Genomic DNA, 144,179 nt, shown 5'->3' with positions numbered 1-144,179 from the left:
ATATTTATTATAGTACTCAGAAGATGAAAAAACAATCATGAAAATAAACCACTTGAGCAAAAGAGAAAACAAGCATAACATTTATAAAATGACATGCTTACAAACAAACAAGAACCAACAAAGACTAAGAGAAACATGAGGGCTATATATACAACTGGGAACAAAAGACATAACAAGGAACAGCTGGGAACATGACCAGAGGGAATTGGGAACAGGTGTGTGTGATGAGGATGTCTGGAAGGTGCATGAATTGGGAACAGGTGTGTGTGATGAAGATGTCTGGAAGGTGCATGAAGGGAAATGCAGTTCGGGGAAAAACTTCAACATAAAAGTCTCAGAACACAGAAAGATGACAAAAAGGGTTCAAACTGTGACAGTTAACCAGTGGGAAATGACTTAAATAGGTGTTAAATAGGTGTATTGTATCTGACTTGATTATGTTAAAAATGTCAAAGTTTTAGGCTAAACATTTTCTGTGTATAAATGAGCAAAACCCAACAAGTTTCTTATCCTCACTCTTCCCCTTCATCAGTGTTTGAATGACAAACTGAAGCCATATCACATAAAAGATATAACTTTATTGCATTTCGGCTGTGGTATGTAAAGAAGTATCACTTTATCAAGCTTTTTAAAATAGAAACACTGACTTTTGCCGCACCATGCAGTGACCGTGACATCATATGAAACAGGTCAATAGATGGAGTCTCTGAATCCCAAATATAAGAAATGTTCATCTTTCATGGACAATCATTAAAGGAATAGTCCACCCAAAAAATGAAAATTCTCTCATCATTTACTCACTCTTATGCCATCTAATATATGTATGACATTCTTTCTTGTGCAGAGAACAAACAGAACACAGAAAACGCAGATATACTTTTTAGAAGAATATCTCAGCTCAGTAGGTCCATACAATGCAAGTGAATGGTTATCAGGCCTTTGAAGCTCCTTAAAGCAGATAAAGTCAGCATAAACATAATCCATCATACTCCAGTGGTTTAATCAATGTCTTTATGAGGCAATCCAGTTTGTTTTGGGTGAGAACAGATCAAAATATAAATATATTTTCACTTTAGATGGAGTCCCTTACATCCCAACCATATGAAATGTAAACATGTTCATGGATAATCATTAAAGCATGTTATCAGGCTGAAAGTTTATTTATGTTCTCATAAAATTAGAAAAAGTCAAGAAGTATCAACCTGATTCTTAAAAGATTAAAATAATTATCTTGTGAGCCAAGGGTGTAGATTTGGCTTGAATATTGGGGGGTTGGTGCATGAAGCATCTACATGTTTCCATTGATCATGGTATAAATATTGGGGGAGTTATACTTGCTTGTTTTGATTATTGGGGGTACCTCCCCCATTCCCCCTGGAAACTACGCCCCTGTTGTGAGCTATTGTATTAATGAGACTTTGGAGTTTCTCATACTTGCTTTCATGGTGTTAAACAAAAAACAGTAACTTAATTTATTCAGCAAAATAATGTAACCTTGAGCAACTCTTAAAGGAGACTAAAAAATTATAATCTCCAGATGGAGTTTTTTTTTAACCTGCTAACCCCTGATTTAAAGAAACTAACGGAGAGCTTTTCTAAATTAATGTAATACCACAGTTTAGCTGTCTGATGTTCAAATGCAAGTTAGCTCAAGTGCCTGCATTATTAAACATTATGAAAACAGTGTTCATAATAATGTCATATATTCTCTATATCAAAAATGCCATTTGATTCTCATACCTCACAAATAATAGAGTTCAAACACAGTACAATTTCACAACTCCAGGTGTGAGAGGCATTCAATGTGTGTAGGAATCTGAGGCAGGCAGGTCCCTGGCGAGTGGCTTCTTTTCACCCGGTCAGCAGGACAGAGGCTGAGCGAGCCAGCAGACCAGCAGGAGTGAACCCCTCCTGGGGTAAAAAGCAGCTCCGGCTGCCCCTGCTACACAGCATGGTTCCAGAGCTGGGGGCGAGACAGGGGGAGGCCACTTCTATTGGGCAGGAGACTCACCATCCGCCAATAGGACAGCAGGGAGCAGTCTGATGCCAGGTGCCTCATCTCCAACTACAGGTGGCTGCAAATACATAATCAATTCTGTCATTTCTCACCTACAACTGGGAGCTCGGATCAGTGTTAGACAGCTTGAGGTTGATGTAATGAGCTTGGGGAGTGATTGTTGAGAGGACATTGACTTATCTGTTTTGTTTTTTGCTTCTTTTTAAGTATATTCATAATTTTTAAGCATTGTTCTATTCATTTTTAACTCTTTATTTGTACAAACAACATAGAAATTCAAGAAGCATTTTGACTCAAAGAAAGTGATTCTGATCTAACCTTGAGAATCTCAGATAAGCATGTCAGTGTTACTGTGTCTTACAATCGTCCTGCCTTCCCCTTGAACTAGACCCAGACTGACAGAACTAGATTTAATGAATATTTTGTGTTTTTTCTGTTGTGTTCTCTCACTGTGTGATATATAGCATTAATTCCTTTGTCTGAAACCTGCTTGATAACAATCTAAAAATAATAAATAATACAAATATAATTCATTTTATTAAAAATTTTCATTAACAGCTCTAGTTATAAGGCATTATCAACATCTCTATCATTTATCGTAAGGCATCAGTTAAATGTGCTTTTCCCTTTTTTTCTGGTACTTAACTAGACTGATGATTGTAGACATCAGCAACCACAAATAATGACAAGTTCGGAGTAATGTCAAGCCATGCGCTTTACTGAAATAATGCACTGCATTCACTCTAATGCCTGTCAACTATAGATCCGTACCACATCAAATACCCAAATACGGAGGTCACAGGCAAATGAATGTATCACAAATTACATGTGTTAGCCAATTAAAAAGGAGGTCAACCTCAAGGGAGGGCCTTTATATATTAATGGACTCCTCAGGTCTGTTGTATAATGGAGTGATGAAGTCGATACAAAGCTATCTTGATGTGCAATGTTAATTTGAGGTAATATAGAGGTATAGTGAAAGGGATTTGCAAAATTAAATATAAAATAGGATGTTATTTTTACAGTAGATGCCTTTTTGAATAAAAGTATCTAAAAAAAATTACATAAACTTTTTCGTCACAGTAGCAAACTTCTCTGTATGATATCAGCTCAGTGCCTGCTGTTCATACATGCACTGTACATCTGATTGTATGTTGTATTGTACTATTTACTGGACACTTTGTAAACAAATTGTGTATTTGAAAGCACCTTGTTTTGATTAAGAAACTTTCAGGGAACTGAGTGGTGCATTTACATAATTAAAATGTCTGTGACAGCCTTTCATTTGAAAAAACATATATTAAAATGTGAAAACAGTAAAAAAATAAAATAAAATGGCACAAAGCTCAAAGTCATTGTTTCTGCACTGAAATGTGCAGATTTAAAAATAAATGTAAATATATTAAATTGTTATCTAGGAATATTTTATTAACACGTTATATCAAACATTGATTCATTATATTATATTGTATAAAGAGTGAACCAAAGGAAAATATTGCCAGTGCAGAGAGATCAGTTTCTCCATATAATCAGTGTTCAATACAGTGGGACATTTGCAACACAAGGTTATGAAAAAAGGTCACAGCTGCCAAAGAAACCACATGCACAAAATCACATACACAAATTAAGATTTACATATACACACAATCACTCATTCATCTTTCACTTACTGCACACATTCACTGCCTCCAAACAATCATCCTCCTGAGAATTAAACGTGTCCCCCAGACGTAATAATATATTTTGGTAAAGCAAATACAGAAATAGTCTTTTATTTTCATTAACCATAGAATTGCAAATCCATACAGTTAATGCAAACTGTTATGAGAAAGCAGACAGATTGGTAAGTAAACAACAAAACAATGAAAAGAGACCCTCTAAAACATCATGACAGTATTCACACATGTGATTGGCCCATTTTGCATTTAGCTGTGAAATCTGAGAAACAGAGGACTCGCTGAACTGATCATATTTTTGGTTTTAGTATCCGACTTGTCATTTGCGAGGGTTTCTATATGCTGACTGTGAATATATGAATGTGTATAGGTTTACATTTATGCCAGCGTTATTCTGTATATATTGATCATTCACCAGGATTGCTGATCAATGTTTTGAAAAAAAAAAAAAGAAAAAAGGTTAGCTGCATTTTAAACACCCCTCCCTAAACAAAAATAAAATAAATGAATAACCATCATTAGTCCACATCGTTACATCAGTGTTCAAAAGCTGTTTGCGTTAGGTTTATTTATTCAGATATGGGATCAATATGAAACTTTGCATTTCAAAATTATGTTTTTATTTAAATTTTTGTGACAATGGAATTTTTGTAATTGCATAGTGAAATTTTATAGGCCAGAAGCATTCACTATTTGTTATAAATTGACCAGGATAAGGAGGATAACCTGAATAGCATTCAAACACCTTGGTGGGGTTGGATGTGTTTATTAAAATTCTGGTGTACCTGTAGGTTAAAGGATAATAGTGAGACTCTTTATTAACATTGCAACCAAGCTGAAAGGGGCAGAATACAGCTCTTTGTACAATTTAGGCATGTGTGCTCACTTCCCCTTGCAGCAATTTTATTTAGGAAGCAACATAAGAGTAAAATCATAAAATTGTAGTTTGTGAGCAGCATTTTAAAGTAAAGAGTACATTTTGTTTAAAAGGGATTAACAGTGAAAAGATCCATGAACAAAGCATGACAAAAACTTCAACCTCATCACTAATTACTGATTTTGCATCCATTAACCATTTAATACAAATGTTCCCTGAAATGAATGAGTGTTGATTTATTTGATGTGTATTAGCCTTTTTAAAGCTGAAGGAAGAGTAAACACCTGTGTTGCACTCGAAAATATCACATTGATACAAGTGCTCTAAAACTGAACACAATTACATTTTTGGCACACTCAATTCACCAAAAGTAATTTATGACATATAAACACTGAATTTTCCTTGGCAGCGTGAGTGGATTAATTAATAAGCCTGCGATAATTTGCAGGTGCACATCTTGATTTATTCTTGGCCCTTTCAGGATGCAATACCCCTTAAGGATTGTAAGCAGGGGCAGAAAATCAAAGAACAACATTTCTGAATCCATTTATTCAGATTATATATAAATATATATACTATATAATTCCATTTTAGCTGAAGAACACTTTAATAAACTGACTGTCCACCCTTTATTTGGGATCATTTATTGTGATAACAGAGGTTAAGCGGCACACTCAATGTTTTATTAATCAACAATATGCAGATAGTTACCGACACATTAAAAACTAGAAACAGTTCATTAAATCAAATTAAAGTGCATACTTCATCTGGTTTTTCGTGAGCTATTAACACCTCATAAATAATACATAGTACAGGAGTATAGGCCCAGAGTCTGGTAACTGAAAAACACTGTGTTAGAGAGACCTCTTCTGTTCTAAGCTTGTAAATACACTATCTAACTTTTTTTTTAAGCGTACATGAAGGGTGTCAAATACAAGCTTAATTTTCAATTGTAGACTGAAACATCATTCCACTATAAGTCTTAGTAGCCTACATTTTTTTACATTTATATTGTATAGTTTATAAACTTTAGTTGTCAGTATGTTCCCTTTTCAGATTTTCATGCCCAGAAGGCAGGCTTTGTCAAATCTTAGGTGCAATGTTGATGTCATTCATTTCATATATTCAACAATGTTACAAATGTGTACAATGTTGAAGCAATGTTGAAAATTAATATTTATAATGGAAATTTACCTTGATGAACCTTGCTGCAGCATTTCAGCCAAATCTTCTTCTATAGATTAAAAATGTAATCAGTAGTACTCCACAAATGCTGTTGATTGATCTTAACTTGTAATGAACCTAGATTATTCCTTTAAATTCAAAATGAATGCCAGAATTAAATGTGAATTATAATTATGCAAATAATATGTAATCTCTTTCATCAAACTTTTCTAAGCAAAATAATAGTCTACACTGGAAATGCACACTGACCCAGAGAGAGAGAGAGAGAGAGAGAGAGAGAGAGAGAGAGAGAGAGAGAGAGAGAGAGGAATCAAGATCACAGAATGTAAAGGGTGAATTACATTATAAACACTCAAGTTGTTCTGTAAGTTGTTCTGTAAGATCTTCCAGCATCTGCATCTACTGTATCTCTCACTCATCAGTATTCTGACACAAGAGTGCATCTCTGTTTGGGTGTTCTCCCTCCTGTCTCTCTACTTAGGCTGATGTGGAGGACAGTGAACAAAAGTGGAACACAATCAGTACCGAGCAGCTGCTGGCATGCTGACCCCCCACCCCTCCCCATCCCTCTCTCTCATACATGCGCACAAACAAAGCCTTTGAAAATGACCACATAACCTTCACCAAACTGGGAATCTCCCTAGACAGCCAAGGGGGTTCTGTTCTGGTGGGACTGTATTCCAGTAAATCATCGGTGCAATGAGGTTACAGTACATGAACACAATTACCAACTTCAAGTCTTTTAAATGTGCTCACACTCTTGAATTAAGACAGATAGACAGACAGATATGCATGTATAAGTGTTTGTGATTTAGTGCATGTGTTTTCTAAGGACGATATGACCTCAAAAAATAAGTCTGTTGTATATAAATAATAAATTGACAGACAGACAAAGATAGACAGACAGACAGACAGATAGATAGAGATAGACAGGCAGACAACAGACAGACAGACAGACAGACAGAGAGACAGACAGACAGATAGATAGACAGACAGACAGATAGACAGATAGATAGACAGACAGACAGACAGACAGACAGACAGACAGATAGATAGATAGATAGATAGATAGATAGATAGATAGATAGATAGATAGATAGATAGATAGATAGATAGATAGATAGATAGATAGATAGATAGATAGATTTAAACTTCGGTTCAAACAAGGACTTTTATTTTGATACTTATTTTTGAGTTTTCCTTAGTTTTCCTATGGCTTCCTGTTTAAAAGAGGAAGTAGGCCATATTTCTTCTGTGCTTGAGTTGTGCAAGGTGCTCCATGTGGTTGCAGACATCCAGCTTCATCTTGCCTATCAAAGCCCTTTGCAATGCAATATCTGTAAGTGACTGTTTGATTTTGTTTAGTGAGCATTATGTGTACTTTTATTGTTGTGCTATGTAATGTAGCATTTAATTCAGCATGTTTGTTACTTTTTTCTATCCAAGTTTACAAAGTATTGCTGTTTACAACTGTATTGTTGTTGGTTATTTGCCTTGTGTGTTTGAGTGTGCTCATTTTGATGATTTATCTAATTTGTGAAATGCATGTTTGTGTATTTTCTCTTCTTTGTAGTTTCACACTTTTCATGATTAAACTACATAAATTGCACCTTCGTGGAGTTTACTGTGGAAGTGTTTAGCGACTGGATAGCTGGATTGATTAAAACAGTGAGGCCAGTGACAGTGAAAAGATAAGCAGCGAATTGGAAAGATGGATGGATTGCCTGTCTAACAACTGCATCTATCAGAGAGATAAAAGAATATCTCTATTTGTAAGCCTGCACAAAGATTATGTCTTCAAGAGAATCTAAATCATCACTGCGCCATCGCATGCACAAAGAAAGTGATGATGCTTGCTCAAGTTCTCAATTTTCTACCTCATCAAGAAGTTCTACGGCCAGTTTAGCCGTCACGAAAGCTCGTGCAAGAGCAGAGGCAGCCAAAGCAAGAGCGGCTCATGCAAAGGAAGAAATTGAGATTAAAGTGGAACAAGCCCGACTTCAAGCAATACTAGAGGCACTGCAGGAAGAGAAAGAGAGAGATGCAGCCATAGCAGAAGCAGAGATTCTAGCAGCAGCCTTCACAGAAGTAGACCATGTATCAGCATCAGAGTTTTCCAAAGAGATCAGTCTCCAACGCACTGCAGACTATGCAAGACAGCAAGCTTCTAGCCGTAATTTACAATATAGTCCTGAGCGCATGTCAGACACTTACAGCCTGGCCAAATACATTGCACGCAGTCAGTTGGTAACTTCTGGACTGAATTCTTTTGATGATAAACCTGTAAATTATTGGGCTTGGCGATCATCTTTTAAAAGTACCATTGCAGACCTTGACCTTAAGCCAGAGGAAGAGATGGATTTGCTCATCAAATATCTCGGAAGAGAATCATCTGAACATGTACGAAGAATAAAATCAGTTAATATTAGGCACCCTTTTGAAGGTCTACAAATGGCTTGGGAGAGGCTAGAGGAAATGTATGGTTCAGCAGAGACAATTGAAAGGGCTCTCTTCTCCAAATTGGAAAGCTTCCCTAAAATATCAGGTAAAGATCTCTATAGGCTGCGTGATCTTGGAGACCTGCTTGCAGAGCTAGAGGCAGCCAAGCTGGATGGCTATCTTCCTGGGTTGTCTTACCTTGACACTGCTCATGGTGTGAGCCCGATTGTAGGAAAACTTCCTTATGGTATCCAAGAAAAATGGATATCGTATGGATCGAAGTACAAGAGAGAACATTATGTGGCCTTCCCACCATTTTCTGTGTTTGCTGACTTTATTCGTTCAGAAGCTAAAACAAGAACAGATCCCAGCTTTGCCATTTTTTCTTCAGTGCCGCTACAAGAAAAAAGAGAAAGATCAGATAAATTCTGGCAAGCTTCTATAGCTGTTCATAAAACCCAAGTTAACATGTCTGAAATAAGAGATGCTACAGACAGGATACAGATTGTTGATCCTCAACGATATTGTCTCATTCATGATAAGCCTCATCCACTAATAAGATGCAGAGGCTTTAGAGCAAAAAGTCTGGAGGATCGCAAACAGTTTCTTAAAGAACATTCAGTATGCTTCAGGTGCTGCTCTTCTGTAGATCACATGGCAAAAAACTGCAAAGCTGAAATCCATTGCACTGAATGTGATAGTGATCGTCATGTGTCAGCTCTACATCCTGGTCCAGCACCTTGGAGGAAAACCATCTCTCCTGTCTTAGAAGATGGCGGGGAGGAAGATGAATTAACCAACCAAGAGGTAACCTCAAAGTGTACTGAAGTGTGTGGAGCTGGAAAGAGTGCCAGAGCATGTTCCAAGATTTGTTTGGTTAATGTCTATCCTGTCGGTAACAAAACCGAATCCAGAAGAATGTATGCAATTCTTGATGAACAGAGCAACCGCTCATTAGCAAGAACAGAATTCTTTGAAGAGTTTCAAATCAAAGGATCTTCTTTTCCGTATTCACTTAAGACATGTGCTGGATTAAAAGAGACAACTGGAAGGAGAGCAAGTGGCTACATTGTGGAATCATTGGATAAGAGTGTAAGCCTTCATCTTCCTACACTGCTAGAGTGCAATCAGATTCCTAACATTCGTTCTGAAATTCCTACCCCAGATGCAGCACGTCATTTCAGTCACCTGAGGGATATTGCTCATGAAATACCGTCCCTAGACCCAGATGCTAACATCCTTCTCCTCCTTGGTAGGGACCTCATTAGGGTCCACAAGGTCCGTCAACAGATTGATGGTCCACCCAACGCTTCATTTGCTCAAAAGTTAGATCTTGGATGGGTAGTTATAGGAGACGTATGTCTTGGAGGTGCTCATCGACCTGCTCATGTAGATGTTTTTAAGACCTCCATACTTGAAAGTGGTCGCCCCAGTTTACTCTGGCCTTGTGAAAGTCAGTTCCATGTAAAAGAGCAGTATGGCACAAAATTTCAGTTTCAAGATCATCTTGCATCAAAAAGTGTAAGTGCTTTAGCAACATGTGCAAGCGAGAAGCTAGGCCAATCAATCTTTGTTCGTACATCCAGAGATCACAAGCTTGCACTGTCAGTGGATGATGACAGGTTTCTACGCATAATGGACAAAGAGTTCTACCAAGATGAATCCAATGGCTGGGTGGCTCCTTTGCCATTTCAAGTTCCCAGAAGAAGGCTTCCAAATAATAGAAAGTATGCTTACAGCCGTCTTTCCTCACTTCGTCATACTTTGGACAAACGTCCTCAAATGAAAGCTCATTTTCTTGAGTTTATGGAGAACATGTTCTCTAAAGGACATGCAGAAATTGCTCCCCCACTCAAGAAAGACCAAGAATGCTGGTATCTGCCATTGTTTGGTGTTTATCATCCGAAGAAGCCAAGCAAGATCCGTGTGGTCTTCGATTCTAGTGCACCTTATGATGGAGTCTCATTGAATGATATCCTACTTAAGGGGCCAGATCTCAACAATACCCTCCTGGGAGTGTTGCTAAGATTTCGTAGGGAGCCAGTGGCGATCACCGCTGACATTCAGCATATGTTCCACTGTTTTTTAGTCAGAAAGGATCACAGAGATTTCCTGCGCTTTCTCTGGTATCAAGACAATGATCCTGGTAAAGAAATAGTGGAATACAGAATGTGTGTACATGTGTTTGGCAATCGTCCTTCTCCTGCTGTTGCCATATATGGTTTGCATAGAGTGGCCAAGGAGGGAGAAAAGAACTTCGACAGTGAAGTTAAAGAGTTTGTTGAACATGATTTCTATGTTGATGATGCTCTGAAATCCTTCCCAAATGAAACCGCAGCAATTAGTGCTCTGAAGCAAACTCAAGACATGCTTGCAGTAGCAAACCTTAGGCTACATAAAATAATCTCCAATCGACCTGCAGTGATTGAGGCATTTCACTCTGAAGATCGGGCTGTGGATATCAAGGATGTTGACCTCTTCTTTGAAGATACTCCAGTCCAGCGTAGCCTAGGAGTGTCATGGAATTTAGCATCAGACACATTTACTTTCCAAGCTATTGACGATAAGAAGCCATTCACCCGGCGAGGTGTACTGTCAACTGTAAACAGCTTATATGATCCTTATGGTTTCATTGCTCCTGTTACCATCAAAGGCAGGCTGTTGCTTCGGGAACTCTCAAAGCAGACTGAAGACTGGGATTCTCCATTACCTGATGAAATAAAGCCAGAATGGATCAGATGGAGGAATTCCTTACAAAACCTGCAAGATCTAAAGATACAACGAACTTACTCATCTTTCCCTACTTCAGAGGTTCAGACAAGGGAATTGTGTATATTTGCAGATGCATCCGTGAAAGCTGTTGCAGCTGTAGCTTATCTGCGATCCACATCTCAAAATGGCCAAGCAGATACTGGTTTTGTGTTTGGAAAGACAAAGTTGGCACCACAGCCAGATCTGACTGTTCCAAGATTAGAACTCTGTGCAGCAGTTCTGGCAGTTGAGATCGCAGACATGGTTGTAGAAGAAATAGGCTTGCAGTTCAATAATATCCAGTTCTACACAGATAGTAAAGTTGTTCTTGGGTATATTCATAATCGAACAAAACGCTTTTATGTGTATGTGCACAACAGAATCCAACGAATTCTTCAGTCATCTACTCCTAGTCAATGGAGCTATGTTCCATCAGATGCCAATCCTGCAGATCATGGGTCTAGATCTGTATCAGCTGATTATCTCAGTAGTACAACTTGGCTTACAGGGCCAGATTTCTTTCAGAACACTCCATCCTTAAATGCCTTGCTTCAAGAGAACTATGACCTTGTTGATCTTGAAGTAGATCCAGAAATCCGACCACAAGTGATTTCATGTTTAACTGCAGTGCCTACTCAGTTCCTGACTCCTGAGCGTTTTGAACGCTTCTCCAGCTTGAATAAGCTAATCAGAGCGATCGCTCATTTAAGCCACATCTCCCAGTCATTCTCCCATTTAACGAAAGAGCCAAGATGTAGTGGATGGCATCTTTGTAGTAACAGTCCCACAAATGAGGAGTTGGAAAAAGCCAGGATTGTTATCCTAAAGAGCGTTCAAAATGTAGCCTTTCCTGAAGAGCTAAGTGATATAAAAGCAGGATGCAATCTCTCACCTAAAAGTAGTATACGGAAACTTCATCCTATTCTGGATGACAAAGGTCTTCTGCGCGTTGGAGGCCAGTATTGCTCAGGCAGGTCTTGAGAAGGAAGAATCCAATCCTGTGATCATTCCTGGTAAACATCACGTAGCAACCTTGCTTGTTCGACATTACCATCAAGCAGTCAAACATCAAGGAAGGCATTTTACTGAGGGAGCAATACGAGCAGCAGGGTATTGGCTGATGAGTGCCAAAAGATGCATTGGAAGTCTACTTAACAAGTGTGTGACATGTAGAAAGCTTCGCCATCCTACAGAGCTCCAACTGATGGCAGATTTGCCAGCAGAAAGACTTCAAGTGGCTCCACCTTTCACATATGTAGGAGTCGATGTATTTGGACCATGGCAGGTTGTTTCTCGCCGCACCAGAGGAGGCTGCTCCAATTCCAAAAGATGGGCAATCATTTTCTCATGTATGTGCACAAGAGCAGTGCACATTGAAGTTGTAGAGACATTGAGCTCAAGCGGATTCATTAATGCTCTGAGACGTTTTTTTGCAATAAGGGGACCCGCTAAGCAGATACAGCTCTGATTGTGGCACAAACTTTATTGGAGCAGTGCAGGAGCTTAAGATGAATAAAGAAACTTCAGGCTCTGATCTTCAGAAGTATCTACAAGAACATGCTTGTACATGGATATTCAACGCTCCCCATGCGTCACATATGGGAGGTGCTTGGGAAAGGATGGTGGGTATAGCCCGACGTATTCTTGACTGTATGTTGCTTGAAGGAAAGTCCCTGCATCTCACACACGACGTTCTGGTAACCCTCATGGCTGAAGTGTCTGCTATCATTAATGCACGCCCTCTCGTGCCAGTATCTTCAGATCCTGAAGTTCCTTTAATACTCACCCCTGCTATTCTGTTGACCCAGAAAACCTGTTCGATCCCTCCGCCACTTGGCAAGTTTACAGATAAAGATCTTTTCAAGGCTGAGTGGAAAAGAGTTCAAAATCTTGCAGAAACATTTTGGACAAGATGGCGCCGTGAGTATCTTGCCACTCTACAGAGTAGGCAGAAGTGGCAAGACAAGAAGCCTTGTCTCAAGGAAGGAGACATTGTGTTGATGAAGGATAGCCAAGTCAAGAGAAATCAGTGGCCTATGGCTATCATTGCAAAAACACTGCCTAGTAAAGATGGTCTTGTGAGGAAAGTGGAGTTGAAATTCATCAGAGAAGGTGTGCAGAAAAACTTTATTCAGCCCTATATCAGAAGTGGTTCTGCTTTACTCCCCTAAGATATTAGGAGTAAAAAAGCTAAAGTGAGGTATTTACATACCCCAGGCGGGAGTGTGCTGGACTTTAAACTTCGGTTCAAACAAGGACTTTTATTTTGATACTTATTTTTGAGTTTTCCTTAGTTTTCCTATGGCTTCCTGTTTAAAAGAGGAAGTAGGCCATATTTCTTCTGTGCTTGAGTTGTGCAAGGTGCTCCATGTGGTTGCAGACATCCAGCTTCATCTTGCCTATCAAAGCCCTTTGCAATGCAATATCTGTAAGTGACTGTTTGATTTTGTTTAGTGAGCATTATGTGTACTTTTATTGTTGTGCTATGTAATGTAGCATTTAATTCAGCATGTTTGTTACTTTTTTCTATCCAAGTTTACAAAGTATTGCTGTTTACAACTGTATTGTTGTTGGTTATTTGCCTTGTGTGTTTGAGTGTGCTCATTTTGATGATTTATCTAATTTGTGAAATGCATGTTTGTGTATTTTCTCTTCTTTGTAGTTTCACACTTTTCATGATTAAACTACATAAATTGCACCTTCGTGGAGTTTACTGTGGAAGTGTTTAGCGACTGGATAGCTGGATTGATTAAAACAGTGAGGCCAGTGACAAGATAGATAGATAGATAGATAGACAGATAGACAGACACCAGACAGACATATAGACAGATAGATAGATAGACAGACAGACAGGCAGACAGAAAAAAGACAGACTGACAGACCGACAGTCAGATAGACACACAGACAGACAGATAGATAGATAGATAGACAGACAGACAGACAGATAGATAGATAGATAGATAGATAGATAGATAGATAGATCATATTTTTATATGAAAAATATAATATAATATACTATTTGTTTCACTGCTTCTTTTTAAGAAATAATAATAAAATATTATTTCTAAATACTTGTGCCAACATTTATTTTTTTCACAAATGTAAATTTTTAATGAGTCTTATTTTAACTGTCTCCAGATGTTTACAATACTTAGACATTGTTTTATTTATATCAAAATGATTTTTAAGTCAACAATTGAAAACATTATTATTTTTATATATATATATATATATATATATATATATATATATATATAACTTTATAGAACCAGACAAAAAAAAAAAAATAGCACATCGACAACAATGCATATTTTTGTTGAATATGAAGTGCTTTGATGAAAAGCTCCAATGTCATATATGTTACCTTTTAGAAACCAGTAGATGGCAATCTTACCTCACCGTGGGTTTACGCATACTTTATGAAGACCCTCCCAAATGTTTGCTTTTTTGTCTCACCATACGATGGGCATTCCAGCTCTTTTCAGTGAGCCGGCTCGTTCGGCTCAGCTCACCAAAAAGAGCCGGCTCTTTTGGCTCCCAAACGGCTCTTTAAAAAATATATATGTTTTTATTTTTTCAGTTCAAACTTTTTGCAATAGTTTGACTATAATTGGTGTTAAAACAATTCTAATTAAATTATTAAATGAAATCATACTCTACCTTAACCACAATGTATTTAAAAATGCATTGGTTTGATATGCTATTAAACATTTGCATTTAATTATAACTTTTTATTGTATATAAACAAAGTGCATATAAATGTAACCATTCAAAATGATTACAGTCTGAACAGCATAATAGAATATTGCACCATATCAAAGAAAAATAAATAACACTTTGCAAAACTGCAAAAGAAGGATGCTATTTGTGTATATAAAAAAGTTCATATAAATGTAACAATTCAAAACAAATACAATCTGAAAAGCAGTGGTGGCTCAGTGGTTGAGGCTCAGGGTTACTGACCAGAAGGTTGGGGGTTCAAGCCCCAGCACCACCAAGATGCCACTGTTGGGCCCTTGAGCAAGGCACTTAACTCCAGGTTGCTCTGGGGGGATTGTCCCTGTAATAAGTGCACTGTAATTCGCTTTGGATAAAAGCGTCTGCCAAATGCATAAATGTAAATGTAAATGTGTCTGATTGACCTAGAGTGTCTGATTGACAGGAGCAACAGGCGAGGCTGTTAGTCTGAGCAGATAGTCAGAACAAATGTGTGAGCTTGAGCATTTAAGCTTATATTATTTGATTTCTTTTTTCATTCTTTGAATTAGTTAATTCTATTAATTTATATCTTTTGATTATTCATATCTTATTTTTTATAAATATTTTTATAAATAGATTCGGCTCTTCTGATATGCCAGCCGGCTCCCAACGTTCACCTACAAGAGCCGTCTCTTGGAGCCGACTCGTTCGCGAACGACCCTTCACTAATTTACATTTAATAACCATCCCAGGCAGTTAACTCAACCTGAAGCCTATCCTCCAGCGAACTTGCACGGAAACTCCTCAACACGGTCCCAGTTATCTTATGTTCCCTCACTACAATACAATATAATTCATAAAATAAAAAATATCTGCTTGTGCCATGAGTTTACATACCAACAATAATTACGTGTCACAATAATTAAATAAACACTAAATTGAAACGTTTCATTGCATAATGTCTGTTTACAATTCTTGGACATAGTTTGTGAAAACCCGCACTCCCTGCATAGCAGACACAAGTACAACCAGGTCTCCAGTTGAGAGGGATGTGATGGGATGCCACGCCCCTTGTTGCAAGAAATTCTAAAAAGCATCCCCCTTGTAAAACCACCATCCCCCCTTACCATCCAATTTAGATTAATTGTGTCATGTATTACTTATAACTAATCATGCAAGTCAAATATTAAACTTTCTATGTTTGATAAATAACAGACCCTTAAAGAAGGGTGATTAGTGAGTGGTGGTGGTGTAGTGGGCTAAACACATATCTGTTAATCAGAAGGTTGCTGGTTCGAGCCCCACAGCCACCACCATTATGTCTTTGATCAAGGCACTTAACTCCAGGTTGCTGCGGGGGGATTGTCCCTATAATAAGTGCACTGTAAGTCACTTTGGATAAAAGCATCTGCTAAATGCATAAATGTAAATGATTAGCTGGTCAGAATTAGATTTCGACATGTGTAAATGTGCCAGATTTCTATAGGAGAAATCCCACAATTAGATCTTGACACTTGTACTGCAAGTCACGCAATCTGGCAACCTGGCAACCATGAGCATGCCAGCACACTGTCCACTACGAAAAGACACCATATTTCTGAAAACACTGGCTGGTATGTTGGAGTTTAGACATGGGTTGATTTGTCCTTCCTAGTAGTGTTCACATGAAACTTACACCACTGAAGGTAATGCAAATTTTCAAAAGTTTTGAGCAATTTCAAAAATGAGCCAAGAGAAAAGTTCAAGGAAATATTTTGTCGTTCTTTAAAAAGAAGAAAACAGAAAGTAAGATATTGCTGTTGTACAGTATTGAGTGTACAGTTACAACTTTATTTCAGCAATGATTAAGTATTAACAGGTGCACAGGGCCATAGATAGTGGGTCAAAGGTGGTAATGGTTCTAGGGGCCCACAGGTCCAGGGGGGGCCCCACAACACATTCTAAACTGTATATTTTAATAGGAAAGGGGACAATTTACAGTCAAGGGGCTACGGCCCTGCAGGTGCATATTATGTTCACGTGTCCTAAGGGTCAATTAATTTATGCACATTTTTGTCCAGATCTTTTAAATTAAAAATACATTTAAAAAAATGCAGTGAAACAATTCGAAATTATATTTTAAAACGAAAAATGCGTTTTAAAATATAATTCATATTTTAAAACGCTTTTGTCCACCAAATCAAAATCATTGGGTGAAATCAACATGATTGCCATTTTTTTGTTTTGTTTATGTTGACCATAAAACCTATTAAACAGAGCGGACACTTTAGATCCTCAAGACTGAACGTGAAGTTTTAATAAACATCTGATATTCATTTTGCCATTTTTATGAAAAGCACATTTTGTTCAAGTCATGTGGTTTAACCCTGAGAAATCTTCTTTATATTCTTGACTCAGAAATCCATAATATTTACAACTTCTTACTTTCTGTTCTCTTCTTTTTTAAATAAAGACAGAATATTTCCTTGAACTTTTCTCTTGGCCATTTTTGAAATTGCTCAAAACTTTTGAAAATTTGCATTACCTTGTAAGTTTCATGTGAACAATACTAGGAAGGACAAATCACCCCATGGCTAAACTCCAACATACAAGCAATTGTTTTCAGAAATCCAGTGTCTTTTCACAGTGGAGAGAGAGCTCGCATGCTCATGGTTGCCCTGTGGAAAAACCCTCCAACCCCATATGTTGAAGTTGAAGCTTATATTTCCTGCAGGTGTGTAGTGAGATTTATTGTCAGTAGATGTGTTTCATAATATTCTGTATCCTGATTTCGGAACTGTTTACACTATAACAGGAACATTTATCAGACTGTGTTTGTAAAATTCCGGAATGCAAACTTATAATGATCCACATACATCTGCACTTTAAAGGGATAGTTATCCAAAAATAAAAATTCTCTCATCATTTATTAATATTCACTCACCCACATGTCATCCCAGATGTGTATGACTTTCTTTCTTCAGCTGAACAGAAGCAAAGATTTTTAGAATAATATGCAAGTGAATTGTGGCAAGAACTTTGAAGGTCCAAAAAGCACATAAAGACAGCATAAAAGTAATCGACATGACTCCAGTGGTTAAATACATACCTCCAGAAGCCATATGATGGGGTGAGAAACAGATCAATTTTAAGTCCTTTTTACTGTGAATCTACTTTGTAGAGGTATCAGTGTTTGTTACTGTAAGTAAAAGTTTTTTGCAATTCACATTATTTGTGTATATTGCCACCTACTGGGAAGAGAGGATAAGTTGTAGTAAAAAAAGACTTAAAAATGTAACTGATTCTCACCCACACATCTCATATCGATTCTGAAGTCATTGATACACCGATCAGCCACTACATTAAAACCACCTGCCTAATATCTTGTACCTCCCCCTTGTGCTGCCAAAACAGCTCTGACCCATCAAGGCATGGACTCCACAAGTTCTGAAGGTGTCCTATGGTATCTGGCACCAAGACTTAAGCAGCAGATCCTTTAAGTCCAGTAAGTTGCAAGGTGGCGGCTCCATGGCTCGGAGTTGTTGGTCAAGCACATCCCATTGATGCTCAATCGGATTGAGATCAAACCATTCCTGAATAATGTGTACAGTGTGGCAGGGCACATTATCCTTCTGAAAGAGGCCACTGTCATAAGGGAATACAGTTACCATTAAGGGGTGTACATGGTCTGCAACAATCGTTAGGTAGGTGGTATGTGTCAAAGTAACATGTACATGAATGCCAGGATCCATGGTTTCCTAGCAGAACATTGCCTAGAGCATCACACCTCCTTCGCCGGCCTGCCTTCTTCCCATAGTGCACCCTGCTGCCATCTCTTCCCCAGGTAAACAATGCACGCAGCCATCCATTTGATCTAAAAGAATATGTGATTAATCAGACCAGACCACCTTTTTCCATTGCTCCATAGTCCAATTCTGACACTTCAGTAGGTGCTTTTGGCAGTGGACAGGGGTCAGCATGGGCACTCTGACCGGTCTGTGGCTGAGCAGCCCCATATGCAGCAAGCTACGATGCATTGTGTGTCCTGACACCTTTCTATCATGGCAAAAAGTTTGTTTTTGGGTTGGGCTCTTTTGACCTGGGCCAGTAAGAAATAACGTAGCAACCACCCAGAACTAGGGATGCACCTATACGATACCTGGATCGGTATCGGCTCCGATACTAACCTATTTAACACTAATTTAACCATTTAACATCTCAATTTAGATGCTTGAGAGTTTGGTTCACTTATAACATGCGCTGAGATTGGAACCAGAAGAGCATTTCACCAGATTTTGAAATGAGCCCAAGTGTGAACTAGCCCACATACAAACACCCACATGTCTTTCTGGAGTGTTCTGAAAAAATAAAAGTCACAGGTTTTTAAAGATAGAAAATTATGACTGAAATACATTGCTATTGTACATTTATAATACAATTGTAATATTTATTATTATTATTATATTTATGTTGACTTGGTTCCAAGAAATTACTGCGTTATTGGAAAGTGAACTGATATCCTTTTACAAATAAAGTAAACAAAAATAAAGTCCAGGGGCCACATTTATAAAGACGTTCATAAAAATAATAAAACATTTCTTAAAGGTGAACATACAACAATTTCCTAAATGTTCCTACAAATGATTTATAAAATGTTCTGATGCATGAAGAAATGTTCCTAAATGCATCCCACTTCATAAATTACAACTGATCTTAAAATCTTGCACTCGGCCTTCAGAACGCCCAGAAACATCCTAATATGGTGAGAAAATACAATAAAAGCACATGCACAAGTTATTTTTTTGTTCATTCATTGATTTATGAAATTTGTTGTGCGGTTGGCAAGGTTTTCTAAAAAAGTGAGTGCAACTAACGGTTTCCGCCCATATAATGCAGCCTATTCAACAACTCATTATCAGTTATTCATTTTCATTTTCAATACATTAACCAAGTTTTCTGTAAATACACAACCAATGTCTATATTCTTGCTAAATCTGAATTCCAAAAAGAGGTTTACATGTTACCTATAATAAAACCTGCATAGTGTGCATGGCAATCAAGTTCTGTATAAAATGTGTGTTTTGTTTTCCACTGTTCTCTTCTGCTCGCTCTTGCCATTAATCATGCTGCATTTCAGAATTTTTTATTGATGTCCTCAACAACAGTAGACAAGAGGCTGAAGGATGAATTGATGAATAAATGAAGGCAAGTTTAATTATGAGGCTGTTGCTCTACTTATAGTGAAATAATGTGTAGTTAGAGGTTTGTGTTAAGCATCGACTCGGTTACTAACGTAACCTCGGTTCCCTGAGAGGAGGGAACGACTATTGCGTAAGTAGCTTACGCTATGGGAAAACTCCGTTTCTCGAGAAATATTGAAGTCTTTATGTAAAACGCATTGCAGCTGCACAGCAGACAGTGATGAGCGAGGCAGCTCGGTCATTGGCTGTGCTGCGGCAACTGCTCGAACCAGTGACGGGCGACTTAGAACGCGTGACCAATGAGGGCACGTCCCGCGATTCAGCGCCAGAGCCTGCTGAAATTAGCATATGAGGGCTATATAGTGAGCGTCCCGTCATGCCAGTTCTTTTAGGTTCAATCGACTGAAGCTGAACTGACCAAGCACAGACACGGCAGCTTAAGCAATAGTCGCTCCTCCTCTCAGGGAACCGAGGTTACGTTAGTAACTGAGTCGTTCCCTATCGAGAGGTCTCTCCTATTGCGTAAGTAGCTTACGCTATGGGAACACCATGTAAAACGCCGTGCGTGCTGACTTCAGCTCTATAAAGCCAGAGGCAGGTGCCTGAGCCTTAAAGCAAAGTGATATTCCACGAGCCGCCAGCGGCGAAGCTATATAGTGGGGTATGACAGGGCTCCTTGCCTTCAAGGTGGGGCTCCTTGTACAAACACAAGCACATATCTCATGTACTGAGCTTTTGTGTACTGGTACGCATAATAAACCCTCTAAGTCGGTCAGAGATGGACCTTATAAGGGAGGAGATGATGCCCAGCATATACATACTCCAGTTCATTCCACAGTCAGACTGATAGAATGTTGGAATGCAGTGAGGGGACCTGTAGGTTATAAAACCTGATAAATGTCAGGCGAGGCCCAGCCTGCCGCCAGACAAATATCTTCAATGGGTATCCCACTCGACCATGCCCACGAGGAGGCCATGCTCCTTGTAGAGTGAGCTCTGACGCCTAAGGGGCATTGAAGGCCCTTGGCTCCATAAGCTAGCTTATAGCATCCACTATCCAGCCGATATTCGTTGCTTTGAGACAGCGAGACCCTTAGTTCGGCCGCCAAAGCATACAAATAATTGTTCCGCCTGTCTGAACAGGGCAGAACGCTCCAAATATACTCTGAGCGCCCTGACCGGCAGAGTAAATTTGCATCACCTTCGCCTGCTGAGGACGATAGCGCTGCCAGAGATATCACCTGTGCTCTGAAGGGTGTAGAGAGCACCTTAGGAACATACCCGTGCTTTGGCCTAAGGACAACTCTGCAGTCATTAGGTCCAAATTCCAGGCAAGCAGCTTGATGACAGCGCTGCAGGTCGCCCACTCTTTTAACTGAAGCGAGTGCCAGCAAGAGCCTGGTTTTGAGCGAGAGCTGCTTGAGGTGCACGGTTCGGAGAGGTTCGAACGGGCACCTTTGAGTGCGCCCAGGACCGTGGGCCAGGTCCCAGATCGGCACTGAAGGTAGGCGAGGAGGGTTCATCCTCCTAGCGCCTCTTAGGAAACGAACGATCAGATCGTTTTTTTCCTAATGAATGTCCTTTATCAGGATTGTGTGACACCGCTATGGCAGCCACATAGACTTTGAGCGTGGAGGGTGTGCGGCCTGCCTCCAGCAGCTCCTGCAAAAAGGCGAGTACACTTGGTATCTCGCATGTTTTGGGGTTCAAGCTCTTGGTATCACACCAGTCACTGAACACTTTCCACTTTTGAGCATACAAGCCAGAGAGGGGCTCGCGACTCAGTAATGGTTTTCAGAACTCCACTGGGGAGGTTCTTGGGAACCCGCTGAGGGGCCATGCATGGAGGGCCCACAGATCGGGCGGGATGAAGAATCATCCTGCTGGCCTGTCCGAGGAGGTCTTGCCTCAGCGGAATCGGCCATGGGGCAGATTGCATCATCTGTACCAGCTCTGGAAACCACGCCTGGTTTTTCCAGAGTGGGGCTACCAGGAGCACTGCACATTTCACCTCCCTGATCCGACTGATGACCTGAGGCAGCATCGCGATCGGGGAAAAGCATACAAGGGGCGGCTCGGCCAAACTTGGGCGAAGCACGTCCGTGCTTTTTGAGAAGAAGAGAGGGCAGTGCGCGCTTTCCTTGGAGGCTAAGAGGTCGACCTCTGCCTCGCCAAAGGTTCGCCATAACCACTGAACCGGCCAGAGGGTGGAGAGACCATTCTCCTGGGAGAACTTTGTCTCTGGATAGCATGTCCGCTCCTTGGTTCAGGACGCCTGGCACGCGCGCTGCCCTTAGCGAAGCGAGGTGGTGTTGTGACTATAGGATGAGCTCCCTGGCCATAGAGTGCAGGGAGCTCGACCTGAGTCCACCTTGGCGATTTATATACTGAAACTACCGGCCATGTTGTCCGCTCGACTAGGACGTGTTCGCTTTACAGGTACGGAAGCAGGGCTCTGAGAGCCAAGGCGCACCGCTCATTTCCAGACAGTTTATGTGTAGGTGCTTTTCCGGTTTGACCAAAAGCCGAAACAGGCCTGCCCTCGTAAAGGGCCCCCATCCTATTTTGGAGGCATCTGTCGTGATCATTTTCCTCCGCATGATTCACGCCCAGACTCACGCCGGTTTGATACCAGTTTATGGCTTTCCAGGGCGCCAGGGCTTTTATACAGCCGTGATTCGCTTCTGATCAAAAAGTGGCCCGAGCGCCACGCTGCGGAGTGGGGACACGGCTCTTGAGCCAGCGCTGGAGAGGACGCATGTGCAACAATCCTAGCTGGAGTACAGCTGATGCCGAGGCCATGAGACCGAAGCATTCTCTGAAATCGCTTGACGGGGCGCGCGCTACCGCTCTGAACGATGTTGCAAGGCGCCGAATAGAGAGCGCGCTCTGATGAGAGGCGCGCTGTCATCTGCACTGAGTCTAGCACTATTTCCAGAAAATAAATATTCTGGCTGGGGATAGCACGCTCTTTGCAAAATTTATTCTCAGACCCAGGCATTGTAAATGGCTGATAGTCCAAGATCTGTGTGTCATTAACTGAACCTCTGATTGTGCTATGATTAGCCAATCGTCGAGGTAATTCAGTATCCGCACTCCCGCTGTCTCAGGGGAAAGTGCCGCGTCCATACATTTCGTGAATGTACGGGGGCCAATGATAGGTCGAATGGTAGTACTGTGTACTGGTATGACTGTCCCTCGAAAGCAAATCTCAGAAAGGGCCTGTGGTGAGGCGCTATCGGGATGTGAAAGTAAGCGCCTTTCAAATCCACTGATAGAAACCAATCCCGGGCTAACTTGCGCGAGGATATGTTTGGTTGTTAACATTCTGAACGAGCTAATCATTAACGCTTTGTTCAGATGTCTGAGATCCAGGATGGGGCGTAAGGCCACCGCCCTTTTTCGACGAGAAAATAACGGCTGTAAAAACCCGCCTCGCCAAAGAGGGAGGAACAGTTTCTATAGTGCCCTTCTCTATCAGTTTGAGCACCTCGGTGCGTAGAACATGTGACACATCTTTCCTCACTTTCGTCTCGACCACCGCTGAAAAGCGGGGTGGTCTGCGAGCTGAACTGAAGTGAGTATCCGTGTTTTATTATGTTCAAAACCCATTTCGCATGTCGGGATTTTTTCCCAGGCTTCTGCTCGCGACAGATATGGGCTGAATGCCGGCTGGGGCGTGTCGCAGTGACTGGGCCCCGCCGGCAAATCGCTTTGTGCTAACACAGAATCTACGGCTCTCAGAGGCGCAGGTGCCGCTGAGCAACCGTGATTGAGTGCCGAGTGCAGAGGTGCGTGTGAGAGTACAGGCACATGCGCTATTTCCGAAATGCTCACAGCATGAGTCGGAGAGGTGCTTGAAACTGTATGAACAGTGTTTTGAAGTGGGGGTGCATTCATCATTATGGGCACGCGCGCCACATTCATAAAGCTTTCCACATTTAGCGGGGAGTTTCTTAGCTCACACATTGCATCTGTGATGTTTGCGGCATAGCTGTTTGAAACTGTGTGGGTAGCTGTGTGTAGGGGTACGTGCAATACGGCAGGCACACGCGCTACACTTATAGCACTTCCCGTTTTTACTGGGGAAGTGTTTATAACTGTGGGAAGAGTGCTTGTGTGTAGTGGTGCATACATGACAATAGGCACACGAACTACATTTTTGACACATCCAGCCTGAGCTGGGGAGGTGTTTGGCACTGTTTGGACAGTATTGATATGTGGGAATGCGCACTTTAGTGTGGACATGTGAACCCTTAGTGACACAGGCAGAAAATTACTCTTTTGGTGATTTCTGTGTGTCGCCGTGAAAACGGCGTTTGATTGCAGGTGAGCGAGTTTTATGACTGGCCCATTGACTGCTGTATAGACATTTCCAGCCGCCTGTAAGGGACTGGGTAATGTTTTAAATGTTTGCAGGGAGCGGTCCGGCATTTGCGAGACGCTGCACTCTCTCTTTCTTCCTGCTGCTAGGAAGACTTACGAGGCTCTGTGTTCAGGGTGATTCTGGGTCGAGGGCCTCATTGCTCCTGCGGCTTTCTTCGGCCAGCGGAACGCGAGCGGCGTCGAGCATCCTTTTCAGGTCTGCTCTTCGGCTGGGAGACGGGCGGCTCTGCCCTGGCTCGCTGCTGCGGCGGTTTTTGAGATGAGCTGGAGCACTTAGGCAGGAAGTGATGCATAGCTTGCGAATCCTTCCGCGCCTCAGTGAAGCGCTCCGTGAAATCTCTCACCGTAGGTCCGAACAGGCCGCTCGGACTGACAGGCGCGTCAAGGAAGGGTGCCTTATCCGCGTCCTTCATCTCCGTTAGAGTTAGCCACAGATGGTGCTCAAGGACGATCAAATTAGCCATGGCCCGGCCAATGGATTGGGCGGTGGCCTTTGTGGCTCGCAGAGCTACTTTCCGTAGCACTGTGCAGGTCCTTAAAAGCATCGGGTTCAGGTCCAGAATCGTCCATAGAGCGGAGAAGTTTGGCCTGAAACACTTGTAGAACCGCCATCGAATGCAGCGCTGACGCAGCTTGACCGGCGGCGGCGTATGCGCGACCGGTGAGAGCTGATGTGGTTCTGCACAGCTTCGATGGGTGAGAAGCTCTGGCCTTCCATCCAGCGGTTGGGCATAGATGGTTGGCCACAGTCTCCTCTAGGGGCGGAGTTGCCTCGTAGCCTCTTTCTCTCGCGCCGTCCACTGAGGAGAGCGAAGAAGAGAAAGAAGGCTTTAGGCGAGCCGAGTGCAGGGCTTTCCACGACTTCATGAGCTCGTCGTGCACCTCAGGGAAGAAAGGAGAGGGTCTCTGTCAGGGGGCCTGCCGGCGCCCCTGCAGGAACCACTCATCCAGCCGGCTGTGGGTGGGATCTTCCGGAGAAGACCAGTCGAGCCCGAGGTCTTCCACGGCCTTAGACAGGATACGGACGATCTCCGAGTCCATGCTGGTGCCCGCGCTCGTGTCCGCTGATGCCGATGGCGCGGGGTCGAACGAGCCCGGCCAGTCGCCGGATGCAGCGCCAAGAGAGAGGCTGTCATCCTTTCTGTCGCCGCCCCTGATGTGCCGAACGAGACGAGACCCACCGCTTTGTTGGAGGGGTGCAGGTCCGTTCTGCGAAATGGACCAGCGGCGGGAGACATCTGGTAGCGGTGATGCCCGCGGGGACTGAGCCGGCGTGACATCACCGAGTCGGGTGCTCTGGCAGCCTCTGTGAGCGGCGCTTTTCTTGCGCTGCTCGAACAGAGGTGGCAGCATCGGGCAGCCGGCTCGCTTGCGGTGAAAACGGCAAAGCGAGTGCGCAGCTCGGCGAGGCCCAAGGAGTCGCATTCAGGGCATCTGCCCTGAATGAGTGCAGCTTCTGCGTGGTCCAGACCCAGGCAGCGAGTGCAGATGATGTGCCGATCTCCGTCAGAAAGAGGGCCTCTGCACGAGGCGCAGGCTGAAGGCATTTGAAACAACGCCTGGAAAATAACTCTTTTACTTTCTTAAAAAGCATCGGGGGGGCGAACGCTTGCTCAGTAAAAGGATATGCGATGCGCGCCGGATGGCGTAGCAGAAGGCTTCGAAGGCGGCTGAAGATGCCGGCGTCCTCTCAGCAGTCCCGCTGTAAGCTTGTCCACGGTGGCGAAAGACTCCAAAAATCCGGAGGATCCAGCGAAGAGAAGGTCTTCGCTGAAGGAGATTAAATCTAAAAGAACTGGCATGACGGGACGCTCATTATATAGCCCTCATATGCTAATTTCAGCAGGCTCTGAGCGCGTGAATGCGGGACGCGCTCTCATTGGTCGCGCGTTCTAGGTCGCCCCGTCACTCGTTCGAGCAGTTGCCGCAGCACAGCCAATGACCAAGCTGCCTCGCTCATCACTGTCTGCTGTGCAGCTGCAATGCGTTTTACATAAAGACTTCAATATTTCTCGAGAAACGGAGTTTTCCCATAGCGTAAGCTACTTATGCAATAGGAGTGACCTCTCGATAGGGAAACCCCCATTCAGTTCCACACAGTGAGGTATAGATATTCTAAATTGATTAAGAAAAAAACAACACTGTTATCGGATCGGGGTCTGTATCAGCTAATACTGAGATTTCAGGAATGAAATTGTGAGAGAAGAAATTGTATCGGTGCATCCTTACCCAGAAAATCCTAGCAACTGCACTGCAATGCACTTAAAACCACTCAGAACACCTTAGCAACCACATCCACACACCAGCAACCACCCAAAACACAATATTATTGTGGTGGTATGTTTTACTTTTCTTCAGAAAATTTAAAAATCTAGATTTATAAATACCAGGCTACATTTTCATGAATGTATTTGGAATAAATTGTCAAGTTTGCAGCTCAAAGTTGGTTCCACATAATCCAGCAGCAACACAGTACAATAAAGTCCACAATCATGATGATTACAACAACAGCTCAGAAAACACTCGGGTACCTCTGTAAATGTATCCATATGTATTATTATTTATTTATTTATTATTATTATTTATTTATTTATTTTCATTTTTCTTTGTTTATTTTATTAATTAAATAATCAAATATGAATCTTATATTTAGAGGAACTGTGGTAAACATGTACAATTAATAAAATCAATTTAGATTATTAGTAACAGTATCTCTGCACTACACACTGGGACATGAGTTCATGAAATAAAATGTTAAGCAGGTTTCACTAAAAATAACAGGTAGCCACAACGTCAAAACCCACAATACAAATATCAGTTTTTCTTCCTCATGTTCAGTACCACCTTTTACTACAGATCTGCATTCATTTAATCTGCATTCAAATGTGCATAATGTTGCACAAAAGGCCCTATGTGTCATCCACAGTTGAAATACATTTCCTGTGGAAGCAGGAAAATTAGACAAATTGGGCCTCATTATAGCTCTGGACATTAGGCATGAGGACCCCTCTTTCTCTTTCTGTCTCTCCTGCTCTTTTTCTAAGTAAGTTGTCAGATGTCCTCACTTCTTTTTGCACAGTGTCAGTGTGCATAGACAGTTGAAGTCAGAAGTTTACAAGCACTTAGGTTGAAGTCATTACAACTCATTTTTTAACCACTCCACAGATTTAATGTTAGCATACTATAGTTTTGGCAAGTCGTAAATCTATTTTGTGCAAGACATGAGTAATTTTTCCAACAATTGTTTACAGACAGATTGTTTCACTTTTAATTGACTAAATCTCAATTCCAGTGGGTCAGAATTTGTATTTTTTTAAAGAAAGAATAAAATAAATTTATTGTGCCTTTAAGCAGCTTGGAAAATTCCAGAAAAATATGTAAAAACTTTAGGCAATTAGTTCTGATAGGAAGGGGTACTGAATTGAAGGTGTACCCTGATGTACTTTAAGGCCTACCTTCAAACTCAGTGCCTCTTTGCTTGACATCATGGGAAAATCAAAAGAAAGCTGCCAAAACCTCAGAAAAAAAATTGTGGACCTCCACAAATCTGATTCATCCTTTGGAGCAATTTCCAAACACCTGAAGGTACCACATTCATCTGTACAAAAGATAGTATGCAAGTATAAACACCATGGGACCATGCAGCCATCATACCGCTCAGGAAGGAGATGCATTCTGCGAAGATGCTGGAGGAAGCAGGTAGACAAGTATCTATATCCACAGTAAAACGAGTCCGAAATCAAAATAACCTGAAAGTCTGCTCAGCAAGGTAGACTACAGTTTGCAAGTGCACATGGGGACAAAGATCTTACTTTTTTGGATAAATGTCCTCTGGTCTGATGAAACAAAAATGTAACTGTTTGGCCATAATGACCATCGTTATGTTTGGAGGGAAAAGGGTGAGGCTTGCAAGTCAAAGAACACTATCCCAACTGTGAAGCATTGTGGTGGCAGCATCATGTTGTCGGGGTTCTTTTCTGCAGGAGGGACTGGTGCATTTCACAAAATAGATGGCATCATGAGGAAGGAAAATGATGTGGATATATGGAAGCAAAATCTCAAGACATCAGCCAGGAAGTTAAAGCTCGGTCGCAAATGGGTCATCCAAATGGACAATGACCTCAAGCATACCTCCAAAGGTCAAAGGCCATCACAAAGCCCTGATCTCAATCAGATAGAAATTTGTCACGATGCTCTTTCTGTACTTCACTGTATTACACTGATGTATTAATTTTGGTATATGATGACCATTTTCATGCCATACGTAGTGCTGCGTGTTCTTCCCAAACAATTGAACTTTAGTTTCATCAGTCCACAAAACACTTTCCCAGAACCATTGTGGTGTGTCTAGGTAGTATTTGGCAAAGTTCAGGGGCTCAGAAATGTTTTTGTTGGAAAGCAGCTGCTTCCTTCATAGTGTCCTGCCATGGACACCATGCCTGTTTAATGCTTTCTGTATAATAGTCTCAAGAACAGAAATGTTAACCAATTCCAATGATTCCTTCAATTCTTTGCTGTTACTCTGGGTTCTTTTTTACCTCATTGAGCATTCTGTGGTGTGCCCTTTGAGTCATCTTAGCTGGACGAACAAGTCTTAATACATTTAGAATCTTTTTATGCTACAACCACCAATATAATATAGTTAGTGTTACTAAAGTAAATCCATGATAAATCTTTGGAAACATTGTGATCTGAGAATTGAAAAGCCTTCTAATTAGTTTTCTCCTGTTTTTATTGTCAGTGTTATTTAGAATGTGGGGGATGTATATTTTAAAGTAGTTTCATCACAGAGACAATTGGAGTTTTGCAGCAGACAATCATGTGTCGCATTCAAATGGGTTTCACCATCCCCGCCACGCGTCTCACTGGTTCACAAGCGCATTTAATATAGACTGTGCGATTGAGACCAGTTCGCAAATAAATGCATCTGCCCTGTGCTCACACACCTCTTTCCATTCTGATGTGTTGATAATTGATCTGGATAGCGTCTAGCGCAGTTGACCGTGATCTGCATGGTCCATTTGTTAACGCACCTGCTCTATGCTCGTGCTTCTCTATCTTTTGAGCCGTATTGATAAATGGTCCGGGTAGCACCGTTTCATTCCGCTTTTGAAGTGAGCCAAATGTGCTCCAAAACATACGGTTTAGATGACATGGGAAGGCTTATTAATATTCACGAGGAAAGCTCTAACTGATTAGTCAGTAAATCATTGTGATCCTCTGCCAGCCTACATTTCAGAAATTAGCTTGCTGGACATGTGTGTTATGCGGTGACTTCACTGTGAGAATGTATGTGTATGTATGTGTGTATGTGGTGGGGTCTCTTTCGCAGTGTAGAAAGCACACAGCCGACTGGGACTGGCAAGCATTATGCTGAATATTAAGAATATTAAATGAACATTGTGAAACTGAATAGCAGCACTCATAATTCAATAACTAAGCAGAGGCGGTGCGCAAAAAAGTAGATAGGGGAAACACTGAGAATGGCTTCAAAGAAAGAAAATCCCACTTTTGGAGTAGCCCAGCCCGAGCCCAGACCATAACCCAATAGAGATGCTGTGAAATGACCTCAAGAACTGTTCACACCAGACATCCTAAGAATATGGCTGAGCTGAAGCAGTTCTGTAAGGAAAAATGTTCCAAAAGTCCTTATGAAATGTTGTGCTGGTCTAATCCCAGCTAATGGAAACACTTGGTTGGGGTTATTGCTGCCAAAGGAGGCCAGTTATTTAATCCAGTTGTTCGCTTACTTTTTCCACAGCACTGTGAAAGTTTAATTGGATGTTTAATAAAGACATGAAAGATTATAATTCTTTGTGTGTTGTTAGCTAAAACACATTGTGTTTGTCTATACTTGTGACTTTGTTGAAGATGAGATCGCATTGTATGAACAATTAATGCAAAAAAACTAAATTCTAAAGGGTTCACATACTTTTTCTTGCAACACTATACAAGGAACAATATAGTGAATTATATACATTATTTAGCAAAACAAACTGGTCAAGTGTTTCTTTAGTAAAGCACACTTGCAGGAAAATTGAACAAACGGTACAAGTGGTGAAAAGACTAACATCTAACGTTTCCATCATCCATTGATGACTATTACTCTATGACATTAAGGTTATTTACAACACGAATGTACTAAAAAGATAAATGCATGAGTAATGTTATGTTCAGAGTAAATTGGTGTAGACCATCTTAAATGGGGAGGCCAGGAAGCAAGAAAAATGGTTTTGCGGGGCTGTGAGTTAGTCTTTAGCAGCATCAAGGTCAGGTCTATTGATGTAATTGGCCATTAAGTCTTAGACTAATGGACACAGACAAACTTGAGCGTTTGGCCTTTTAGTGCCTAAAGCGCAACCATGCCTTTTGTCAGTGGACATGCTAAAGGATTTTAGAGAACCATATCTTTATCCCTTTATACTCAATACATTTGTGACCATCAGCCACTTTTCCAAGAATAGAAACTCTTAGATTGTTGTCATAATGAACAAACACAGTAATGGTTTGGTATGCTATTTTCTACGTTTTGAGAAAATTCTTGGGATAGAGATTCAATTAAAGACTTTATTTGTAACTTTTTTAGCTGTGTGATTCATAGTTTATAAAGTAATCTCTAAAACAGCAGTTAGATCCTCTTATTCTGTTAATAATACTAATATGTATTTCTATTTATTTGTACCATAGCAACTTATAAAGAAATGCATGTATTCAGTTTTGATGATAGTGTCTACTGGTTCAAATAATGTACAAATAAGAAAAGAAGACCACAAAAACAACAAAATATGTCAGTAAGAATTAATGATTGTAATGTAAATTGATAGTTCACCCAAAAATGGAAATTCTCTTATTATTTACTCATCCTCATGTTGTTCCACACCCATTTGAATTTCTTTTTTTCTGCTGAATACAAAAGATGTTAGGCAAAATGTTAGCCTCAGTCATCATTCACTTTTAGTGTAAGGAAAAGAAGATGCAATGAAAGTGAATGTTGACATGAGTGGTTACACTTGAGAGGGAGTTTCTATTCCTTTTTTACAATTTACAATTAACTGTCTAATAAAGAGTTTTTTTAAATTGTTTCTCATAAACTTGTACTAAAATGTTACCTGGCAAACACTTGAGTCTGGTGTTTTGTGTTACAAGGGCAGCCTGTTTTGTGCACTGTAGGCCGGAAATTATGTTATGAATTTCTAACTGCTATGTGTAGTGAATGGAGACACCAAAGCAGATATTATGTCAGAATTTGAATATAAATAAGGCAGCATTTGGATGTGGTCCAAGATAGATATGGCTGATGTGGGATGATCAGGGAAGCGTGAATTGCTGTAAACCAGATATGAGATTAATGGAATCTGAATAAAGGTTACATGGTTCAGTGAAAGACCTGGTTTTCCTTAAATTGTGGTGAAAATCGGTTATTCATCATTTGAGCAGACAAATGCTTGCAGTATTAGAGTGGGTCAATCAAGGAACTTTGGGTTTCCAGCCCAGGTTTTCATACACTTTAACCTCCTAAGGGGATTGTTGGAGATGATGAAATTCAGGAGTGGAAGGCAGTGGATAGTGGTGGCAGGTCTGTGTGGGAATAAGCTACTGTACTAATAAGGTCTACATTAATCTCAAAGTAGGTAATAAACTCTATAACTGAGAAGACTTTATTAACTACAAAATTACAAATCCAGTGTTTGATGGGTCTGCATGTATGTAGAGGGTTTAGTGGTATAGTTCACACAAAAATGAAAATGATCTCATTTATTCACCCTCATACCATCCAAGATGTGTATGATTTTTTTGTTTTTTTGTTTATTCTGCTGAACACATACAAAGATTTTTAAATGAATATTTTAGCTCTACAGGTCCTCACAATGCAAGTAAATAGGTTAAATCTATATCTTGTGATGAGATATGTGTGGGTGAGAAACAGATCAATATTTAAGTCCTATTTTACTATAAATTATCATCCCTGCCCAGTAGGTGGTGATATGCATGAAGAATGCATATGCACAAAGTGGAAGTGGAGATTGATATTAAAAAAGGACTTAAATTGGGATATGTTTCTCTTCAAAAATCTGCCATATCACTTCTGAAGACATAGATTTAACCACTGACTTTTATGCTGCCTTAATGTGCTTTTGAAGCTTCAGAATTGTATACGTGCAAAAAGATGACACTTTCTAAAAATCCCAAATGTAAACATAACATACTATGAAATAGTGTTCTATGGACATAGCAGTTATTGAGGTAGCAGCCAGGTATAAAGTGAAAATTAATTAAAGTGCATCTCTGGATATATGTGAAAGTTGGATGGTGTACAGATGTGTGTGTAAATCCAGTCTCTGAGTATTGAGAGTCTGATTGGCTTAGGGGAAGAAGCTGTTACAGCGTCTGGCCGTGAGGGCCCCAATGTTCGGTACCTCTTGCCAGATGGCAGGAGGGTGAAGAGTTTGTGTGAGGGGTGTGTGGGGTCGTCCACAATGCTGGTTGTTTTGGTTGCTGGTACCTCTATAGAATGTAGTGAGGATGGGGGTGGGAGATGTGCTTTTCTAAGCCTTCGAAGAAAGTAGAGACACTGCTGGGCTTTCTTGGTAATAGAGCTGGTGTTGAGGGACCAGGTGAGGTTTTCCACCAGGTGAACACCAAGGAATTTGTTGCTCTTGACGATTTCCAGAGCAGCTGGTCGTTGGGAGGAGGGGAGGGTCTTCCTCGCCACAGCATTGTTCTGCTCCTCAAACCGAGCATATAATTCATTCAGAGCATCTGTAAGGGAGGCATCTTTTTCACAGGCAACTGATGTTGTCCTGTATTTGGTGATGGCCTGGATGCCCTTCCACATGCGTCGCATGTCGCCGCTGTCCTGGAAGTGACTGTGGATTCTCTGGGTGTGTGCACGCTTTGCCTCCCTGATGGAAAATGTTGTCGCTGTTCTTAGAGGCGCCTTGTCAGCAGCGCACGCACCTCCACATTCATCCACGGCTTCTGGTTGGAGTGGTGTGTGGTGATGGTCTTGGAGAAAGTGAAATCATCAATGCACTTCCTGATATAGCTGGTCACTGAGCATGTGTATTCCTCCAAGTTGGTAGAGTCGCCATATGTCATGTAGATTACATTTATGCCAGTCAGTACACTCAAAACAGTCCTCCAGTTTTCACCTGATTCTGAAGTGGTATTGTGCGCCTGACAAGCGGTCTGTATGCTGGGATTAGTATAACAGAGATGTGGTCTGAGTAGCCGAGGTGGGGGCGGGGCTCTGCCCGGTACGCACCTGGGATGTTTGTGTAAACAAGATCTAGTGTGTTTTCCCCTCTCATTGCAAAGTCCACATACTGATGGAATTTAGGGAGCACTGTCTTGAGATTCGCATGGTTGAAATCTCCGGCAACAATTAACAGTCCGTCAGGGTGAACATTCTGCAGTTCGCTAATATCCCCATACAGTTGACAGAGCATGTTACATGTTACAGGTGACCAATGCAAAAAAACAAAACAATGGTGGTCTTTCTGGTTAGAACATTTTGAAACGTCTCATTATCTTCTTTTAATTGCCACAAAAGAAAGTGCTTTTGGCTTTGAATAAAATTGGTAGACTGCTGGACATCTGTCTTCCATTTTTTATTTAGGCAGTTTTGAAGATGAATTTATCAAGATGGAACAGGGCGGAGGACGGGGCTGGGTCGTGATTAGACACACCCGGTCCCTTATCAGGCAAATCAAGCCTCCGAGAGGGATAAAGACTGACGGCGGACAGTGGTGCGCGCGAGAGAGAGAGAAGGTTTACGGGCAGCTGTCCAACACCTTTGTGTGTTGGTTTCTTTTGGTTTCAGGTTTACATTAAACTATTATTTATATTGCCAAGCCAGTTCTCGCCTCCTCCTTTCCCTTGTTCCCTTTACAAAAGCCTGCAGGGCTGGATGTCTCATATGTGCCAATATCCGATGATCTCAAATTGACATTTTCCAGCTCTTCCTTAACCACAAAGATGAGAAGGTGGACTTGCTTAAATATTTATATATTGTAAATGTAGATTAAGTTGTCTTTGTAGAATTTCAAAAATATAACCAATTATCTATTTAACTTATTAAATATCCAGATTTTTAGGATACATTTTTTTCCACAGAATAAAAGAATGCTAATAATCAAATTATGCATAATACTCAGAGTATGTACAAAAAAGTAAAGAGCTCTTGTAACGAAAAAATTAATAATAACAACCAAAACTAGGTCTCCCTGTTTCTTATGTAAAATCTTGATTATAAAACTGAGAGTTTCAAGTTGAAATTCTGATTGGATGAGCTACTTTTCAAGCCATTGTAAAATGACTATAAATGCACACCTTATATATATATATATCGGGGGTCGAACGCCCATCCGGAGAGAGAGAAAGCGGTAAGGGCGCTTACACCTGAGCAAAATTATGTCTAACACCACATCTCTAATTCCAGTGAGCATGGGGAGAGCGGTATATAAGCCATGCCACCACCAGAAGGCAGACAGGCAGAGAGAGAGAGCAAGTCAGAACACAAGCCTGGTGCTTTCTGCTTTCAATATTCAATATTTCACTCATCCTTCTAGTGTTTTGAACGCAAGAACATAACGCATGTTTGCGTTGTTCTTCCTACTAAAGTGTTTTCTTCACTTTATAAACTGTGTGTTGCTCATACAGCTGAAATTTCCCTTACTGCCCTCTGGAGTAAACAGGTGGTACTACAAGCTTGCATTTCTCAGGACTCTTCCTTATTATGGTCCGGGGTCATTGCGATTCATTTTATTTTTTATAAAATTGATTGCACGAATTAACGCGTTAAATCGACAGCCCAAGTATATATATATATTTCAGATTGGAAAAGCATTTCAGAAACTCTCGTCAGTTTTCAACACCATAATTGGATACCCGAGTATGAGATTGTACCTTTTTTACTCAAGATACTGATACTGCTGCACACTGGTGGTGGGTGAGGAGAGTCCCCTATTCAGAATGTAAAGCACTTTGAGAGTAGTGCTAGAAAAGCACTATATAAACATAACATTCATACATACATATACACATTTTTGTATTCTGTTTTACAAATACATTTCAAATCATATTTGATCTTGGGAATTCAGACTTATTAGTAGTTATTTATGATTACCTAATCATTTGTTTGTTAATGTGGTTGTTTGATTCTTATTTTAAGGGGAATCGAATCTAACTGATGCACTAACTGCAACAGGGAAAAAGTACAAAGAAATAGCCGAGATCATTGCTGGGCTGGTATTATGAATCTAATATTTCCTCAGTTCAGTCCTTGAACCTCTAACAGAGCCCAGTACTGTAATGAGTGGTGTACTTCCTCGTCTGCTACTATTTACAAAATGTGATCGAGTTGTAACCATTAAGGCTACCTACTGATAACTGCATTCGTGGTTGCTATTTTTAGAGTTTTTAATTCAGTGAGCAGCTATTATCTGTGTTTTTTTTTTATTTATTAGCCAAAAAAAGATCTACACTTCCTAATGGAAACAAACACAGAATACAAAGTACTACTGGGCTGCTTCCCTGACACAATACTTTTGAAATGGTGAGTATTTTAATATTTATGGATTGGCCCCATTGACTTCCATTATAAGTGCTTAACTGTAAACCAGATTTTTGCTTTTTTTTAAAGTAAAGGAGGGGCAAGTCAAAATAAATGTTTGTGGTAATCGATATTAGGCCACAAATGCTGTCAATTGAGCTTAACTTATATTGAACCAGGAAAATTCCTTTAAACATGAAAATAAAAAAAAGTTTTAATATTGAAAACCAACATCAAAACAAGAAAATATTTATGATTGCGCACTATTTCGAGGTCACTTATCAAATGTATGCAAATCTGTGACATTGGCCATGTTAACCTTCCTTTGTAAAACAAAAAGTGCTTGCAAATGTTTTACACAAACATTTAAAATCTATGCAAACTCAAATGCATGCTGTCATTGAATAAAAGGGGGACAGACATTTGAAAAAATCATGTAAACTTAATTTAATAATCAAACATTTTGTGTGAATTAAGAAATAATGCAAAATAAAAGCTAGTGGTCTCACAATTTCGGACCCCACTGTATATGTAATGAGCATATTAATACTTTAAAAATGAAGTGCTGTTTTTTTTTTCTTTTTCTTTCAGGCTGCCATTGATAAGGTCAAAGAGGCTGATCTTTTGATGGCGTTGAATAAAAGTAGCCAACAGGATAAACATATGATGGAAAAGATCATGTCTTATGCATTACAAGGTAAATTAGTACAGTGCTGTCTGTCAGTGTTATTGAAGGAAAGACCTCTGTCCCTGTAGTCCAGTGTACTCCATACCTAATTTTACATTTATATTTGCACCCTGTGTACTTAATTATAGTGTTTGAAATCTTAGACGTGCAATCTGTGTCTCTAGCGGAGATGAATCACATCCATAGCAACCGTATCTATGACTACAACAGACTCGTGCAATTCTGCCTGGAGGAACAGGTGAAATTAAATGAAACGGTGAGAAACAAGGATTTTAGTTTGAATGGAAATATTATATGCAAAATACTAAAAATGTCTCTATAACATTGTCAATGTGAATATATATATATATATATATTCTTTTTTTAATAATTAACAAGCCTTCCAATGTGTAATAAATCTTGCTTTATACCTTTCCAAGTCTACAAGCAGAGTTGTAATTGCCGGGAATACCCTGTATTTTTGGCTTTTTGTCAAAAAGTATTTTGCTTGCAGGGTAAGAGCCTAGAAAAATGCTTTTAAGATGATAGAAGCTATACAGAATTTATTCTGATCTATGAATTTATTCTGATCATATATTTTGACATTACAGTCTGGGTCTGGTATAGGAAGCTGGTGTTAGATCAGGGACAGTCCCTGTCTTCAAAAGAGGGAACACATTTCTGATCTTAGGAGTACGGTAACCTCAGTACATGTGTGTGTATGTGAGTTCATGTTTATGTCTGTGGGAGCATCTGCTTCAGAGGAAACTCCCAAGCAAGGAAACACATTCTGTCTCAAAATGGTTTCCTTCCCTTAAACAGGACAATCAATTTTGACTTGTTTTTATTTTGACCATAATGAGTCTTCATTAAGACAAATTTTGACAAATCTGTTATGCAATGCCCCTTTTTAAGGAATATAACATAATGATTCAGAACTTTACCTTTAGTTTGTATAAACAAAATAAATAAATGTGTTCAAAAGTGCTCTTAAAATTTAAGCCGATGGGCAACATTATAGCGCTTGTCCCATAGACTCACATTGTACACTCTAAAAAAGGAAAAGCAGCTCTACTGAAAACATTAAACCAGGACACTTAATTCATTTATGTTTAATATGAGAACAAGTGACATGATCGCATTGCTATGAAATGTTCAAATTCATTTAGTCTTCAAACGGATGATGTTTACTCAACATGATTTTTACTGTTTGCTCAATTATCTTATTTAAAATGAGCTAGTGAAACAATTGTGTTGGGACTATGTTGGGTCATATTTTTATGTATCAATGTATTGCTGAGAATGGGCAGGGGATATACAGTTCCTAGCATGATTTGCATGGGACTGGATTAGGAGAGTAAATGTATGAATAAAGTGTTATTTAAAATGATGTAGATGCAAAATTAAACAAGTAGGAGACTTGCTAGTGTTTAATGTTCTGTAATGTTGGGATTTAGAGGAGTTTCTGTCATTTTGTATTTTTTTTGGAGGTAACCATAGGGAAGAGTGGAGCTTATAGTTATATAAAAAGCTTATAGGTCAAGGTTGGGTACATTTCTACTGAAATATCAGTGTGCATTGCTTTTCTCATATAGAAAATGCTGAAGGATTATCAGTATAATGACTGATCAATGATCTGTAAATTCTCAGCAGCAGCATACTTGTCATACAGTACAAAAACAAATAATGTGTTCATGTGTTTGAAGCTTCTTGGTTAAAAAAAGTGATTTTAACAGATCAAATTAAATGAGGTTAACTCAATTAATTTATGTTTTTTTTACTACACAAAGTATTTGAGTTGATTTGACAAACTGTGGTATAGGAGTCAAAATTGTTTTCTGTGAAAAGACGACATGTCACAGATGCTGTTGATAGAGCTTTACTTGTATTTAACCTGAAATGATCTTTTAACCACTCTTGTTCCTGTGAACCCTTCAACTGTGGGTCTGCTCCACCCTCGCCTGTTGGTGAGTGATAGGCGGGAAGTGAGTCTTTATGGAGGGTGTATCTTATGGTAAAGAAGTCTGATGCTTAAAGTATAGAGGTAGAGCATTGCAATAATACAGCTGCTAACACTAGTACATGTCAGAAACAGACATTTTTATACATTCTCAAAATAGATACAAAATGTAAACAATGTGAAATATACAATATTTAGGCATTAAAAAGCTGTACATTTTTGGGATTGTATGAGCATCTGTTACCTCTATAATACATTTAATCAGTTAACAGAAATATTATGGCTTATAAAGCAAACTTATTTACATATGTACAGTGGCATACAGTATGTGGTAGGATGCCCATTAACAGTGATTATATGTTGCCAAATGTTCTCAAATACAATTAAATCATCCGAATATTTGATTGCTAGCCAACAAAATGAATGTAACACCAATTATATACAAAGTATTAAACAAATTCTAAATGATTATTAAAAACATGCAATGTAGGTTCACATAGCTGAAAAAATGTGTTGGTATGTTTGTTGTATCAGAGTTAAAAAATATCAGTCACAATCTAAAGGCATGATGTTTTATAAATACATGCTTAGATTAGTTTAATTACAGTTAAACTATTAATTTAGTATGCAGCACAACATGATTGTGAGATATGAATGACCACAATGTGACAAGTGGAAATTCCAGATGGGACTTTCCCTTTAATTACAGGTTATGCAATTGCTTTGTCATGGAGAATCAACAATGACCTTTTGATGTCAGCGCAGTATGGATTTACATATAGGTCCTATAGCAGTGTTACGGGGAGAGACGTGGCCTGTACATCCGTGGGCGGATCATCATGCTCACCTTCTTGAGTGAGTAGTAATCTGAGTCCTTCCATGAGTACCACACAATCCCATCAGGTCCCAGTAGATTCTTCCCTTTGGCAGAGTAACGCCCCCCCTGGTGGTCAAGATAAACACAAAGGGCAGTCAGATGACTGGGCCACCTGTTCCAAACCTGTACCAGACTTTCTTTCAACCATGGAACACAAAAGGAGGTGGGTTTGGTAGAAAAATAAATAAATAAATAAAATGCAAAACTCTGGGTTATAGTGAAGAACTTACAATGGAAGAGAATGGAGCACAATCCTAAATGTTAAAATACGATTTCACAATATGCGTGTTAACATGACTTTAGAGTGATAAATTCTGTGTAATGTTATTGCCAATTTTACAAATGAGTTGCCATAATTTCAACAAACAATAAAATGACTAAAAAAATTCCGATTTAAACAACTTAACACTCAAATAATACATGAGTTTTAACAGAAGAATTCATGTAAGTGCTTTTATAAAATCATGAGCTTCAAATTTCTCTTTTTAAACCCACCAAAAATTGGCCCCATTCACTTCCATTGTAGGCGCCTCACTGAAACCTCTATTTTTGCTTTTTTTTTTCAAAATAAATTTTTGTTGTAATCAACATTATGCCACAAATGCTGCCCATTGAGCTAAACTTGTTTTGAACCCGGAATATTCCTTTAATTTACATTACCTTATAATACACTCCATTCAGGTTGGAAAAGAAGCACTGGTGGTACCACCAGCCTCCATGAGAAATCTCAGCGCAGATGTCACCTGTGTCAGGAGTGCTGAAGCTTTGCTTGTCATGGTACCAACTAAATGAGTCTTCCACAGTACCACTGAATCCAGATACATGGAGACGATAGTGGTTTTCCTCATTCTCAATCCTGCCAAAGAAAGCATGGCATTTTTGCTTGAGTGGCCTGTGTAGTAGTATACATCTTATTTGGACAAATTATGGAGATTTAAAAATAAAATCTTAGACAAACGTTTGTGAGCAATTTTCCTACCATAATGTGACATATTTATGAGTGAAACAGGATTTAAAACAGGAAAAAACGTAGGGTAAATAGATTTTTTTTTTTTATCCATTTTCATTCATATTGTGTCATTAAAAGTATTCTTTATATGACATGATGAAATATTATATTTTGATAAAATTTACGAAGACAAACACTTAAGTGTGTGGGTGTTTCATACTCAATAAAGGAAGTAAATTAGTAATGTTTGGGAAGCAATATTGATAACAAAATTTTCTCTGTTTAAATATTCAGATATTCGAATATTCGATATTCTTCAGGTGTTTACCAGAAGTATTGGTACAGTGCATGCTTGTGCTTGCCATTCCAATCCTCCAGGTCAATGCGAAGTGAATAGTCTCCCTGGCTGGAGATGTCATGGATGTGGTCATTTCCCAGCCAAAACTCTGCACGTAGATCTCCAAACCCATCCCTGTATTCTGTCCATTTTCGATTAAAATTGATCTTTCCATCCTGCCGACGCTGAAACATGGTCCAGCCACCTCCTTATTGGAAGAGAGTGAATCAATTTTTGTCAGACTGCTAGTTATAAGGATTTTTTTTTTTTTTTAAATGCATAGAGTTGCATTACCCTGGGTCTCCATATCACAGTAAACTTCTACTGGTGTCGATCCCAAAGAGGGCACTACAGTAAAAATTCCAGACCTGTGGACTCCGTTGTAGTAGAGTGATGCACAGTCAATAGGGCAGTTTCTTATGTGCTGAACCTCTAAGTAAAGAAACAAATATGAAATCAAATCAAGCGGTTTTCTTAGTATTTTTGTCTTGTTTTCCAGTAAAAAATTCCAATAGTATATATTTTATGATACATTCTGAGACTTTCTGAAACTTTTCTGTTTTGCTCCAAATCATGTCACCTGCAACTAAGTAAAATAGGGTGTTTATATGACAAAGCAATCAAAAGTTATAGCATTACAAAAAAACATGTTTCCTAGTTTGCAATAACGTCTCCAAGTGTCCAAAAGCCTCATTAAACAAATAAACCATAATAACTGTACATAAGAACTAGGGCTGTCGATTTAACGCGTTAATTCAGTGAGATTAATTTGACAAAAAATAACGTGTTAAAAAAATTAACGCAATTAATCGCAATGTCCCCAGACCATAATAAGGAAGATTCCTGAGAAATGCAAGCTTATAGTACCAACTGTTTACTCCAGAGGGCTGTAAGTGAAATTTCAGCTGTAGAAGCAGTTCATACAGTGAAGAAAACACTTCAGTATGCAGAACATCACAAACATGCGTTACATTCTTGCATTCAAAACATTTCAACTTCAAAGGAACGCAAATGCGAACTAAGGGATCTCAAGATGTGTTTAAAAATTGAGTATTAAACTATATTTAACTTGTGACCTAAACACAGTGACCTGAACATTTTATGTTTATGATGCAATGCACCCAAGACGCTACACAAGCATGTCTGATGAAGGTGTAAATTGACGGGCTCTTAAACAAGCCCTCATAATGAATCTCAAACTGATTGACAAATTCACTTGTGAAATGGATTGCTGTGAACTGTATGCCAATCAGAGCCAGCCCAAAGCATAAGCGAACTAAGAGGCTGCTTAGGGCCCCGGTGGCCACCAGGGGGCCCCCAAGAGCATGTGAGCAATTTTCATCTTTCATCAGGTCCATCCTCTGCATACGAGGAGCACTTCCCCGCACGTGCATCCACTGATGTGTTCATCTATCCTGTCCGACTCAGAAAGGACTGATCTGGTAAGCAGAGGGCCACTGCCTATAAAGGAAAACTTCACATTCCCTGAAAAACCTGATGGCCGAAGCTTCCACTACACCTACAGAAAGTTAATTAATGGGGAAAAAATGTAAGTGGAGCTGCTCACTTATTCAAAAAGAAATGATACTGTCTACAGCTTCTGCTGCAAATTGTTCTCTAGGAAGTGCACAAAACTGGTAACAGAGGATCAACAGGATTGGGTAAATATAGGTGTGCTACTGATACATTTAAACCATAGAAGGGTAAAATCATGCCAGGCAGACATTGGTATGTTGTAAGCAACACAGCTACAACTAATAAAATTGAGTCTTACCGTTCTGAGGGGTGTGTTAGATTTTATAGTGTGCGAATAATCAAGCATTGACAATATTCAATCATATTGACGGCACCGAGGGGCCCCCAAATCAAATTCTGCTTAGGGCCCCATAAAGGCTTGGGCCGGCCCTGATGCCAATGATTGACTTATGATCAATAATATGGTAGTAAACAATACATTGTATTCTAAAGCCGCTTTTTGTATTGTCATATCAATGATTAACTATTCTGCCACAAGAATGTAAAGCATTTTAATTATCTGAATATTTTTTTATTTGATATATATATATATATATATATATATATATATATATATATATATATATATATATATATATATATATATATTTTTTTAATATTTAAAGGTAACTATGTATAATTATTTCATCATTATATATTGAATTATTGTTAAATGAGGGACTTTCTCAGCAAATATTTGTATATGCGATTAAATTGAATTAATTAATCGGGACACCATGTAATTAATTCGATTAAAATTTTTAATTTTAGATATCAAATTAATTATATATATATATATATATATATATATATATATATATATATATATATATATATTTAATTTTTAATTTTAAATGCGATTAATCACGATTAAATCATCGGGACACCATGTAATTAATTTGATTAAAATGTTTTAGCTATTGAAATCCCTAATAAGAACTAGTCACACAACAATGACTAAAGTTATGCTCTCTCTTCAAAGCATGCAAGCATGGGTAACGAGATCTAATTCAGTTCCATTCTTTATCATTTGAGTCATCATTGAGTCTGTGTCATATACTTGGCACCATCTCCTGGTGGCCATATTTAATTAGTGTGAATGATCCTATCTGCCCGTATTTGGATGACTTCCACCTCTGGTTGCAGTGATCTGAATCCTAATACGATTGGATCTATTCCATGATGTTGGACAACATACAACATAATTTCTGATAAAGTCATCTGATCCAGGAAAAGCTAAAGTGTTTTTAGCCAGATAGCACATGATGTGCTGTGTGCACATTGTGCTTTGTGTAGATCAGTGGTTCTCAACCAGGGGGTCGGGACCCACTAGGGGGCCTCAGTACACTTCCAGGGGGGCCTCAAGATCTCTTAATATTTTCTCAAATAAGGTAAATTAATAAACCTTTTATACAATTACTATAATTTAGCTTACTGAAAATGATTTTTTTTTTATATCTCCCATAAACAGCTTGATTTTTATGAAGAATATAGTTTTAGACATTTCCTTATCATTATTGATTGTTGTAATCTATTGACACCAGTAGATTCTTTCATTAAAAAAATCTGAAAACAAGCTTTGTCATCAGTAGAAATATCAAAGGAAATATATTATGAAAGATAAATCTTATAATATAAATATCTAATTGCCTACATGGGGGGCCTTCAAATATTTTCTCCAACAATGGGGGGCCTTGGAGTCAAAAAGGTAGAGAACAACTGGTAGATTATCTAATGATCTATGCATCCGATTATGTTATGTGTGAGCTCGTTTAAAAGGTAACCGCCTATACTAAGTAATGATATGTGAAATATTATGTTCTGTTCTGTAACAAATAGGCTGGTTGTATTCTAGTCTTTGAGATCTTTCCAACGACATATGATACATGCCTATTTGAAACTTTTTTTTCATATTATATTTTGGAATACCTTGGAATACTATATAAATACCATAGTATATAGATTACCACCTTGTTATTGGGTCGTGGTACTACCACAGTACTTTGTGTAGGTATTTTTTATTAGGATAAAGGAGTCCTGTTATAGCAATAAACCTCAGCAAAACATTATTTAGTTATGTATTATAGGTAAGTTTTATAGATGTTGAACAACAAAGTGTTTACAGCAGCAATTAATGAGCTTAGAATCACCTTTCAAAACATTGTCTTCCCTGTAAGCTCTTCAGTACCTAGTCATGCTGACCTGGGTGTAGGGTATCTTGGGCGTTGAGCAGCGGGTTTGTGCGAATGATGTTGATCATGCAGCCAGGATTGCGACGCACACGCTCCACTATCATAGTGAGGTTGCGGATCTGTGCTTGCATGTCATAGATGAGTGATCCATGGATGTGCAGCAGTGTGTTGGTTTCTTCATAGAGCTGCTGCAGTGTGTGGAAGCGATGTTCTGAAGATGAGTTCATGCCATAATTCTCACTCTGTCAGCACAGACAGACAAAATATGTTTGAATTAATTTTATTTTGATGTGTAATAGATTTAAACTTTTTGTAGCAGAAGTCTGTTTCAAAAGCATTGCACTGCAAAAAAAAACTTTTCTTAATCAGTATTTTTGTCTTGCCAGAAAAAAAAGAAACATAATTTAATTTTAATTTTGATTCATTTAAAAGTTTTTAGAAAAGAAGTAAATGTTCTTAAGAAGCAAAATTGACGAGTATTGACGCTGACTACCCCTGAATTCGGGAGTTCGAATCCAGGGCATGCTGAGTGACTCCAACCAGGTCTCCTAAGCAACCAAATTGGCACAGTTGCTAGGGAGGGTAGAGTCACATGGGGTAACCTACTCGTGGTCACTATAATTTGGTTCACTCTTGGTGGGGTGCGTGGTGAGTAATGCGTGGTTACCGCAGAGAATAGCGTGGGCCTCCACACGCGCTATGTCTCCACGAAGCCATGTGATAAGATGTGCGTATTGATGGTCTCGGACATGGAGGAAACTGAGATTCGTCCTCCGTCACCCATTGAGGTGAGTCACTATGCCACTACAAGAACCTAGAGTGCATTGTGAATTGGGCATTCCAAGTTGGGGAGAAAAAGGGCAGAAAAAATGTAAGAAAAATTGCATGAGCAATTAAAATATTTATTTCCAGAAATATATATCTTGAGTTCAAATTATTTTGGAAACAAATTAAATGACCACAATGGGGAAAGGAAAATAAAACAAATCTTATTACCTTTAAATGTTTGATTCTTAAATAAACATTTGAAGGCTTTTTAGATATTTTTAGTAGACAAAAATACTTAATATTTTGCAGTCTGTGCACTTTGAGGACTCTATTGTTTACACACAAAAAACCAACACAGATTATCTTAATCCTGCTACACCTCTCTTTTAGTATATGGGATTTAAAAAGTGCCCAACAAAACATTAAATCAGCAGTGGTTTGACAAAACATTGAGTAGACTTTTTAACAACTTATACCCCCTAAGAGCATTCAGTGACCAAAGAAGACAACAACATCTGTTTTACCCAAATCCCATTAGGAGAAGAAAGCTTAGAAGAAATCTGATAATTATATCACACAGACCATAAGCCTTTCTAACGTAATTTCACTGCAGGTGTAAAAAGTTTAGCAAACTGTCTACTTGTGTCATATTACGGGTATTGTTGCAAAATCCTAATTAAAAGTTTAAAGTATCTAGCCAAAAACAAAAAAGATACTTTAGTGAAAGTAAAAAGGTTTCATATTTAATTGTACTTAAGCATTTAAAAGTAAAGCTTTAGAAGTACATTGATGAAATCAAGAGACAGAAGAGGCTGACTGGATTACTAGAGATCGGTTTCGTGGCTAATTTATAATAATGTTAAAAGGCTCAATATCATGATTTCATTAGTAGATGGAAAATAATTATTTAAGAAGTGGATATGTTTAAATCACGATGACTTGTGAAATATATTAAACAAGTATTTTGTAGTTCAAGATGAAATTTTAAGGAGTAAAAAACTTTTTGTTTTTCTTTATTTTTTTCATCCTTGGACATGTTTTTAGGTAAGACTACAAGTAATCTGTTTCAACAGTACTTGAATAAAGTACAAGTTCCCCCAAATACTTGAGGATAATAGTGAAGTACAATTACTAAACTACTACATTTCTGTATTTGTCAACCTGGGCCTAATGAGTGAAAAATATCACAGAGGCAAGACCAATCTAATTGCATTTCAAGGGTGACCTTCTCTCTTTGTCTTTCTTAAAGGGATAGTGCACTTAAAAATTCTGTTATAATTTACATTTACTGATATCAGTTATCTGGAACCACTTGATCATCCTTTACTCAACCTCATGTTGTTCCAAACCTGTATGACTTTCTTTCTTCAATGGAACATAAAAGGAGATGTTTTGCAGACTGTTAGCTTCAGTCACTATTGACTTTTATTGCACCCAACATACAATTAAAGTGAATTTTGACTGAGGCTATAATGTACATTCTGCCTAACATCTATGTTTGTGTTCTATGGTAGAAATAAAGTCATATGTGTTTGGAACAACATCATGGTGAGTAAATGATGATTAAGAGGATCCAGATAACTGATATCAACAAGAAACCACACGGTTTGGTATTAATAATAAAAACAAAATTAATTGAACCACAGCAGATCTTTTTTGAACAGGGATGGACTATTTTGTAAAGCACTGCGCTCACTGCCGATCATGTGGATGTGGGACAAGTTCCAGCTCTAATCCAGTAATTGATCAGGGTTAAGGAGGCATTAGTACAGAAACAGCACTACTAAAACATGTGTCTCTGGATTCTTGCGAGGCAGATGCTGAGTTGTAGCATGTACCATAAAGATGAAAGTTTTTCACCTGGTAAATTATTCATTAAAAATGTTCAAAGCATTTAAAAGTTGTAAAGATATAGATTTCATTATTACCCCATATACACACCTTTTGACAGTGCAACGACAATACCATTATTTTGATTTTATTTAGGACTTTCTTTTTCTTTCTTTATCTTTCCTTCCTTCCTTTCTTTCCACATTTCCTTTCATTCCTTCCTTTATCCTTCCATCCTTTCTACCTTTCCTTTCATTTCTTGCTTTCCTTCCTTGCGTTCTTCATTTCTACCTGTCATGTCATCCTTTCCTTCCTTCATCCTTCCATCCTTTCTACCTTTCCTATAATATCTTGCTTTCCTTTCTACCTTTCATTTCTTCCTTCGTTCCTTTTTTACCTTATCCATTAATTCGTTCCTTCATTTCTTCCTGATCTACCTTTCATTTGTTCCTTTCTTCCTTCCTTCTTTTCTTACTGGCAAAAGGTAGTTAATTAATGGCAAGTTGATGTCAATAGCAGGTCATGTTGTCACTATATGTGGTAAGTTGTCACAATGGAACTTACTATTAAACAGTCTATTATAGGCTTCTCAGCTAAATTTATATATTAATAATTAAGACACAAAAGTAAATTTATGAAACTAAAAATGTTTGGACTAAAAAAATAAATAATTAAATACATTTATAACATTTATAAAATGTAAACACATGTGACAGCTTTCACACACACACACACACACACACACACATGTTGTGTTTCCATGTTTTATGGGGACTTTCCATAGACATAATGGTTTTTATACTGTACAAACTTTATATTCTATCCCCTAAACCTAACCCTACCCCTAAACCTAACCCTCACAGAAAACTTTCTGCATTTTTACATTTTCAAAAAACATAATTTAGTATGATTTATAAGCTGTTTTCCTCATGGGGACCGACAAAATGTCCCCACAAGGTCAAAAATTTCGGGTTTTACTATCCTTATGGGGACATTTGGTCCCCACAAAGTGATAAATACACACACACACACACACACACACACACACACACACACACACACACACACACACACACACACACACACACACAATCTAATTTATGAGGGTTTTGAACTAGGTGCTTAAAACGAACATTTGAAAACAATAGTGGCACAAGTTGAAACCTTATAATTACTGACATATATCCATTGTGACAACTTCTCTATATGACAACTAGACCCGGTCCACTATCTAAAGATGCATCTGCCTGTGCTAATGGCATAAAAATAAATACACAAAGGAGAATTCTAAGACAACCTGTGCGACACAAGCGCTTCCTTAAAGGTGAAAAAAACACACTTCATTTCACTTGACATGTACAGTAGCATCTATCGATCTTACTTGCAATTCCAGCACTTTGATGCGATGCCTGTGATTCCGTAGATCCTCTTGAAGTTCAGAGATGGTCTCTTTCAAGTCTTGCATTTGCTCCTTGCGCTCCTCATTCTCATGCAGCCAATAGGACACTTCATCAGTACAGCGGAACATGTCAGGACACCTCTGCTCCTCCAGTTGTGGTAGTGTGGCAATTAAACGACACTGTCCATTTAGCATCACTTCCTTACTGTATTCACCACACTGCATTTGGCCACTGCTAATGTGATGTGTTTCCGTCTGAGAGGAGTCTGTTTTAGGAGAGTCTGTTTCATTGAAGTCTTTGTTTTGGGATTCTTTAACAGCATCTTTGGATTTGACAACAGGAACTTGGACCCATGTTGCCAAGAATAACAAACCATAAAGCAGAGCTGACTTTACTCTGCTGCTGGATGAAGTTCTCCTGGTAAAGTAAGGATTGTAGAGTAAAATCCTCATCATGATTTTATTTTTTATTTTTCCTGAGTTCAGATCCTGAAAAGTGAGTGCTTCAGACTGATAAAGCTTATTGTATTCGGCTGTCTCTAGACATCTTTAGAGCAGATGGGAAGTAATTGAGATGGAGAAAGTGATTGGTCAGATGTTCGCTAGAAATCCAACCTACATTCTGCAAAAAGATATACCAGAATTGATACCAAGTTTGAACTAGCAAGTTTTGTGTAACCAAAATGGAATTGCAAAAATATTAATTTTAAATCAGGTTCCTAAACACTCCCCCCATCTTCCATTGATCGGGGTGGTCAGGACCTCAATCAAATACCTTAGGACTCCAAGAAACATTCCCACCCCAGTAGCTACTGCCCTGAAAAGAACACTAGGTGTTAAACTGAAGGCCTGCATTTGCAAACTTTAGAAATGCTTTTTCATCTCCATTATTATCCGGCTTTAAATTTGTCCAATCATTTCAACTGAAATTTAGCATTTACAAAATTAGACATTCCGATTCACTATAGCATAACAATAGCCAACAATTGGTTCTTTAAGGAAAAATTCACCAAAAAATGAAAATTCTCTCATAATTTTCTCACCCTCATGCCATCCCAGATGTGTATGACTTTCTTTCATCTGCTTTACACAAAAAAAGATTTTTAACCACATTTTTATGCTCTGTAGGTCCATACAATGCAAGTAAATGGTGACCAAAACTTTAAAGCTCAAAACCTAAGCCTAAAGGCAGTATGAAAGTAATCCATAAGACTCCAGCAGTCCATATCTTTTGAAGTGATCCAATCTGTTTTGGGTGAGTATAGACCAAAATGTAACTTTATTCACTATAAACCTTGACATCTGCAGTCTCCTTGGCGATCATGATTTCAAGCTTGATTTACTAGCATGTAGTGCTCTGCACATCTTCAAGCACTAGGAAGTGCAATCAGCTTGAAATCCTGAGCGTGTCTTAAGACTGCAATGAAAAGATGTAAAGTAGTTACATTTTAGTCTGTTCTCACCTAAAATTGATTGGTTTGCTTCAGAAGACGTGGATTAAACCACTGGAGCTTATGGATTACTTTTATGCTGCCTTTGTGTGCTTTTTGGAGTGTCAAAGCTTTTGTCAAAATTAACTTGCAGTGTTGTGACCTACAGAGCTGAGGTATTCTTCTTATTCTTCATTTGTGTTCCGCAGAAGAAAGAAAGTCATACACATCTGAGATGGCATGAGGGTAAGTAAATGAGAGAATTTTCATTTTGGGATAAACTATTCCTTTTTAGATAATTATTAAACACATCAATTCTTATTTGTTTACTAATCTTTCACAATGAGTGGTCATTAATTAAGCATTTTCCACTACTAGTGCATTTCCAGTCTAATTAATAGAGAGGACAGTGGAGATACAACATGTCATTTATCATTCAGTACCTAATAATTGAATTGAGCAGAAATCACTGCAATTTACTGAGAATGGATGCAATGACATAGATACACACAACAAGCATGAGCATTAACTTTCTGAAATTCCAAGCCTTGTGGTGAAATGCCAACCAATGAAAAATAACTAAACAAAAGACAAATCAGCATACGAGAAAAGAAAAAGTTACCTTTCACAAGACAGACTGTTGTTATTTTGAATGTGGCAAGAAAGTGATCCTCTTCCACTCTCTCTTTAACTGTTGGTACGGTAGCTAATGCTGCACTTTGAAGCACTGTTAAATGGGCTGACAGACATCTTATCCTCTAAATCTTCTCTAATAGGATTCCTACGACAGTCACTGAGCAATGCGTCGAAGATATACAATGGCCCTGTCGGTTTTTGGTTAACCGGATGTGAAATTTTGTAAAGGAAGGAACGGATCCATAATTGAAATATCATATTGCATCTGTTATGTGGTTTAATTGTAGGTGTCACGAATGTAAGGCAATGAAGGCTGACAAAGGTTGAGGATCCAAATGCAGCTTACTTTATTGATAACAAAAACACAAAGGAAAACCCTCAGTGGAGAAATAAACATAAATAGAGAACTCAGACAGGGAAACAACATTCACAAACATTCAACGATAGACAAGGACTGAACCAAAAACCGGGGTATAAATACATGAACAAGGGACAAAGGGGCCAATGAACAAACAGAACTCAAAACAAGATAACAAGATGACAAACAGAAGCAAATGGCAAACTAATGAGGACAGGTGAAAACAATGACAGAAAACACAAACGCTAACAAGACTGTGGAGCTACAAAAGGGACAAAAATGGAAAACAAAGGGGCAACGGTAAAACAAGACAAGGTCATACATAACAGTAGGCATGACAGCTACCTTATCCATTAATGAATTATGTTTATCTATTATTAGCTTTCATTGGTATGCTATTTATCTAAAATTGAGACCGAGTATGACACACATCCATTTACCATTGGTTAATTTTGTTTTGAATACAGAAGGAACATAAGTTCTTCATTGCTTTTGAAAAATCCATTAAGCCCCAGAATTACTCATATAGCATTTTAGAGGTCTATGTGACAAAGCAACCGATAACATAAACATTGAAGTCAGCAAGGTCAGATCTCCAGTATAATGATGTAGCCTTATTGGAAAATTCATGATTTCCAAGCAACAGTTACCAAAATAGAAATTATTTCTAAATGAATCGAATCACTTGCTGAGAGCATGAGCCTTTTTTGCAACTGAAATGTCCTAGATGTTTGTCAGTGTTTCATTCCTATGATCTCATTTTTGAAATGTTTTCATTCCACTATTCTGATTTCAGACTTTAAGCTGACTACACATAAGAAAAAAAATAATTTTATGTTTCCATTTAAGACAACACATGTCCAAATCACTGCCATTTTTGTGTAACACTTTCAAATAATGGTTGAGGTACAGGGGTGGAATGAGGTCCCGTTCACTAATATTACAGTAAAACACAGATTTTAATTGTCTGTTTAAAGAAATATTCAGGGTTCAATACAAGTTGAGCTCAGTCGACAGCATTAGTGGTATAGCGTTGAATACCACAAAAAACTATTTTGACTCATCCTTAATTTTCTTTTAAAAAGCAGAAATATTGGTTACAGTGAGAAACTTACAATGGAAGTGAATGGGGACCATCTTTGGAGTGTTTGGAGTATTACTTGAGCTGTAAAATTGTTTACTTTTTAATTTTTACAGTAATTTTATAGTTTGTTGACTACATTATCATGGCAACGAAGTTGTAAATTGGAAATAACTTTACACAGATAAGGTTAGTAAGTGATTTTATCACACTAAATCATATTAACACACATATTGTTTACGTTTTGTGGCTACACTTTTGAAAATGTATTTTAACGTTTACAAATGGGCCCCATTCACTTCTATTGCAAGTGCCTCACTGAAGCCAGATTTTCAAGGAAAGGAGGGGCCGGTCAAAATTCAGTTTTGTTCTAATCAATATTATGCCACAAATGCTGTCGATTAAGTCTGAGTAAAACATGGCAATTTTGTATGTTGAGCTTTTATTCTACTTTACCACTCAAACTGTAAATGCACCCAAATAGCTTCCTTGTTCAAAGCGCACCTTTCAATTAATTTCAGTACAGGATTAGCACCTATGTGCCCTTTGACAAGCAAAACACAGGTCCCATAATTGATTTGATGTGAATTATAACCTTCAATCACTGAAGCTGTGTAAACCAACACTTTTGCCCTTAAACACATTGAGAATCAACATCATGGTTTGTAAGTGACAACTACTTGAATATCTAGCTTTAATCCAGCACTCCTTCATAAGTGACATTTGGATGTTGTCTGACTGATCTTTGATTAACTACTCATCTGCACGGTGCATGATGCGCTGGGGTTTCTTAATTGAACCACCCTTTTTAGAGTGACAGGAAATTTCCTAGAGTTTGGTGGCCTTGAGGAATTGACGCACAGGTAGCTTATAAAAGAGCACTCCAGAAGGGTTGCAGACATCAGAGGCAAACAAATACACACTCAATCAGACCGATCAGTTAAAGTCAGAGAGAAGAGAATCTTGAACAAGGAGCAATTGTTCTGAGAGCAACTAAATTCTCTCTGTACAACATGTGGGTATTTTAGAAATTAATTTCGTTTTTGTCATTTTTTTATTGTTTTTAAAAATATTGACACTTTGTGCTCTTTTTTTATATTTACAATTTTTTTTGTGTCAACTTATGTAGCATATTGGCTTTATCTTGTCATTAAGGGGAAAGATGAAAAACATTTTATTAATATAAAGTATTTTATTATTTCACAGGCATGCATTCTGTTCTCAATGTTTTCTTTATTCCTTTAATTCTGTTGTTCAATACAATAATGCATTGATTAACTTTTTCATCCTTTAATTTATTTAATGCATTTATTCATGGTCAAAAATATTTATGTGAATGTGGATGCAAAAAAATTTTGGAATGGTATTAATATTGGCATTAATCATTCTGTGCTGGTTTATATTTCTTCAGATAGGGAGAGTAAGGATGATGTGTCCTGCTTGGTTCTTGGCTCTGGCTGTACTTTGTGCAGGTGTATCTGATGTTAGAGGACAGTGTTGGGAGAACACTCGCTGTAGAGACCTCAGCACTGAGGAGAACATCTTGGTGAGTTACAAGACACCTTACACATAGCTTTTAGCTAGAGAGTATTCTTTCAGAAAATATACCCGTTGTACCCTACACTTATATGGGCTCTGTCAAGCTCAATAGTTAAACTCTAAACTCTGTTACTGGGAAAAATAATTATATATATATTAAATGCCAAGACCAATATTTTCTTTGCACAAAGAACAATAATTTCTACTGTTATTAATGTGGTTGTGTAATTAAAGGAATGGGTTCAAAGTTAAGCTCAATCGACAACATTTGTGGCATAATGCTGATTACCACAAAATATATTTATATATTTTTAAAAAGAAAATTAAAGTTACAGTGAGGTACTTATAATGGAAGTGAATGGGGCCAATTATTTTAGTGTTTAAAACAGAAATGTGAAGCTTATCATTTCATAAAAGGACTTGCATTCATTCTTCTGTTAAAACTAATGTATTATTTGAGCTGTAAAGTTTAAATTGTAATTTTTACAGTCTGTATAGGGTTTTAGGGTTTGTTGACATTACATCATCATAACAACAAAGTTGTAAGATTTACTATAACATTACACAGAAAAGGTTTGTAAGCGATTTTATCACACTAAATTCATGTTAACACTTATATTGTATAGGTCTTGTGGCTATACTTTTGAAACAGTGAGTGTTTTAACATTTACGGATTGGCCCCATTCACTTCCATTGTAACTGTATACCAGATTTTAGCTTTTTTTTTTTTTTTAAATGAGGGGCAAGTCAAAAATTTTTTTTGTAATAATATTATTCCACAAATGTTGCCGCTTGAACTAAACTTGTATTGAATCCGGAATATTCCTTTAAGTCAGTTATTAGCCTAACTATATTAGTTATATTTTGTACTGACGTGCAATCCCAAACCATTTTGAATGGCTGGTACATTGAAAATGAGCGAAACTACCATAATTTACTCAGTTATCTAATCAAATTATTACTAGCCTATATCAATTCCAAACTTGCTGTGATGGGGTTGAAATAATGTAGAACTTAGGGTAATGATCAATAACAATTGGCACTTTGCAAGGCAGTAACCTCACCCTTATGATTTGAGAATCTGCTGTAGAAAAACCCATTAGTGTTGACCAATAATCGAAATAATCTGATTGTCCCAACCTGAATGTCTCATGGTGGACCACCACTTTGTCATTTACAGCCCTGTACTTTGGTCCTGAGATAAGCATTAACCTTTTTAAGTGAACTTAAATATGTTTAGAAAATCTCTCAATAGTTTCAAAACAAATTTGCAGATATCTCACAAGTTCTTGGTAAAATCTTGATTATTTCTTGTACTTCTAAGGACTGCATCCAGCTATGCAAGTCTGATCTGACAGATGAAACCCCTGTCTACCCTGGAGAAAACCATCTGCAGCCTCCCTTCGAGCCAGAGCAAAATGAGGTCCTCGCACCTCTATCCACCATTGCCTTCGTTCCCACTGCTGAGCAAATGGCTCCAGAATCCAGCACTCGGCAAGAGCACAAACGCTCTTACTCCATGGAGCATTTCCGTTGGGGCAAGCCAGTGGGCCGCAAGCGCCGACCCATCAAAGTCTATACCAATGGTGTAGAGGAGGAATCTGCTGAGACCCTGCCAGCTGAGATGAGGCGTGAGCTGTCGACCAATGACATTGACTACCCTCTTGAGGAGAACACCTTGAGCCAGCAGGAGAAGAAGGATGGCTCTTACAAAATGAACCATTTCCGCTGGGGTGGACCACCTGCCAGCAAGCGCTATGGAGGTTTCATGAAGTCCTGGGATGAGCGCAGTCAGAAACCCCTTTTCACGCTCTTCAAAAATGTTATTAACAAAGACCATCAGAAGAAGGACCAGTGAGGTGTACAAGAGAGGTTTTGGGTGTAGAGAATTGTTTTTAATGTACCCCTGATAAATTTATTTCCAGCAAACATCTAGATGAGAAGATATCTTATAATGCACAGTAAACAATAGAAAAGTGGGTGAGTTGTCTTGAATAGCACATAATTCTTTGGGTCGTCAGCTTTTTTCACATTGTAATCAACAATAAATTCTGAATACTGTATATAGAAATGCTGTGGTGATTAAATACTGGCTAGAGGCTAAGTGGATCTTATTTACTGAAATGTACCATACTGTAAATTTAGAAAATGTGATGCATAAAGTATTCTGTTTGAAGCAGAGCAGAACACACTGGACCATTTCTGAGAAGCAAATTCACATTAAAACCATTACCATACATATTCTTATTTCACAATATGTACAGTTGCCAATAAAGCTATAAACAAAGGTCAAACTTTGATTTCATAAAATTAGTCTTTAATTAATATTCTTATTATTCACACCACATCTGTACATTACTTAATAATTGTTTCATTTAGGCAAACATTCACAGAACACAGTTCTGAAGTCATCAGTTTGCATTGACGGTACCCAAACACACAACAGGGACCAAGCTGACATGTAATAATTGCTAATTACAATCCACAATGTTTTGATTTTCTTAATAAGGATTCAACCCAATAGTAAAAGCACAGATAAAACTCCCAGTGCATGCGGCGACTGACAAGGACACAGTTCTTTGAGAGGAAAGATTCAACTTTGATATTTCATGCATGCAGAACATCGTCAAACACCTCACATGTAAGAAGTCTAGAAAGTTCCATCAGTTGGACATTATACCCATATTAAAGAAGGCAAAAGCTTAGTTATTTTTGTATTACCAGTATGTAGAAACTCAAGTCACCACAAAAAACACAATGACTTGATTAAATAACTTTAAAAAGAAAAATAATAAGTTAAAAAGGCTACATGGAATTATACCAGGAAAACAGGCAAACTTTCATGTGGAATAGGAAATACGAGACAATTAAAGATAATTCACTTTAAAATGACACTCAAGAGCACATTCGCATGTCAAGGTGGAAAATCACAGAACATATATTTTTCAGCATACACCACATTTACATAATGAGCTTTAAAGTGCTGCAGTAAAATACAAGAGAGAACCAGATCTTGACATAACCCTGAAATTACAGGATTTATGAAGAGAGAAAATTGATTGCATGGCTAATTTAAAAAAACAAAAACAAATAGAGAGCTAATTGGCCCTTTTAGACCCCAATGTAGGGGACTATGAGAAGTGTTACCACTTCACTCTGGTTCAAAAAAGGAAAACGGTCATTTGAGAAATTTACACAACAACTGTTAGACTCTTAAGCAAATGAAAACTCTTACCCTTCACTGACATATTTTTCCTGTGGTAGTGAGGTACAGATGTACAGAACTCAATTAGAACATAATTAACATGACATTACAATGCAAATACACCAGAGGTTCTACTGAATTTACTTTTTTGCACACAGCGTGTCAATAAGAAATCAGTTCTGATTGCGATACTGCATTATCCAGTGTTCGCAAAATAGAATGTGTTGCATTTTTTCTTCAGCTTTTATCGCAGAAGAATCTGCATTATTAAATTCAAAGATTATTGCTTTAAATACAAATATTATTGCAGAATGTAGAGAAGGTTTAAACATGCACAAGGAAATACAGTATATACCAGGCAAACAGCCTTATATTTATCTACCTTTAAGTGCACAGTCACTTAAATAATCAATAGATTGAAAAACATAGTTACAGAAAACATGCAGAGAACAATTCTTTAAGTCTTAACTGAAGATACAAAATTTAAGGCAGCTGTACTTTTTATTTGTACAAGAATGTCATCCACTTGCTCTGAACAATAGACATACATAGTAACCTGGCCTATTCACTGGACATCTGATTAAACATGAAAACCTTGTTCTGCAATGTATACTAGTATCAGACAATGGCACAATTTTTTGCAAATACATTCAATCTATTTGCATTTAGATTAAGTTGCGGGAACATTGTTTTGTCATTTTTTTGTGATACAGTGCATATTTAATCAATGTATATTCTCTTGGTTTGGTTATCTTTTTTGGCAAAGACCTCAGGATCAAGTCGAGTTTTGATCTTTATCTAAAGATATTAAACTAAAGGACACAGTTTAGAGGACGCATAGTTTCAATTGGACATTGAGAAGGAGTGACAATATTGGAGGGATGGAAATAGGTCTATATCTGGTGACTGTGGCTCCAGGTTCTCTCAGTACACACAAAGGTCTGGAAACGTCATTTCATAGACTGGTATGGAACGATTTCGGCCATTCCCGACAGAGCCAGATGGACTCGGAGGAGGTCTGTTCAGCAGAGAGTGTGTGAGAGAAAGAGAGAGAGAGAGTGAGTGAGTGAGTGAGTGAGTGAGAGAGTGAGAGAGAGAGAGAGAGAGAGAGAGAGAGAGAGAGCGCAAGCGTCAATCACATGAGACAGAAAATATAGCCTTTTTCTGAAAATGTTCAGGGCCTACATATCACCTGTTGTTCAAACCACTAAATCAGTTTAATATACTTTATTGTTAAACAAATGTATTTTATGTACAAGTAGTGTCCTTTATATACTATTTATTGTGAGGACAACTAACATATGTAATATTACAGAAATCAGTTTTATTTTATGTACCTGATTGTGATTTCGAAGATTTGGTTGAGTTTACTCTGCAACAGGGAAGCCTGAAAAGAGACTTATTGTTACAGCATGTGTGTATACCATATTTCATGAATATTACACACAGTATTTACATATTTGAGAGAGTATTTATCCTAAATATAGAAATGAAAACAAATTTAGGACAAGCTGTCCATGCAAAAATAAGAACTGAACAGAAGAAATTAAAGAAAAAGGGGGGTCAAGTCAAGTCATTTTTATTTGTATAGTGCTTTTCACAACACACATCAATACAAGCAGCTTAACAAAAAATTGTGCTTTAACAGAAAAGTAAGCACTTATATAGCAATGTCAACAAGTCATAATAGTGCAGTTAAATAAAAACATGATTGTAAATCATGGTGACCCTTAACCTCCAGAGACCCCGCGTCCACATGCGTGGACATTAAGTTTTGGCTTCACTATAGGCTGTTCATACTTTCGATGCACTGAGTCATGTGACAAAGCAACAGGTGCCGAACTCAGCTGAGTTTGTCTTTGGGAGAAACGGCAACAAATCTACATCTGGTAAGAAACCTCATTAAGTTGTAAGGTATGGCGGAGGATCAGTGGCTTTAACAGATTCACGATCAAACAAGAAATTACTGTTAAAAACTCCCCTAATTACTGAAATAGCGCCAACCAGTCTCCACAAGCACAATAAATGTATTGACAAAGAGACAATGAACTATTGACAGAGAACCGCATGTGACATCCGCATGCTCACTACGTGCTTATCGTGTTGACAGGAAGGGGGAAACTTTGAACGCAACAATGTGTGTCTGTGTGTTTTTCAGTTAAACACAGAACTGCATATTGCTAATGAAATACGTGTAATCCCTGTATGTTGTGTATTTCTGAGGTATATCAAACTCATTAGAACTGTTTCGTTGTGTGTTTTAAACTCTGAGGCCTCATATTTAATAGCCTCAGAGTGTATATTCCCTTTTAAGTGTACTAAACACACGTTTCTTGGTATCAAATTAAACCTTACGATTTGTCCGAGCTGAATTCGAATATAAGATCTCTGTAGAATGATATTACGCAATGTTTTACTATCTTTTGAGTCATTCAGCCCAAAATCTCTTACTGTCATAAACATGCAAATGAGCCTTGACAAAGGAACTCTCTCATGCCCAGAGTAAGGGAGACTTTTACGACCTCCAAAGGAATGTTCAGAGAAGTGCTGACCCTCACTTCATTCTCTTACTGAGAAAGAGAAATGAACCCTGTTAATCCTATATATATGATATATATAATCCTATTCTATATATCCATGTGATAAATTCATTGACATGCATCTAATGTTCCATCTCATAATTTTCCTAAATGTTGTTTGATCTGTGTTTTCTTTCAAACTCTAATGGGTTAATGTTTCAGACTTTGCATACTATGGTTAACCGAAATCATATGTGTGGCATATTTGGTCTCTATAACTTGGTATTTTGAAGATCGAAATGACTGTGTACATGATATGTCGATAACAACAACATATTAGTATTACAAGTATATTTCCTAGTTTCTTTCTTGCTCATGCAATGAGAAATGTGAGAACAAAGAGCAATAAACCAAATTCCCGCCTGGAACCCAAACCCTTCTCATTGGTCGAGCCAATGAGAGGTGGGACATGTTTTCTAAGGTTATAAATGCTCTTAGCTCTTATCTCCTCGTCTCTTAGCCCTCTCTTAGCTCTCTCGCTCTTGCTTCCTGCCTCTCCTGTTTTCTGGTCCTCTGAGCCTTGTGCTCTCTCACTCTCTTGCTGAATGATGCTGAACTAGAAGGCCCCAAGGACTCCCAAGCGTGCGCCAGGCTACGGCCTTGTCTCTGACTCCCACTGGTTCTCTCTCTCATCAAGACAACATCATCAAAGATCAACTCAAGCCATCAACAAATTGCATCAGGACAGTTTAATTCAAATGGGACATGCAAGTATCAAACTTAGTCTCATTATTTGATACATTAAGTATCCTTAACCCCTTTCTAAAAAGGGCGTGTCAGAACTAATAAGATGGTTTGCTCAGGCTGTTGATCTGCTGAACTTCAAACAATGCTATAACTTCTTGCCTTCCTGTATTCTGCTTCAGCCCTCTTTCCCTTGGTAAACTGTATGAATGTATGTATATGTATGTTAGAGTAGTTTAAATGTTTAGTCTAGTTAATAAAGTCTTGTTCATGTCACATGTAAAGTTGTCTGTGTCTCAAGCTCATATCTAAAGTCACTAATCATAGATTTTGACTACTTGCTCTTAATACTTAGTAAGAAAGACATTTCCCATGCCCCGGAAATGTACCTTTCTATTAATTAATTAATTAATAACCAATATTGAGTGTTCACGGGATGAACCGAGTATTTGGTTGTAATGTTAATGTAGCTACATCAAGTTAACCCGATTAACTGATCCAAATATTCATAATCGATTATAACAAGTTATGATTGATTATTAATATTTCATAGAGCTGATTCGCTACAAAGTGTTTACATTAAAACCTGTCTGAGACAAAAGAGCTGAGTCTCTAGTTTCATCCGATCTGCCATTTTAAAAATGTCATCAATTTATTGCGAAACGGCACGCTGTTTAACACAATGACCACATATGTGGACTATAGGCTCATTTTCCTTAGAATATCCTATATTAACTGTGCTCTATCACATTGAGAATCAATGGTTGCATCCAAAAGCTGGAAAACATTGCTTTCAGAGGCTGTATATGGAGTCAGGATGAAAATAAGTTGCATTTAAAAATGTTCTGAGACCAGTACAGACAGATAGCACACTGGAGGTTAAGACATTCCCTAATTACGGAGAAAGGCCGAATGCATTCACTCCTAACATCCAGTCAAAAGTTCAGTTTCAGGCTGCAGATTATGTTTTGACCACTCAACATGAGTGGCAGACATGGGACAATGTTTGGCAGACATGAGACAATGGTAATCAGTACATAGATTCTGAATTTTTCATGGAATTGTTCTAGGGAAGGTAATGTGATAAGTCAGTGTGTGGACTCACCCTGGCCCCGCAGTGTGCTGCAATTTCCTCAAATGGAGCCGTCTGAAACCTTTCCACCACCTGCCTCCTGCGTTCTCTCTCCAGCTCCTCCACACTCACACTGTCTACTGAACACACACACAGACAGGTGATTCTATGCTAAAGGTTACAAACCAGCTGAGAAAATGTTGAAAGAAATGTTTGATATTTTAGTTACATTTTGGCAATACCATAGACAGTAACCTCAAAGACATCAGAAATGACTCGCATATATTTTCAAGTCCATAACAATATACACTAATCGCTTTCCATGCAAGAAGCGCCACCTACAGTACTTTAGTGAGACACTTACCAATGGCTTGTTTTAGGGTTTCAAATGTTATCTGCTCAGCTTTGGATCTCTGTAACAATACAGATCGCTGTGAGATATATTTGAATTGATAGTTATGACAGCTCAGACAATAAAGAGAACAATTTGCAATTGTAAAGAATGGTGGATAACACACATCATGTAATCAAGATCTCTTGTACCTGCTCTTTTTCTGGACTGTCTTTGGACTCCATTTCTAACTGCAGGGAAATTGTGTCACCAATACTCTTCCTCTTGGACAGTCTGTCTTCATCTGAGTAAATAAATAAATAAAATGTTATGGAGCACCCAGAGACAGAAGTCTTACTATGCATATTCATATTTATTATTATTTGATCAATAAGAGATGTATAACACATTGTAGAACACAACACTTTCATATAAAATTGTTGTCCTATGGTAACTCTAACAATAGTAAAGTGGTATTTTGGTGGAAAGAGCGAGGGTATCAACTTTAATTATTTTTGACTTAATTACAACTATGGAAGTTGTAGTTATAGTTGTCAAGCAGCTATACTAACCATACATCCATGGGTAAAATTAATGGTTTTTACATTTGTTACTATGGTCTTGCTTAATATAACACAGTTAAGCTATGATTACATTGCAGGAGCTATGGCAATGTTCACAAAGGATTTGGGGTTCAACAGAGGAAATCATGTTATTTAAGTCGTACTGAAATTATTATTGATTCAATAATTATTTTAATATTTAAGACAAAATCATTTTACTATTATTAGAAAAATATAACCTTACACTATCTTCCTTGGATGTGTCTGATGAGAATAAATGGCAAAACAGACAATAACAATATCTGACATACACTGAAAAAAAAAAATAGCTTTTTGAATTTACCAAAAAAATGTTAGGGAAGTGGTTGTAAGAAATTTATTTTAAGTATGTACACTTGATATACACTCACCTAAAGGATTATTAGGAACACCTGTTTAATTTCTCATGAATGCAATTATCTAATCAACCAATCACATGACAGTTGCTTCAATGCATTTAGGGGTGTGGTCCTGGTCAAGACAATCTCCTGAACTCCAAACTGAATGTCAGAATGGGAAAGAAAGGTGATTTAAGCAATTTTGAGCGTGGCAGGGTTGTTGGTGCCAGACGGGCCGGTCTGAGTATTTCACAATCTGCTCAGTTACTGGGATTTTCACGCACAACCATTTCTAGGGTTTACAAAGAATGGTGTGAAAAGGGAAAAACATCCAGTATGCGGCAGTCCTGTGGGCGAAAATGCCTTGTTGATGCTAGAGGTCAGAGGAGAATGGGCCGACTGATTCAAGCTGATAGAAGAGCAACTTTGACTGAAATAACCACTCGTTACAACCGAGGTGTGCAGCAAAGCATTTGTGAAGCCACAACACGCACAACCTTGAGGCGGATGGGCTACAACAGCAGAAGACCCCACCAGGTACCACTCATCTCTACTACAAATAGGAAAAAGAGGCTACAATTTGCAAGAGCTCACCAAAATTGGACAGCTGAAGACTGGAAAAATGTTGCCTGGTCTGATGAGTCTCGATTTCTGTTGAGACATTCAGATGGTAGAGTCAGAATTTGGCGTAAACAGAATGAGAACATGGATCCATCATGCCTTGTTACCACTGTGCAGGCTGGTGGTGGTGGTGTAATGGTGTGGGGGATGTTTTCTTGGCACACTTTAGGCCCCTTAGTGCCAACTGGGCATCGTTTAAATGCCATGGCCTACCTGAGCATTGTTTCTGACCATGTCCATCCCTTTATGGCCACCATGTACCCATCCTCTGATGGCTACTTCCAGCAGGATAATGCACCATGTCACAAAGCTCGAATCATTTCAAATTGGTTTCTTGAACATGACAATGAGTTCACTGTACTAAAATGGCCCCCACAGTCACCAGATCTCAACCCAATAGAGCATCTTTGGGATGTGGTGGAACGGGAGCTTCGTGCCCTGGATGTGCATCCCACAAATCTCCATCAACTGCAAGATGCTATCCTATCAATATGGGCCAACATTTCTAAAGAATGCTTTCAGCACCTTGTTGAATCAATGCCACGTAGAATTAAGGCAGTTCTGAAGGCGAAAGGGGGTCAAACACAGTATTAGTATGGTGTTCCTAATAATCCTTTAGGTGAATGTATACTGTATATTATGAGAAATCTAACACCAAACAGCATGAATAACACGAAACATAACAACAATCCTTATTAACTACCAAAAACAACTATTTAAGCTACACTTAAAGGAATAGTACATCCAAAAAAGAAAATTCTCTTATTATTTTCTCACTCTCATGCCATCCCAGATGTGTATGACTTACTTCTGTAGAATATTTTAGCTCTGTAGTTCCACACAATGCAAGTGAATGCTGACCAGACCTTTCAAGCTCCAAAAATCACATAAAAGTGATTCGTAAGACACCAGTGATTTAATATACTGTATGTCTTCTGAAATGATTCAATCCTTTTCGATGAGAAACAGCTCAATAGTTTATTTTTTACTTTAAATCTCCACTTTCACTTTCAGAATGTGAAAGTAGAGATTTAGAGTAAAAAAAAAAAGTACTTAAATATTGATCTGTTTCTCACCCACACCTATTATATTGCCTCTTAAGATATGGAGTTTTATGGATTACTTTTATGCTGCCTTTGTGTGATTTTTGGAGCTTTAAATGTCACTTGCATTGTGTGGACCAACATAGCTGAAAGATTCTTCTAAAAATCTTTGTTTTGTTCTGCAGAAGAAAGAAAGTCATACTGTGACAGGGCAGAAGGCGGGGCCGGGTCGTGATTCTACACACCCGGCCCCTTATCAGGCTAATCAAGCCTCCGACAGTGGTGCGACCGAGAAAGAGCTTTTAAGGGCAACTGTCCATCATATGTGTTTGTTTGTGTATTTTTGGTAATTAAATATAATTTATATTGTCAAGCCGATTCTCCTCCTCCTTTCCATAACTCCCTTTAAACATACACAACTGAGGTGGCTTGAGAGTGAGTAAATTATGAGAGAATTTTCATTTTTGGGTGAACTATCCCTTTAAGCCCCCGTACCTTGCACGGGTCTACATCAATAAATGTTCGGGTGCAAGAGCCTGTGGACACTCCCTCAAACACAGCTCACCTGAAACAACTAACTAACTAGAATACATTAAAAACATTGTATTATTATTGACTAAAATTAAAAGGATAACTAAAATGAATAAAACAAGCAGATGTTTTCTGACTTAAAATATTTTTTTTCAGTGTCATGCAGAGTGTCTTACCTGAGATCTGTGGGATGTATGGAGTGGCCAGTCTCTCTGTATTGTATCCACTGCCACCCAGCATCTCCACTATCTTAGCCTGCATGAACAGTACCTCACCTTCCACCTTCTCCAGTTTCTCTGGGATCCTGAAAGAGAGAGAGGCAGAAGCTAATCTTCATCTTCAGATGTTCCCTTCAGGCCGGATAAGAGATCTCTGAATGTTTCATGAATCAATTAACTTTTATAACCATTTGCCAAGTACATCACAACCAAACATGTCCCCAGGACAGTCTTTTAGTGGAGGAAAGCACCAGCATTATTTTATCATGATTGAAAGACCTGTGAAATCATTATTGTCTGTTCCTACTCCCTAAAGATTTATCAGGGTACCAGTCAGTTTGAAAGTGTATACCATGGCAGACTAGCTGTGTTGAAAAGCAAAAACTCATCTAGACTAACATAATGATAGTCTTAAGAGCCCGTGCTTTGATTTGAACATCACAGTTCATGCTGCTTACTTTGACGTCTCAACAAGCACATCCTCAGGCAGCAGGTGAGGGACCAGTTTCTTTCTTGATTCAATTACCTATGGAAATAATGACAACACAAATTTACTCTCACTCCATCATAAATTATTAGTGGTTGATACAAGATGTGTTCCTTTTGATAGGGTGTTGTTGGTGGTTGCTTTTTGGCCCAAAGTCAATGATATTCTGGTCACTTGATATGGCCCAGGTCCCTCGTCAATGAAAGTCTATGGTATGTATATTTTTTAACCTATTTTACTGTCCCACATTCACAGCACCATCCCATGATGGCAACCAGTATCAAAATGAAATGAAATAAACGGAAAATAATTTCACAGCTCAAAATAACTAGGCTTTCCGGACTCTGCCGCAACCATTGAAATTTCACCAGTTGTAACATCCGTTTATGGGTCTTTTTTCTTTCTTTTTTTTTGGCTCTCATATCTGTATTGGAAAAATGTAACATCATGTCATGTGATGAGTCCCTCTGTGTACTCTGAAGAGCTGACCTCATGGACGTGTTGGCAGAAGGTGGGCACAGTGGTCAGCTGGCTAATGAGGTTCAGGTATGCAGCTGATAGAGCATGGATGGCACAGCGGTTATACACAGGAAGTGCCTCTTCAGTCAAGGCCAGGTCCTGAGAAAGAGGATACATCAGTGGACATGAAAAGGCTTATCCCTATTATTTAGTCTAGCAGAGGTTGCCACTTATATGATCTGGGTTCACTGCATAAATTATATTGTTACCTATTACCATTTAAAATTGACTGATATCATATTTTATGAAAGATACAGATACAGTATTTTATAATACTTTTCTTTTTAAATTAAATATATACATATTTTTGTAACAAAATAGAGTTACCAAAAATGTAATGTAAAATGAATATATTTATAATATTTAAAATAATACAAATTATTATTATTTATGTCATTATATTCATGCAAATATATTTTGTAATTTAAATAGTCTAATTTATTTGTGAATTGCGCTGTTATTTAAAATGTAAGTAATTTATGCAAACAGTATATTATATAAATTAATTTACAGGTGAATACCAGTTATTGGTCTATATCTTAACGTGCACTCAAAATATTTCCCTTATTAAAATGTTTTACTCCTAAAAATAATAATATTAATTTTGAAACATATGTATAAAAAAATGAGTACTAACATGAGATGAAGACTCCAGTCATGTCAGTAACCTACATGGAGCAGGGTCCTCTAAAGAGGACCACCATGCTAGGATCACATGACCAGCACGAATAATACTTTCTTAATCTCAGTAACTGTCCTGTTATTGGACACTTAAACTCATTAATTAAATTAACTGACTGTGAATAGTGAATTTCAACAATGGCACTAATAACTGAAAACTACTGTTTTTGAACAATGCTGCATCCATACTCCTAGGTGTCAGTGTCAGTCCAAAATGACATACATTAAAAGAACAAATGTAACATTTTTAGGTGACTTTTATATTTGAAGGCAATCATAGCCCATACTGAGCATAACCACACTTTCATTTCCTACTGTATTACAAACACACTTCCAAAGAGGCAAACTTGTCATTTTGGTCAGCAGTGAGCAAATGTCTGCCATGTCAGTGGACATGTAGAGTTAAAAGTTTGTGGATGATTTCAAAAAGGTAAACAGGCAGGACCTACAGAACTACCTGAGGCCTATAAAAAAAACTCACTATAGGTGAGAGAAATACCTGTAAGGCCAAGGCCAGTCGAATCAGGTCCACCACCACTTCTTCATTGGCCAGCTCAACACTGATCAACCCCAGCAGCGTATAAAGAGACTCAACATGCCACTGGACACTGTTCTCCTCTTTGCAGGCCAGGTAAATATGGCGGTAGAGCCTCTGGCTGTGTTTCTTCATGAAGAGATTATCCTGCCTTGAGCACTTGTCTACTTTCAGCTTCAGTACAGCGATATCTGACACAATTCTGTAAAAAGATACATTGTACAATAATAAACTGTAAAATGTTATGTCAGATTTGAAAGAACGACAAGAACTAAACTAGATCAGTAAAATGCTTTGAGTAATAAGAACAAAAGATATAACAATATCATTTGATCATTTCTTTAGAGGTTTGTTTTTCGTTTGCTAGAGATTGTCAATTAGCCCAGACCTGACAGGGAAGAATTTGTGACGGTTGTCATGGCGATCAATGATGCTGATGAGGATGTCCAGAACGAGTAGCCGGATCTCTGCCTCCTCCATCAGAGTAAAGGACAAGAGAGGGTCCAGGAATGAGGTGGGCAGAGTTGTCAGAATGTTTGTAGACTGGAATCCTGCTGTTACCTGAAGGAGAAAGAGCGAGACAGACGTTCAAAGGTAAACAGCACCATTTGATTTTTAGACTGCATCAGCGACTGTGGATATTAGGAAGTAGCAGGGGTATAAATGACCCACAGTGTGTCACAGCATGCACTGGAAGTACTGTATGACTGACACAAATCAGCTCACCTGCAGCAGAGATTTTAGCAGCATAATCTGTATCATCCTACTGCCCTCAACCCTGAAAACAAAAACACACACTTTTTTACATTACTTGTGTATATATTATTTTATATTATTATATATATGTGTGTGTGTGTGTGTGTGTGTGTGTGTGTGTGTGTGTGTGTGTGTGTGTGTGTGTGTGTATACAGGTTTGGGTGGTTTACAAGGATATTGTTTTAGGTCATTACAAGGGTATTATGCTACAAATGTGGATATGAGGACATTTCTAGTGTTCCCATAATTCAAATCACTTAAACATACTAAACAATGCTTTTTTTTTTATGTAAAAATGCAGAAAGTCTTTTTTGTGAGAGTTAGGTTTAAGGGTAAGGTTAGAGTTAGGGGATAGAATCTATAGTTCATACACTGTAAAAATAATTACGTCTATGGAGAATACTCATAAGGATAGCCGCACCAATTTGTGTGTGTGTGTGTGTGTGTGTGTGTGTGTGTGTGTGGGCATGTTTATGTGGTTTACGAGGACAATTTTTTAGGTTACAAACTGGTAATTACAAGGGTATTATGCTATAAATGTGGTTTATGAGGACATTTCTAGTGTCCCCATAATTTAAATAGCTTGAAAAACAAATTAAACGATGTTTTATTGAAAATGTAAAAAAGCAGTATTAAAGCTTCACAAGGGAAAACTGAAGAATATAACAAAAATACTTATGGTTGTTGGTTCATTTAATTTCTTGGAGCGGTATCCTTACAATAGCAGATGCAAATCAATGGCTGTAATCATTCTGAACAAAACACACAACACAATCTATAAATTGTTATGAAAAGATTAACTGTTATAGTATATAAGCCTAACTTCGTTTAATGCAATTACCTCTCCAAAAACATAGTTTAGATTGATTGAAATCTGGGGAGCAGCACTAATGTTTTCAGAGTCCCTTTAATACGAAACAGGAAACTCGTTAATGTATGCTCCGCCCAGTGCAAGCGAAAATCTCAGAAACCGAAAATTTCAGAACACTGTGTTTGTATATGGCAGAAATAGTAGGAGTCGTATGCCATTTCAAACTCGGCCCAGGATAGCTAACGAATAGATGTCACGGTTGAAAAGCTTTTTTCTGAATAACAACCGCACATTCGGGAATTAATGCTGCCTTTGCGTGCTGTTGGAATTATCGTAAATATGAGTTTCCCACTCGGAAGTTGCCCAATAGTCGTAATTACAACTGGGAAACTCTGAGATCATTTTGATACCCGAGTTTCTGAGATGGGAGGTGTCGTAAACTTTTAACATGGTGGAGGAGAGTACAGTTCTGTAGTGAATGACTACAGAATGACTATTTTTTATAAATACAGCTAATTGTTGGTGCTTGCCGTTTTAGTCATATTCATTTATGTATATCAGCAACCACTGTTGTTAAAGTGAAGTTTTTGGTGTTACTCAGAGGACAGGATATAAGTTTAAGTCTTTTGAACTAATAATGCTTGATGTGACACCGTCAGATATAACAAAAAATCTCTGTCGCCTTTTACCCTTGCTACAGTATATACAGCACCTGGGCCGTATTCTGATTTCCTTGGTGAATTTGCTTATTTTTTATCAGAGCTTGTTGTTACTGTAACTGTATATAATTTATTTTTCAGTTTAGGGCTGAAATACAACTTGTACATGTTCTTGACAGACTTGATGAGATTCAACCATTTGATCTTTCCCCAGCAAAATGCAGGGGAAAATTGTCTAAATTCTAAAGTCTAGGTTTGTGAACCTTTCTCACCCTGTGTTGGCTGACCCCAGAGCCGGATACATCCCTGGCACAGGAATTTTACCAATGATGAACAGCATGACTTCTGAGCGCTGGTAGGTGGGCAGCGTGTTCGCAAATGAGCCTTTAAACAAAGATAACATTTACAATACACAGACAAAAAATGGGCTTAGCTGAGAAATAATTTATGTTCAAAACAATCAAAATTATAGTGGTATATACTTCAGATTCATATTGAATTCCATGATTTTTCCAGGTCTGAAAATCAAACATTTTTAAATGTTCCCTGATATTCCCATGACTGTCGGAACCCTGCTTACTAAAAAAATATGAATGTTCACCCACCAATAGTTTTGATGACAGATTCTTGGAGTTGTCTCTCCTCGTGCACTTTAATGACTTTGGTTCCCATGTTTCCAAAAGTGTCGTATGATCCGGTGAGCTCGTAGTCCACACTGAGTCTCAGCTGCTTCAGGAGAGTATTAAACACCTCCAGTACTGTCGGCCCTGTGGAAAGGTGTAGAGCACAGCTAAATTAAATATTAAGGACAATGGAGATGTTATGATTTCTTTCAAATGTGAGTATAGGTTGTGTGTTGTAAAACATATAAACTACAGTCCCTTTCACACATACAGCCTTTTCCAAAAAAATTACTGCAGTTTAGAGATCATGTTTGAACATGACCCTTTTGACATTTCTGGTAAGTTTTGCTCTGGCAATTTCCTTTATGAGAAGTTGTACCATTACCTATAGCTAAATTTCCATATTGATGGTATGTGTGAACAGTGCATATGGTACATTTAGTAAAGGCAGCCCAACGATTTTCCTGTAATTTACCTGGTTGCATGTGTGAACGGGGCTATTGATGTGCATAAAATCTCATAAACATATATAATTTTCCCATCAAGCAAAAAATTATGAAATAAGGAAGAAGAAAAATAACAGGCACAAACAAGAAGCTATGTATGTAAGAATAGTACTGGCTTTGTAGCATGAGATGGTTTTATTGGTCTAAAGACTGATACCTATTGAGCCACTGGCCTCTATAACCGCTGCCTCTGAGATCACCTCCACAATCCCAGCACGCACTCTGGCTGAGTTCTTACTGTTAGCATCCAAGTGACCCAACAGCTGCTGAATCACCAAATGTGAATGTTGAGACTGACAAACAAATAAACAAAGTTCACCAGGTTAATTAAATGATAAAACAGATAAATAAGGAAAGGAAAAATCATATTAATGTTCAATGTTAACACTTACTATACTTAGTGTTGACACAGACAAGGAACAAAATATGTCAGAAATAAAATACTATGTCTACAAAGTGCAGTAAATGTTTAGTGTCAAAGGGAACTGCTCCACAACAATGTGCCTTGCATTTTGTGTCTGATTTGACGGTTGCAATCTAACACTTTTACAACCAAATTTCACCACAGCTGTTGGTAGCTACCTGGATGGAGTACATAACGATTTTAAAACAGCGCACAGCAAATGTTTTGCCCTCCCAGAGTGAATGGTTATCAAGGTGCCTAGAAACACACATACAAGAAAATTAATTATTTGCTTCAGCAAACAGAACTAAAGCAGGACACAACACACAAAGTAGGTCATAATATACCACCAACAGATTCTAAAGTTACCTTTATTTTAAAACCCAAACAGATGTTTTCTGTTTGGGTTTTAAATTATTGCTTTTTTGTGCATTGTTTGCTTTTAAGACAACAAATATAGTAAATAAAATTTCCAAAAACTGACTTCAGAATCAAGAGAAAATCAAATGTTGAAACAAATATTCTATTCAAAGGTTTTTCAAATTGTGGTCTGAAAAATAAAAAAATAAAAACGTTTAACATTAAGCTACCGAATTTGACATTATTCATGTTTCATTTAGCTTTTTAAAGGGGTCATGACATGAGAAATAAAATGTCCCATGATCTTTTGACATATAACAGGTCATTGTACTATAAAAACATACAGAACTCAAAACTTCCTCCTCAATATTTGAAACAAAGCTGCCAAAACAACTTGTTCTTTAATTCATCCATATTGTCATGTCACACTGTGGCAGACATTTACATCTGACCACCGCCACAACAACACATCAACACCTACTTTACATTTAATCACTTCTGTAGCCCGTCCAGTAGCAGTGAGCAGTGAGATGGCAAGAAGAGAGCACAGAGTCAATCAGAACAGTGGGCGTTTACTCTCAAGTCTTAAAGGAGAGGCAGCACAAAAACAGAGCATTTCTGAGAGAGGGTCAGAATGAGGGTGGAAATTATCATGTTTTACATATATATATTTGAGCAAAAAACTTTACTAATATCATAAATTAACCTTAAAGAACATATTAAAATAATAAATCAAGGCATGTCATGACCCCTTTAAAGTCTGGACAGAAATCATGAGATTAATAATGATTATTTTATTTCATTAGCAGTGTCACGAACCCCTTTCCTCTGCCCCATCTCCGCTTCCTCGAGCACGCACACATACACTCCGCGAGCGTGCTCGCTTCCCGCTCCCTCGCTCCGCCCCCTTGAGCTCGTACGCTCTTTTTCCTCCCTCAGGCTTCCACGTCCGGTTTTGCTATTACGAGCTCTCGCTTGTAAACTCTCTCCCCCCTCTAACTCATGCTCGCTTCTCACGCGCTTCAGCCTGAACATTATGACCACCTGCACTCACGCGCTTCCAATCCCCACACATTAGTTTCACCTGCACTCACGCGCTTCCGATCCCCACACATTAGTTTCACCTGCACTCATCTCGTCACCTTTCATTGTTTACACCTGCACCTTCCCCTATAAATACCCAGCACTTCCGTTTCACGGGTGTTGGTTATTGTATTTAGTTCCCCGTATCTTTGCCCCTCTAGTCTCGCCTAGTTTTCTACCCTACTATTCTTCCTCTTAGCTTGCCAGCCCCCCATTCCTCTCATTCCCCTGTCATTGTTCCCGCTAGTCTCGTCTTGTTCTTCGACCTAGTTGCCCACTATTTTCCCCGCTATCGTTCACTTCCCTCATTGGATTTTCCCCCCTTGTTATATCTTTGATTCCCCGGCTTTTGACCCTACGCTCCCTCGACAACTCTTCACTGGTTTTGCCCTTTTTGTACTGTTGCCTGGTTTATTGTTTTAATAAAGCAGTTCTCACTCAACATTGTGACAGTCTCTTTTTGTGTGCGCGTGACAAGCAGCCATTATTTTTAACCATACGAAAATAAAAACAAATCTGCATACATTTTTCATGATAAACTAAATTTCTAGAAACTTCAGATTGCTCACTGGGTGTTTTAAGGCCATTTTCTCTGTAAAGCTTCTTTGGAAAAATATTTATCGCAAAAAACGTAACAAAAATACATTTGAAATTGAATTAAAAAAGTTTCTAGTCAGGTTTATACGTCTAACATTTACTCTAATAATGAAAATTAAAGTAATAAGAGAACAATACACTGTAAACAATATAAATATAATATGTCACTGGCTTTAGTACAAAACAAAACAAAGCCAGTAATTTAATTCTGCTAACATGTTGCCAGTAACACTTTACAATAAAGTTCCATTTGTTAAGATTAGTTAACAACATTATAATTAACAACACTTTTACCGCATTAATTCATATTAGGTTATATTAATAACACTATGCTGCAATAACACAATATAGTGTTAATTGTTTGTTCATGGTGCCTAATGCATTAAATAATGTTAATGAATGGAACAAGTGTTACCATCTTACCTTTATAACATCAAGCTCATAATATTTCTTACATAGTAAAAATGGGTCTTCTTTATCCATTAAAATATAAAGCTGCCTTTATATTTTAGAAAATGGGGTCCTTTGAAAGGTTATCATCACATTTAGGGCATCAAAATGTTTGAGAACCCCTGTTCTACTCAGCAATTAACAGAGTTTTCTATTTACAGTCCTATAGAGCTTTCTATTTCTTTTCTTTCTTTTTTGTATTTTCTCCCATTTTGATTCCCCAAAACACTATAGGTCCTCATGGTGCTGTAGTGACTTGCCTCAATCCATAAGGCCGAGGACGAATCTCAGTTGCCTCCACGTCTGAGACAGTTAATCCGCACATCTTACCACGTGGCTTGTTGAGCACGTTACCGCTGAGACATAGCGCATGTGGAGGCTTCACGCTATACTCCGCGGCATCCACGCACAACTCACCACGCACCCCACTGAGAGCGAGAACCACATTATAGCAAACACAAGGAGGTTAACCCAACGTAACTCTACCCACCCTAGCAACCAGGCCAGTTGGTTCCTTAGGAAGCCTGACTGTAGTCACTCAGCACACCCTGGATTCAAACTTGTGACTCCAGGCCCCCAGAGCTTTAAATTTTTATTTAAAACCGTTAATTGCCATTTCAATCAAAAATGCCTGGATGCCATCTTTTGATTTATTAAGTAATAATGCATTTATAGATACTGTCAAAAAATATGAATGTCTCATATAAAGGGGGCCTGGGTAGCTCATCGAGTATAAACGCTGACAACCACCCCTGAAGTCGTGAGTTCGAATCCAGGGCATGCTGAGTGATGCCAGCCAGGTCTCCTAAGCAATCAAATTGGGCCAGTTGCTAGGGAGGGTAGAGTCACATGGGGTAATCTCCTCATGGTCACTAAAATATGGTTCTCGCTTTCGGTGGGGCACGTGGTGAGTTGTGCGTGGATGCCACAGAGAATAGTGTGGGCCTCCATACGTGCTACATCTCCGTGGTAATGTGCTCAACAAGCCATGTAAAAAGATGCGTGGATTGATGGTCTCAGACGCAGAGGTAACTGAAATTCATCCTCCGCCACCCGGATTGAGGTGAGTCACAATGCCAAAAAATCTCAAAAATGCTAGAAAACTTCAATGGTTTTTCAAAATTCATTAAAAATGTCAACATATATAAAAGTGTCTCTGTGATGCCCTCTTGTGTTTAATATAGGCAGCTCATAAACACTCACATGAGCACGGGTTTGACGGCATTCTTTATGTTACCATAAGCTGCTCTTCCTAGCAGCTCTCTGAAACACCTCTCGGTCAGCTCCACTGGACTTTCCTTCTCCTTCTCTGTCTCTGGGGAGGGAGATCTATTGACAGGAATCAAAACACAAAACACACATCAAACCAGGGCCTAATCAATAGGCCAATTGTTGTTGCACAGTTATGTTAGTTGTGGTCAGTGATTTCCCTAGAGACAAAGCTGCTTTGTGATGTGAACATGTTCAATGGTTCTAAGTTCACCACACAGATAAATTTTGTTTTCATGGTCTCTCTTTGTCCTCAGGCTTTAGGTTTTATTAGGTTTATAGCTGTTACAATAGTGGCAAGAATAAATTACTTTCTTATTGCACTTGGGAGTCTGGCACCTCAGCCATATTCGGTCTGCTGTAATATCACAGCAGCTTTGATTAGCATTTGATTAAGAGTTCATTAGTTTAATTATACAAACTGTCTATTAGCTTTTTGCAAGATTTTTTTTTCTCGTACAAAATGTCTCTGAGGAAATTTCACATATGCCATTAGGCAAAAAAGGGCCCATTTCTCGTGTGATTATGCAAACTCTGTGAGTGTGTATCTGTGGGTCTATTTAGTTCAAGTCTAGCGAGAAATTCTCAGACAGTTAGCTAAATATGACAAAAAGTCCCTTTTAGTCTCTAGATTTTTGTACTTGTAATTAGCTTTACATAAAAACAACTGTAAATATCCATGTGTGTGTGGGTCACACCTCTCTATGCCTTCTTCCTGCTGGAGGTTGTACAGAAGGGATGGCACTATTTTGTCCATGTGTTGAGGGTCCCAAATATTTGCCTGCAGTTCATCATTGACAGTCTTCCTCACCACACCCTGCAGACCTCTGATACCTGCCATACGAATCCTTACAAACACAACATGAAGATACTGTGTTACTTCAGAAGGGAGATTCATTAGATATGTGGGCATATTTCTATTCATTTTGACTGCATGACGCCATTCATATGGCAGATAAAAAAAAAAATAAATATATATATATATATATATATATATATATATATGTTATGTTCATTTACATTATTTATTATAATATGGGTCCATTCTGTTCACAGACAACATGAAAAACACTATGCTAAATGCAAATAATCAAATGCATCTCACCATATAAATGTGCATAATGGCAACAAAAATATATGCTTATTAACTTTTCTTCCCCTTCTGTCGCTCTCTCCACGTTGTGTCGGAGAAGCGACACTAGGGGTCTCACTTGAGCGCCGATATCCACCTCTGATCTATGAAAAAAGGCCAATGAGAGTTGGCAGCCAGTATTTTCATGTCCCACCCCCGGACATACGGGTATTTAAGCGGCGCAAATACGGGAGTTCATTCAGAAAATTTCTTCGGAGCCGATGGTCTGTCTGCAGATTGCTGCGAGTTACACACCACTATAAACATTCCTGTTTCCTCTGACGATCTGCAAGCTGTTGGATCTTGACGACGCACAACAGCGGCTTTCTCCTTCACATTGCACGGCGTGCATTGTTGCCCCTGAGCGCTTCGACAGCGCAGACACACACACACACACTGTGTATTAAAAGAGTAAATTTCTATTAAAAGAGTAATTTCTCTAAAAGAGCAAACACAGCGGCGTTGAACGTCCTTTTAAGGACGCGTCTTTTTCAAGATGCCTTTCCGCCCCTGTGTCGTTCCTGGATGCGGTAGAGTGCTTTCCGCTTCAGACGGCCACAGGCGCTGTCTCGTGTGTTTGGGCCGCGATCACACCGTTCGCAGCCTTGCATCCCCCCGGTTCCTTTCTTCCCGGAGGTGCATGATGAGCTGACGTCTATGTGGAGAGCCCCGCTCTCCGCTCGTCTAGGTGCCACCCGCTCCACTCTCACCACCCTCGACGGCGGAGAGCGCCACGGATACGGGGCGATTCCCCAGGTCGATAGGGCAGTTGCGTACCATCTATGCCCCATAGCCCTACCGCCTGGCGGGGCCGCCCCGTCCTCCCATCAAAGCCCTGTAGGACAACAACCTCGCTCAACGCGAAGGCCTACAGTGCGGCTGGACGCGCTGCCTCCGCCCTGCATGCGATGGCCCTCCTGCAAGTCCACCAGGCCAAAGCACTCAACATGCACAGGGGTGGACCTGATCCTGATGTGCTGCAGGAACTGCGCTCAGCGACCGACCTCGCCTTGAGAGCGACGAAGGCCACAGCGCAGGCACTCGGACAGGCGATGGCCACCCTAGTGGTCCAGGAATGCCATCTTTGGCTCAATCTGGTCGAGATGCGTGAGGCTGATAAGAACCGCTTCCTGGACGCACCTGCCTCCCAGATTGGCCTTTTCGGCGACACCGTCGAGGATTTCGCCCAACAGTTCTCCGCGGTGGAGAAGCAGACGGAGGCCATCTCTCACATGATGCCCCGCCGCAGACCTGCCGCTATGGGCTCTGCCCCGTCTGCCCGCCGAGGGTGTCCAGAAACCAGCTCCTGCTCCGCCTCAACCCGGGCCCAGCTCTCAGCCCCAGCGTCGAGCACCCTGACGGGGGCTGTGGTACCCACATTCTCATTAACAGAGCTATTTCCTTTGCCTCTGGGTCACCTGGCCCACAAATGCCGTTCTCACGGCAATCTCCTTTCAGATTACGACAGTCCCGGTACACTGGACGCGGCGATCCCGCCTTCCGCCTGCCCACGACTGTCCCCCGGCCGGCCGGTACAGACGAGTCCAGAGGACGCCAGCATCAGACCTCCTCCTCAGTCATGAACCCGCCCCCTGCCGGGTGCGCGGAGCAAGGTAAGTGCTTTGAGTCTATTCTCAGCACCTCAGCCTCGGGCCGCAACGAAGCCGCCCGACGCTGCATTACCTGTTCCGCCCCGCTGCGAGGCCCCGCCGGGTACATCCAAAATACTCGTCCCTTTGGTGCCCCTAGCGCAGAGCTGGGAAGCGTGGCTTTCGCTCCCCAATGCATCACGCTGGCTGCACCGGACCATTCGACTCGGTTACGCAATTCAGTTTGCCTGGCTCCCACCCCTCTTAGCCAAGGGCGCGGTAGAGCCCGTCCCTCCATCCGAAATGAGGAAGGGTTTCTACAGCCCTTACTTCATTGTACCCAAGAAAGGCGGCGGCTTACGACCAATCCTGGACCGGCGAGTTTTCAATCGGGCCTTGTTAAAACTCCCGTTCAAAATGCTCACGCAGAGAAATATTCTGGCTGGCATTCAGCATCTAGATTGGTTCGCAGCAGTAGACCTGAAGGACGCGTACTTCCACGTCTCAATTCTGCCACGACACCGACCCTTCTTACGGTTCGCGTTCGACGGCCAGGCGTTTCAGTACAAAGTCCTCCCCTTCGGCCTGTCTCTGTCCCCTCGCGTCTTCACGAAGGTCGCAGAGGCGGCCCTTGCCCCGCTACAAGTAGCCGGCATCCGCAGAGACCAGGTGCTCCGGCACCTCAGCCGTTTGGGGCTTCAGGTCAACTGGGAAAAGAGCAAGCTCACTCCGGTTCAGAGCATCTCTTTTCTCGGGTTGGAGTTAGACTCAGTCTCAATGACAGCACGTCTCGCGAGCATGCTCAGTCGGTGCTGGACTGCCTCGCTTCCCTCAAGCCAGGCACAGTGGTCCCTCTAAAACTTTTCCAGAGGCTCCTGGGGCATACGGCATCCTCCGCGGCGGTCGCACCGCTGGGGTTTATGCATAGGAGACCACTCCAGCACTGGCTCCAGACTCGAGTCCCGAGACAAGCATGGCACCACGGCACGCATCGGGTAAGGATCACCCCCGCCTGCCTCAAAACACTCCGACCCTGGACAGACCTCTGCTTTTTACGGGCAGGAGTGCCCCTGCAGCAGGTGTCCCGACGCGTTCTGGTCACAACCGACGCCTCCCGGTCCGGGTGGGGTGCCATGTACAGCGGGCACGCAGCAGCGGGCCATTGGAAAGGGGCCCCGCTGCGTTGGCACATCAATTGCCTGGAGTTGCTGACCATCCTTCTTGCTCTCAGGAAGTTCCTCCCATTAGTTTGGGACAAACATGTCCTCGTGAGATCGGACAGCACCATGGTGGTGGCGTACATAAATCGCCAAGGCGGCGTACGCTCCCGCCACACGTCACAACTCGCCCGCCGTCTCCTGCTATGGAGCCAGCAGCGACTCAACTCGCTGCGTGCCACTCACATCCCTGGCAAGCTCAACGTCGTAGCGGACGCGCTATCACGACAATGCCTGCCCGGCGGGGAGTGGAGGCTTCACCCCCAGTCGGTCCAGCTGATTTGGGAACGGTTTGGCAAGGCCCAGGTAGACCTGTTCACCACCCAGGAAACCTCCCACTGCCCGCTCTGGTACGCCCTAACAGAGGCTCCCCTCGGGACAGACGCGCTGGCACACAGCTGGCCCTCGGGGCTGCGCAAGTACGCATTTCCCCCAGTGAGCCTTCTTGCACCGGTGCTGTGCAAGGTCAGGGAGGACGAGGAGCAAGTCACGTTGGTGGCCCCCTACTGGCCCACTCGGACTTGGTTCTCGGAACTCAGGCTCCTCGCGACAGCTCCTCCCTGGCGAATTCCCCTGAGAAAGGACCTCCTCTCTCAGGGACGGGGCACGCTCTGGCACCCGCGCCCAGACCTCTGGAACCTCCATGTCTGGTCCCTGGGCCGGGACGCGGAAGAGCTAGCCGGCTTACCGGCGACCGTTATGAATACCATCAACCAAGCCAGAGCCCCCTCTACCAGGCACCTTTACGCCCTAAAGTGGCGCTTGTTCGCAGATTGGTGTTCTTCCCGAGCCGAAGACCCGCAGAGATGCGTGATTAGGTCAGTGCTTCTGTTCCTACAGGAGAGGCTGGACAGGAGGCTGTCCCCGTCCACCCTCAAGGTGTATGTTGCCGCTATCGCCGCCCACCACGATCCTGTAGACGGCAAGTCTTTGGGTAAGCACGACCTGATCCTCAGGTTCCTGAGAGGCGCCCGGAGGTTGAATCCCTCCCGGCCAGGCCTAGTTCCCTCCTGGGATCTCTCGGTAGTCTTGGCAGGACTCCAGAGACCTCCCTTCGAACCGCTCGAATCAGTTGGACTCAGGGCCCTCTCTCTTAAGACGGCCCTGCTGATCGCGCTCGCCTCCATTATGAGGGTCGGGGACCTGCATGCGTTCTCTGTCAGCGACACTTGCCTGGAGTTCGGTCCGGCAGATACATCTGTGATCCTAAGACCGCGACCGGGCTATGTGCCCAAGGTTTCTACCACACCATTCTGAGATCAGGTAGTGAACCTGCAAGCGCTGCCCCGGGAGGAGGCAGACCCAGCCCTTTCGTTGCTGTGTCCAGTGCGCGCCCTGCGCATTTACCTGGACCGCACACAGAGCACCAGACGCTCTGAGCAGCTCTTTGTCTGCTTTGGGGGACGGCAGAAAGGGAATGCCGTCTCCAAACAGAGGCTCGCCCACTGGGTTGTCGACGCCATCACACTGGCTTATCACACCCAGGCCGTGCCCCTACCCTTACGGGTCCGAGCTCACTCAACAAGGGGTGTTGCGTCCTCGTGGGCACTGGCCAAGGGCACCTCCCTAGCAGACATCTGTAGAGCCGCGGGTTGGGCAACACCCAACACCTTCGCGAGGTTTTACAACCTCCGCGTTGAGTCGGTTGCGTCTTGTGTTTTCTCAGGTCCGAGCCCATAGAACTCGGTAACACGTAGACCGACCGGCCGGGTGGATCGCTTGCGCCCAGCGCCCTTTTCCTGACGTCAAGGTAAAGTAGTGCGCCTTCTTCCCAGGGCGCCCCACTCCGAGTCGGGACCCTGGTCGATTCCTCCCCAGCCCTCCGGGTCCGCGGTTCAGCGGAGGAACTTGCCGACCCAAGCCACTGCGGGTATCCTGATGGCTACCCTGTACTGGTATAGGTGCTCCACAGGTAAAATAGAAGGCCTCCTGCGCGGACGCCCCCTGTGCGTATTTCCATGGTTCTGTCCCCTTACGAGCAGACCCCCGTGTCTCCCTTAGGCAGTTACAGCTGCCCCGGTCGCCGTGCTGTAGCAACTCCCCCCTTCGAGGCTGGGATCTACCACCGCACCATACTTTCCACACGAGCCCTAAGACAGCGTGTGACGTGTCTACCACTTTTCCTCCCCAAGAAAAAGGGCAGGTGTGGTCTCCGCAGTGTCTGGTAAGACCCCCTTCCCTATATGCGTGTAAGGGCCCCGGCCGTGATTGCTCTATGCGAGAAACATAGAGAGAAAAGAGGCCCAGCCAGGCTGGCCCGTTCCCATGTTGGCAAACATCGCCTTGTTCCCCTCCCAGGGTAACTAGAAGGATCCCGATGTTCGTATGGGGCATTGGGGAAGGGTACGTGCAGCCGGGTACAGACGATGCGTGGCACTGGATGAATCCCTGCCCGCCTCTGTATCGGCAGTTCACGTACACGGTTCAGCACATGGCAAGATTGGAATGGGTCCCCTAGTGTCGCTTCTCCGACACAACGTGGAGAGAGTGACAGAAGGGGAACATTTGGTTACGTATGTAAGCTCCGTTCCCCGAGGGAGGAAACGACACGTTGTGTCTTTCCTCTGCCATGTCACTGAACCGAGCCACTGTTGTGGCCGGACCATTTCCGGCTCCTCAGAAAAATCCTGAATGAACTCCCGTATTTGCGCCGCTTAAATACCCGTATGTCCGGGGACGGGACATGCAAATACTGGCTGCCAACTCTCATTGGCCTTTTTTCATAGATCAGAGGTGGATATCGGCACTCAAGAGAGACCCCTAGTGTCGCTTCTCCGACACAACGTGTCGTTCCCTCCCTCGGGGAAAGGAGGTTACATACGTAACCAAACGTTATCTTTTATTGTTCATTTTAAATCAATGTCTGCTGTATTTTGGCACAAATGCATTCACTGTAACTTGCTAATGTGGTTAATAATAATACAATATTTTGTTCGGTGTTTGTTTAATGTGTTATGTTGGTAAATCACACTTATGCTGCTGTTAATGCATTAAATAATTTTCATTTTCATATTCAGCCTATGTAAATAATTGCCATATTGTTGGGTCTATGCAGTTCACAGTCATATCGATACATTTAAATTTGTGATTTTCAGTCCAATTTTATTTTTACATTTTGTTATTATTGTTCAAGAAAGAGTTCTGGTAGTGTATTGGGTCATCACTTGATGTCCAATGTAAAATGTCAGTCCTGGTACAGTCCATGTTACTTACTTTGTGCGAATGTCTGGATCTTCATAACTGGAATGGCACATCTCACTGAAGCGTGAGACAAAGAAATCGTAGCTGCGGTGGTATGATGGTGTGTCTTCCTCGATGTTTGCAAACTTCACAAACTTATAGAAAAAGAAAATAATATTACATAGACGCTAGGGATGTCATAGCATATCGACAGGGTTGAGGAATAACGGAATACATTTAACGGGATTACGTATTTAAAATATAATAACTGTTTTCCATTACAGTTACAATTGAAATCATTGGTAATTAGAATACAGTTACATTCAAAAAGTATTTTGATTACTGAAGAGATTACTTTGCATTTTATTGTAATTTGTTTCATTTAATATTTAGTCCTTTCAGATGGAAAACATTTATACATATAAATGATGTGATCCAAAGTGCATTTGAACAGGGGTGAAACACTTTCTAAAGATGTGTTACATTCATACGAGTAAGTTTGAAGTAAGTTTGGAGCAGAAGAAATAGAAATATACTTTGTGTAAATTGTCAGCTTTACACTAAACTAAAATGCTATTTCTAGACATTTTACCTGCACATGTAAGAGACATGATCATATTTTTTATCAAGAAATTCACGTTGGATCATAATTTCATTTATCTAGTAAGACCTTTGATACTTGGGCAAAAATCATATTCTTGATAATAATTTATGTATTGTTTTCCTGTAAAAATATTTTAAAAATCTGTAAAACAAGATTAGTTTGATTTATCTTGTTTTAGAAACAACACTGAATAAGATAATTAGGTTTTTAGAGAATGTATTTTTATCATGAGTATTTTGTCTCACTGTACTGACAGAGTTTTTATAATCAAAACAAGTGAAAAAATCAACCAGTGCTGAGGAAGTAATCCAAAGTATTTAGAATATGTTACTGACCTTGAGTAATCTAACGGAATGTTACAAATTACATTTTACAGCATGTATTCTGTAATCTGTAGTGGAATACATTTTAAAAGTAACATTCCCAACCATACATATCGATATATTGATTAATCATCCTCACGTTATTTTGTCTGTATATTTTTGAGGCACAGATATTAAAATTAGCCGGCATTTAAATTAGAAGCTTAATTTTCTTGTTTTCCAATTCACTCAGATGGCTTTTGTTGGCATAATAACGTTTGGAGACCACAGGAGAGTGATATAACATTTAATGAAGCCGGTTTGCGGTAACGATCACACACACACACACACACACACACACACACACACACACACACAAAGCAAAAGCTGATGCGGTGCAGCAGGTGGGAGTTCAAAGTTACGAAGGTTTTTGTACTTCTTTAATAATGAACATAGTGAGGTTTATGAGTTTGCAGGTTAGTGTGTGAAACTGGTATAAATGCGCAAACGGAACAATTAGAAATGGCAACGTTTATAATGCGATTTCCTTGTATGTAGCCTTGAATTAGTCTTTACTACATACATACTTGTGTATGAAAATACATTGTGTAGGCTATATGAAAGACACATATACACAATATATCATCCAGTGAAGGCTAGAGTAAATAATTTTTGTCCTTTGATAATGATTTAGGTCGAATTTAATTGAAAACTTTGTGAGTTGCGCACCGTGGCACTTCAGAATTATGATGCTGAGCTTTGGCAGTGTGTGCGTTCCTTTGTTGAAAATAATTGTTTTGAATTTTAGAAAGCGCCATGTCATCTGCCAGACACATCCGGGGTCCCTTTAATGAACCCTGCCACTCACACTTGACTAAAATTGTGTTGAGAAAGTGTTTGAAATGATAAAGACTATTGTGCAACCAGCAGAACAATTTATAAAAATCCTGATATACTGTTTATTGCTAATCATCTGGAAATCTTCTGATTATCGATGTGTGAAAAATACATCTATCACAGGCCTAATAGATGCCATTCCTTTTATTATGTAAATAGCAGACTCAAAAGATTGAACAAAACAACATCTTAAAGACTCTTTCTTATACTATATGAAGCTCAGACATTATGTTATCTGACAATCATTAAATGTGCAGATGTGAGTCATTGAACAATTGTGTTGTACCAGCTAGAGAGCAAATAAAGTCAGAGTTTAATCTTTCATATTACATAATATCCTGTACAGTAAGGTATGTAAATCTGTATTTGTGCAGTAAATAGCTACATTACAATCCTACAGATAAGGACTTTTGAGCAGTAGTAGTTATCCAGTACACTACTGTGGGCCGCACAGAACACCATACAAAAAACACACTATACGCACTCAATGAGTGATATAAAAAAAAAAAAAAAAGTCTGCATAACATGTAAATTCTGTAAATGTGCGCACAACTTTCCACATTTATAGCATATGCGCTTAGAAACCTGCTGCCCCATCTGGCCTAGATCTGTGAAAAGTAATCTCTTTTTAATCCTCTTTTTAATCTTTAAGCGCTTATATTTCAGAACCATCAGATGTGAGCGGTTGTGAACTTTGGAAGATAAGAACACTGTGTAGTCCTATAAGTGTGAGTTGGGCCAACTGTAAACCTTTCAGGAATGCTGAGGTTTCATGTTACTGTACAGAGGATAAATTAATCTTTGTTTTGAATGCGTGTGATGTATAATGAACTGAAATAAGCTCAGGGGGGTCTGAACTTGGGCTTACATGAGAGCATGTATATTTAAGGTAAAGGAGAAGGTTTGACAGGAGGTAATAGAATGGGTTCATATGCTGCTAGAAACCGTTCATCACAAGGTGAAACTTTGCTGACTTTTTACAAAAGACAGCACAGTATTCAGTTTAAATACTGAACAAAATAGAGTAGAACATACAGAATAAATATGATAGAGAACTATAAATAGATATAATAATTTCTGATATTCTAGTATTACTGCAAATACTAAAATACTTTTGGATATCAGATTAAACAAAATAACAGATCATAAACTGCTAACTAAATGTAATTACAGTTTTTAGACTATAAAAACCACATCAAATCACAATACTATTTCTAGTGTTGCCATACACCATCTCAAAGCACATAAGGATTTTATATTTAAGTGAATTTTACTAAATAAAATAAATGGTTGTATTTTTAAGGAAATTTAGGGGAAAGGGATTTTTCTAAGTGGTTCTTAACACAAAGGAAAAGAAAATGTCTATCGTCTTTTTTTCCTATTTTGTATCACAGTGCCTACATGGTGTCCTCTGTTGCTTTGGAAACTAGGTTTGTTTTATCTTCCCCTCGCTACTTATAGACTGCAGTCACGAAGTCTTCATACTGAAACAACTTCTCTGTCTTTCAGTTGTTCAATAGATTTGTAACTTACTTATCTAAAAGGATCCCTTGAAGGTCAGAATAGATTTAAGTGCATTTTGCAGTCTAATTGATTTTTATATGTTTCATCATCAAGACAATACATCTTCATTTATTTTTTAGTTAATAATTAGTTATTGGTCTGAATCTGATTAAAAGTCCAAGCATATTTAGGGGTTGTATTTGATTGGAAAATCAAAGGGTAGAAAGATTTATTAAAGGTATATTTTACACAAAAACAAACACAAAGATAATGTTAAGCTTCATTTAACGAACCAAAAAGCTTTCAGTTGTGTTGATATAATGTTAAGTGATTTTATAGAACCAGATTAGCAAATTATAATGATTACTCAAGGAAAAGGTGTTGGAGTGATGGCTGCTGGAAATGGGGTCTGTCAAGATTTAATCGAAAATGACTCAAATAGTGATGGTGCTGTTATTTATATCAGTAATGTGCTGATTATACCTTGTGATCAGTTGGTGAATTAAAGTAACAATTTCCTTCCGAAACAGCAAAAACTGTACATTATTCCAAAATTTTGGCTGCCAGTGTACATCAAGAGTTCATTATTGAATTTCTCTAGAAAGTAAATGCAGTACATTTCACTCACTGAGTTAGTGCCCAGGATCTGCAAGTTGGGTTTGTCTGCCTCCAAAAGCTTGCGCACCATAGTGAGAAAACTCTCAACAAAAAGGTTTATACTCTGACAGTGACAGGCCATCAGCAGCTGGTCCAAAGCCTCCATAGCAATACAAACATACCTGTGAGACACACACAGACATGTTTTTGTTCTACTAAAAGACAAAGTGACAAACCAAAAGTGAATCACACTTCTATCTATCTATTCTGTCTGTCTGTCTCTCTGCCTGTGTGTCTGTCTATTTATCTGTCGGTCTGTCTGTTTGTCTGTCTGTCTCCCAAACTTACAATGATATCTTAAATAATGTATTTCACATAATATCACAGAAAAACAGACTACCAGAATTTATTACATCAATGTAGTTTCTGTTGATGTGCTTAATAAGAAAATGTATCCTTTCTGACATATTCTTCATGCTTTACCCATATCTGTGGCGGGCCACGTCTCTGGAAAGTCTTTCCGACAGGTAGGCACCGATACGGTCTAATTTCTCTGGGGCAGACAAGGCATAAAAGGTAAGCTTCTCCATGTTAGCTTTAACCAAACCATCCTTGAAAGAAAAAGACAGGAAAGACAGACAGTATAACAAAGAGTCTGTGAGTCAGGCAGGCACACAGGTAGACAAATACAGCAGATTGATAAACAGACAGAATACATGGACAGACGGAAAAAAACAGACAGACAAATACGAACAGATAGATAAAACAAAGATTATAAACATTTAAAAATGATCAATATAGTAAATAAGAGTCATCTTGGTTACTATTGTAACTCCTTTCCCTGATGGAGGGAATGATACGTTGTGTTGATGTAGTGACACTAGGGGTCGAACTTGGGAGCCCCAAACACCTCTGACATTTGAGAAAAAGGCCAATGAGAATTGGCAAGTGGAATTTGCATGCCACTCCCCCAGACATATGGGTATAAAATACCTCAGCCATTTTGACCTTTTCTCTCTTTTTCTCTTTGAAAATGAAAAATTCACAGCTGAGACCAAGATATATTCGTGCCGGGGAAGGTGTTCTTTTTCCCACAGAGAAAAGACACTGCAGAGACCACATCCTGCCTGAAGGGGAGGTTAACATGTGGAGAATACATCACATGGACTTACCAACTGGGAAGTAACACACATGGAAATAAGTTCCCATGGTAGGTTCTACCTGGAACGGAAGAGCTCTAAATGCGCAGCAACTGGTGGCAGAGCAGATCTCTGCCCAAGGGAAAACACAGATTTAGCATCGGGGAAACCGTACCATGAAAATACCTTATATGGGATTACCGACAGGGAACCACTAAATGTAGAGCACCAACCCCATATACAGGGGCTGACCTGATAGGGCATACTTCACGGGACTGGTCCTAGCATCGAATTCCTCCACCGAATTCACCTGCCGCAGGTTGCTGGGGGAAGACAGACATCTAGGGTTCACCGGTCCTGGGAACTCACATGGACCAAAAAAGCACATATTATCCCCTCAAGGAGGATAAAGGCACAGTGTGCAAGTGGTACACCCAGCCAGCTGTTCGCACACTTACTTGTTCATACCTGCTAACACACGGGGCATAACTTGCTCAACGCGTGATTGCAAAATCCTGAAAAGGTATTCGGTGTCACCCAGCCTTCTGCTCTACAGATGTCTGTTAGAGAGGCGCCAGAACCAGAGCCCAGGAAGATGCCACACTCCCAGTGGAGTGTAATTTTACTTTTTAATGATAGCCACGCGATGCGCCCCGCTGCGCCATGTTTATCTTGGGACTCAAGTCTGAAGCCAGTGCTGAAGCGGACTCATATGCATCAACCCGAGCAGCGTAACCTTCACTGAGGACACCATATGCCCCAGGAGCCTCTGAAATTGTTTCAGTGGGACTGCTGTACTTGCTACCCCCAAATGACTTCAGGTAATTCAGTGCGTTCGATCGTGAGGGACGCTGTTATATTGGCCAACTCCATCCCAAGAAAAGAGATGCTCTGCAATGAGGTGAGCTTGCTCTTTTCCCAGTTCACCTGAAGCCCCAATGACTTAGGTGTCCGAACACCAGGTCCCTGTGCGCACACAACAAATCTCGAGTGTAAGCTAGAATCAGCAAATCATCGAGATAATTAAGGATGCAGATGCCTACTTACCTTAGGGGGGCAAGAACAGCCTCTGCGACTTTCGAAAAGAGGTGAGGTGACAGGGACTGACCGAAGGGGAGGACCTTGTACTGGTATGCCTGACCGCAGATGGCGAAATGAATCTGAGACATGAATGTACACGTCCTTCAGGTCTACTAACTCGAAACAATCTTGATGCCGGAAGCAGAATGTGCTTCTACGTCAGCATTTTGAACAGGGGCTTGTGCAGGTACTGACTCAAAGCTCACAGGTCTAAGATTGACCGCAACCCACTACCTTTGTTTGGTATGATGAATTAGGGGCTGTAAAACACCTTCATCAGGGTTATTAGGAGGACTTCCCTAGAAGGACTGCGATTTCCGCACGCAGAACATTGGTGTCCATCCCTACTAGTGAGACAAAACAGGCTCCACTGAGCACAGGCGCACACCTGGCGAACTGAATCACTTAGTCGAGTCAGATCGTCCTGGTGCATGCGCGATGGTTTGGAGAGGGCTAGCAACGCCTCCAGACAACATGCAAGGGGAACCAAATGGCCTTGACATACATGCAGATGGGGCCCTCATGGCAGGGTGGATTAGGAGCTGCCATGTCGAGAGGCCTTGCATCCTGAAGTCGTGGCTGTGCTGAGAGAATGTTAGAGGACTTACCTCGCTCTGCGTACCCACCATAGGACCGGTCTGCGACAAGAGAGGAGGCTGGGCATCCAGTAGTGTGTCACATATGCCTGATCGTGTGTATAAGTGATTCGCAGCTGGGTGTGCGGAGATAGAGGACTCATGCCCGCAGCACCCCTACTGAGAAGGGACAGACGTCAACTTCCTGCAGGAGGCTCTACGCTGAGGCTGAGCCATCAGCTCAGGATGTGGTGGAACCGGTGTTGCCACCTCAGGCGGGGTACTGAATGTCGACTGCCTGTAGGTGGTGGAGGAATCACGCCAGGGCAGGATGCGCCTCTGTCTGCTTCTTGACTACCGAGAACTGCGGGGCAAACTCTTGGGCAGCGTCACCGAACAAGCCACCTTGAGAGAGGGGGGCGTCAATAAAGCGACATCGCCCATCTCCAAAGGTGGCACTCCTGGAACACCATACTGGACATCGCCTGCCCGAGAGCCCACGCTGTGAATTTCAGGACTACCCTCGTGCAGCTCTTTCAGTGCCTTGGCCTGGTGGACTTGCAGGAGAGCCATGGCTTGCAGGCCGGAGGTGGCCGGTCCAGCGGCACTGTAAGCCTTGGCCATCAGGGACGATTCCATCAGGTGGTGGTGTTTTGCGGGCACAGGTGCACCACAATCGCCTGCTCTACCTGAGGAACCTCTGTGTACTCCTTGGCCACCCCACCACCACGAATTCGTGACCTCCTCATGCACCTCCAGGAAGAAAGGAACTGGGGTAGAGCAGGGCTGTGTTTGACGCTCTGAGCCCAATGACCAATCGTCCAGCCGCAAATGCTCAGGGCGGGGTGGAGGGTTCCAGGAGGGTGGAGGGTTCCAGCCGTGACGGCCACTGACTGGCACTCTCCGATGCACATAATCGATGCCTCATCCTTGTCAATCAAGCTGCCTGATTCATCCATGAACTCCACCGGTGGAAATGAGCATGCTGGGAATGGGAGGTCCATGGGGATCCATCTGGTGCAAATGCTCCCTTTAAAGCCCCCAGATTGCCCCCTGCGCTAACCGCCATGGCCATGTGCATGTAAGTAGAAGAACCAGGACGGGGGGCAGATGGAGTGGCTTTCTCTCTATGAAAGAAAGAAAGCGCAATCACAACACTGACTTGGTCACACTCTCGCAGTGAGAACATGAGCCACCCAAATATGCTGTCTTAGCATGACTAGGGCCGATACACGTGAGACACCGATCGTGGCCCTCAGAGGAAGGGAGATAATGACAGCACCCAGAAACTGCATATACAAGGAAAGGCATCTTTAAAAAGATGCTCTCCATCAATGCTCACTCTTTTAGAGAAAATGTACTCTTTTTTTTTTAGTGTGGCTGCTGAAGCGACCAAGGCATTCTCTGCACTTTTCTGTGCGATGAGAGAGAACCCGCTGTAAATGTGCTGTATATACAACAGCCTGTACACTTTTAAAGGTGAATGGGATGCAGTGGGAAGCTCTACACTCATCGGATCTGAAGAAAAAATCAGAATGAGTGGGTGCAAGCCGTCTCTTTTATACCCGTATGTCCGGGGGAGTGTCATGGAAATTACACTCGCCAATTCTCATTGGCCTTTTCTCAAATATCAGAGGTGTTTGGGGCCCCTAGTGTCACTACATCGACACGGCATCGAGTGAGTGACAGATAGGGAACATAAGATGTTATTTCAAACTTCCTTCTCCCCCAAATAACTCATATTTATTTGCCTTCTATTCTGTCTAATATAGATCCTAAATCCTATTATATCACTCAAAAGAAATCAGAGAGAGAGAGAGAGATTTAAATACTGATCTGGATTATGTTTTAGCTTGTCAAGGTCAAATAGAAAACATGTGAAATTGTGATGCTGAATGCAAGCTAGCGACCATGCAGTAGTGTTGCTACATGGCTTTAAAAAGAATGAATGTTACAACAGAATGTGTTGTCTACTGTAAATCACTGCATTGAGCACTGCAACCTCGCATGAAGATCCATCCCTTTTTCATGCAGCTTTTATTTGAACTGAGCCCCTACCTCAGGGTCTTCAGGAAAGATGTTATCCACCAGCCTCTTATAACGAGGTCTCAAGGCCCCACAACATCCACACACACCTGGAATACATGGGAAAGATTGAATTAGAGCTGCAGTCATAGAGAAGACCCTGCACAAACAGCAGAATAAAAAACAACATATTTTTAAACTTTTGACGTATTTTAAAATATACAAAATACCAGGAAAATATTTTTATAATATGTAGATTCATATTATACAATATGTTTAGGTTAAATACTTAAAGAAAGGATACACTCACGTAAAAGGTTTGTTCTAGTCCACAAATATTTGCATGTGCATGCAATTTTGATATTGGAAATGTATTTTCTTGCCAGTGAAGAATATTTTGAAATATATTTTGAAATATGAAGGACCAAACTAAATGTATTTCCAATTCGGATAAATATTTATTTCAATCAGGCTATTTACGTTTTATATAATATCTGAGCACAAAATAAAAAAAATAACTTTATTCAATTGGGGGAGGAAGGATGTTTGAGAAGTGCACTGTCAGCTCACCTGACTCTAATTCTTTTCTCATCTTCAGGTTGTAAAGCACTATTGATCAAGAGTCTGTAATTATACTCAAAGTGATGTTTATTTATTGCATCGACACATTAAATAAATTAGACTTTCGTGCTGCAATCTAGTAAGTGAGGCCAGTCGATTTAGTGGACAGGCATTAATCTGTATTTTGGAAACGTCTGCAGCTTGGTGAGCCAGTTAAATGGATTTGAAAAGAATCTGTTGAGAGCATTTAGGATCGTTTTGGTTTACACCAGAAATTCAAAGCCCATAAAGGGTTTATAAAGCACACATTGTAAATCACAGAAAAACTAAACTAAATAATGACCATTCAACAAATGTCTTATTTGTTGCAAATTATTTCAGGTCAATAGCAATAGTATCTATTATCGGGTAGTTGAAATTTCATGCATGCAAGTCACAGCAACTAAATAAAGATTTAACCTAAAATCTTGATGCTGAATTAAAAAAATAAAGACATGTCCATGTTACTTTTCAACAACCATATTAAAGCTGCAAAAACACACTCTCTTTCACAATGATGCCCACACTCAAAGCCCCTTCTGGGCCAAAAAAACAAAGGCAACACCTTGGCAGGACTCCTGGGATGAAAGAGCTGTTTATACCATTACCATATTAAAAGAGCTTCGTCATGGAGGAGAGTAAACAAACCAAAGCAGGTGGAGAAATCAGAGCAACGATCAAACAGCCGCATATAACAGACACTGTTATATCATATAGTATGGAACATATCACACATAGTATTTCCAATATAAGCAATATATTGTGTACAGAAAGATATGTCGCATGTGTAATAAGTTATGTAATAATGAATTATTGTTATACACAGTGATTTTAAACTTGTTTTGCTTCACGACCCATATTTTACATTGGACATTAAAGGGATAGTTCACCCAAAAATAAAAATGATCTCAATAGTAACTCACCCTTATGCCATCCCAGATGTGTTTCTTCTGAAGAATTGTGTTCTGCAGAAGAAAGCAAGTCATACACATCTGGGATGGAATGAAAGTGAGTAAATTGTGAGAGACTTAAAACTTTTGGTTGAGCTATTAATTTTAGTGGCAGCCGAAAAATTTTAAACCGAAATATCCTGAAAATCATATAAAATGTATGCATTTATAGTAATATCAAAATAACATTCTTAAATAATCTTTATTAAATAATTACAATAAATGTGAACCTTGGAGTCGGAAGCAATAAATCACAGCACTAAATATATTTATCCTTATTGCAAGTGAACTCCTATTTCATGTATGGGTCATAATTTTTGAGGATGAGGGCATGTCATGCAACCTGCATTTGTTCGAATTTGCCTAATTTGACAAGCTTCTACCATAGTGTTTAATTGGATGCACAGCATTTAATGGCAACAACAAAAAATATGGGAAACGTTTTCTACTCTATTTTATAAGTTGATAAGCCTACTTATTTGGCTATGTACAATTAGGCTATATGGTTATTTGCATTTTATATTTAACAATTAGCATTGTTTCTTTCCTGCTATCTGCCAACCAATCAGAAAAGACCTGTGACCTATATTTTAGGTTGTGACCCACCAGTTGAGGACCATTGGTGCAAGATACATTATCATACTATGTAAATATTAGTCTATCTCTGGAAGAATACATTTGTTTGTCAAATGCAACACAATTATTAAAGTTATCATAAAGCTTATGAGTCAAGCCTGCTGTCAAACTAGAGCCAAGCTGCTGTTTACCAAGATCGTTATTGGTAATTCTGCTATTGGATGGATGGGAGAGGAGCTGTGTGAGTCACACATTGGGCCGCCTGCTAGTGTTTTGACATATCAATGTGACACCCTCTATGCCTAAAGCAACAGAAGCGAGAGGTCAGAGTGAAAAACAAAACTGACAGTCAACACTGAATATTTCCACCCACACTGCAAAGACAGTGTTGAATTCTCTCTCTCTCTCTCACACACTCAGATTCTCACTCCCAGACTGTTTTTTACAGTCAGAAAAAAATATCACTAATGACTGCAATTGGTATATATAAAAAGAAACAACAAATAAACACACAATTACAAATTACTGTGAATTAAACAGTGGTTTTGTGCTTCTATTTTTGCTCAAATGAATTGCCGGTTAGGAATACATTTAGCAGACTTTGACTCATAGATAACTCTTACCGGATATTTTTTTTGTTAATTAAATTAAATTAATAAATCATTATACAATGTTCAAAAGTAGGAGACATAGACCATCATTCATGAATAATGTATTATTTCCATTGAAATTCTTGGTAGATGCTTTAAGTGATTTACAAGATATCAAAATCATCTGGCCTTTGCATTTGTTCTCCTAAACAGACAGTCTTGATAATCAGCCCACCAACCATCATTCATCTGTGTAAATAATTAATAACATGAAGTAAACACTGATTTACTATATCTGAGCTCCTTACAAGTGTTGCAGGAACAACTGCTTTACTTGACCACACAATATGATGAGTGTTTTATTGGTCATATGTATTAAACACGGGAGATTTGGTATTCTGTCTCTCTGACAGCGTGGTAAATATCACCGCCACTGTTCCCTCCAGTTTAAAGCCTCCGTAACTCTCTATGGCTGTGTACTCACCACTATCATTTAACTAGTACATTCTGGTGACAATATCTAGACCCAGGGGCCAAAATATCTACTTCCAGCTTTATTACTTTTTGCTCAGGGTGTAATAAAATCTTGCCGTATCATCATGTAGCACATTTACAGGAAGAGTTTGTCCAAAATAAAATGTACTCACCCTCATGTGGTTCCAAACACATAAGACTTTCTTTCACCCATGGAACACAAAGGGAGATGTTGGGCAAAATGTTAGGGACTGACAGCCTCAGTTAACCTTCACTTACACTAAAGCAGGCTGTTAGTCTTCAACATTCTCCCTAAAATGTCTTTTTGTGTTCCACCAAAAAAAATTAAGTAATAAAGGGTTTGGAACAACATTCCATTTTTGGGTAAATTATCCCTTTAATAATGAGGTGGTATGATGCTAACAAATAAATATTAAGTTTTAGATTAGAAAACACAAACAACTACATAACTAAGTACAAATTACACTGTCAATAATTTCAATCAGGAGTGCAGCATCTACGTTCAGGAGGTAATTGCATACTTTTTTGCCAAGAACACCCGTACATGCACATCTGCAATCTGCATACGCTGCAAAACAATGGCTATGCTGTAGCTGGCATTGTGACAAAGAGGATTAGAACATAGTAACGAACTAGTCGTTCTCGGGTGTACTATTATGGCTGATATAATATCCCCAAAGCTGGTAGGGATCCTAGAAGACATCCATCTTTAGTATGGCTTTGTTCACTGCAGTACACCAATTACATAACACACAACACACTACGCATGTGAATGAAACAAACTCCAGAGTGTACGAAATCCAGCCACAGTCACTCTAAATACATTTCCACTGAATTATAAGAGCTACTTGAAATGACAGCTATATTTAGAACATCAGCCATTATGGATGCCATATCACTTCAGATTGCCCAAGACATTGTGCCCAAGGACACAATATCAAAGCCACTCACACTTATACAGCAAAAGACCACGCACACATGGAGTGCTTGATGGTAGACCAAAGAATGTAATCTATTGATTTTCTTCAGTCATGTGTACTTTCACGTGCATCTGTTTAATCTAAAACTATGCAAATAATCTAGATGCCCAGGATAATGCTATTCCTCTGTAAATTCATTTGAGGTGTAGTTAATATTTCAGTATTGCTGCTGAAACATACATATTTACATATATTTCACAATGTGTCAAATTTTCCACTCAAAATAGTTTGCAACTGCAAAGTACATGGAAATGGCATATTTAAAATGTAAATGATATAAATAGTTAAAACTCTTCCAAAAAGGAAAGCTTAAAGGAATAGTTCACTAAAATCTGCTCTAATTGTCCACCCTAATGTCAACTCTCTTTCGTCAGTACAGCATAAATGGAGTTATTTATAGAAGAATGTTCATGTGTTTTTCAAGGGTCAAGCAAGTTTTCAGTAAAAAAAAAAAAAAAAAAAAAAAACTTGAAAATGTTCCACCCTAATGTTCAATCACCCTAATGCCATTGCAGATGTGCATGACTTTCTTTCTTCTGCTGAACACAAACAAAGATTTTTAGAAGTTCTGTAGGTCCATACAATGAAAGTGACTGGTTGCCAAAATTTTGAAGCTCCAAAATGCACATAAAGGCAGCATAAAAATAATCCATAAAACTCCTGTGGTTAAATACATGTCTTCAGAAGCAATGTAATAGGTGTGGGTGAGAAACAGATTTAAGTTATTTTTATTATAAACCCTCCTCCCTGACCAGTAGGTGGCGAAATGCAAGAATGCAAATCACCAAATGCAAAAGAAGAAGAATGTGAAAGTGAAAGTGGAGACTGATATTAAAAAATAACTTAAATGTATGGATTACTTTTATGCTGCCTTTATGTCCCTTTGTAGCTTTAAAGTTTTGGTCACCATTCACTTGTATTGTATGAACCTACAGCACTGAAATGTTTTTAAAAAAATATTCGTTTGTGTTCAGCAGAAGAAAGAAAGTCACACATCTTGGATGGCATGATGGTGAGTAAATGATGAGAGAATTTTAATTTTGGGTGAACTATCTGTGGCGAGCAGGGTGGGGCGAGCGGTGTCTGGCAGAGCGAGGCCAGGAAGATAAGTGGTGAATGAGATACACCTGTGTTTTACACCGGTCTCGTGTGCCAGTGAAGGGTGGTGGGAGTATTTGAGGAGAGGAGACAGCAGCAGACAGAGGAGAGAGATGCATGTCGAAGTGGTTGTGTGTAATGTTTTGTTGAATGTGTCTTCTGAAAAGCAGCATGTGTGTTGAATGTTTCAGCTGAAAAGCCTTATTGTGTGACACTGAAATGTGAATGTACAATAAATGTCTACGTGTTGTGTCAAGCCGATCCCAGCTTCCTCCTTTGCCATCCGTGAATTGTTACACTATCACACAAAGCTATCATATCATACAACTTTAAAAGGCTTGAAATAGAGTGCACAGGTCATATGGACTGCTTTTATTCTCTACTTTTGTCCTTTTTGAAGCTGGACAGCCTCTGGTCCCCATCCACATTCACTGTATGGAAAAGAGCAATTTGAATATTATTTCAAACATCTCTTTTGGCATTCCACAAAGGAAAGAAACACATACAGGTTTGGTGACATAAGGTAAATTTTTTGGGTAAAGCCTCACTCATCCCTTTAAAGTGAAACATTTATTTTATCTAAACAACAGAATTAGCATATTCAGTAAGCCAAAATTATTTTTCATAGCTGAATAACTAACCTCTTTGAACTCCTTAAATGTCAAATCTGCATAACAATCAATCAGTATGCAATATTTAATCCTATACTCTCCCAACAAGCTTGTTTCCTTGTGGCATGTTTTAATAAGTGGAGAAATTTGAGTGAAATACCCAGGCTGTTAAAAATGTAATCGATCTGGTTGTGAAGCACTAGAGTCAGACGCATGTGTCTAAGGCATCCATGCAGTGAGGAATCGAAGTTACAGACTGACTGCCTGCAGCTCATTCAAAACATCATCTGCCATGCATGCTGCTAGCTCACAGACAACACAATATCATTTTAATAAAGCAGGAGATATAAATAATTAATACATGTGCATGTTAATTCACAGTTAGAGTAAATTATAAAATGTGAAGAGTGTAAATTATTTTCATTGCAGTAGGTCTGTGTATTTCGAAAGCATTACTGCATTTTTGAGTATTTGATGTAAATACACCTGAGTAATGAGGATGCACCAGCTATTTGTGATGCACAAATACATGACTCAAAGGAAATATGCACATAAATACTGCATGCAATCTGTTGCTTCAGCATCACTGTACTGTCAGTGCAATAATCTTTTGTGATGCACATGAAGTCTACCCTAATACAGGGAGCAAATGATTACTATATATATGCACTTAACCACACACACAAACAGACACAAATGCCCTTACCGTACATTGATGGAAAACCTGATGAAATTCACAATTCTTTGCCTGAAGCCTCTTTCTCTGTCACATAGCCAGAGAGACAGAGAGAGAGAGGAAGAGAGACACACAGACTCACTCACTCAGACACTAAATCACACATGCACGCTCCCATATGGCGCATGTGACCAGGCTTCAATGACCTTGGATTTTCCATACAGTGCTGCACAGCTTTCCCTCTATCATGAACAATGCTGGTTTAACACACAGGTGCACACACACACACACACACACACACACACACACACACACATATATATATATATATATATATATATATATATATATATATATATACACACATGCACACAAATACACACTCAAACACACTCTTGCATGCATGCAGCCCCACCTCCTCAAAAATGAACACATGCACACACCTCCTAACCATTCAACAATGAGAGGCAGAGGGGGAGGGAGATGATGAGAGCGTCAGAGAGATGGAGGGGGTGAAAACACAGGAAGAGATGGGGAACGAATTGATTGGTGCAGCCATGCAGCAATCAACGCGAACACTGCCCACTCTCTCTAGAAGTAGCTACAGAAGATATGTATTGTTGATTATTATTGCCTCCAATATTTTTTAAAATTTTTTTTATAGATTTTTGTTTTCATTTTCATGGATGCAAATACATGTTTCAATTTTTGCCACCTGTAAAAAACGCAAAGTGTTAAATATTATATCTGGTTAACTTTAAGTAAATATATGTATGTGCACAAAAGTAAAAGAAATCACTTCTCACTAAAAATTTACAAACTATTTAAATAAAACTGCTTGTTGCAGTTGCATGTTTTTAGTTTTTTAAACAAATCATTATTAAAATGTTAAATGGCACGTTTTCATGTTTTATTACAGGAAAACACAGTTGAGGAAATTTAAAACTAAATGAGGGTTCATCTCAGTCAGCTCCCAAATTCAGGCACTGATCAGGGAGATGAATAATTTAATCACAATCTCAATCACAAAATGTTTCCACTGAAACATCCTACAATGCACTGTAAAAAAACAGGGACCAGCATTGCTCACTATGTTCCCTTAATGGAATTTTGTTTTTTATGTATTTATTTTATCCCCTTTTTGGAATACCTAATTCACACTACTTAGGAAGTCCTCATGGTGGCGCTGTTACTCATCCCAATCTGGGTGGTGGAGGACAAGTCTCAACTGCCTACGCTTCTGAGACCATCAATCCACGCATCTTATCACGTGGCTCATTGTGCATGACACCGCAGAGACTCACAGCATGTGGAGGCTCGTGATACTTTCCACGATCCACGCACAATTTACCACGTACCCCATTGAGAGCGAGAACCACTAATCGTGACCACGAGTAGGTTACACCATGTGACTATACCCTCCCTAGCTACTGGGCCAATTTGGTTGCTTAGGAGACCTAGCTAGATTAATTCAGCACACCCTGGATTCGAACTGGGGTTGTAGTCAGCGTCAATCCTTGCTGAGCTACCCAGGCCCCCCTGACATATCTTTCAAAGTCTTTCAAGTCATTAGAAGATGAGCACAAGTGTAAAATGCCAAATTATGTCATATTGACCATAAAAGAAAAGAAAAATGACTTTTAAATATTAAGAGTTTTTAAAAGTAGGTTTAAAATACACTCCTTTAATTTTGAATTTCTTTATTTCATTTAATTTATCTTTGCATAATAACACTGCAGGATTGAATATCTTTGTTTGTTATCATGTTGCAGGTAATTGAGTCAATAATCATCCCAATGTTCAGTGGATAAACACTCTTGCATGTGCATGAATTTGTGTTCAAGATATACCAATTCACGACAGGGAACTAGGGAGCTGACTGATACGCACCCTGATATTAAGACATCCATACTAAGATGAACATATCTTTGATTTTTATTATCCAAGATGGTGGCGCGGTAGCACGCAGAGGCCACTCCGGATCCAAAATGGTGCTATTTTTGTCACTTAGCCTGACATTTACGGCACAGGGACATCGGAGCATCCGGTGTTCGTGTCTACTATCGCCAGACACTGCTAAAATATAAGATTCTTGTAACAACCAAACTGCATGATGATCTGCAGGCGTTGCTACGCGAACTCGGCTTGCTGCAGAGACCAGGTCTCCAGTCCTCGGCGTCGCCTGATGCCAGTGGCCAGGGGAGGGGACGTTGTTAGCGGTGTGCGAGGAAGTGAAAGCGCAGCAAGAGGGCGGGGGTCTATGCTAGGCTAAAAACAAACCCTAGCTGGCCGGCTCTCCCGTCTATCCTGCTCTCAAATGTTTGCTCCCTGGACAATAAACTGGACTACATCGGACTCCAGCAGACTACCCAGCGTGAGCTTAGAGACTGCTGCGTCTTTGTTTTCATGGAGACGTGGCTCAATGACAGAGTTCCAGATGTCGCCATTCAGCAACACAGGCTCGCCTCGTTTCGTGCCGACAGAAATGCAGCTCTGTGCGGTAAGACTCGCGGTTGTGGCTTGTGTGTTTACATCAACACGGAATGGTGCAATAACTCTATGCTACTCTCTAGTTACTGCTCATCGCTGGTGGAGCTTGTGACTGTTAGATGCAGACCTTTTTATTTACCACGGGAATTCACCACTGTTATTATAACCAGAATTTACATTACCCCAGAGCTAATGCTAAGGAAGCGCTCTGTGAACTGTATGGGGCTATGAGCGAACTGCAGAACGCTCACCCTGACAGACTGTTTATTGTCGCTGGAGATTTCAACCACGCGAATCTCAAGACAGTGCTCCCTAAATTCCATCAGTATGTGGACTTTGCAACGAGAGGGGCGAACATGCTTGATCTTGTTATGCTAATTCCAGCATACAGACCGCTCGTCAGATGCTCAAAACCGCTCCAGAAGCAGGTGAAAACATGGCCAGCAGGAGCCATCTCTGGTTTGAGTGTACTGACTGGAACATGTTCAGGGAGGCTGCAACATATGGCGACTCTACCAACTTGGAGAAATACACACGGTCAGTGACCAGCAACATCAGCAAGTGTATTGATGATGTCACCTTCTCCAAGACCATCACCACACGCTCCAACCAGAAGCCGTGGATGACTGCTGAGGTGCATGCGCTGCTGAGGACCCGAGACTCCGCCATCGCCACCACCCTCCATCTGGCCCTCACCCACCTAGATAAAAAGGACTCATACTTTAGAATGCTGTTCATAGACTTCAGCTCAGCATTCAACACAATCATTCCTCAGCACCTGATTGGAAAGCTGAACCTGCTGGGCCTGGACACCTCCTGGCAACTGGATCCTAGACTTCCTGACTGGGAGACCTCAGTCAGTCCGGGTCGGGAACAGCATCTCCACCACCACCACCACACTGAGCACTGGGGCCCCCCAGGACTGTGTGCTCAGTCAATTGCTGTTCACTCTGCTGACTCACGACTGTGCAGCAATGCACAGCTCGAACCACATCAATAAGTTTGCTGATGACAGGACCGTGGAGGGTCTCATCAGCAAGAACGATGAGTCAGCATACAAAGAGGAGGTGCAGCGGCTAATGGACTGGTGTAGAGCCAACAACCTGTGTCTGAATGTGGACAAAACAATGAGATGGTTGTTGACTTTAGGAGAGCACAGAGTGACTGCTCTCCGCTGAACATTGATGGCTCCTCTGTGGAGATCATAAAGAGCACCAAATTCCTTGGTGTTCAACTGGCGGAGAACCTCACCTGGTCCCTCAACAGCAGCTCTATTACCAAGAAAGCCCAGCAGCGTCTCTACTTTATTCGAAGGCAGAGGATAGCACATCTCCCACCCCCCATCCTTACTGCATTCTATAGAGGGACTATTGAGAGCATCCTGAGCAGCTGCATTACTGCCTGGTTTGGGACTTGCACCGTTTCGGACCACAAAGCCCTGCATAGGATAGTGAGGACAGCTGTGAAGATCATCGGGGTCTCTCTTCCCTCCATCAAAGAAATTTACAAAAAACACTGCATCCGCAAAACAACCAGCATTATGGATGACCCCACAAACCCCTCACACAAATTCTTCACCCTCCTGCTGTCTGGCAAGAGGTACTGAAGCATTCGGGCCCTCACGGCCAGACTGTGTAACAGCTTCTTCCCCCAAGCCATCAGACTCCTCAATACTCAGAGACTGGACTGACACATACACACGTGTCCTGAGTTGCACTTTAATTATTGTCACTTTATACCTGGCTGCTACCTCAATAACTGCTATGTGCATAGAACACTATCTCATAGTATGTTATGTTTACATTTGGCATTTTTAGAAACCGTCATCTTTTTGCACTACTGTGTACTGGTCAGCGCTGCACTGTCTCTCACTGTGCCTATTGTCCATTTATTGTACTGTCCTGTACTTTTTGCACACGTTTGCATGTGCACTTTATATAGGTATGTTATTTAGTCTGTGTAGTCTCATGTGGTTCTGTGTTTGTCCTATGTTGTTTTTATGTAGCACCATGGTCCTGGAGGAACATTGTCTCATTATCACTGTGTACTGTGCTAACTGTATATGGTTGAACGACAATAAAAATCACTTGACTTAACATCAAACAAGAAATAGATACGTTTGCATCTGTTTATTAATATGATATGTCATTATATACAGTATGTTTTTAAATGTGCACTCAGTCATTTTTTTTCTCATGAAAAAAGTTTAACTCTTAAAGAGATGAATTGCAATTTTTCAGTATATGTATGAAATCATGAGCACTCACATTAAAACGAAGACTCCAGTCATATCAGTAACCTTATAAAAGCTGTTTTATTCTACATGGAGAAGGTCTGCACATGGGGGCTGCCATGTTTGAATCACATGACTAGCCAAATACTACTTTCTTAATCTCAGTAACTGTCCTGTTTTTGGACACTTTCACTCATTGATTAAAGTAATCATGGCTGACAGTGAATACTAAATTTCTACAATGACAACTGAAAACTATTGATTTTAAATTATGCTGCATCCAAGCCGCTAGGTGTCACTGTAACTCCAAGATGACACAAAGACAAAAGTTACTGAGTGCACCTTTATATATCAAATAGCTTGATGAATGCTTCATGTTCTCTCCAAGTAACTTCCTTTAACCCTTAATTTCCCGATTAATTTACATGACTTTTCCAGTGGTTTGTGATTTTTGCAAACCAAATTTTACAAATAATTTTGATTCAGACAGATTCGCTAATGAAACATTCAGACCGATTTGTGATGCATTTTTTTACCAATTAGCTAAAAAATTATCTACTCAAAGGAAGGATTGTGAGTAGGCATGTGACGGTATTTGGTCCAGAATATCACGGTAAGTAACATGCACGATATTGTTATCGTGGGCTCTTCAAAATACCTAAATTACTTCTAATGAACCTATGAAAAATTGTTTTGATTTTTCTTATCGCAGAGTAGTTTTCCATCAATGAATCAAAATTTATAACACTATGTGTAACATAAATGACACATGTGCACTGTGATGTAGATGAGAAGACGTCTAAAAGGGTTACTACAGAAGAGTAGAAGTAATTTGGGTTCCATAAAAATGTAGAGGGATTTTTGGTCGAAGATGTTTTCCCTTTATGTAAAACATGTGGCAGAAAATATTGTGAGTGAAACACGGGAACACCTCCAAAATGTTTGCACAGTCATTGGATACCGTCACATGCAGGGGTGGATTATGAATAGCAAGGGCCCCGGGCTCCCAGTTCAATTATCTTTTAAAGTTGAGATCTACACAATCAATTTTCATTGATTTAAGTCTCTTTTAATGCGTGTTCTGTTAATTACAGTCAGATTAATTGAAACACACAGCATATATGTGGTAAAGAATCCACTCACACCAAACACATACGCTTAACAGCCACTTTTCTGTTGCTTGAATTCAATAAATACTAATTTTGAAGTATCAGTAACAATATAAATGCTATAGTTAATTTTACCATATCAAATTCAGCAAAGACTTCACATAAAAAAGATAAGTGCATCAAAATATGAAGGTAACTATTTTGGATATTATTTGACTCTTACTTCCAGAAGAGCATGGAAAATTTCACCAGGTATCGTTATAATATAAAAGAGTGGCTCAAAACATTCATTAGAAACTGGAAGGCAAAAGGGACCTATAAGAGGGTGGGGACCCTCATTGTAACAGGGCCCTGTTGAGGGGGCCTTGTATTAACATTTTGCAGAGTTGATGGGCTGCGAGACCTTGCATTTGTTATATTCCATTTATTATAGAAATTTCCAAGACTTTCAAAATGTAATTAATTTCTACGACTTTTCTAGGCCTGGAAAACACCATTTTAAAATTCCCTGATATTTCCAGGTTATCTATGACAGTGGGAACCCAGATTATAAATGGATTTTATTTAATATGGCAGCTTTATTCAGGAGTCAGGATTGGGCATATTGATCAAAATTACATCTAGTCGAATTTGAGTAAATAATTGTTAGTGAAGAAGTGTGAAGTAGAAACATTCTATTTTGCATAACTAATTAAATAATAATTACTGTTGTTTATGTTTAATAAATCATTATTAAGATGTTGAATGTCACATTTAAGTTTCATTACAGAAACACATAAAATACTGAATATTGTTAATACATTTCCTTGCTGAAACACACAAACAAACAACAACTACAGCTGTTGTGTTTTGAACGCTGGTCCACAGCACATTATGCTGGTCTACCATATACAATGGACCGGCACCAAACCAGCACCAGGCAGCATAAACCAGCCTATGGTTGTGATCTGCATTTTAGTTAAGCTGGTCTTTTCAGCAGTGTTGTCATTGATTGAAAATCTAAATCCACATCAGGAGTGTTTTCCGTGATTCCTGATGGGTGAAGCCTTGGCTATGGAATGATTTTCCGGACATTATTCAAAAGGAATTGCAAATTGTATTTGCAATTGCGTTTTCAATTTGTGGATGCATAAAATGTGACATAATCCAAACGCAATTGCAAATCGCGCATTACCGTTTGCATTTTCATTTAAGCGAACGCACAGTGACTGCCAGATTTCAAATGGAAAAACAAAGTCCGTTTGCAACTGTGTTTCCCATATCTTACGAGTTTTGGCCCTGTCATATTTAAATAGCAATTTCAATTACCACGTCTGCTTTTTCACTTTCTCAGCGTCGCGTATGTAGCCAGCCAAAACTCAAGTGGAATACTAATTCCCTTAGTATTTCCATTGACGCCTTACACAGAAACCTGTCAATCAGGGTCAAGGGTGGGATTATGCTATGGGGCGTGTTTGTCTTGGGAAGTGACGTCACTCACAGTCGACGGTCAAGAGTCATTACATAAACAAGCATTAAAAGTAATGGACCAGAAATCTGTAAGATGGCATCACTGCATCATTCTAAGGAAGCATAATATCTTGAGTTTTGACAGTTTTGTAAATTTTTCTTTTTAAAACTAATTTTTAAGTGTGTGAACAACGTTGCACCAGAAATATTCTGTCAACTAGTACATAAACAAAAGAGCGGAATAAGAACTAGAGGCACAATAAGTGGAAACTATAGCCATAAAACGTAGAACAACATTTGGTCAGACATCATTTTCAGTAAGAGGCATACATTTGTGGAATGCATCTGAAATTAAAACATTGACAGACTTCAAGGTTTTTAATACACATTTAAAGCAATGGCTGAAACTGAAACAACTTTGTGAACACTGACTGTACAGGACATAACACAATGCATACAAACATAATGTTGCATATGTGAGCACGCTACAGACATATGCACCCTTTTGTGTTCTTGTATTGTTAAATGTGTCTAGACTTTGATTTATAGTGACTTCCACATCTACTTAAGCCCATATCTTATTTCATATATGGGATGTATTTGTTGTATGTATTTTATTAATTATAAATCTTAAACTCAATACTCTGTAATTTTTGTTTTAAATTTATAAGCCTAACCAGGGACAGGGGTTGCAAATTAGTCATGGCTAGAAACATGTATGCGTGGCATCTACTTTGTATTCTTTATAAAGCAATGTTCTATGCAGTTGTCCCTGTCAAATAAACATTAAAATAAATACAAAATAAATAAAGAGGTGATGCCCTGAACAGACGCCGGTTTATTTGATCTTGACCGTCGACTGTGAGTGACGTCTCTTCCCAAGACAAACACGCCCCATAGCATAATCCCACCCTTGACCCTGATTGACAGGTTTCCGTGTAAGGCATCAATGGAAATACTAAGGGAATTAGTATTCCATTTGAGTTTTGGCTGGCTACATACGCGACGCTGAGAAAGTGAAAAAGCAGACATGGTAATTGAAATTGCTATTTAAATATGACAGGGCCGTAAGATATGGAAAACACAGTTGCAAACGGACTTTGCTTTTCCATTTGAAATCTGGCAGTCACTGTGCGTTCGCTTAAACGAAAATGCAAACGGTAATGTGCGATTTGCAATTGCGTTTGGATTATGTCACATTTTATGCGTCCACAAATTGAAAACGCAATTGCAAATACAATTTGCAATTCCTTTTGAATAATGTCCGGAAAATCATTCCATACTTGGGGTCTGATCCCTGGCATGTGAAAAGGCTCAGTAATAATCTGGCTGGGTTTCAGTTTTTGACACAGAACTAAATTTTTCATGAAAATTCAAAGCTGGGTGAACTATAACAGCATTATAAATTATAACAGACAGACCACACAATCTTTGCAGCTGCAAATTTATAGTAAAATCAATCCATTTGTTTATAAAATAATTCTAGTAATTTTAAGAACCGGTAAGATATTAGCAGACTTTTGGTTGCCAGAGGTCATGACTGCAGGTATCAGTCCACTCCTAATTCTGTCAAAGTACTAAACATGTCAAAACCAAAAATGTAGTGATCAAATTACTGACTATGATGCATAGAATAAGATGTATTTCAAAACACCAGAGTCCAATTATGCAGTTAATGAGCTATAATTATGTTCTGTGTTATATGTGGCATGTTAGTTGCAAAGCAAGAAGGAACAGATATAGTTTATAATTCTGTGACTGCTTACCACCATCAACCTGATGATCCAATAGAGAACTGCAGTCCACCAGTAGACTTCTAGGACTTGGAAGATTTGGGAGACCTGGAAAATAAAGGAAACTCGGAAGTGGCATTTCCAGGTATTCTTGGTTTATCTGAATAAACTAAACCGTTTAGTTAGAAAAACAGAATCTGCTCTCTATCTGTTTTTAAATGCATGTCATTGCAGCCTGGACTAACAGACCTGCAAACTTTCATCCACTGTAGGCAATATTAATATTCTCTCTCTCTCTCTCTCTCTCTCTCTCTCTTGTCAACCACTTGACCATGTAACTCCATGTAGACAGCAGCCTATTACAGCTGTATTATTTATTAGGTCCTTAAAGGAATATTCCGGGTTCAATACAAGTTAAGCTCAACCGTCAGCATTTGTGGCATAAAATGAATTACCACAAAACATTTATTATGACCTGACCATCCTTTTCGTTTAAAAAAAATAACAAATAAATCTCAAATCTGGGTAGCAGTGAATGTGGCCAATCCATAAACATTAAAATACTCACTATTTCAAAAGTATAGCCACAAGATGTAAACAATATGTGTGTTAATATGATTTTAGTGTGATAAAATGGCTTACTAACCTTTTCTGTGTAAAGTTATTTCCAATTTTACAACTTCGTAGTCATGAAGATATAATGTCAATAAATCCTGAAAGGATGATTTAAACAACTCTACAGCTCAAATAATACATTAGTTTTAAAAGAAGAATTAATGAAAGTGCTTTTATAAAAATTTTAAGCTTGACATGTTCGCCTTTATACCATTGCAAGTGCCTTAATATAACCTCCGTTTTTCTTTTTATAAAGAAAAGGAGGGATGAGTCTAAATTATTTAGTGGTAGTCAGCATTACGCTACAAATGCTGTCGATTGAGCTTCACTTGTATCGAACCCGGAATATTCCTTTAAATGACCATATTGCATTTGAGTCCACATTGACGAATTCGTCTAATATTGTGCGGTAACTGTCGCAATAGCATGCCCTTGCCGTTTTGCATATTTTATCAATCATTTGCAATCATAAGACATATTTTGCTTACTTATCAGCCTTTTCACAAACTCCTTTACTATTCTATGATCTATATTGCTTTTTAAAACCATATATTTATATATTTATCTTTATTTAATAACGCACTGTGTTGAATCTGCGTTTTCAATCTTGAAATCGTATCGGTTACCTAACATAACCTCGGTTCTCTCTAGATGAGGGAACGAGTATTGCGTAAGCTAGCTTACGCTACGGGAAAGATTCATCTTTTCTGAGATATTGAAGCCAAAAAATTATCCTTAATTTTTGTATCCATTGTCAACGCAGTGTGGCAGCTGCAGACCTTGAGCGGGCTAGCTAGCGAGCTCATAGGTTGCTCTGCGGCAACTGCTGCAGCCTATAGACAATCTTGGGCGAACTCGCATCCAATGAGAGGCGTCCGCGTGCTCACTGCATCAAAGCCCGCCAAAATGGGCGTGACTAGAGTGCATATAAGCGTAGTTCGTAGGCTGGAACCCTGGTTTTCATTGACTGAAGCGAAAAGTCGCTCGTGGCGCGAGCACGGCCGGCTACACAATACTCGTTCCCTCATCTAGAGAGAACCGAGGTTACGTTAGGTAACCGATACGTTCTCTTACGAGAGGTTCTCTCGTATATGCGTAAGCTAGCTTACGCTATGGGAACCCATTGTCAACGCCGTGCGCGCCAAGCATCCACTGTATGAGCCCCAGGGAATTAAGGGGGACCCGGGGAGCCCTTATGAGTGGGGTAATAATATTTGGCCGGCAAGAATGCGGGTCATTGATTGTGTAATACATAAGCACATAGTGGGAAGGGAGCGACAGAGTGGCGGTGCCGGTCTGTGTGGAATGTGTCCCATCAGTGCAGCTCACCAGGGGAGCTGTAGCGTATTAAACCGCTAGTAGTTTTGCCTGCAGAGCGGGCACTTCCATATTGTAAAATCTGACAAAGGTGGAGGGGGAAGTCCATCCCGCTGCCACACATATGTCGTGAATGGAAATCCCGCTGGACCATGCCCACGAGGATGCCATGCCTCTAGTGGAGTGAGCCCTAATGCCCTACGGGCATGGCAGGTCTTTTGACGCGTATGCAGCAGCAATAGCGTCCATGATCCATCTAGATAGTGTCTGTTTCGAGGCGGCGAGACCTTTGGTGCGCCCTCTGAACGAAACGAAAAGCTGCTCAGAGTGTCTGAAAGTGGCGGAGCGCGCAGTATACAATCTCAGTGCTCTGACCGGGCAAAGGAGATTGGCGTCGCGTTCGCTATCGGGTGCTGGCAGCGCCGATAGGGAAATGACCTGTGCTCTGAAAGGAGTACCGATCACCTTGGGAACATAGCCATGTTTAGGCTTTAAAATGACCTTGGAGTCACTTGATCCAAAACTCAAGACACGCAGCGCTGACAGACAGCGCGTGAAGGTCTCCCACACGTTTGACTGATGACAGGGCAGTCAGAAAAACGGTTTTGAGTGAAAGGTATTTCAAATCCACGGATTGAAGTGGTTCGAAAGGGGGGGATTTCATAGTTTCGAGAACTATAGAAAGATCCCAGATAGGAACCGATGGGGGGCGCGAGGGGTTCATCCTTCTAGCTCCCCTGAGGAAGCGGATGACCAGCTCGTTTTTACCCCATGACTGGCCGTGCAGGGGTTCAGCGAACGCCGCAACGGCCGCCACATACACTTTGAGCGTGGATGGGGATCTGCCCTTATCCAGCAGCTCTTGTAGAAGCTCTCTGTCGGTGCACCATTTTGAGAACACAGACCATTTTGACGCATAGAGTCTTCTCGTGGAAGGGGCTCTAGCGTGTATGATGGTGTTTATTACTCCTTCTGGCAGAGCGACGGGTAGTCGTTGATCACCCACGCATGCAGCGCCCAGCGCTCTGGGTGGGGATGCCAGATTGTGCCGCGAGCTTGAGAGAGGAGATCTGCTCTCACTGGGATGGGCCACGGCACTGTCAGTGACAGCTGCGTAAGCTCCGGGAACCATGTCTGATTCTCCCAACGCGGGGCTATGAGGAGCACCGAGTGACGCGTTTCCTGATCCTCTGCATTACCTGTGGCAATAGCGAGACGGGAGGGAAGGCGTAAAGCGGGTGTCTGGGCCAGTCCTGGGCCAGCGCGTCCTCGCTTTTCGAGAAAAATATTGGGCAGTGAGAGTTCTCTTTGGACGCAAAGAGGTCTATCTCTGCTCTGCCGAATAGGTGCCATAACGTCTGGACTGTTTGAGCATGCAGGGACCATTCCCCTGGGGGAATAATGTCTCTGGACAGTCTGTCCGGGCCGTCGTTCAGGTGGCCTGGCACGTGCGTCGCCCTCAGCAAGCGCCGGTGGCACTAGGACCAACTCAGTATGCGTTTTGTCAGATGGAAGAGGTTCCTGGATCTGACACCGCCCTGACGGTTTAGGTAGGATACCACAGATCTGTTGTCCGAACGGACCAGGACGTGGTGACCCTGAATGACCGGGAGAAAGCGCACGAGCGCGTACTCGACCGCTATCATTTCCAGACAATTTATGTGAAGGAGCTTTTCCTGAACTGACCATAGCCGAAAACCGGAGAGCCCTCGCAGACCGCGCCCCAACCCGTGTTGGACGCATCTGTCGAGATGACTTTTCGGCGAGACACAGCTCCCATTGTCACTCCCCGCTGATACCATTCGGCCACTGTCCAGGGCTGCAGAGCTGAAATACAGGTCTGAGTCACCTTGATGGGCTGGCGGCCTGTGGCCCAAGCCCGGCGAGACGCGCGGGTGTTTAGTCAATGCTGAAGCGGGCGCATGTGCAGTAAACCCAGCTGAAGTACTGCTGCGGCTGAGGCCATGTAGCCTAGCACTCTCTGAAATTTCTTCAGAGGTGTGAGGCTGTTCATCTGAAATGACGCGGCTAGTCAGCTGCACACGCGCGCAGCTGTGTAGATAAGCGAGCCGTCATTGCCACTGAGTCTAGTTCTATTCCAAGGAAGGAAATTGCCTGACTGGGCTGTAGTGAGCTCTTGGTCCAATTGACTGCAAGGCCCAAACTGTTCAGATGACTGAGGAGAACTGTCCTGTGAGACAGAAGCTCCGTATGTGATTGTGCCAAAATCAGCCAATCGTCCAAATAGTTCAGAATTCGCAAACCCTGACTCCGCAGGGGTGCGGCGCCAGCGTCCATCCACTTCGTGAAAGTACGGGTGCTAAGGACAGGCAGAACGGAAGGACGGTGTATTGATAAACCTGGCCGTCGGCTGAATCTCAAGAATGGCCTGTGACGGGGATTTATCTGAATCTGAAAGTATGCATTTTTCAGATCGAGAGAAATAAACCAGTCCCCCTGGCGCACATGCGCGAGGAGTTTGCTGGTTGTAAGCATTTTGAACGGTCTTTTTGCAAGCGCTTTGTTCAAAACCCTGAGATCTAATATTGGTCTGAGGCCGCCGTCTTTCTTGGGGACAAGTAAAACCCTGACTCACTCAGGGGAGGCGGCACTCTCTCTATGGCCCTTTTGCATAGAAGGTTTGCTATTTCTGAACGAAGCATGCACGCTGCTTCCGTGTTCACAGTAGTTTCGAGCCGCGCTCTGAAGCAAGGAGGACGGCGATCGAACTGTAGCAAATAGCCCTGTTTTATTGTGCTTAACACCCATTCGGATATCCCTGGAATATCTTCCCACGCTTTGAAGCGTAATGTTAGAGGGTGAATGGCCAAATCGCTCTGATTGCCGCATACAGCAGCTGAACAGAATGTGTGGCCGCTTACTGTGCTTATGCTGGACTGCTCGCAGACAGCATGGACAGGCTGTTCTGTGAGTGACTTCCCGATTGAGGTGAATGGGGAAAGAGTCACGTCTGTTAAGTAGTGCGAAAGCATAGCCACGGGCACAGGACTTACATACAGAGAAGTGTTTGCTGGCCGTGTGACAGAGCGGGCAGAGAATGGGCGCGCGCACGTATTCGTGAGCGCATTTATTGACTCTAACACTCGAGTGGTTCGTAACCGCTTTTGAGTGTGCTCTGATGGGGACACGGAACGTGTAATGCTTGTGTGCAGCAGTGAACACTGGATTGTGGGCACATTTTCTACACATAAGGCTGGTCGTGTGACAGAGCGGCCAGAGAATGGGCGCGCTTATTAACCCTAACACTCGAGCGGGTCGTAACCGCTTTATGTGAGTGTGCTCTGATAGGGACACGGGACATGTAATGCTTGTGTGTAGGGGTGAACACTGGATTGTGGGCACATTTTCTACACTTAAGACTTTATTTTGGGTCGCCGTGGAAACGGCGTTTGAGTGCAGGCAAGCGGGTAATATCACCGGCTTGTTGGCTGCTGAATCCACCACTGCAGTAGCCTGAGAGAGGGGACTGACAGGGGCGTCGGGACTTACATACAGCTGGCCGTGTGACAGAGCGGGCAGAGGAGAGCGCCTGCGGGCTGGTGGCGTTTATTAACTCTAACACTCGGCGGTCGTAACCGCTTATGTGACTGTGCTCTGATAGGGACACGGGATGTGTAATGCTTGTGTGTAGGGGTGAGCACTGGATTGTGGGCACATTTTCTACACATAAGGCATGTTTACTCTTTACAAGATTTCTTTGGGTCACCGTGAAAACGGCGTTTGAGTGCAGGCAAACGGGTAGTATCACCGGCTTGTTGGCTGCTGAATCCACCACTGCAGTAGCCTGAGGGAAGGGGACTGACAGGGGGTGAAGCTTTGACGGTGGTCCGGCCGTGGCGGGACTGAGCCGTCCTTTTCTCAACAACGCTAGGATGACTTCGGTTGCTCAGGTTTCAGTACAATCTTAGGCCGAGGCCCGCAGGGGGGCGGCGGTCTGAGCGCGATCGAGGGCGGCCGCCCTGTCGACGCTGAGAAGTCTGGCTTGTTGAGCTGGGCGCTGTGAAGAGGCTCGTGCAGGAGGCTGGTCACGTGGGCGGCCTGCAGAGGAGCTAGCGCGACGAGGCAGAAAGAGATTCATGGCTTGGGCTCGGAAACGGTCAACAATGCCACTCACCGCGGAACCGAAGAGACCGGACAGAGAGAGCGGCGTAGTGCGTTCAGCTTCTCTCATGTCGGCTAGTCAGATCTGAAACAGCCTCTGTCTGTAAGACGGCCATGGAATGCAGAGCAGATGCGGCTTGGCGGCGGCGGTATAGGCGTGGCCAACACAGGCGGAAGTAGTTCTGCAGGCCTTAGGCGGGAGCACCAGCTTAGACCGCCTTCTCGGAGGGCGGGCAAAGGTGCGGCGTGGAGTCTGTTGGGAGCCTGCTCAGGGGCGGTGACCACTCGAGCCCGAGGCGGTCGACGGCCTGTGTGAGGAGGCGTTAGTTCCCCTCGACTCGGCGCAGGTCCTGCTGGATTCCTGGGCCGAGGAGGAGGCGTGTGAGCCTGACCACTCCTCGCTGTCGAAGCCATGATGGAACAGCCCTTATCCTCCACTTCTTCGTCCGAGATGGCAGCAGAGCAGCGGCTCGGCGGCAACTGCGTGTCCCGGTGGGCGGGGAGGGTGAAGGCGATGCTTTCGAGGGAGGGGCTCTGGCGAGGCAATCGCTTCTACCACTGGTTCCGGCAGCCTTTGAGAGCGGCGCTTTTTTCTGCGCGGCTGAATGGAAGGCGGTGCGGCGGCTTCGGTCCTGAGCACTTCGAGTCGAGCCCGCAGGGTCGACATCGGAAGCTCCTCGCAGAGATCGCATCCGCCTTCAGCGAGGGCGAGCTCTGCATGCCCCAGTCCCAGGCAGAGAGCGCAGATGACGTGGCGGTCTCCGGTGCTGAGAGGGGCGCGGCATGAGGCGCAAGTGGAGCGAGGCATCTTTAAAAAGACGCTCGTACTCTTTTGTGAAGTTCGTAGGAACTAGCTTGCTTTAAAAAGGATACGTCGCCGGATGGCGTAGCTCGCAGGACGGCTGAAGGTGGCTAAGACGGCCGGCTTCTTTGAGCGCTGTCCACGCTTGCTTGATGCCCCTCGAACGGCGACACGGCTTCCAGTTCAGAGATGCGAAGAGCTTCACTGAAGAGATGAAAATCAGGGTTCCAGCCTACAACTACGCTTATATGCACTCTAGTCATGCCCATTTTGGCGGGCTTTGATGCAGTGAGCGCGCGGACGCCTCTCATTGGATGCGAGTTCGCCCAAGCTCGTCTATAGGCTGCAGCAGTTGCCGCAGAGCAACCTATGAGCTCGCTAGCTAGCCCGCTCAAGGTCTGCAGCTGCCGCACTGCGTTGACAATGGATACAAAAATTAAGGATAATTTTTCGGCTTCAATATCTCAGAAAAGATGAATCTTTCCCGTAGCGTAAGCTAGCTTACGCAATACGAGAGAACCTCTCGTAAGAGAAACACAAACAGCACCGACTCGTCGTTGAGCCAGCGCAACATGGACACGAATGTTCAGAAGAGACGAGAAAACAAGAAGTCGTTACGGGTTAAGGTCATCAGTCTGGGGAATGCAGAAGTGGGGAAGGTGAGAAGACTGATATTATTATGTGATACATACAGTGACAAGAATTATCAAACAAGAAATAGATCTGCTTGTATCTTTATTAGTTTGAACTGTCATTTTGTACCTTTATGTTTTCACATTTCTAACAGCTTGATGTCTTTGTCTCACTACGAAATAACCTTTTAATGATATACCTTTTAATGATCTTTTCCCCTTATAAATGTTTTTTCAGTGTAACATTAGGTGTCGGGGTTGGACATGTTACACATATTGTGGTCAGATTTCTATAACCAAACTATATTTAACCACTGATTAGTTGTTTATATTTTTTAATTTAGGAGCTATTCATTTAGTAGGTTACACTACCTGAATGTGGAAAGGCTGGGTATTTTCACAAATCATATTATTATGTTTAATAATAAAGTTGTCATATTTTTGTTTGTTTGTTTGTTTGTTTGTTTCAGAGTTGCATTATTAAACGGTACTGTGAGAAGCGATTTGTGCCCAAGTATCTGGCCACTGGTATAGATTATGGAGTAACCAAGTAAGTGATGGGGTTTGGGAAAAATGATCTCTGTCTTTCCATAAAAAATATATATATATTATAGCATATTAGGATGCTGGATACACAAATTCCACTCATCATCTTCCATTTCAAATTCTGATATATTCATGTCCAACCATATTCAATACAGAAGTGAACCTTTTTGCAATAATAATTTACCAACTCATATGTGCATGCCTGTTTCACAGACCCCTTGGGCTGCACAATAAATTAAAAAAAAATAATTTGGATTACAATTACAGCTGCCTCAATTTACTAATCGTAAATTGTCAATTACAGCATTCCATTTAGTTCTACTCCTGTTGCGCCTAAATGTTATATTTACAATGTGTTTTTTGTCCTTTGCATGCAAGTGCAAGAATGCAATGACAAATCAGAATTGTTTAGATTAGTCTATTGGCATATCAGTAAAGACAGCCTCGTTTTCTAGAATTGTTGCTTTGCTAACTTTTTGAGTATAATTTAAAGGAATAGTTCACCCAAAACTGAAAATTCTCTCATTTACTCACTTTCATGCCATCCCAGATGTGTATGATTTTCTTTCTTATGCTGAAAACAAAGATTTTTGGAAGAATATCTCAGCCAGAACATTTAAGCCCCCCCAAAAATTACATAAAGGTAGAATAAAAGTAATCCATATGCCACCAGTGGTTTAATATATGCCTTCTGAAGTGATGCGATCACCCTGGGTGAGAAACAGATCAATATTTCAATCCTTTTTTACTATAAATCTCAACTGCCACTTTCAGAATGTGAAAGTGAAGATTTATAGTAAAAAAACAACTTAAATATTGATCTGTTTCTCACCCACATTCAATCATATCACATCTGAAGATATGGATGTAACTACTGAAGTCTTATGGATTAATTTTATGCTGCCTTTATGTGATTTATTTGGAGCTAAAAAGGTCTGGTCACCATTCACTTGCATTATATGGACCTACAGATCTGAAACATTCTTCCAAAAATCTTAATTTGTGTTCTGCGACAGAGAGTCGTATCTGGGATGACATGAAGTTGAGTAAATAATGAGAGAATTTTTGTGTGAACTATCCCTTTAAATGGAAGAGTAATACTATACATATTAAAACTCTAACTGAGTCACTCTCCTCTTGTGCTGGTTCAGTCGTTTCAGTTGTTTCAGAGGTCCAAAAGAAGCGCGCCTCCAGTCCACACCACCGGAATTTATTAACTCTTAATCTTCCAGTGTTGTTCTTGTGTTCTCATTTACAATACTGAGTGAACAATCCCTTTAATCAAAATTTGAATAACGCTTTTGTTTTTCGTGCAAATATAGAAATTCAGTAACAGTTCTCTCTCTTGTTTTGGGCGTGTAGCCTGCTTAAAGAATATTGCGCACAAAAAAACTTATTTTGATGTAAATTATATTAATCGAAATAATCGCAATTACAATATCAAGGGAAATAATCAACAATTATGATTTTTGTCATAAATGTGCAGCCCTACTGACTTAAAAATATAACCGTTAATCATATTTCTGTTATTATTTATTTAACTCATTCATTTATTTTTTTTACCCATTTAGCATTCTATGACTTTAGTTAAATATGCTAAATCAATAATGACCTTTTCATCATCATAAAACATATGATGGAATCAGTTGTGGTAGTTCTTGCTGTCAGTCACTGAGCTATTGACACTTCTTATTACTACAATAATTTTATAAAAATACAAATTCATGTTTTCTTTATAATGGAATGAAAATACATATTTTTTTCTCACCTCAAGGGTTCAGGTTCGGGAAAGGGAGATAAAAGTCAACATATTTGATATGGCTGGACATCCATTTTTCTATGAGGTATTGCATTTCTTATTTTATATTTTCACTTGTTGGCACTTGATAGGGTCTGTTTGAAAGTTATATTGATATCATGTTATTGCAAATTAGAAAACCTTGTTTCTTTATATCCAGAGAAGGTAATAATTCATTGTTCCACTGTGTAGCAGTATCGAGCTGTCATCAATATAATATCCTCCCTGAAGAACCTGACAGTGGCATCAGTGTTTGACATTTTCTATTATCATGTATTTGTCATTGTCAATTCAATTTTATTTGTATAGCGCCTTTCACAACACACATCGTTTCAAAGCAGCTTTACAGAAGATCAGATTGTTTAACCAGATAAATGACTTGAAATGCATACAAGAGTTTAGATTTTGGAAGAGATTGATGCTGTATGTTTTGACAGGTACGTAATGAGTTCTATAAAGATTCTCAAGGTGTGATTCTTGTCTATGATGTTGGTCTGAGGGAAAGTTTTGATACTCTGGATAGCTGGCTTACAGAGATGAAGCAGGAGATGGGTTCACAGGCCAACATGGAGAACATCATCTTCGTCGTATGTGCCAACAAGGTTCATATCTCTACTAAGCATTTTCCATTTACTGCTAACCAATATTTTTAACCGATATTTACACGTTGGTTAAACCGATTATCTCTACTTTCTATCTATGGTAATCTATAGCACTGCATATTTCAATTGCAGAAGGATAGTATATAAACCTTAATATACATACATGCTTGCATTTGTATTTGATAGGGGCCAAAATAAAGAGTGGTTGTTTTTCCCTGCAGGTTGACCTGACGAAAAGAAGAGTGGTGGATGAGAGTGAGGGGAGACTTTGGGCTGAAAGCAGAGGGTTTCATTACTTTGAGACTTCTGCCCAGAGTGGTGAAGGCATCAATGAAATGTTTCAGGTGTGTGCTCGCATACACAGTCCTGATACCAGCACCTTCTCAGCAGGAATGAAAATATGTCCTAGAAACACAAACACACCTTTGAACGTTTATCTGTCCAGTTCTGTTCTGTTTCACTCTTTTTTAATCTTTTTTGTTATCTGCTTTTGTCCCCCTCCAAAGGCCTTTTTCTCTTCCATAACTGATATGTGTGAGAACGGAGGGAAACGACCCTCTCCAGAGGTCAACGTAGGTTTTACCAAAGAGCAGGCTGACACTATCCGACGCATTCGCAACAGCAAAGACAGCTGGGACATGCTGGGAGTTAAACCTGGGGCCACAAGGTAAAACAGAGCAATCCTCTCTTCATATTATTTTATGAGACTACTGTTCTATGACCATTGCAAACTTTAGTTAAAGTCATGGATTTTAGAAACACATTCATTCTCAATCTCATGCTAAATTGCTTTATTAGTGTTGTTGAACTATTGTACTTTATTCTCTTTGCTCTGGATGAATGACTGTTTAGATATTGCACAATGGGCTCTATTGCACAACAGTAAGGTCATTCATAAACAGAAAGCCACAGGTTTATTTACAAAAAAATAGCTTTCTCCAGTCTTAATGCATGTCTTTAAAAAATATATATAATCCTTGCAGTGCATTGCAATATGTACAGCATTTGCATTATTTATATACCTCATGTAATTTATTAAATAGGCTGTTTTGGAATGGCCTGTGAGCAGGCCACATATTTTGGCATTTGATATAATGGTTTGAAACTGATTGTATACATTTATTTTATTTGATTGTGCAAACTAGTGGTCAACCAGTTAATGTTTTTGATAGAGCTGTCGTAATTAATGAGTTAACGCATGCAATTTAATTTAAAAGGTTAAACGCATACATTTTTCTTAATCGTGAATAAATGCATTATCAGTAATACTGCATAAACACTGGTGTGAAGGGCGGAAACTTTGTAATGTGTCCACCCGGAGTCATTACACTGACGCACACGCCTCAGAACCAGAGCCCTTCTACCTAGTAGAGCCTACAAGCTTAGCATACATGGCGGCCCCATAGACATTCTATGGGCAGAACTGTCTTAACATGCAAAAGTTGACCGTTTTAAACAACTTTACAGCTCAAATTATACATGAGTTCTAATAGAAGAATTAATGTATGGGGTTATATAAAATTATATTATTCACATGTCTGCCTCTAACCCTTTAAGCTCTGAAAGTTTTTTTTTTTTTTTAATTAAAGGCTTATAAACTGCTGAAAAATCACAAAATATCTTGAGCCAAAATGTAATTTTTTTTATTATTATTATTTTTCTTATTTTACATTATATATCTCAGGGTGAAATGAAGGTAGCTCCAAATAATTTTTTGTGTTTGTTTCCAATCATGTCACCTATAACTGATTAAAATGTTGTGTTGATACAACAAAGCAATCAAAAGTTATAGCATTACAAAAATAATTTATCCTAGTTTCCAAAAACGTTTTTAAGTGCCCAAAATTGTAAATAATAACTAATTACACATGCAAACACAACAGTAACTAAAGGTTTGCATAGCATGCAGCCATGCTTTTAGTAAAGATCTTCACATAATGAGTTTCATACTGTGCCATTTGAGTCATAATTGAGTCCATATTGTGTACTTGGTGCCATCTCCTGGTGGCCATTTGTAACTTTGTTCGTTCTTGAAGAAGGGAAAAAACTTTGGTAACTTTTGTGTTTATTGTCTGCCACCTGAACTGCATCAGTGTGCCCTGTGATTGATACCTGTGCCATGTCCTACGTCTGGTGTGCAGCCACCTTTAAACCCTCCAAATAAATTGGCCCCATTCGCTTCCATTTTACATGTCTCACTGTAATTAAAATCTTTGATTTTTTAAAGAAAAGGACAGACAAGTCAAACTTTTTTTGTGGTAATCAACATTGTCACAAATGCTGTCAATTGAGCTTCACTTGTATTGATCCCAGAATATTCCTTTAAACCATACTGAACCTCTCCAATGTTATAAGAGCCAATTGCTGTTTGTATTTACAATGTGCTTTCTATGATGTTTACTACAAATGTAATGTTTAAAAAAAAAGAAAAAAATTACAAATAGCACATTAGTAACATGACCAAATACCATTATTTCCCATTTAATTGTCATGTTTCAATACTGATTGATGCAACACTTACATTATGTGTAAGCTTGGCTGGTTTAATCATGTGGGTCAGATCATTAGAGAATGCCTGCAATCCAATTATCATTCCTAAATTCTCTCCTGCCAGCCTAATCAGCCTCTTTGAGATTTCACCAGAAGCCTGAGAAACCAATCATGGGCTTTTGTCGTTCCTCATGCCCAACCAATCAAGGTCCTTGTACATGCACAGAGTGAAGCCTTTTTATTGGGACCTGTTTGCAATGTCAGCATTTTAAAAGGCCTGTTTTGATGTGTGTTAGTTAAGACCAATAGTAGATTTTTTCTTATTCTGTCCTTGAAGGGAGGAAGTCAACAAGGCATACAGGAAGTTGGCCGTACTGTTGCATCCAGACAAGTGTGTGGCTCCAGGAAGCGAGGATGCCTTTAAAGCAGTGGTTAATGCTCGCACTTCCCTGCTCAAGAATATCAAGTAGGAACGTATGCCCGCGTGCACACACACACACCCCCTTTGGTGTCTATTAAAAATACATCCTTTTTATTATATGTCTGAAAGATATGCAATAAGACAAAATCTTCAGTGTACCATGTGAATATTATTTATCATTTATTGTTATGAAAGTGGTTTTCTTTTCTTTTTTTAGATTGTTTGCTAGGGTTAAGTTTAGTTTATTTGTTGATTTTATTTGTATTTATTATATATTTATTTATTGTGATTATTAAATGTGAATTAAGAACTGTTATAAGTCTGAACACTGAGTGTGCTTTTAGAATATCTGAAGTGCAGATAACATTGTGACAAGATGTTTATGCATCAAATAACAACTGAAATGTAACCTTTGTTTTAAGTTCCCTTGTTTTATGTTGATCAGCTTCACATTGCCATTAATTTGGAGAGTTGCCTGGCATTAGCAGAGTTGCCTTATCAGTGAAAATTAAACTTACAACACACGGAGAAGTCTCTGGACTTCAACAAAGATACAGATATCGCCATGTTTGATATACAGCAATGTACAGTTATCAGAGGATCCTCCATCCCCAGATAATGTAAATTGCATGCTTCTTCTTTTTTATAAGTTAAAAAGGCACCATAAATGATGCTCAAAAGAAGTGCATCTGTCAGGCCTTAGTCTAGATCCAGTGCACAGTAACTTAACGGCACTCTTTGGGCATGAGGCATGATGATGACATTTTTCTCCCCCCAACCAATTCTGAGACATCTGACTTGTGTTGTTTGCTCAGTCCAATAGGAGTACAGATGAAAGACCACTAATGTACTGATTTGCGAGTCAGACTTAGCATTCTAATACTGTCGTTTAATCCCGACACGCCTCTCAATGACGCAGTGACATACAGCGTGTGTAATTCCCAGGTTCTTCTCCTCTTCACATCAGCTCAGTGCAAAGAGCAGGAAAATACCTCGAAAGAAACTATATAAAGTCTCCAATACCTTTATATCAGTGCAATACAACACAGTTATTTTGGAAGAAACAAGTGCTATTTAGTTTGAACACCAGATTTCACTCACTGGAGTGTCACCGGTCCATAGTCATTTAAAGATAATCAAATTCCAGGAGACAAAGAATAATTAATTATACATAAATTAACCTGTTTAAGAAAAAATGCAAATTCAGTTTTGTTAATTGCACTTGTAATTTAGGTACAATATTTAATTTGTATAATAAAGGATTTATGTATTTATAATAATGAATTTAAGCATAGTATATACAGTGCCTATTGAAAATTGTCATGCCACTTTAGAATAGTCACTTCTTTTTTTGACTTACAGCCTGAAATCAACCCCCAGCTGTCTTTAAAATGGCAAAAAATCCAAAAATGTATAAAGATGGAAAAACTAATAACAGGGTTTGGATCTAATACTTCGTAGAGCTACCTTTTGCTTTAATGACAGTGTCTGGGTTCTAGATTGGGGAATATTTGCCCATTCTTTCTTGCATAATTGTTTGTGTTCAGACAAATTCCAGCCCATCTGACATTAGATGATTCTGATGCCATGGGCCAAAAGGTTTATGGTCAGATGAGACAAAAATTGAAAGATAGGAAGGTCTAAGTACTTGAGTGGCCAAATCAGAGCTCTGACCTAAATCTAATAGAAAACCTGTGGATGAACTTGAAGAGAGCAGACCATCGCCGCTCACCCTGCAATTTGACTGAAATCGAACAATTCTGCAAAGAAGAATGGGCAAATATTCCCCAATCTAGATGTGCAAAGCAAGTAGTGAAATATCCAAACAAACATATGGCTGTTATTAAAGCAAAAGGTTGCTCAACAATGTAATAAATCCAGAGATATGATCACTTATTTTAAACCCTGTTATTCTAGTTTTTCACCTTAGAATTGTTGCCTTTGCTATATTATTACTTGAATGTTGTAAGGCAAAATGTGTAAATGAAGCTGGATTTTTTTTTCTGTTTTGATTTCAGGCTGCAAGACAAAAAAAAGTGACTTTTCCAAAGGGGTATGATGATTTTGTACAGGTGCTGTAGATTGTGGTGCCAAGACTGCTATATTACAATGTTTTATATAAGCGTACAGTTAGACTTTTGGTTTCGCAAAGTGTTCAACTAACAAAACCTTTAATGGACCCTTTTCACAGACCGTGATGAGGCATTCCTTCCTTATTTAGCAGTGTAAGTCTAGCAAAAATGTTTACATGTTCAATTGTTTCATTATTTAGTGTACATCTATAGCTTTATTATATTGCATTATATTAATCAAGTATTCATTTTAAAATGCTAGTCTATATGCTGCTGGGATAGACTTTCAAATAGGCCTACTGAGGGAGTGCCAATAAATGTAACATCTTTATTATAACTGTTTTAATCCATCTCTTTCTATTTATTTCTCTTTTGGAAACTAGTGGAAATGTAATAGTGGATTTTTCCTTTTGCTGTTTCCTGTTGTTTACCATTTACAGCTATAGACGTTTACACTGCAGTTGTTTACTTGCGTGTGTTCGAAACCCAGAAATGTGAAAAGGGTCCATTGATATTGGTGTTGTAGTTTACACACATTATTATACATGTGATAAATTGACATTTGTATATATTTTATTATTCTAAAGTGTATTTAGCATGAATGGATCATGTCTGATCCTAGGATACTGTATGGAGAAAGGGTCTTTGTTTACACTAACACTGGAATACATTAAAATACATTATTAAGAACATTTGAACTGTTATATTAGCAGAAATGCCCAACAACGCTGTGTGTATGTGCCAACGTGCATTTGACAATGTTTTGTTTGGCTCTTGTAGTTTACACCATGATGTGAGTGCACATGTGCAATGTAAATTATATTGTAATTATAAATTATTTATATTTTAAAATTTTTATGTAAAAGTACACAATTTGTGATCCTTAATTTCCTTTGTTTCCTTTGAAGTAAATTTTAAAAAGCTGTATAAGGGCATATGGTTATGTGCTGCCTTGTTCACTTCTGTATTTTGGACTATGTTATGTGTACCTGTTTACCCCATTGTTTGACTGTTATTTGACCCATAATGTGTAGAGATCATATTCAGGGTTGGGCTGTAATGGAGTACATGTAACTGTGTTACGTATTCAGAATCCTAAAATGAAGTAACTGTATTCAGCCCTTGTTACATTTTCAAGAACAGCTGCTTTATACAATTTTTGTTCTTCTGTCATAATGACCACAAAATAAGGCAGATATGAAAGAAAAAAAAATCTTGTCAATCTAGTAAGAGCCTTTTTCTAAGCACCATACATGTGCACAATGCACACTTGTCCTCTTGCTTTCTCTTCCACAGAGATTGTGCAGTGTTGTGTTCGTGTTGTCGTGCTTTCTCAACAAATTTGGATTATTTGAAAACACAATTGTGGCTTATAATCCTGAGTGGCGGTTTTGGGTGTGTATATATATATATATATATATATATATATATATATCTTATTCATGTATAAGGATTCGGTACTAAATACATGACAACCACGCTTGCACACCGCGCTAACAGCTGTGCACCAGTATTAATATAGCTGGGAGATTTTTTTTCACAAATATAACATTTGAGCAAATTATACTTTGTGTCCTTCGATTTGTAATTGCTGTGTAAATACAGCTGTAGATGTTGCTTCTGTGCAGAGCTTTCAAGTGTGACATGTATTTCATATTTATATCTCACTTAAAAAAAAAATTAAAAATCTCATACAAGGGTTTACAACAATTAAATAGGAAGTGTAAAAGAATTAAAAGCACCCCCCCTAAAAAAATTTATATAATATGCAAGCAAGCCTAGTTAAAATCATTCATAAACTACATCGTTGTTACATGACCTCACTATTTTGTTTAATTTCTGCATGTGGCATCCACTAATCATCTCGAAAATACGTTTGGTTTTGCATTTCTTATCTAATTCTGTGGCAAAATATATTCATCTTTATCAGTCCAATTAAATAATAGGTTAGGAAGAAGATTAAAATGTAGAAATTGTTCAGAATTGCCTTTTTAAAAAATTTTAACTTTCACAAAAAATACCTGCTAGGTAGCTACAGTGTCACAGCTTGGGGCATTTGGGTCTTAAAGGTACAGGCAGCATTTTCTTACATGCTGGAAAGTGGACGAAATATTGGCCAGGAACTGCCTTTTCATTGACCTCCTTCCTTCCATTAAGTGTCCAACTCCACATAGTATCATTTATTACAATAATTCTCTTAAATGTTAAAAGTGTGGGTGTAGTGGTACAGATACGATAATAAGACGTCACACATAATTCTTCCAGTGTACCTTGCCTTTACAAATATGTATTCCAAAATTATTCTGAATACGTTACTTATTTATATGAATTGGAATACATTAATGTAATACATTTTGAATACATTCAAAAGAGAGTATTTATTGTTCATCCCAACCGTGATTGTATTTCACTTAATGTTTCATTAGCTACCCTCAATATACGGGACAATGTTTTTGAGCTGGATTGGCTGGATTATTTTGTATAGTTTTTGCCTTTCATTTTATGACACTGATGTATAAAAAGAAAAAAAAAAAAGTATTGAAAGGCATGGGCAAAGTTGCATGAACAAACATTGTGATTATACAGAACTCAAAGCTCAGGCATGTTTACATGAATGTCAAGGCCACTGCTCAGTGGGGAAAGTTTGTGGCTCTGTTTTATGCACAGCAGCATTGACCTTCTCCATCCGGGTTATATACATACACAATTAAAGGAACATTCATAAATTACTTTGCTTTTTGCCTTCTGATTTGAAAATTGCAGAGATATAGATTGCATCACTAGTTCATTTCAGCTGTTGTGATATTCCCTACAGTGGTAAACTTTGCATTGTTATACCTATAAAACAGAAACAAAAACTAAACAAACAATAGATTAAAATAAAGAAAATTATTTATCTCAAGATTAGTTTTTTAGTTCTTTTTTTTAAAGAAAAAAAATTTGTGCAATTTTATATATAGCTAAATTATATTCAGTATATAATTTTGCATATCCAGTTGACAAAGCCATGGATAGATGAATGGGTGGATTGATTGATCGGTTGATTAATTAATTGATTCCAACCATGTATGTCTATGGAATTTTGAGTGTTTTGGATCTTCCACTATATGGGAAAACCCATTCGTTTGATCAGTTAGAAAAGTCATAGCTACCCGAGTCAGAACAGGCTAAAAGGCTTTGTCGAGTTTGGTGAATGCAGCTGGTAAATGTAGCTTAAAAGCTCTAGGAGGAATTACAGTTTGAAATGTTGGTCTTGGTTAAGGGATTTAAAATATATATATTTAACCCATGTCTGTAGAATAACAGTATTTTGACTCTGTTGAGTTGGCATAAGTATGTTTGTTTAACTCCACCTTGTTTAGCCTAAGTCACCCGCACTGTGGTGAGAAGAATGGTTGTTTATATGTTTTGATGGGAACAGATGGCTCGGTCACTTTCTGACCTGGCACAAATTGTTGGTAACCAGATCAGTGAAGAGCACATTATCCAGCTTACATCCCACATTCCCTGAATCAGCGGCCTAGAGCTTGCTAACTAAAACACTGCACATTTTCTGCTCAAGATCAGATGTCAACCCGATCACAACAAACCAGCACAAACCACCTCATCTCCTCATAGAATCTTATTGATATTAACTTAGTCTTACAATGTATACATGCTCAAAGAAAAAAACATTTAAAGGGATAGTACACCCAAAAATTTACATTCTGCCATAATTTACTCTTCCTCTTCCTCCATGGAACACATAATAAAATGTTTAGGCTGTATGAAAGCCTCAGTCACCATTCACTTTCATTTGTATAATAATGGTGACTGAAGCTAGTAAGAGAATTTTCATTTTGGGATAACCTTCCCTTTAACACCCATTCAAAATATGCAAGGAACAAGAATAAGTATTTCTTGAGCAATAAGGGTTTTCTAAACCATTACCTCCACATATAAACTCACCTGTCATTATCATTATCCTGTTAGCTGTGACCATGAGGCCTTAATAGATCACGTGCACTCTTGCTGAGTAGATAATCCTTTATATTTCAACCACCAAGTGTGTGTTTGTCTGTGAGCGTTTGGGTGCATTTGTTTTAGATCTCAATTCCACTTATTCCTGACTTTAAACTTTTCCTCTTTTAAGAGTCTGAATTTTTCTAGTGGATAAGCTCTAGCAGATTTTGTCCTGCTACCTTTGGAAAGGGTCAAGGCAGCTTTTCAGACCATCTAAATAAGCAATCAATTCATTAGACGGCACTGCTCAACAGTGAGTCAATCAACCACAGAGGAGACGTCTTTCAAACTTGGGCTTGAGGCGAGGTAATGGATATTATGATTGGAAGGTAATTTAGATACCATCTAAAGAACCATTTGGATAGCTATGGTTTGCTTAGTTACAGTGCATGGCAGAAGGGAAATCTGTCAAAGAAGACTCATTCTGCTCTCTTCTGCCAAGTATTATACCACTGAGCGAAAAGAATGTTCCATGCTAGATATGTGTTTGTGTCTGGATCATTTTTACCTGGGATACTGTTCATGGATGAGGAGCGAATGCATTTTGTCAAGACTGCAGCGCCACATCAATGGTAAGAATTATTTTGATTGCTTTTTATTTTATATACACATTAAAATAATGAGGTGCTTCAATCCCTAACTTTTTAATGGTATTATTAATCATTCCAATTAAATGGTCTCACTTTATTCAGTACTATTCACACCAGTAATGCATCTTTAATCTCTAATTTAGCTCACTTGCATTGTGTTAAGTCACCCATTTTGAAACTTTAAAATGTTTCTACTCTTATGTGTTATCATTTTAAATGCATTATTCTTAAATTGGCCATGATTTTGTTTTTAGTTATATTTCATTCTGATACAAATTCAGTAATCCATACTCAATATAAATATATATATATATATATATATATATATATATATATATATATATATATATTGGATAGTTCAGCTAAACATTAATATTCTGTCCTAATTTACTCACCCTCATGTTGTTCCAACCGCATAAGGCTTTCTTCCACGGAACACAAAAAGACATGTTAGGGGCCAACAGCCTCACTTACCATTTGCTTTCATTGTATGGATAAAAGAGCAGCATCAATATTCTTCAAATTTCTCTCGTGTTCCATAGAAGCAAGAAAATCAGTTGGATTTGGAACTAAATGAGAATGAGTTCTAGAAATATTGACAGAATTTCCATTTTTGACTGAATTAACCTCCAAATATGTTACTTTTCTGAATGTTTTTAGGTTTGTGCAGTTGATAGAGCATCTTGAACTGAGTTTTTGGATCTAAAGCCAATGTTCAGATCAGATCATGGCTGTCAGTTTTACAGAAGTCACTCTTCAGCCTCCAGGATGCCCAGGCAAACCATCAACCCCCAACCTAAAACGTAAGCATCTAATGTGGCAGAATGCAGTACGTCACATTATCGACCAACGAGGAATGCACCATGAGGGGCGACTAGCCAATTCTCGCAAAATCATTGTTACTGATGCCTACATCGACGACATCAACAGGCAGATTCGTAACAAAGCTGCACGGGGCAATGCTGGCTTTCACAAGCGACGGTCATCTGCAGCCCGTATACATCCAGTCCGTGAGCGCAACTCCACCAGCACCCAGAAATCCTCTGACTCTCTAAGTGATGCAGACTTCTTCAAAAGCTGGGGCTCCACAGTACGTGGTGTCTTTCTTCCGACCCTCCACCACAAGTTTAAATCTCAGGATCTAGAGCGCTTGTACCAGCAACACTCCTCTGGTCAGCGCCGAACATCCCTTGTAGTTACAAATATCATTGATGTCCTAACTAAACTCCATATTTTCTTCATTTACCTGGCTATGGCCCCAGAGATGGTGGACTCTCAGCTAGGATGGTTGGCTGGGCTCTTCATGGCTCTTGGAGGAGTTTTATGTATCTTAGTCCTCACCTGTAAAGGAGTAATGTCTCCGGATTACTTGCGTTATGCTGGGTTGGCGAGCTGGCTGTCCCAGACAGTACAGGTGCTTGGTGGTGTGGTGTTTGGGTTGGAAAAGGACCAGTCCTGGTATGTGCTATTTACCTTGTTTGCTACCTACACACTACTGCCCCTACCTCTACTGTGGTCTATCTGCACAGGGATTCTTACTGCTGCCTTGCACCTGATGGTAGATGCCCTGAGGAACTACAATGACACAGCCATTGTAAGAAAGGTAAACAATTTTGGGGCCATCAGAGAATCCATGCTCCACTTTATTTCCTTACCTTGGTGGAATTATGTGAAATTCAGACTTTGGCCACATCCACACTAATACATTTTCTGTTTCCAAGCATCGTTGTTTTCCAAAACAGCGTCTTCGGAAAAAAAACTTTCCAAAGAGAGCGTTTTCGAAAGACTGGATGAGTACAAATGTAGTAAAAAGTTTGCTATGAGAAACTCCTCCCAGCAGTGATGATCTCTGAAGCCCTAAGAAATCACAGCAGTCTATTGTCAGATGCCGCTTTATGCTGTGCCCCTAAATCGAGCTTCATCGTGAGCAAATAAACCAGAGCACAGAACCATTTCATCAGGTTTTTCACAGAGCACATCTCTGTGTCCCTTATAAGTGATAAATCAGTAGTGCTGGGAGTGTAAGCAGTGTCTCGTTCCCTCCTTACAGGGAACCAAGATTACAGTCATAACCAGAACATTACCTTTCAAGTCAGTAACTTTGATGCTGCATCAGAAGCTGACACTATGGGTAATGTATTCCATAGCGGCATGCTACTGATTCACATGCAAGATGCATTATCTACTAGCCAGTAGTATAGTTAAAAATGCATTAACATAGTCTCCCCTTCGTATTTAGAAACAGGCAGGAAAAGAGAGAAACCTCAATAACCATTCATTGTTTGGAAATACAACAATGACACAAGCCGGGTAGTGAAGCACTGTACAAATATTCCCATCCAAATCATGGTGGGGATAAAAGTTCAGAACAAATAATGTAATACCACTAGCCGGCATGGTTGTAGAACATTAAAAACATTGCCCTTCACACTGGGAAAAGTTAAGGAACAACATGGTCATGAGACCAACAGTCAGTACACAAATTAAACAAGCCAGTTCAGTACAAGGTCCCAGACCGGGATAGTAGGGGGGCAAATAGGTCTAAACCGTATCACTCCTCGCAAGAACATAATGAACAAAAGGTGTTTGCCCACAGACAAACCACCCAAGGAGCGTGGCATGTGGCTATAGCAGCGACATACACTTTGAGGCTGGATGGAATGAGCCCTGAATTCCAGCGTTCTAGTTAAAAATTAAGCATCATTTGCACAGGGCAATGCAAACTGGGTTCTCATGTTATCACCAGTCAGTGTAATTTCAAGGCATATAGCTGCCTCATTGAGGGGGCTCTGGCCTGTAATATGGTGTTGAGCACTAGCTGCGACAACCCATCTGTACCAAACAAGCCCCGTTCAGGGATCAGACATTAATTTTCCATAGCACCGGCCGAGGGTGCCCAATCATGCCTTGTGCCAGTGAGAGCAGATGTCTCCTCAGTGGAATCTTACACAGTGGTGAGCATCTAACAGCTCTACCAGCTCCTGGATCTAAGGGCAGTTGGGCCACATCAGCACAACCAAAAGCACAAGTGACAAAACAATTAAAAAAATATCTTTAAAACCATCAGCACCTCAGAATGTGAATGACAGCAAATTGCCATGGGCACACTGAACAAGTGAAGCCACTTGAGATGGAGAAAAATAGAGACACATGGCTCAAGCCAATGACAAATCATTTTCAAATCCTTCATGCTCTGTCTCTCCCACCCTCACTAGATATTGTGAGTAGAGGGGACCGACATCAGTTTTCCCAGAAAGCAAGCCAACAGTCAATCTTAGTGCCTGACATGGATAAACGGCAGTGATATATAGCATCCCCTATATAGCATGATTGTTTCATGTACGCCAGCGTGCATATCATCACAGCTGTACTGAATAGGTGAAGCAGCTTTAGATGGAAGAGAGGAGAGATGCAAAGCTCAGGTAAATCCTCTTCAAACTCTCCATAGTCTATATCCCGTCCTCAAACGCCTCCCTCATGCGGTCCCTTGGGAGCTGCAGAAGGAGTGTAGCGGGAGGATAGGGGAGCTGCTTTGAATGCAATCATTATCAATCTCTGGTTTATATGCTTGCGATGGGGCAGAGAGGCAAGCGTCATCTGCCAATATACGTGTGATTTAATAGCACTTCAGAGATCGTAACTCATAGGAGGATTTTCCCATAACGTCAGCTACTGACACAGGGTTGAAGTGACCAACTTGATATAGAATCAATGTATTTTTAACCAAAATCATATTAGGATTCAAATGAATACATATTAGTGTGAACATGGCCTGCAAAACGCAACACTCCTGTGCAAGACAGTGAAAAAACAGGGAGATGGAGCATAATGGTCAAAGGCATCCATCTTGAACATGTTTACACAGGAAAACAATTGAAAAACAGTACAAACGGATGCAAATATCCATTTAGTGTGAACAGCCGCTTTGTGTGGACGTGGCCTTAGCCACTGAAATAGATTGCCCCCTCCCTTTCAACCACATGCCCTCTCTGTCACCCAACCCAGTGTAGCCTAATCCAACATGTAAAAGGCAGAAAGCATTTTATTATTGTCTAGGTTTTCTGATGGGCTGAAAATGCCCCCAATGTTTTTTGTATTTTTGTTTGTTTTTTGCTGTTTACAGAGCCTAGGACTGTCACAGTGACTCAGAACACAATTTCAGATATATATGTTGCGAAATTTAATGCATGGCATTAAATAAAAGTACTATTAAATATAAAGTCGCAGACAACAGCAAGAAGAACTGTTTTAGGATATGGTGTCTTATCAATGAGAGATGCTGTCTTTCGTATGCTTCTGGAAAAGAATATAAACTAGGTCTACCTTTGTATGAATACTCCATCATAAAAGACATTTTATTTCCTTAATTTGGGATACCAATATACCAACATAGAAACCTCAAGAGACTACAGAATTTTCAGCTACTTATCAACAGAGGGTTCTGAGTAAAAAGTAATTATTATTTTGTGAAAAATTACTAAACGCATTCTTTTGGAATGCAGTACATAATAAAAAAAAACATGCTTGATTTCAAAGCAATAGATTGGATAATCAAAGTAACTGGGCTCACTTTTGTTCTTGGTTTCTTACAGCTACTTGCGAAAGCTCTGTTGTACATGTGCATGAACACTGCAGGACTGTTCATCCATTACCTGTCTGATCGTGCCCAAAGGCAGGCCTTCCTCGAGACACGCCGTTGCATTGAGGGACGAGTCACGATGGAGCGAGAGAACCAGAGACAGGTTCAGATGCTCTTTTGTTTTATTATTATTTTTGTATTCCATAAACATTCTGTCTTAAGTTAAGACCTGAATAGTTCAAGTTAGATAAGATACACAATCCTTAACTGAGGATTTTTCTGTAATATGTTTCTGTATGTGTATTAACAGTGATGTTAATGTATAAATATATCACAAGTAATAATATATTGATATAACATTACAACATTCTGTAATCACCACATAATACGCTGGAGTTTTCTGCTACTCAGAATCTTAAAAAACGGAATATTATGACTCTGTATTGTTTTTTTATGTAGTTGTTGTTTTTTATACTGTGTAATAGAGGGATTTTGTCATTTTGCATCAGGAGCGCTTGGTGATGTCAATTCTTCCTCGTTTTATTGCTACTGAAATGATTTCTGATATGACTGCTTTGGACGACGAATTGCTTCCTCAACAATTCCACAAGACCTACATCCACCAATACAAAGATGTCAGGTACACATGATCTATAATGCTTGCTGTGTGCAGTATATTCCAATACAGTAAAATTTTGTTCATGATATTCACCCATATTCTTTAATGTATGTACTCCTGTCTCAGTATCCTTTTTGCTGATATAAAAGGCTTCACCTCTCTCTCAATGACAATGTCGGCACAGGACCTGGTGCGCACACTCAATGAGTTGTTTGGCCGCTTTGATCGTCTTGCCGAGGTGAGAGTTTCACTGACAGTTTTGGTAAATGTATGTATTTTAGTGCACTTTTGGAGCTTAGGAGATGATTCTGTAACTGTATTTCTTTGTGCCAAAATTTGGAAGCATATGGAAAACTTTATTTTGAAATCTCTAGGAAAATCACTGCATGAGGATAAAGATTCTTGGAGACTGTTATTACTGTGTGTCTGGAGTTCCAGAGCCCCAAACAGCACATGCTCGTTGCTGTGTGGAAATGGGCCTGGCCATGATCAACACTATACGGTAGGTGTTTGTCTATGCATTTGCATGGCCACTGAAATATATGTTAATACATGCACTTTTTCTGCACTAGGTTCGCAATGACTTTCAACTAACTGACCCAAACTTATTTTTAGTGGATGTATGAAATCAATTTCACTCAAGTTCATACAGGTGTTCAAGCAGAGTGACCATAGTGACCAAAGTAACCAGAAAGTGTCCACATTTTACTCCAAAGACCTCCAATAGCTGTTTAGTTAGATGTCATTTTTTAGAGCATTTATATTATATTTTTCCTGGATTATCATTAATGCTTTATAATGATTAAAGTACCTATATATCTGCAGATGAAAGCTATATATCCATCCATCCATCCATCGTCAACCGCTTATCCTGTGTACAGGGTCGCGGGGGGCTGGAGCCTATCCCAGCTAACATTGGGCGGAAAGCTATATAGACAATGATAAATCAGATAAATATTTACTCTTCATTATCTTTGTCTCAGATATGTACGGAAGGAGTTGAAGAGGGATGTGGACATGCGTATTGGAATCCACTCTGGCTCAGTTTTATGTGGGGTTTTGGGTCTGCAGAAATGGCAGTTTGATGTTTGGTCCTGGGACGTAGATATTGCCAACATGCTAGAGGCTGGAGGAATCCCAGGGCAAGTACCAGATCAATAGCCATTCATTTCCATATTGTATAGTTGCCACATCCTGGGCATTTACAATTGATAATCAAATAATCAAGGTTGTATAATATTAGGAGGATTCACATATCTCGAGCAACCCTGGACTGTCTAGAGGGTGTATATGGGACGGAAGAGGGCAGAGGCCATGAGCGGAATGAATTTTTACGCAAACACAACATCGACACATTTCTGATCCGCCACACGGAAAAAGAAGACAAGGAGCCCCTTAAAATGAGGAAGACTAGCAAAGATGAGACTACATGGAGTGCCGAACTTCCCTTTGATAACATCGTTGGCATGAACTACGTGGGTTTGCTCTGGCCCCATAAACCTTCTTCTAGCTTCTAGTTAGTGATAAGATGTCAAGCTCTCAAATCTGTTAAATATTTCCACACTATGTTATTCTATTAAATATTTAGTAATAAAAGTCTGCAAGTGCTGTTTACTGTAATGCACTTACAATGTAAGTCTATAGGGCAAGGATTCTGGAGGGTTTAAAAGCCGAAAAGTAAAGCTCATATTTTTTTTATGTGCTTATCCTTACAACAAAATATTTTATTTGAACTGTTAAGTTGTCTTAATTATGAGCACAGCAGTGGGGCTACTGTATTAGTTGGCGTTCTGGTGTTCTTGCACATAGTCTTGACTGGAGTTGAAAGATTGAATATAACTTTGCAACTTTGATTTTATCACACTAGGCTCATAAAAACGTGTAGCCTAATGTTACTGTCTTGTGCCTCTACTTTCTAAAATGTGTAATTTAATGTTTATCCCAGTGCATTGACTTGCCCCATAGACTTCCATTGTAAATGCATTACAAAGCATGATTTGGTAATAGTATTTTATATGTAATTTTTTAGATCCTAGCCACTTTCACCAATGGTTCGCTTGTGCAGTTGCCCAATCAGATCACGGCTCAGTGTGCCGGGTCACGGGAAATCAACAAGAGAATCAAGCAGGCCATCGAGGTGCGCAGTAGTGAGCGAATGCGCAAAGAACACATCACACCGTTTACACTGGTCTTCAAAGACACACACATCGAGGGAAAGGTGTGGACATCAATGGCTTTTTATACTTTGTATTGTATTGTTGCTTAGAAGCAGGCCCACATAGAATCAGCACTCACAAAACTCTACAGAAGGCTTCGTAAATTTTCATATCGCATATCATATCATTCAGAAAATTTGACACATCGCCTATGCCTTGCATGTATGTTTACTAAATATTTTGCTAATTTGATCATGATTCCAGTCACCAGTTTTTAAATCGTTTCCACAAAATTCAGCTTTTTTTTTACCCAGAATTCAGCATAAAAAAATGTACAAAAAAAAAAAGTCTGTAGATTCAATCTTGGCCTACTTATAAGTACTAATTGATCAGATTTGTTGCTTGATAATTAAAAGGATAGTTTACATAAAATTAAAAAAAAAATTCATCATTTGCTCACCCTTGTGTTTTTCAAACCTGTATGACTTTCTTTCTTCCATGGCTCTCAAAAGCAGATTACTTATGAGGCAGAATGACAGCCTCAGTCACCAGTTACTTTTATTGATAGGACAAAAAAATGCAACATTTGTTGAGACTGAGGTTAACATTGTGCTTAACATCTTCTTTTGTGTTCCACGGAAGAAAGCAATGTGGGCAACGAACAACATGAGGAGAGTAAATGATGCCAGCATTTAAATTTTTGGGAGAACCATTGCTTTTAAAGTGTGCATCAGTCATAAGCCCACTGCTTTTCACATTTTTCCACTTTTAAGAGGTATAATTGCTTTTCAGTTTTCTCAGATGAGAGATGAAATGTTCAAGTCCAACTTAGCCTGCTCCTTCCTCATGCTCCTCTTCAATATGGCTGTTCAGGCCCTCATTCCCTCACCACAGTGAGCAATTACTATTCTTATAAAAGACCAGTGTGTTCTTTTAAAAACGTTTGATATTCAATTTGAAATTGAATGTGTGTCTTCACAGAATCAGTCCTATGGTAATCCAGTTTCTAGTATTCGTATTTGCCTACATGCTATTGCTGCTGGTCACACTGGCTGAGGAATTTAAGTGCTCCCCACCATACCTACAACATCTGTGCTGCTGGATCCACGAGACTAAGGGCATCCGAAACCTGCTTACCCTCACCGCTATTGCTATTAACTTTGGTGTGGCCTCCTCTGATATTGTGAGTGCTGGAATATTTTAATTTTCGAACAGACTGTCCAGTAATATGGACTGAATCAATGTAACTCATGTTTGATTTGTTTTTGTACAGTTGTGGTGTAACACAGTTCTGGAGGCTGAGGATAGTAACAAGAGCTCTGAGCAACAAAGCGCTCAGTGGTCAGCGAACATCTGCACCCACCCTGAGGTATAGCAAATGTATAGTGAATACAACTCATTAATTGTTTATACTGGTATATTGATATTAATTTGGCCCCGTTGATATTAATTTGGTGTGTCTCTCTGTAGTTCTTTGTTTTGAGTGGTGTGGTGGCCATGGTGACATGTGCGGTGTTCCTGAGGCTTAGTTGTCTGTTGAAACTGGCAGTACTGATGTTGGTCATCGCCGTTTACACATACCTCATTGAGGTAGCCTTCCATGTGCTCTTTATTCGCCAACGTGAAAATGGCCAAAATCAGAGGTATAGTATTTCATGTTTGTTTATAACTGCCTTCAGGTTTTTGAGTTGGTGTGGACCCGTTCTGATCTGTGTTTTTCCTAGATCTCAATATCTCAGACGAGAAGGCATTTCTGTGCTGCTCATGGCAATGTTTGTTGTGGTGGTCCTCTACAACAGTAGACAGGTATTGTTTAAAAATATGTAGTTATGATGTATTCTATTAACATTCCTATTCTGTTTGTTCATTTTTTACCTCAATATATTTTTTTTCTAATCTAATAAAACTTAGATTAGAAAACTTTTCTGAGTGGTACAAGAATTTGTGACTTTTACACTAGCCATCTGAACACTCACACACACACACACACACACACACACATGTAGTTTCAGAGTAATAATAGTTTCATTATGTCTAAATATATATATATCCAACTGTAAAAAAATTGATAAAATTGAGAATTACTAGACAGTATGTGGCTGCCTAGAACACTCACACAAACACACACACAAATTGGATTTGTTGTAGTTTAAGTGGTTGTATGACTGTAAGCATAATCTGATGTTATTGCACTTTATTGATCTGTCATTTCAAAACAGTTAAAGACAAAACAAAAACAAATGCTAAACTGACTAATAATTGTTTCATCATGTCTAAATATACACTCACCTAAAGGGTTATTAGGAACACCTGTTCAATTTCTCATTAATGCAATTATCTAATCAACCAATCACATGGCAGTTGCTTCAATGCATTTAGGGGTGTGGTCCTGGTCAAGACAATCTCCTGAACTCCAAACTGAATGTCAGAATGGGAAAGAAAGGTGATTTAAGCAATTCTGAGTGTGGCATGGTTGTTGGTGCCAGACGGGCCGATCTGAGTATTTCACAATCTGCTCAGTTACTGGGATTTTCACGCACAGCCATTTCTAGGGTTTACAAAGAATGGTGTGAAAAGGAAAAAACATCCAGTATGCGGCAGTCCTGTGGGCGAAAATGTCTTGTTGATGCTAGAGGTCAGAGGAGAATGGGCCGACTGATTCAAGCTGATAGAAGAGCAACTTTGCCTGAAATAACCACTCGTTACAACCGAGGTATGCAGCAAAGCATTTGTGAAGCCACAACACGCACAACCTTGAGGCGGATGGGCTACAAAAGCAGAAGATCCCACCGGGTACCACTCATCTCCACTACAAATAGGAAAAAGAGGCTACAATTTGCAAGAGCTCACCAAAATTGGACAGTTGAAGACTGAAGAAATGAGAAATGTTGCCTGGTCTGATGAGTCTCGATTTCTGTTGAGACATTCAGATGGTAGAGTCAGAATTTGGCATAAACAGAATGAGAACATTGATACATCATGCCTTGTTACCACTGTGCAGGCTGGTGGTGGTGGTGTAATGGTGTGGAGGATGTTTTCTTGGCACACTTTAGGCCCCTTAGTGCCAATTGGGCATCGTTTAAATGCCACGGCCTACCTGAGCATTGTTTCTGACCATGTCCATCCCTTTATGGCCACCATGTACCCATCCTCTGATGGCTACTTCCAGCAGGATAATGCACCATGTCACAAAGCTCGAATCATTTCAAATTGGTTTCTTGAACATGACAATGAGTTCACTGTACTAAAATGGCCCCCACAGTCACCAGATCTCAACCCAATAGAGCATCTTTGGGATGTGGTGGAATGGGAGCTTCGTGCCCTGGATGTGCATCCCACAAATCTCCATCATCTGCAAGATGCTATCCTATCAATATGGGCCAACATTTCTAAAGAATGCTTTCAGCACCTTGTTGAATCAATGCCATGTAGAAAGGGGGTCAAACACAGTATTAGTATGGTGTTCCTAATAATCCTTTAGGTGAGTGTATATCCAACTGTGAAAATTGTGATAAAATTGAGAATTACTACACCGTATCTGGCTGCCTAGAACACTGCAGCCATCTACTGGCTATTATTGTCAATACATTATTTTTTTATTATTTTTTTTATTTTTAACCAGATGGCAGCAATCTGCCCTCAATACAGGACACATTCTCATATTTTCTTCATGTTTCAACTATGTTTTTACTGTAGTGAATTTACATAAATGTGCTAACTTGCATATGCAAATTAGAATGGTGAAATGGCGAAATGTATATCTATATAAGATCTAAAAAAACAAAATCCCAAAAGAAGTGCATAGTTTAATTTTTTTTACTTCAGGGAAGAAGAAATGTTATAATAAAAAAAAATTTAAAAATTACACGTGTACTGTGTCTGGTCAAAAATGACTGCAAACATCAAAGTAAGCGGTCCTACTTCATCAGAATAGGAGAGTTAATATATTACATTTATTTTAATAGATATTAATTTTTAAATTGCTAAATATGTAATCATTAAAAATAGCATAAATGAAACTAGTATAATATTACATTATTGTACAATTATATACAGTATCATGATAACAGTCATTTAATAGTAAAATAATACAAATTTATTATTTGTTAACAACTTATAAACTAACAAATCTTAAAATATGAAATGCATTAATAAATGGCAATGGTATGATAACAATGATGCAATACAATAGTTTATATTGTATTAAATATGAAAAGCAATACAACCACTACTGAATCCAAATTAAACTCCCATTAAACATTGTAAAAAACGAACTGTAGATAGATGCAAAATCACAATAGCCATGCAAGTTATTCGATGTTTGATACGTTATTTTAATATGTTTCAGTAATTATCGTTTTGTCCCTGTTTAAACTCACAGTTAGAAACTACAGCCAGGCTTGACTTCTTGTGGCGTCTGCAGGCCAGGCAGGAAGTGGAGGACATGAAGGAACTGAGGGAACATAACGAGTGTCTGCTATACAACATCCTCCCTGCCCATGTTGCTCAACACTTTCTTGAGAGAGACAGGAACAATGAGGTATGTGAATGTCAGAGATGCCTCAGGGGAATGGGCACTTATGATAGTTAAATTCCTAATTGTATCCAGAACAGTATACAGAACCCTTTGAAATCAGAATTATTGTTTTGTTGCATGTCTATTAGTTTTAAAGCCACATTTGTGCTAATGTACTCCTAAAAGTTGACAAAATTATATAAAATTAAATTTACACTTTCTCTTTCTAGGAAAACAGACTAAAAATATGAATGACTCATATTGTTCTACATACACTTTTGTCCAATCAAATCCTTTTTATATGAGAATGTCCCTTCCCCAATACCACCAGAAACCAACTACTAGCAAGTTGCAAATCATAGTTTGTGGCTGTGATGCACTTTGCTTGAATTACTTTAATTACCTGGTTTAACATATTTTTTTGCATTCTCTGAGTTCTAGGAGTTCAGTGTATGTTGTAAAGGACAGATCCTAATAGTTTCTACTTTCAAGCTGTGGTCAGACAACAACAAATTATTACATAGACAGCATAAAATATACAATTATCTGAGGGCTAATGTGAAGTGTTCAACTTGTACTTTCTTTAATCCATGAGTATAATTAAGTCAATATAAATACCGCTGCATTTTCTTTGGCTTCAAGGACCTGTTCTCTGAATCCTACGAGAGAGTCGGGGTGATGTTTGCTTCCATTCCAGACTTCACCGATTATTATGAGAAAAAAGAGTTGATTCATCAGGATGTGAATTGTCTGCGTGTTCTTAATGAGATCATTGCTGACTTTGATGAGGTACATGGATTTGAGGAGCATCCCCTTAATACCAAATGTCGTCAAAGCCCAAGCTTGGATATACTCTGAGTGGGAGCAGTTAATACCTTGGCTAGCAACTCAGAACTAATTGGAATGTTTTTTTAATGTGCGAATGCCCACTTCTTTATTAAAAAAACAGTATGTGAGACATTTTATTTTCAATCAGTAGACATTAAAGTATTATTATTATTATTATTATTATTATTATTATTATTACAATTTAATGAATTATTTTTATTATTGCTCTTAGCTGCTGGACGAGCCTTACTTCCAGGAGATAGAGAAGATCAAAACCATTGGCAGCTGTTACATGGCTGCATCTGGCTTATCTCCTGAAAAACAGGTGTGTGCTACCTTGATATGTGATTTTAAAATATATGTCTGGCAACATAACTAGGGGTGCACAGTAACAGACAGGTGTGATTTTGCAGGACACCCCAAAATGAAAATTCTCTTATTATTCACTTACCCTGATGTCATCCCAGATGTGTATGACTGTCTTCCTTCAGCAGAACACAAATTATGATTTTTTAGAAGAAGATAGATCTCTGTCAGGTCCTTATAATGGAAGCACATGGGTGCCAGCAATTTCACTGTCCAAAAGTCACATTTAGGCAGCATAAAAGTAATCCACATGACTCCAGTTGATCAATGAATGTCTTCTGAAGCATATATATCTATAATTAAAACACATCTGGGATGGCATCAAGGTAAGTGAATAATGAGAGAAGTGTCATTTTGGGTGATCTATTCCTTTAATGTAATGCATGTTAAGGCATTTATGAATGGTGAATGTTATAGGTATGTGAAGATGAGTGGGCCCACCTAAGTACCCTGGTTCTGTACGCTTTGGCCATGCAAGAAACTCTGAAAGAAATAAACAAACGGACCTCAAACAATTTCCTGTTGCGTGTTGGTAAGTCTGTATTATTCTCATAATTTATCATACATAAAAATCAACTCCTAATGAATGTGCCAATTTAAATGGGATTTTTTGCTTAAATGGATAGTTCACCCAAAAATGAAAATTCTCTCATCATTTTCTCACCCTCATGCCATCTTAGATGTGTATGGCATTCTGTCTTCTGCTGAACACAAAGATTTTTAGAAGAATATCTCAGCTAGAAGAATATCTCAGCTATATAGGTTAATACAGTGGAAGTGAATGGTGGCCAGACCTTTGAAGAACCAAAAAGCAGCATAAAAGTAATCCATATGACTCCAGTGGTTAAATCCTTATCTTCAAAAGCGATATGACCAGTGTGTTTGAAAAACAGATCAATATTTTAAGTCCTTTTTTACTATAAATTCTCCTCCCTGCCCAATAGGTGGCAATATGCACAAAGAATGTGAATTTCCAAAAACAAAACTAAAAAGAATGTGAAAGAGAAAGTAAAAGTGGAGATTGATAGTAAAAAAGGACCTAAATATTGATCTGTTTCTCACCCACACTTATCATATCGCTGCGTAAAATATATATTTAACCACTGAAATCGTATGGATTACTTTTATGCTGCATTTATGTGCTTTTGGACCTTCAAAGTTCTGGACACCATTCAATTAAATTACATGGACCTACAGAGTCTTTGTTTGTGTTCAACAGAAGAAATTAAGTAATTAATCTGGGATGGCATGAGGGTGAGTAAATTATTTTTAAGAAGAACTATCCCTTTAATGATTCTGTCACATGTAAGCAAGGGCATATATTGGCTTGAACATTGGGGGGGTTACAGTATGAAGAATTTACATGTTTCCATGGTATGGTATGAATATTGGAGGGGTTGTACTTACTTGTTTTGACTATTGGGATTATTGTTACCTCCCCCCTCCCCCCTGGAATCCAGGCCCCTGCATGTAAGCATGTTAGATGTCTACTTGCTGTAAAGGGAAGTAATGCACCTGATTGTGCCGGTTCAGACACGCTAATAAGCTTAAAGGAGGCCATCAATATGTTTTAAATGTGATTGGATTAGACAGTTGAGATGGTAGATTAACGCAAAACTGTAAACTCTCAGACAAGAAACATAACTGCAATTAACACTTTTAAATGATTTAAATAAAAAGTGAGTGTAATTTTTGTTAAAATTATTTCTTGCATGCCATCTTAAGATGCAGAGCCCACGATAAGTAAGCCAGGTTAAGCAGGTTAAGAGAAGTTGCAGGTTGATTTGACCTAAAAGTTTAACACTGTGGTGCTGTGGCACAATAAAAATTACTATGTTTGATTGAGCGACCCGTCCAGTCAAGCAGTGGTGTGAGTTTGGGATGGAAATATCTTTTGTACAAACTATGAAAGATGAGGGGGTTTTCTGAAATCTTTTTGCCATTCCGTTAAGTGACGCTAGTGGAGCAGACGTAATACACATTTTTACACAGCTTTAATGTATATAAAATGAATAAAGTTGTATAATACCACTTCTTTATCCTACAGGTATTTCTCATGGGCCTGTAGTTGCTGGGGTGATTGGAGCCACCAAGCCCCAATATGATATTTGGGGCATGACTGTAAATCTTGCAAGCCGTATGGACAGCACAGGGGTCAGTGGGCGTATTCAAGTCCCAGAGGGCACGAGCCGTATCCTTGCTGACCATGGCTTTGTGTTAAAGCTTAGAGGAGATATCTACGTCAAAGGGGTTAGCGAACAGCGGGGAGGGGTCCGCACATACTTTGTAAGCAGCAGGGAACAGAGATTAAACTACACAGAGAGAACCAGCAGAGGCATCTTTCTCGGGAGGAACACCCTCTCTGCGGTGGTCTTTTCCCTGGTGCATGCCCGCAAGAAGGAAAAGTTACGAGAGGCCAATGGAGGCTTTCATCTTATGGAGATGTCATGAATTTTGATAGACTGGCCGAAAACTGGATAGTAATCATATTTAATACCTCCTTTCATGTGTCATTGCCTTCAAGAGATATTGAGTGTACTCTCTATTTCATTCTTCAACTTAATTTATCTTGTATGACTAGATTTCCAATGGCTTCTACTGCTTTTTCAAAGTCATTATCATTTGCTAACAAATATTGTTTCTGGATTTGAAACATATCGCTGGGAGTTATGCCAATTTTAAACCTTAAAATTGAGAAATTTTAAAGGGCCAAAATAAACAGAGCTTTAAATAAATTCCTGAATAAAACTTGTATCATTTGTGGAACAAGACCAGAACTCTGAATGATGGCTGTCTATTTTCTCTACTGTATCTTTTACCTGGAAGTTGTGACTTTCTTTTGGTTTCTTTTTTCAATAATTGCATCTCATCCATGGTCAGGTCTAAGGCGGGCTATGGGGGACATTTTCCTTGTGCCCTCCAGAAACTTCTGACACCCCCTCCCGGTCCAAGGAAAAGATAACCACTTGCCCACGCACCCTAAAGATATTACCTCCTTTCTTTGTCCCGTCCCTGATCTCATTCCCTTTTTAAGTTGTCGGGGATCATAATTTGACATTAAGAAATACAATAAATGATCTAAAAATTTAATTAGCGTGCCATGAACCAGTCTCACAACTGTTCACATCACTGTTTATGGACAATGATAAAGAGATATAAATAGAAACTCTGCTCAGGGATAGAATTCAGACAGGTATGAAAATGACATCTGAATATTCAATTAAAAGTATTGTAATATTTAGGCATATAAGAAAATGGCACTGCTATAATATACCTCAAGCCCCATTATATTTATTTATTTATTTACGTATTGATGTGCAAGTATATTACGTAAATCTTAAATAATTTAGGAGCTCGGACCAAGTCTATGAGTCCCAATGTATAAATGCAATGAATGTTCTCAGTATAGTAGTGCATCCCTGCCAGTTGTTTATGTTGTTTAAATATGATTTACTTTTTTTTTTTTTTTGCTGAGGTCTCCAAAAATGAATGGGTTAAAAACAGTAGTTGACTCCATGTCATTTGAAGTTTGCTGAGGCCCCCTGGTGGTTCCCCTGGTTAAAATAATGTCTCCAAAAAAGAAAGACCTTTTATATACAACATTTAGAGCTGCTTAAAATAGGCCTAAGAGAAAGAATCTCAGGTTGTTTTTTGTTTTTTTCACTCATATCTGTTATGATATATGCTGCTTTCCCCTTAAAAGAAACACTTATAACTTACACACTGTGTGTCTGTTGATGTGTGTATTTAAATGTATGTGGGACGGTGACAAACCATGTGCAGTCTGTACACTTTTGCAGTTTAGTTAAAGGTCTGGCAGCAACATTTACATTAAAATGTATTCTTTTAACTTGAGGAAGTATACAACATTTCATCTTAAGGAGACCGTAACATCAAAATTGCTGCATTGCTAAGTTTCAACTGCATCAGAAAAGTACTAGCCAAGACAGAGATTAGAGTGCAACAAGATTTATTATTATTTCTATTCATTTGAGTGTATGGTGCTCATGAAAAAGAGCAATTTTTTGAAGACAGAGAGGAAGTATGCTTCATGGATGGAGTTGGGAACCACTGAGGAGCTGCGAAGCCGAAAGTACGGGAAATTGATTTGATGTCTCTATGTGTTAGTACCACAAGGCACCGCTTATTTGCTGAATGCAGCCTTCTGGTTGGAACATACCATAGCTCTCTCTGATTTAAGGTAAAGCTGTAGCAGACCCAGAGACTTTTCTGTATGCCAGTATCAGAGCTTTGAACTGGTAACATCCGGCAGCCGTGCTCCTGCATTGTAGATAATTTGCCGAGGCCTAAATGTGTATGAAGAAAAGTCAGCTAACAGAGCATTAAAATAATCCAATCTAGTTATGAAAAGTGACTGAACAAGGAGTTGTGTGGCATGTTCAGAGAGGAAGGGTCTTATCTTCCTCATGTTGTAGACTGCAAATCTACATGATGGGCTAATTTTGAGATGTGGTCAGTGAAATTGAGTTGCTTGTCCATGGTTACCTCTAGATTTCTGACCGTTTTGGATGGTGTTATTGTAGACTAACCCAGCTGAACGGTGATGCTGTGCTCGACAGCAGGGTTGGCTAGAAAGACAAGAAGCTTGGTCTTCGCTAGGTTGAAATGAAGGTGGTGCTCCTTCATCCAGGCCGAGATGTCTGCAAAGCAGGCCAAGATCTGAGCAGTCACCGTGGGATCGTTAAGCTGGAACGAAAAGTAGAGCTGCATGTCATCAGCGTAGCGGTGGTAAGAAAACCTGTGTGCTTGAATGATGGTTCGTAGTGATGTTGTATATATTGAGAAGAGAATTGGGCCAAGCTCTGAGCCCTGTTTTACCCCAATAAGTAGCTGATGTGACTTGGAAACCCCTTCTCTCCAGGCTCTCTATTATCTACAATCACACTCTTACTCATAATCGCACACACACACACACACCCCTCCACACACACATACACATCTTTAAATGAGATGTAATAAATAAATAAACACCTGTTTGAAAAATGTATTTGAATAAATTCAGATTGAAGTTATTAGATGTTTGATTAATTTGTTTGAATAATCATCTAAAGAATTTCAAAGTGAAAAGAAAAGTCTCATGTCTGCTCCGACCACTGCTTCTGTAAGCCCCAAGTAGCCATAAACATTGTATCAGCTTGTACTTAAGGTGGTTTTCTACTAAATGAGTCTTTCTACATTTCTTTCTGCTTGCCTGGGTAAATAATTTGCTGTTATGTCTCGAATGTCCAGTAAAAATATTCCCGAAAAAGACAGGATGTCTGTGAGCAGTCACAAAACATGTTGGGGTGCCGCCTGCTTTTCAGATCTGTATATTGTAATAGACGGTGATAGAGAAGAAACTATATTTTATTGTTTCTGCCATAGTGGAATGATTAAAAACTCAAGACTCA

At 39.7% G+C, this 144,179-nt stretch overlaps 5 protein-coding genes across 7 annotated transcripts; 3 read left to right on the top strand and 2 right to left on the bottom strand.

Annotated features, from left to right (window-relative positions):
- Positions 1 to 38,511: 38,511 nt before the first annotated feature.
- LOC127656995 (angiopoietin-related protein 7) lies at positions 38,512 to 50,378 on the bottom strand. The gene is made up of 7 exons (XM_052145606.1): positions 50,311 to 50,378; positions 48,241 to 48,880; positions 44,272 to 44,503; positions 40,849 to 40,986; positions 40,546 to 40,762; positions 39,929 to 40,124; positions 38,512 to 39,334 (listed from the first exon to the last, which is right to left on the bottom strand). Exons 2-7 carry the CDS (start codon positions 48,712 to 48,714, stop codon positions 39,188 to 39,190), a joined length of 1,404 nt encoding a protein of 467 aa, XP_052001566.1. The 5' UTR covers positions 48,715 to 48,880; positions 50,311 to 50,378; the 3' UTR covers positions 38,512 to 39,187.
- Positions 50,379 to 52,675: 2,297 nt separating this feature from the next.
- Positions 52,676 to 55,583, top strand: LOC127657003 (pro-opiomelanocortin-1-like). The gene is made up of 3 exons (XM_052145615.1): positions 52,676 to 52,778; positions 53,175 to 53,309; positions 54,627 to 55,583. Exons 2-3 carry the CDS (start codon positions 53,190 to 53,192, stop codon positions 55,158 to 55,160), a joined length of 654 nt encoding a protein of 217 aa, XP_052001575.1. The 5' UTR covers positions 52,676 to 52,778; positions 53,175 to 53,189; the 3' UTR covers positions 55,161 to 55,583.
- A 450-nt stretch (positions 55,584 to 56,033) lies between these two features.
- efr3ba (EFR3 homolog Ba (S. cerevisiae)) lies at positions 56,034 to 97,089 on the bottom strand. Of its 3 annotated transcripts, none has more exons than XM_052145597.1 (23): positions 96,712 to 97,089; positions 90,676 to 90,729; positions 90,139 to 90,215; positions 85,770 to 85,897; positions 85,318 to 85,468; positions 81,417 to 81,538; positions 74,964 to 75,113; positions 74,200 to 74,325; positions 70,686 to 70,764; positions 70,261 to 70,396; positions 69,580 to 69,741; positions 69,247 to 69,358; positions 67,475 to 67,526; positions 67,137 to 67,309; positions 66,713 to 66,950; positions 65,503 to 65,631; positions 64,985 to 65,052; positions 64,485 to 64,612; positions 61,386 to 61,477; positions 61,207 to 61,255; positions 60,876 to 60,982; positions 57,845 to 57,894; positions 56,034 to 57,525 (listed from the first exon to the last, which is right to left on the bottom strand). In XM_052145597.1, exons 2-23 carry the CDS (start codon positions 90,695 to 90,697, stop codon positions 57,432 to 57,434), a joined length of 2,445 nt encoding a protein of 814 aa, XP_052001557.1. In that variant the 5' UTR covers positions 90,698 to 90,729; positions 96,712 to 97,089; the 3' UTR covers positions 56,034 to 57,431. The 3 variants fall into 3 exon arrangements, with proteins under 3 accessions (XP_052001557.1, XP_052001558.1, XP_052001559.1); XM_052145598.1 differs by having other exon boundaries at positions 60,876 to 60,979; XM_052145599.1 differs by lacking the exon at positions 90,676 to 90,729.
- A 16,034-nt stretch (positions 97,090 to 113,123) lies between these two features.
- LOC127657002 (dnaJ homolog subfamily C member 27-like) lies at positions 113,124 to 119,089 on the top strand. The gene is made up of 7 exons (XM_052145614.1): positions 113,124 to 113,210; positions 113,654 to 113,733; positions 115,504 to 115,573; positions 115,965 to 116,129; positions 116,351 to 116,473; positions 116,636 to 116,796; positions 118,957 to 119,089. Exons 1-7 carry the CDS (start codon positions 113,124 to 113,126, stop codon positions 119,087 to 119,089), a joined length of 819 nt encoding a protein of 272 aa, XP_052001574.1.
- A 6,142-nt stretch (positions 119,090 to 125,231) lies between these two features.
- On the top strand, positions 125,232 to 141,503 carry si:ch211-132f19.7 (adenylate cyclase type 8). Its single transcript, XM_052145620.1, has 19 exons — positions 125,232 to 125,686; positions 126,365 to 127,307; positions 130,297 to 130,446; positions 130,793 to 130,923; positions 131,029 to 131,140; positions 131,277 to 131,404; positions 131,886 to 132,044; positions 132,146 to 132,377; positions 132,932 to 133,120; positions 133,851 to 133,951; positions 134,040 to 134,241; positions 134,332 to 134,427; positions 134,529 to 134,701; positions 134,783 to 134,864; positions 137,440 to 137,598; positions 138,217 to 138,363; positions 138,635 to 138,727; positions 139,186 to 139,300; positions 140,816 to 141,503. Exons 2-19 carry the CDS (start codon positions 126,432 to 126,434, stop codon positions 141,217 to 141,219), a joined length of 3,549 nt encoding a protein of 1,182 aa, XP_052001580.1. The 5' UTR covers positions 125,232 to 125,686; positions 126,365 to 126,431; the 3' UTR covers positions 141,220 to 141,503.
- The last annotated feature ends 2,676 nt before the right edge of the window (positions 141,504 to 144,179 follow it).

The sequence above is a fragment of the Xyrauchen texanus genome, chromosome 16 (genome assembly GCF_025860055.1).
Source record: "Xyrauchen texanus isolate HMW12.3.18 chromosome 16, RBS_HiC_50CHRs, whole genome shotgun sequence".
NCBI lineage: Eukaryota > Metazoa > Chordata > Actinopteri > Cypriniformes > Catostomidae > Xyrauchen > Xyrauchen texanus.
Note: the sequence above shows the minus strand (reverse complement) of the source record. Positions and strands in the feature narration are given on the sequence as shown.

Excerpts from the sequence above, each read along its gene's own strand:
- LOC127656995 (XM_052145606.1), bottom strand. The coding sequence starts at position 48,714 with ATGATGAGGATTTTACTCTACAATCCTTACTTTACCAGGAGAACTTCA. Across the intron at positions 40,763-40,848 it reads CTGTGATATGGAGACCCAGG|GAGGTGGCTGGACCATGTTT; the intron begins GTAATGCAACTC and ends TCTTCCAATAAG. Across the intron at positions 39,335-39,928 it reads TGAATGGAGTGTATTATAAG|GGGGGGCGTTACTCTGCCAA; the intron begins GTAATGTAAATT and ends CTTGACCACCAG.
- LOC127657003 (XM_052145615.1), top strand. The coding sequence starts at position 53,190 with ATGATGTGTCCTGCTTGGTTCTTGGCTCTGGCTGTACTTTGTGCAGGT. Across the intron at positions 53,310-54,626 it reads GCACTGAGGAGAACATCTTG|GACTGCATCCAGCTATGCAA; the intron begins GTGAGTTACAAG and ends TGTACTTCTAAG.
- efr3ba (XM_052145597.1), bottom strand. The coding sequence starts at position 90,697 with ATGAGAAAAGAATTAGAGTCAG. Across the intron at positions 67,527-69,246 it reads CTGGGGTCAGCCAACACAGG|GGTTGAGGGCAGTAGGATGA; the intron begins GTGAGAAAGGTT and ends TTTTGTTTTCAG. Across the intron at positions 61,256-61,385 it reads ACAGTCCAGAAAAAGAGCAG|AGATCCAAAGCTGAGCAGAT; the intron begins GTACAAGAGATC and ends GTATTGTTACAG.
- LOC127657002 (XM_052145614.1), top strand. The coding sequence starts at position 113,124 with ATGGACACGAATGTTCAGAAGAGACGAGAAAACAAGAAGTCGTTACGG. Across the intron at positions 115,574-115,964 it reads GACATCCATTTTTCTATGAG|GTACGTAATGAGTTCTATAA; the intron begins GTATTGCATTTC and ends ATGTTTTGACAG. Across the intron at positions 116,474-116,635 it reads GCATCAATGAAATGTTTCAG|GCCTTTTTCTCTTCCATAAC; the intron begins GTGTGTGCTCGC and ends CCCCCTCCAAAG.
- si:ch211-132f19.7 (XM_052145620.1), top strand. The coding sequence starts at position 126,432 with ATGGCTGTCAGTTTTACAGAAGTCACTCTTCAGCCTCCAGGATGCCCA. Across the intron at positions 130,447-130,792 it reads AGCGAGAGAACCAGAGACAG|GAGCGCTTGGTGATGTCAAT; the intron begins GTTCAGATGCTC and ends ATTTTGCATCAG. Across the intron at positions 130,924-131,028 it reads CACCAATACAAAGATGTCAG|TATCCTTTTTGCTGATATAA; the intron begins GTACACATGATC and ends CTCCTGTCTCAG.